This window comes from Lontra canadensis, unplaced genomic scaffold, assembly GCF_010015895.1.
Source record: "Lontra canadensis isolate GAN:19392208 unplaced genomic scaffold, GSC_riverotter_1.0 scaffold59, whole genome shotgun sequence".
NCBI classification, from domain to species: domain Eukaryota; kingdom Metazoa; phylum Chordata; class Mammalia; order Carnivora; family Mustelidae; genus Lontra; species Lontra canadensis.
Window position 1 is genome coordinate 4,114,420 of NW_022631053.1, and position 144,179 is coordinate 4,258,598.

Genomic DNA, 144,179 nt, shown 5'->3' on the forward strand with positions numbered 1-144,179 from the left:
TATCAAATAAACAAATAAAATCTTTAAAAAAAAGAAATATTTACATTAACTTACACATTGACTTTAAACTTAAACATTAAATATCCTAAAGAGAAAAAAAAGCACTAAAAACTCTTTCTGAATCAGAATTTAACCACAATCCTCTCTACAGTCCAGAAGCTCAAGTCCAGTGCAAACCAAGGATCTTTCAAAGACACCAGACCTTCAGATTCTCATTTAGGACTGCCCTGTGAAGCATCCAAAATATTTTCCTCCTGGGTTTCCCCTTTTCAGCTTCTGATCATGCTCATCTCAATTCAAGGAAGAAAAATTAATTTCACATTTATTCTCTGAGAATAGGACAGAACATTCCCATCCTTTTCCCTCCAGCCCCACCTCTAAAACTCCAAAGACAGAAGCTGTATTCTAAGAAAAGTGAGGCCCAGTAGTTAGGATGGGAAAGAATTTTGCAGAAACAACTTGAAACATGATTCAGGGAGACAGAGGCAGATGGCAGTGTGGAAACCCATGGGGTCTGGAGCCAAGCAGACTTGGGTTCCCACCCAGCACACTACAGTCTCAGACTGTACGTTCTTTAACAAGTCTCTACAAAATGGAAATCACACACCTATCTCCAGCAGTTATAAGATTAGAAACACATTTCAAAGACCTGCCTGAGGTCCCACAGCAAGCAACAAACACAGGACTTAACCCAGCTCTAAATGACTGTTAAATCCACTGTTCTGATCCCTTCGCCATTCATTTCAGAATGTTACTGTCACTGGCAGGGAGAAAGGGAAAGATAAGGGTATAGGGCCAGATCAGGCACACACAGCATTCCTCTCCATTGCAGGTGCTTTTTTTTTTTTTTTTTTAAGATTTTATTTATTTATTTGACACACAAGAGAAAGATCACAAGTAGGCAGAGAGGCAGGCAGAGAGAGAAGGGGAAGCAGGCTCCCTGCTGAGCAGAGCCTGATGTGGGACTCAATCCCAGGACCCTGAGATCATGACCTGAGCTGAAGGCAGAGGCTTAATCCACTGAGCCACCCAGGAGCCCTCCATTTCAGGGGCTTTCTGTTAGCCCAGTTCTCTCATCATGATAATAGGAGCTTTTTATTCAGCACCTACTTCCCCGCCAGCTAGGGTATATGAAGAGCCAAGCACAGGGCTTGCTATACAGCAAGTACTCAATAACTTGTAGCTCCTTATAGAGATCTTAACCTCTAAACAGAGCTTAGGAAAGGCTGGCTTCTTACAGGAATTTGAATTTTTTTTTATTTATTTTTTTTTAAAGATTTTATTTATTTACTTGACAGGGAGAGATCACAAGTAGACAGAGAGGCAGGCAGAGAGAGAGAGAGAGGGAAGCAGGCTCCCTGCTGAGCAGAGAGCCTGATGCGGGACTCGATCCCAGGACCCTGAGATCATGACCTGAGCCGAAGGCAGCGGCTTAACCCACTGAGCCACCCAGGCGCCCTCTTACAGGAATTTGAATGGAACAGAAGTAAACCAGGCAGAAAAGGGGGAAGAATGTGCCTGCCAGAGTGGGCATCTCTCAGAGGAAGGCAACGTGTACAAAGGCATGGAAGTAAAAAAAGCACAGTGGCGCATGCAGCTAGGCATAGCTAGAGAGGGGAGAAAACCATAGAAGGCGCAGGAAATGAGGCTACAAAGGCAAGCAGGTCTTGCTACGTAAAGGATGCTTGAATTTTATCCTGTGGATGGGGCAAGCCAATGAATAATTTTTAAACTGGGGAGAGGTCATGTTTAGATCTCTATTTCAGAATGATCATTCCATCACAGAGTAGAGAAGAATGGACTGGAGGGAAAAGGGTCTGGGAAGGCACTGGAGGCAGGTGGATGAGTTAGAGGAGACACTACAATAATCTCAGTGAGAGGTTGATAAAGGCTGAACAAAGACCAGGGGCGCCTGGGTGGCTCAGTCGGTTAAGCGTGTGCCTTTGGCTCAGGTCATGATCCTGGTGCCTGAGATTAAGCCCCGCCATCCAGCTCCACACTCAGCAGGGAGTCTGTTTTCCCCTCTCCCTCTGCCCCTCCTTCCCCCAGCTTGTGCTCACCTCTCTCTCTCAAAACAAATAAATGGAAACTTAAGCAAACAAAAAAACAAAAAAAACGAGCCTGAACTAAAACCAAAATGGCATGAGTGGAAGGGAGGAAGAAGAATCAACTGGACTTAGTGACCCATGAGATGGATGACTCCCAAGCATTTGACCCGAGAAAGTGGACATTCGGAAGGAGGCTGTGGAGCAGGCTGAAATAAGGATACAGTGTTGGACTTGCTAAGTGACCGCTGTCAGGGAACCAATGGGATGTGTGGAGCAGACGGCTCTGAGTCAGGCCTACAGATAGGGACCAGGAAGCCATCTCACCTCCAAGACAGCTCATGTCCTGGGTATGGATGAGATTACTCAGCAAGCTTATGTGAAGGGAGATGAAGGCTCATGACAGATAGTAGGAACACCTGTACCAGAAGGAAGACCAAAAAAAAGGCACTCAGAGAAAGCACATAAGAAGAAACAGGCGCCAGACGGAAATGAGGCCATTAAAAGCTAAGGAAGGAGAAGGTTTTATAAAGCTAACTATTCACCATATCCAATGCTGCAGAAAAGACACGATAGCCAGTGGGTGCTTTTCAGTCTGAAATTAGAAGTCACTGATGGGGGCGCCTGGGTGACTCAGTTGGTTAAGCAACTGCCTTAGGCTCAGGTCATGATCCCAGAGTCCTGGGATCGAGTCCCGCATCAGGCTCCCTGCTCCATGGGGAGTCTGCTTCTCCCTCTGACCTTCTCCTCTCTCATGCTCTCTCTCACTGTCTCTCTCTCAAATAAATAAACAAAATCTTAAAAAAAAAAAGTCACTGATGGCCTTGGAGACGGCTGTTTCAGACACTTGATAAACAAAAGCAATGGACCAAGGAGTGAGCAAAGGAAAGACAGGAAAGGAAGTGTAAGCTACACCTTCTAGGATCTGTGAGAGGAAGAGAATGCAAGCACACAAGAGCACGCGGACTCCAACACAAGACTGCCGGAAGCTGCTTTTTTTGGATGGGAGAAATTTCAGCATATTTATAGGCTGAAGGGAAGGAACTGAGAGCCAAGCGTTAAGTGAGAGGCTGAAGATGAGAGAAAGAGACAAAGGCAAAAAGACCATGAATGAAGACCATGAATGAATAGATCAATCAATGAAGTAAGACGCCAAGATCACAGAGGAGAAAGGATGGGAGTGAGAACAGTGAGAGGGATATACCTTAGAACAAGAAAGGGGATACTTCTTCCTCTGAGAAAAGGAGGAAAGTGGATAAGGGTGGGAACTGATACAGATAAGGCTTAGAGTGCTGAGGAGGGAAGCGGAGGGAGTTTGGCTTTCTTACAAGCTAGTAAGAATGGTTCTGAGCTTTGTTTCATAGTCCTCTTTAAGAAACTGATGAAAGGTAGAGATTCTGCTCCCTAAAAAGACAAATAAGCACTCACACTCCAAATTCTGCACATGATTTCAGAGTTTTCAGGTACACTGAGGCCAACTCATGAATCCAAAGAAATTGCCTTTCAGAAGGGATCTTGTTTATCGATGAGCATCCACAGGGAAAGCAACCAACTCACTAAAAACACAAAGATAGGAAAAACTCTCACTTAAACCCCTAGAGTATGATCAATCACCAAAACAGATGAGACTATTTGAGGTGTACAATAGCACTAACTTAGACTCTAGGGATAAGAGAGGAGACCACCACAGCTTTTAGGAAACTCAGAATTTAAAGACAGTGAGTGAGAAGAGTCCTGGATTTAGCAAAGGCTTTAGAAAGCAGCAGAATCTTTAAAAGATGAAAGATCAATCTAGAGCTGAAGGGAGACAAAAATCAGACCCTTGGGTCTGAAGATAGAGAACCAGACAAGGCTGGTGGTAAACAGAACTCAAAAGAAAAGTGGACGCAAGAAAACTTTGAAGGAGGAACTGAAAGGATGTGTTCACTAGAGACAAATGGAGGACTAAGAAAAGGAGACAAAAACTATTTGAAGATTCTAAGCACCCACATATGCCTTTTCATAAATGGTAGATGCCTGAGTCTCAGAAACCACGCTTAAATTTCAAAGCCATTTGCCAGAACTTACCAGCTCGGAAATGTACACACACCAGATGTCCGTATGAAACAAACCAGCTACTCTTTTCTGCTCTAGTCAACTGCCTGCAGTGACCTAACATATGTTACACTAAGGGTAGAGGGTGCCGACAGGAGCAACTACTGGTGGAGTAAGGTCTTTTAAAAAAATATGTGCACAAATTGATTTCATTCATCACTTCATATACAACCATATTCTGCCAAGTAACACAAGATACTAAAAACAGCCAAGTCACTAAGCAGCTCTTCACTATCAGAAACAATAAAGATTACACACACCAAGCAATCACTGCATGCCACACAGTACAGTCAGCTCCTTTTCAACCCTACAGCTCCAATGAGATTGTCATTCCTTTAAGAACTGAAGAAGCTGGGGTGCCTGGGTGGCTCAGTGGGTTAAAGCCTCTGCCTTCGGCTCAGGTCATGATTCCAGGGTCCTGGGATTGAGTCCCACATCGGGCTCTCTGCTCAGCAGGGAGCCTGCTTCCTCCTCTCTCTCTCTGCCTGCCTCTCTGCCTACTTGTGATCTCTGTCAAATAAATAAATAAAATCTTAAAAAAAAAAAAAAAAGAATTGAAGAAACTAAAATGAGGGAGGGTAGCCAGTCTGTCCAGGGTCACACAGCTACTAAGTGACAGTCCAGGAATGGGACCCAGGCCCACCAGATGCCAAAGCCTATACTAAAATGATTACACAACTCTGGTTCATACCAAAATCAAATCCCAAGACAGTGACTTTATGGTTTCACTTTACATCACATTGAAGTGAGCAAAAACTCACTGCACTCCTAACACAATACAAGAAAGAGTTGGGGAGCTACTTAAAAAAGTTTAAGACACCATCAACAGATGAATGGATCAAGAAGATGTGGTATATATACACAATGGAATACTATGCAGCCATCAAAAGAAATGAAATCTTGCCATTTGCGACGACGTGGATGGAACTAGAGGGTATCATGCTTAGCGAAATAAGTCAATCGGAGAAAGACAACTATCATATGATCTCCCTGATATGAGGGAGAGGAGATGCAACATGGGGGTTAAGGGGGTAGGAGAAGAGTAAATGAAGCAAGATGGGATTGGGAGGGAGATAAACCATAAGTGACTCTTAATCTCACAAAACAAACTGAGGGTTGCTGGGGGGAGGGGGGTTATTATGGACATTGGGGAGGGTATGTGCTATGGTGAGTGCTGTGAAGTGTGTAAACCTGGCGATTCACAGACCTGTACCCCTGGGGAAAAAAAATACATGTTTATAAAAAATAAAATTAAAAAAAAAAAAAGTTTAAGACAGGGGCAGCTGGGTGGCTCAGTGGGTTAAGCCTCTGCCTTCAGCTCAGGTCATGATCCCAGGGTCCTGGGATCGACCCCCGCAGGGACTGAGCCCCACATCGGGCTCTCTGCTCATCAGGGAGCCTGCTCTTCCTCCTCTCTCTCTGCCTGCCTCGCTGCATACTTGTGATCTCTCTCTCTCTGTCAAATAATAAATCTTAAAAAAAAAAAAAAATTTAAGATATAATACAGGGGCACCTGGGTGGCTCAGTGGGTTAAGCCTCTGCCTTCAGCTCAGGTCATGGTCTCAGGGTTCTGGGATTGAGCCTGCATCAGCTCTCTGCTCAGCAGGGAGCCTGCTTCCCCCTCTCCCTCTGCCTGCCTCTCTGCCTACTTGTGATCTCTGTCAAATAAATAAATAAAATCTTTAAAAAAAAATTACTTCCAAACTGTTTAAGATACGAATGACCTCTGTAGGAGCTTACACTGAAGTAAAATGAAAAACAATTTAAATAATTAATGTCTCGGTTGGCAAAAATGACATAGACACTGTAAATGCTGTAAGGTTTGAAGCTAGGGAGCTGACAGTGGTCAGGGTTCGGTTATAAAAAAAGCTAGCACTTCAGCTGAACTCTTAAAGAGCAGTGGGACAGTAAGCAGGAAGGAGTGCTTTCAAAGAGCATTCCTGAGAGGGGGGGAGAACTGTAGTAATTCTGATACAAATATAGTGTGAGGGCCTTTTTTAGCCAATCATCTGAACTTTTCACCCTGAGGTGCTAATCCTCACATAGGCTAGGAAAGAAAGCAGCCACCAGGGGCCAGGCTAAGAGTGAAGGGTTAATGATTTTTTTTTCTTTCTTTTTTTTTTTTTAAGATTTTATTTATTTATTTAATTATTTATTTGAAAGGAAGGGAGAGGGAGAGAAAACCTGAAGCAGGCTCTGCACCAAGCAAAAAGCCCAACGCAGGGCTCAAGCCCATGACCAGAGCAGAAACCAAGAGTCGGACATTTAACCCACTGAGCCATGCAGGTGCCCCTTAATGATTTCCTTCATTCAAAAATCCAGTTCAATGATATGGGGCTGTCAAATGATGATTTTTCAAAATAAACGTCAGAACAAGGGTGTCCAGGGGCACCTGGGTGGCTCAGTGGGTTAAAGCCTCTGCCTTCGGCTCAGGTCATGATCCCAGGGTCCTGGGATCGAGCCCCGCATCGGGCTCTCTGCTCAGTGGGGAGCCTGCTTCCTCCTCTCTCTCTGCCTGCTTCTCTGTGATCTCCGTCTGTCAAATAAATAAATAAAATCTTAAAAAAAAAAAAAAAGAAAAAAACAAGGGTGTCCACACAAGCGCTATCCTTTACAGTAAGACTGAGTCATTCTATCAATAAATTGGTCACTTGTCTTCTGAACTACCCTCAAAAACCAGTTTACATCATTCTACTTTTTTGACAGTCACAACGCAAATCAGTTTAGAATTACTCTAATTTTTTCAATGACACCTAGTCTGGACTCCAAAAGAACATCACCAGATTTTCTCTACTTGACTCCAAGTAACCTATAAAATGAAATTCCACCCTCAAAATTTGCCACCATGAAGATTTTCAAAGGAATGTGCCACAGGTTCTGACCATAATTCCTAAAGATGAGTTCCAATGTAAGAGAGGATATATGCAAAATATATATGCAAAACACAAATGCAAAAATATACATATTCAAGTTTTAGGGAGAGCACATAGATAACACCTAGTTGGGGTTATTTAAAAATCGATAACCCCTGCTTTCCTTCCTCCTCTTAACATCGGGTATGACAACTACTGAGACATGCTTTTCTGATAAATGTATATCCCATGAATTCACAACTATGTGCTGTATTTTGGGGAAAGTGGACCACTTTCCCAGTGTTAATACAATAGGAGGGACTTGTCAGTTTCCTGGCTCCTTACTTTTACTTGCCCACTAGGGAGACCATGAAATATGATCTCTAGCCAGCACCTATCCCTTTCCCTCTACAACTCCCCCACTACTTCCCCACTCCTCAAGAGGATTCCCGTCAACTCCTAGCAAGGAACCCTCTCTTATCCCTCTGCCTTCAAGGTGGGCCCTACCGGCCTTGCAGGGCTGCCAGGATGAGTGATGAAAGAGGAGAAAGGGAGGATGTGACTGTGTTTGTTGTGTTTGTGCTCAGAGAAGTGTTCAAACAAGAAAAGGGAGGATCCCTTCCTGTGTTATTTTGTCTTAAATACCTTCCCAATTGTCATCTTTAGACATTGAAAGACTTGAACTCTTCCGACAAGCCACAGAAGTATGGGATTTATGTCCTTCTTTCCTTCATGCTTAGGACTGAACTGCACACGCTCAATGTCAGCCATCTCTACTAGCCACCCTGTCCAATCTTGTATTTATAGTTCTCTGCTGTTTCTTTTCCACAACAACAAATCAGATACCTTCCTCTTTTTTTAGAAGGCAGCCTTGGACAAAACTCTACCATGGTCTCCTGTACTGTCTGGTTGGTATCTAAGTGACTTCCATTCCAGACTCAGGGCTCCTTGAAAGCTGACACACTGCCCTGCTCACCTCTGCATTCCCAGCACACAGGAGGCATAAAATAACTATCTGTTGAATCAAATAAGTGAATGATAGACTTGAAAGAGACTTCAGAAAGAGAATCAAGGGAACTATTTAGAATTGTGGCAAACAACTGTTACACAGCATTTCCCTAGAGTAAAAATTAGAATACCTTGTGCCATAACAAGAAAGATATTTAAATCATTTGATGGTAACAGATGCCATAATTACATGGCAGCTTAGGATAATGGCACTTACTAGATGAGCGACTTTAGATAAAACACTTACCCTCTTAACCTTTCTAAGTTTTCCCTTCTGTTAAAACAAACAAAACAAAACAAAGGAAGGAAAAGAAAAGGTGAGAGATGGTTATAATATCTATCTATTCCACCTAATCACAAAGTTGTAATGAAGCCCACATCACATAATGTATAAGATCATTATACAAATATAATGTATTATATGACAGATTTAAACAAGTAAGTCTCATTAGTGTTACTTAATATGCATACACTTGAGTAAAAACATGTGAATAAAGTGACAACAGAGTTTACTGTCAAACACATAACAGATATAATAATAATACAATAAAATATGTGAATCATAAAAAACATATCCACCATCAAAATACTTGTAGAAACCTCTACCTATTCAATTCATCAAAAGAAGAGCTCAGGATTATGTGCAACTTCAACTTTAAGTGATTCTCTGGATAGATGCAGCCTATTCTTTTTGGTGCAGAAGCAGGAGCTTCCCGGCCAAGTCCATGGTGACCTGCGTGAAGCACTAGACACAGCCCTGGGCTCTGCAACGCGCTCTGCGGCAAACAGCCCACAGGGGCACAAACCTGCATTTCAGCACAGAAGTGGCTGAGCTATGACCAAAGTCTGCAGCCAAAAATACAGACAAGCACAGAGAAATTTCTTTAATAGCACACAGCTCAGACTATCACTGTAATTAAGACCAACTATGGCCTGCATGAAAAAAAAAAGAATAAAATCAAGGAATGAGTACACCAAAGACCCATGATAAACACATAGTTAAAAGTACATTTTTTTTTGAAAGGAAAGAAAGTACTTTGTCAACAGAGCAGCAGCTGTAGAGAAAATGTACAATAAACAAACAAACAAGCAAAGACTCATTCAAAATATACTACAGACATTACCAGTAACACCACGCCAGAGATCCGGGGGTTAATGGGCTATCTTAACTTCACTTGAATTCCTAAAAACGTCTATCTACTTCTTCAGTCAAGCATCCTCTGTACTTTATTTTTAAGCAAGAGAAAAAAAGACAGATGGCCAAGATGCTAACCCTGCAGGCCCCAGATTTTTCAACTGTATTTCTTCCAGTTGTCTGTTGCTAAAAGAGATGAAATACAGGACAACATGGCATAAATCTATAAGAAACTAATTCAAACTAAGTATATGTGAACCAAAGCAATCCTTCATGGGAAAGCAAATCATGCGTTTGTCCTTAATGATGCTGAAGCCCTAACATCCACAAGTTTGTAGGAGTTTCACACCCTTCTAAAGGAGAGAAAGGTGAGCTAATCAGTGTGAGTCTTAGAAACAGTTCCTCAGAATCATTTCTAGAAACACTCAGAGAAGTAAACAATAATCAGCTGGAAGCCGATATACCAAGAATAAGGAGCTTCCAGGATTTCCCTCTGTGTAAAAGCAATCAACTCCTATTTTTAATCTCATTCTGACACAAACATCCAGCCAAACCTCTCTCTTGCTGGCTAATCAAATAGAGCTCATTTGTTACTACAGAGTAACTGTTTTAAAAGGCAGATTTGAATGGAAGTCGTTACAGATTTAACGACAATGCTTTAGTATAGGAGAAGAATGATGTTATCTTGAGAGGCAGGACCAATGGTAATATTTTAAATACGTCACAGAAACCAACTCATCCACCACCTCGGATTCTGGGGATGGGCCAAAAAATAACTTCTTAACTGATTAATTGAAAAATAATATGCTGGTAATTAAGTGCAAATGAAAACAGCACTTCCCTATACATTGGGAAAACCTAACAGGGTTATTAAAAATAATTATTTCCTTGTATGCCCAACAGGATTTATAACACTCAAATCTACTTCTGGTTTTTCACTGTAAAGGATAAGGGGGTGGGGGAATGGGGAAGAGAATGCCCCATAAGTAAACAAAAAGTCTGAACTCTCCTGAGAACTTGTCACATTCTTCTCTTCCAATCAACAATATTTAATCCACTTGAAAAATGCTAGCAAAGAGGGCCTTTGGCAAGGAACTCAGTTAAAAATATGCAACTCTGGGGACACCGCCACAATACTGACATCAAGCTTGTAGAAAATGCTGCTTTTGTCTTAGTCAGCCCGTGATAAAAACAGGAACTTTATGGAGAACTGATCACAACTGCACATGAAGCCTGATCACATGCCCACAACAGAGCAACGTTTCTCTCATTGTTGTCCAAGGGACTTCTCTAATAACAGAGGCTTGATTTATTCTATTCTTTTTAATTCTCAAATTCAACCCTCCCTGTACCAATCCATTGTCAAAAGAAAGAGGGTGCCAGCCAGGATTTGCATGTAACCGGTAGCCACCCTCCTCCTCTCTTGAAAGACTCTAAAAGGTGATCAGATGCGGAAAATTCACCCCGAATAGAGGCACTAGGAAAAAAACCCTTATGACAAAGGTGATCTGGAAGCAGCACAGTGTATGTCTCTCTGGGTTAATGCCACTGCTTCTAATCTGCCTAGGACCCTAAATGGCCCATTCTGCTTCTCGCTCACTCCTGTCACTGGGGAAACATCTCGTATTGTTAAAGAAGGAGGAAGAAGAAATGCTGCGGATTTCCCATGTATCTTTCTCTTTTTCTGAAGGGGGGAGGGGAGCTGAAACAGACGTGAGGCCCTCCCCGCGAAAAGGGGAGAGGAGGACAGGAGAAAGCTGTCAGCCACCCTGCTCGCAGCCTCACCCCCCCCCCGCCACCACCGTGCCCAGACGCCCGGGGAGGAGCGCGAGGGCGCAGCTTTGTCTTGGGTTTTGAGGGGCAGGGAGTGCAAAAACGGCCCGGGCCGGGGGAGGACTTCTCCCCTAAGCCCCAGCTTCACCCTTTCCCCGAGAACACAATGAACACCAGGGGAAACCCACTTCATAGGATGCGAGAGCAGGGAAGACGACCCCTTCAGAGCACGGGCCAGATTTCCGGCACCCTCCTCCCGTCTCGCCCGCACCGCCAGCAGGGCGCGCGGCGGGGACCTGTTCTGCCTGTCGCCGCGAACCGCAGCGGTGCCCGGGCGCTCGCTCCCCCGCCCGGCTCCTACCCTCTGAGAGCTCCAGCTCCAGCTCCGCCAGCTGCGCCCGCACTTCGGGCGGCAGCGCCGCCACCGCGGCCGGCGCGGGCTCCAGGCCTCGCTCCGCCATCCGGGCTCCGCCAGCCACACTCCGGAAGACAAGAGAGGGGTCCGAAGGAGGGACGGACTGACGCGGGCCCACACCCCGGCTACAGGATCCGGCTCCGGCCGCCGAGCTCCGCCGCTGCCGCTGCCTCCGCCGCCGCCATGAGCGAAAGTCACGTGAGCACGGCGGCCCCGCCCCCGGGCCGAGGACGCACCGCCTCCGCGGCCCAATCAGCCCGAGGACTCGCGAGCTTACGGCGCCCTCTACTGGGCATCTCCTGAGAAGACGACCCCAACCCCGCCACCCGGAACTCTCCTGGGCGACGTGAGCTGGAGGTGTTGATGGCGGGAGCCCACGTAGCGTTTACCTTTTGCAATATCGCGAGCGAGTTTTCAGGGGACCCAGGCCTCACTTTTTCCGGTTCTCTTAGAGTGTATGCCTTTGTCTTGTGCCATCCTCCATTTTCCCAGAATTGACATCTACCCATTTAAGAGGACCCGAACTCAAGCCACTTTTTTTTTTTACCGATTAATGATTTTTTTTTTTTTTAATTTGTATCATTATATCACAGACCACTTCTTTCACAGGGGCTTCCTCATCCCACTTGCCAGGAGCTCCTTGTTTCTAGTTCAGTTCTCGCATTTAAGACAATGGCGGGAGAATCTCCTTCCTCCCACCTAGAATTCTAACTACTTGAAAGTGGAGAACTAGTCTTCTTGATCTTTTTATATCCTCTTCAGTGGATGATTTAATAGGTGTTCCCAAAATGTTAATATTTTATTCAATATAAGGAGGATCCATTTGTGTATTTTTACTAGGAGCTACTGGGGCAGACGCTTTAATCGTTCATATTCTTTTTTTTTTTTTTTTTTTTTTTTAATGCCAAAGCTCCCCTTCACAATTTGAGGGATTTCAGTGTTTTCGCTTCCCTTCTAATGCTGATCCAAAATTGGTCTCTTGAGAGAAAACGCCTCAACTTCTATTCAATAGTAGGAGTTTCTGGACAATAGTATACCAGTTGGGGGCTGTAAGAAAATTATTTTTTAGTTGAGAAAAGAATTTCAGCTTGAAAAAAAGAAATGTGACATCGTGGTTGATTGAGGGGTAAACTGAAATTTCCTTTCAACTGCAAAAATGTAAGGAGAATCTTGGGAATATATATGTATGTCTGTCTTCTGGTTTACATGGAGACTGTTGCAGGTTTTAAGGCTGCAAATTCCTCCCGTCAAAAAGTGAGGTCTGTGGACCCTCCCCTGAATCTGGATGGGCTTCTCATTGCTTTGACCAATAAAATATGGCACAGGTGATACTATGTAACTTCGCTGGTTAGGTCCTAGAAGGCCATTCAGCAGAATTCTTCATCTCCAGAGAACCCCTCTGAGGAGCCTCCCTCCCAGGGCATTCACTCTGAGAACCCAGCAGCCATGCAGAGAGCTAGCCACATAGAAGACAATGTGAGGTGCTCTGCCCAACCTCCCCAGTTCAGCCCAGCCTTTTAGTCATCCTAGCCCAGGAAGCCTCCAGATGACTTCAGCCCCCAGGCATTTGAGTCTTCTCAGCTGAGGTCCCAAACAATGCGGAGCAAAGACAGCCCATCCTTGTGCGCTGTCCAAATTCCCATGAACATAATAAAATGACCACCCTTTTATGCATCGAAGCTCGGGGTGGTTTGTTACACAACAGTAGACTCCATAAGAAGGATCTTAGCAGGTGTTGTTGTTTTACCCTCCCAGTAACCCTGACTCCCTTTTTCCCTTTCCACTAGACCACACCCACCCTGTTGAGACTGAATATGCCAAATACATATTTTTCTGACCTCCTTGGCATGTATGTGACCCACTTGGGGAAACTACTGGAAGGGGAACATCTGTGGAGGATTTTCCTTTCTGATGAGAGATACACACAAGGAGAAAATGCCCCTTCACTTCCTTCCCGTCTTTGGATGTTGTCCAGTTTAGGGCACCAGCAGTCATACTACAACCACAGAGGGAAACTAAGAGAAGTACAGAGATGTCACCTAGAACTTGACTGAATTGTTCTGCTAAAATAAATTCTTGGGGCGCCTGGGTGGCTCAGTGGATTAAAGCCTCTCCCTTTGGTTCAGGTCATGATCCCAGTGGCACCGAGCCCCACATTGGGCTCTCTGCCTGCTTTCTGCCTATTTCCCTTCCTCTCTCTCTGCCTGCCTCTCTGCCTACTTGTGATCTCTGTCTGTCAAATAAATAAATAAATTTTTTAAATAAATAAAATAAAATAAAATAAATTCTGAAACCACCTATACAGTGCTTGTCCTTCTTGTCCTTCTTATATAAGAAAATGGATTTAAACCTATTTTAGTTGAATATTCTGCTATTCGCTGTCCAGTTTCCTATCTGATGCTCAGTTTATGACTAAAAAATGGATATTACAAGTGAGCAAAAATAAGGAATGACTGAGGGCAGTTGCACAATGTCTAGTAAACTATTATGACACAGATCACATGTAGACTGGGGCTGTTTTGCTAGGGAAATAATGGGAAAATTTCGAGGTTTAGGGAGTGAGTGGACTACTTGGTATGGCTTTCAGTAAATTCACACAAGAGATAAACAGCCTGGAGACGTCCCAGCGGAGGACAGGCAGGGAAAGTCGGCTTTACTAAGCTCTTCCGGGGCGACAGGGGCGACAGGGTGGAGCTTTGTGGATTTGGGGAAGCCAAGATCTCCCAAGTTAAAGCGAGGTAAACAGAAGCAAGAGATTTAACAGTGATAAAACTGAAAAGATTGAGGCTCCAGATCTCTGAAGGATCTTAAGACCTTTTATTAAACAGTCTTTGTCAGATGAAGGAGGTCAACTTGGTAGTGAATACAATAAGCCTAGCAGGAAAGATTACTTTAAGGGTGGTACTCCTCCTCCTTTAGGTCATTCCTTTCAAATTGTCTCAAGGAACAAGACCTTTAAACTAAAGAAGAAGGAGGTGTTTGCAGAGTATAGAAATAAGAGCTATGAGACTGAAATTCTCAGGCTTAATGACTGATCAGTGCTGTCTAATTGAAAATACAATGTGGGGGCGCCTGGGTGGCTCAGTGGGTTAAGGCTCTGCCTTTGGCTCAGGTCATAATCAGGGTCCTGGGATCGAGCCCCAAATCAAGCTCTCTGCTCAGTAGGGAGCTTGCTTCCCCCCATCTCTCTCTGCCTGCCTCTCTGCCTGCTTGTGATCTTTGTCAAATAAATAAATAAAATCATTAAAAAAAAAAAAAGAAGAAAGAAAGAAAACACAATGTGAGCTACCTGTGTAATGTTACATTCTACTATATTAAAAAGTGAAAAGAAACCGCACATCTCAACCCAGACTAGCTATACTTCAAGTGTCCTATAATTACACGTCACTAGTGGCTGCTGTGTTGCTCAGTGCTGGTCTAGAACTTTACCTACTTTATTAGCACATGGAATTCACTGGATAAAACAGACCAAAACCCCACTAAGTTTTTGCAGTATATGCCAAAGATATGCCAAACTTGGTTTTAGCTGCAGCTAATTACTCAACACTAAAAGCAGTTCCTAAACTTCCAACTCCCACCCACAGGAAAATGGCTGCTGAAGTTCTGCTGGAAGGGCGTATACCCAATGCCCATATTAGGTATGCCCGTGAAGGACAATGGCTCTTTCAGAGATCAGAACCAGAGGCTGCCAGACTAACACATTCATTCCATTCAAAGTCTGCCTGTCAGGCAGCATGGTAGATTGCTTGCAAAAAGGGCGGCAATAACCCTTTTGACACCCCCCCCCCCCCACTGCATTCACTATCCTTAAGTAAATCCCCTCTATACATTGGGTTTGAACATATAACTTCCTTCGGCTAATGAGACCATAGTAAGCATGACCTACAGACTTGGAAAGTGCTTGTGCATTGGGCTTGCCCCCCTCTCTTTCTGCTTTCAAGACCCTTGCCTTGTGAAGGAGCAGGAGCTGGGCTGCTAGATGAGAGTCATGGCCTAGCCACCTTCACTGCTCTAGGTAAAACCCAACCTGCTGCAAAGTATGAGTCAGGCCATACATAGACAGCCAGCTGATCCCAAGTCCATGACTGAGCCCTGCTGAGCCCAGCTCAAATGACCAATGCATGGGACAAAAAATGGTTGTCATTTTAACCTACTAAGTTTTGTGGGTTTGTTACACAGCAAAAACTGATAGAAACAGGTATGGTACGTGCTCAGGAACTGTGTCTGTTGCGTATTTCCTCTTCTAAATGGAGGTATTATTGTACTTACAATTCCTTGTCGGCATCGTTTGTTGCAGTAGTTCTCAAACTTTAACATACATCAGAATCACCAGGATGGCTTATCTAACACAAATTGTGATGTCCGACCCAGACTTCCTGATTTCATAGGTTTGGGATGTGGCCCAATGATTGACATTTCTACCACCTTCTGTGTGACACTACTGTTGCTGGTATGAAAGCCACATTTGGAGAACCAGTGGTCTATTGGTTGTGTTGGATACCAGTACAACTCCAGGTTCCTGGTCCATGAGGAATCATCTCCAGACATGAAGATTACATACCCCCAGAGGTCTGGACTTGGAGCTGGAGGAGGTAGCTGCATGATATTGGGATTCTCTTCCTTAAAGGAAGGGAATGAAATTTCATGTGAGTGAAGTACACACATTTTTAGTCTCATGTGTCATTCAAAGACAGCGTTTCTTTATCGATTCTCTGCCTGGATGAGATATCCATTGACATAACTGCAGTGTTCAAGTTCCCTACTATTATTGTACTATCATCAGTTTCTCTCCTTATGTCAATTAATATTTGCTCTATGTACTTAGGTGCTCCGATGTTGGGTACATATTTACAATTGTTCTATCTTCTCATTAGATTGAACTATACACTTTTTAATTGTGTATAATGGAATAAAAGTGCCACAAATGAGTGGGTTCTGGCAGAGGCTGTGAGCCATCTACCCAGAGTTCATTTCCCCTCCTCTCTACTTTGTCTGGAGAGCCCACCTACCTCCACAGGGGCTTAAAATGCCAGATACTCAGCCTTCCTTACTGCTAGGTAACAAATCACCCTATTCTGGCCAAGGGATCTGGATGGAAGTCAGCTAACGGTCAGGGGACAGAATTCTGGGAAAGATATTCCTCCCTGATAAGGGAGACATCTGAGAAAATCCTGAGAACTCTGTTAGGTTCTTGGATAATTATACCCTCAGAAGAGAGTGTGGCAGAGGCAAGGCTGGCAAACAAAAGCTTGGAACAGAGGGACAGCTACCAAGTCCTGAAGGTGGTGGCAGAAAGCAGGAACCTGGAATGACTCGTGATCTACCTCCAGGGAGCACCCAAAGGTCCCTGAGTTGGATGAAGAACAGGCAAAGGATCCTGTTAGGGAGTATCTCCCCTGTAGGCAGAAGCAACCAAATTTTTGCATTCATGTTAATAGGTTTTCCCTTGTACCCCTCAGCTGAAAACTGGGAACATTTAGGTGATGTAAAATCTACCTATGTTGAAACTCTAAAATAGAGCCCTGTAGAAACTGGAAAGCATTCCATGAAGAAACAGGTTCGGGCGCCTGGGTGGCTCAGTGGGTTAACCCTCTGCCTTCGACTCAGGTCATGATCTCAGGGTCCTGGGATCAAGCTCCGCATTGAGCTCTCTGCTCAGCAGGGAGCCTGCTCCCCCCCCCTTTCTCTGCCTGCCTTTCTGCCTACTTGTGATCTCTCTCTCTCTCTGTCATATAAATAAATATTAAAAAAAAAGAAAAAGAAAGAGGTTCTGTGAGATGTGCCAACATGTCATGATTAACATGGGAATTTTTATGTTCTTAAGTCCCTATGAAACCACTGGGAAAACAGAAGAAACGTACAGTAGACTCTCTTCAACTTAGAAGGGTTTAGAAAAATGTTAGGGAAAAGATTCTCTCTTTTTTTTAAAGATTTTTATTTATTTCAGAGAGAGTATGAGAGAGTATGATCAGGGAGAGGGGCTGACAGAAAGGGAGAAGCAGATTCCCCACTGAGCAGGGAGCCTGATGTGGGGCTCCATCCTGGGCCCCTGGGATCATGAACAGAGTCAAAAACATATTAAACCAACTGAGCCACCCAGGTGCCCCAGGAAAAAAGATTCTCTTCTTGTGTTGGGACATGTCACTGGGGAAGGCTGAGGTGTGCTTTAAAGAAAAGGCATCTTGGGGCACCTGGGTGGCTCAGTTGGTTAAGTGTCTGCCTTTGGCTCAGGTCATGATCCCAGGGTCTTGGGATCAAGTCCCAGACTCCCTGCTCAGCAGGAGTCTGTTTCTCCCTCTTTTTCTGTCCCTCCCCGTGCTCCTTCTCTCTCTTTCTCCATCTTGCTCATTCTGTCAAATAAATAAATAAAATCTTTGGGGAAGAAAAGGCATCTTTCCTCAATATAATCTTTTTAAAAAATTATTAATTTATTTGACAGAGAGCGAGAAGGAGAGAGGGAACACAAGCAGGGAGAGTGGGAGAGGGAGAAGCAGGCTCCCCACCAAGCAGGGACCCTGATGTGGGGATATAAATATAAATATTCCTTATCCATTCAACTATCAGTGGACACTCGGGTTGCTTCCATATCTTGGCTATTATGAATAATGAAGCAATAAACATAGGGGTGCATATCTTTTTAAATTAGTAGCTTCATTGGGGAGTGGAATCCAGTAATACAATCACTGGATCATATGGTATTTCTATTTTTAATTTTTTCAGGAACTTCTGTACTGTTTTCCACAGCGGTTGCACCAATTTGCATTCCCACCAACAGTGCATGAGAGGTTCCTTTTCTCCACATCCTCCCCAACACTTATTTCTTGTCATTTTGATTTTAGCCATTCTGACAGGTGTGAGGTGATATTTCATTGTGGTTTTGATTTGTATTTCCCTGATGATGAGAGATGTTGAGCATCTCCTCATGTGTCTCTTAGCCATCTGGATGTCTTCTTTGGAAAAATGTCTGTTGGACCACTTCTTTATACCACACACAAAAGTAAACTCAAAATGGATGAAAGACCTAAATGTGAGACAGGAATCCATCAAAATCCTAGAGGAGAACACAGGCAGCAACCTCCTTGACCTCAGCTGCAACAAGACAAGTCACAGGAGGCAAGAAAAACAAAAGCAAAAATGAACTGTTGGGACTTCATCAAGATAAAAATCTTTTGCACAGCAAAGGAAACAAACAAAACAAAACAAAACAAAAAAACAAAGGAAAGGAAAACTAAAAGGAAGTTTTCTTTTTTTTTTAAGATTTTATTTATTTATTTGACAGATCACAAGTAGGCAGAGAGGCAGGCAGAGAGAGAGGAGGAAGCAGGCTCCCCGCTGAGCAGAGAGCCAAATGCCAGCTCGATCCCAGTACCCTGGGATCATGACCCGAGCTGAAGGCAGAGGCTTAACCCACTGAGCCACCCAGGCACCCAAAAAATGTCTATTCTGTTCTGAATATATCTATTAAATCCATCTGGTGCAGTACATCATTCAAAGCCATTATTACCTTATTGATTTTCTGTATAGATGACTTGTCCATTGATGTAAGTGGAGTGTTCAAGTCCCCTACGATTATTCTATTTATTTGTTCCCTTGAGTTTGTTATTAATCATTTTATTTATTTGGGTGCTCCCATATTGGGTGCCGAAATATTTACAATTGTTATATATATGTTATTGTTGGATTGCCCCCTTTATTATTCTATAGTGCCATTCTTTGTGTTTTGTTAGTCTTTTTTTTTTTTTTTTAAGATTTATTTATTTATTTGAGAGAGAGACAGTGAGAGCACAAGAGACGAGAAGGTCAAAGGGAGAAACAGACTCTCCCCATGGAGCTGGGAGCCCGATGCAGGCCTCGATTCTGGGACTCCGGGATCATGACCTGAGCCCAAGGCAGTTGCTTAACCAACTGAAGCACCCAAGCGCCCCAGTCTTTTTTTTTTTTTTTTTTTTAAGATTTTATTTTTGCATCTCGCATCCCCATGCGTGTACACCTAATCTCAGCTGGTCCACCTGAGAGCACCTGAGCACCAACCTTAATCTCCACATTGTCCTATTTCCACTCCAAAAAGAAACTATTGTGAACCAGGAGAAACTCACAAAACTGCAAGCACAAGTGGGCATTGGAGGGAAAGAAAGTGTTCGCTGAAAAAAGGTGGTTCATAGGATGGCTACAGCAGATGATAAAAACTTTAGTTCTCCTCAAATAAGTTAGGGGTAAACAATATCTCTAGCATTGAAAAAGTGAAAATATTCACAAACCAAGGAACATGATCCATTTTAACAACCCTAAAGTCCAGGCATCCCTGGCAGCGAACACTTTCACCATCATGGGCAACGCTGAGATAGAGTAGCTGACGGAAATGCTACCCAGTATCTTAAACCAACTTGAAGCAGACAGTTTGACTAGTTGAAGGAGACTGGCTGAAGCTCCCCAGTCAAACAATCTGTAGATGGAAAAGCACCACTAGCTACCAGAGAAGATGAAAAGGAAGTTCCAGATCTTGTGGAGAATTTTGATGACTCTTCCAAGAATGAAGTAAGCTGAATTGAGTCAAATTCTGAAGAAGGTAATAACTTGGAGAAGTTATTGGGAGCTTCTATTTTATAATATGACTGCTTTTGAAAATTTTGGTCATTGATTTGAGAAAACCTAGATCTCTATTATTTTTTAAGCCCAAGCCCCTTGGACACTGCAGCTCTTTTCAGTTTTTGCTTTTACACAATTCATTCTTTGCAGCTAATTAAGCTGAAGAAGCCTGAGAATAAAGTTTGAAACAAGGTTAATAAAGCTCTTTGCCTAGAAGGAAGGAAGGAAGGAAGGAAGGAAGGAAGGAAGGAAAGAAGTGAGTGAGTGGAGGAGGGAGGGAGGGAAAACGGAATATTTGATTTTTAAGTAATCTCTGTGCTCATTGTGGGGCTTGAACTCACAACCTTGAGATCAAGAGTTGCATGTTCTACTGACTGAGCCAGCCGGGCTCTCCTATGGTCTTGTTCTGAAGTCTACTTTGTCCGGTGTCAGTGTTGCTACTTTGGATTTTTTTTTTTTTTATATCCATTGCATGATAAATGTTTCTTCATCCCCTTACTTTTAATCTGCCGATGTATTCAGGTCTAACATAAGTCTCTTGTAGGCAGTGTATAGATGGATCTTATTTATTTATCCATTATGTCACCCTATGTCTTTTGATTGGAGTGTTTCAAACTAATTATTGATAGATATGTATTTATTGCCACTTTATTACTTGTTTTGTGGTTGTTTCTGAATTTTTTTTTTCTGGTTCATTTGTTCCTTCATGGTTTGCTGGTTTTCCTTTGTGTTATACTTGTATTTCTTTCTCTTTACTCTTTGCATAATTATTAGTGTATTTAAAAAAAGATTTTATTTAAATACAGATATGTGTGTGTGCAAGCACATGCCTGCATGTGTTTGTGGCAATGAGCAGACCTGGTAATCAGATCTTGGTTTTTATTTTTAAAACTTTTTTTTCTTTTGTTAAAATTTTAATTCCAGTGTAATTAACATTGTTATATCAGTTTTAGGTAAGAGATTTTTTTAAAACAGAAAAAATTTGAGGACCACAAAAATTCCAACATTAGATAATAAGGAATGATTGTTATGTTTTATATATGGCAATGGCATTATGATTATGTAACTACAAGACTACTTTTTAAGGGGAAAACATACTCAAATATTTATGGGCGAAATGGTATGCCTGAAATTTGCTTCATAAAAACCCATTGGAAGGTGGATTGGGAAGAAGGTATATATGAGATAATAGTGGCTAAGATCATAATAAAGTTGAGTGATAAGAATATGCAGGTTGATTATACTATTGTTTTTGTATATATTAAAAATTTCTCATATCCAAACATTTTGAAGGACAGAGAAATATTATTTCTGCATAAGGCCATTGTTTTGTAATTTTATCTTGTTCTATTTTATCTAATATTGATGCCTATGTAAGAGAAAGTGTACTTCAAAACATGAACTTGCAGAACAATCTTTACTAAAAGTCTCATAATTATAATGGCTGAAAAATTAGAAATATTATCTACCCAGAAATCCAAGAGAATCATCTAACATACCATCATTCATTCATTCATTCATTCAAACATACTGAGTTAATGTAACATGTTAGGCACTGTCTAGGTGGTAGGGAATACAGGGTTTGAATGAGGTCCATCCTCTTACAGACCTTACAGTGTGGTTTTATCAGACTTACTATGAAAAATTTTAAAGTGGCTTAAGATTAAAGTCAAAATATAAAAATAAATAACCTTCCTGTATTAGAGCAACAGTGAATTGAAAAAAAAAAATCCATTCACAGAGCAAAACGTAAGTAGGCACAAACCCAGTAAGAAATGTACAAGACTTAGATGAAGAAAAAGCTAACTGAATGTTCTAAAAGAAGACCTAAATGGGGGGGGGGGAGGAAACACCCAAAACCCAACATATCAATGCTTTAAAAATTAATCTACATGAATCAGTGCAATTTTTATGAAAATCCTATTGTGATTTTCCTAAATTCTAACTTGAGAAGCTAACTCAAAAGAAAGTTTCAGTAGAAGATAAAATGTTCAAAGAAAGTCAAGAAAAATTAAAAGTAAAAAATTTAAAAGGAGGATTTGCCTGAACAGAGATCAAAGCATACTAAAAAGCTACAGGCCTTAAAACCATAAAGTCACTTCTCCCAAAATTTCCTGTAAATATAAAATAATATCTATAGAAACCTTTAAAATTCTTTAAAATATAATTTTAAAACAAAATTTGTTAGTTGATTCTAAAATTCATATTACAGAAAAAACAATCACAAGAATAGCCAGACATTTTAACAAAAACAACCATGGATGCAATTCGCCCTTTTGAACAAAATACACTAAAAAGCTACAGGACTTAAAATGGGATGTTATTTATTTTTTTTTAAAAGATTTTTATATTCATTTATTTGACAGAGAGAGAGATCACAAGTAGGCAGAGCACCAGTCAGAGAGAGAGAGGGAAGCAGACTCCCCGCTGAGCAGAGAGCCCAATGCAGGGCTTGATCCCTGGACCCTGAGATTATGACCTGAGCCAAAGACAGAGGCTTAACCCACTGAGCCACCCAGGTGCCCCAAAATGGGGTGTTATTAATGCAGGAATAGAATAAAAGAATTTGATAAATTTTGAGGAAGCAGATTTATGCATAACTGGGAATTTCCTTTATGATAAAGGTAACATCTCAAGTAAGGGAGAAAAGATCAAGTACCTAGCAAAAAGTTTTTGAACTGGTGACTACTCAGAAAAAAATACTTTAAACATTTCCATAATGCACCAAAATAAACTGAATGTGTTTAAAAGCTAAAATTCAAAAAGCAAAATTATTAAGTTATTATTAGAAAATAGGAGAAAAAAATACTTAAAAGCTTCAGGATAAGGAAGGCTTTTTCTTTTTTTTTTTTTTTTTGCTTTTCTAAGCAAGTCATATAGTAAAAGGTTGATAGGTAGGACTTCAAAGACAATTAATACAAGAGATAATATAGAAGTTAAAATCTTAAAAATTACTGAGAATATATTCCTAATATATTTAACAATGAAATATCCAGAATGTGAAGAGCTGCACCAGTAAACAAAAAATGACAACCTAATGAAAAAATAAGCAATAACTAATATATGGTTAGTAAACATACAAAAAAATTAAACTCACTAGAGATCAAGGAAATATAGTTTTAGCAATAACAGATAAGAGGTACCTAAAGATACATAGATGTGGGAATATTGGGTCTCTTGATTTTTGGAGGTCATAAGCTATGAGATCATAAGAGCCCAGAACTCCTGAGGGTGATTTGTCCTGTTGTGTGAAAGATTTGCTATATGGACACTGGGTGAGAGAATTCTTTATCTGGTAGTTGCTGCAAGGACCATGTAAATATATAATTGTTACTGTTCAACCTTTCCTGTCACATGGAGAAAGCCCACTTGAGAAAGAAGCCAATGCACAGCTAGTAGACTGGGCATGGGAGAGAAAGGCGAGGGAGAGAAGGGAGAGGGAAGATGGGAGAGATTGAGAGATAGGGGCTAGAGTGAGATTATGCACTTGGATCCAGCTCTACCACATTTAAAATAGACAACTGGGTATTTTCTGAAGGTTTCAAAACGGATGAAAAATAGCCATACATCTACAGGAAAATAAGATAAGACAAGACACAACAAATTTTTAGGAAAATTTTAGTAAGCTTACATTTGGAAACTTTGAAGAGTATTAACTATTAATCCACAATTTAACCAATGAGTAAACAAGCAGAGAGAATAAAATGAAATACACCAGTATTAGTAGTAGAGATGGCTATAGCTAAGGGAAACCTTTAACTAAAGAAAAGGGCCAAGTTTGATAGGTATTTAAATTCTACAACCTTTGATTCATGTTTATGGCTATTACATGATTTCTAGGACACAACTGGTTTTGCTGAGGCAGACATGAATTATGTCTAAGAATCTACACCTAAAAAAATGGCACATTGTGAAGAAAATGTTGTTATAACAGACATGACGAGCTTAATGCTTTTTATTCCTCTCCAATACATGACAGACCTTATTGATGATGACTGGGAACATTTTTTTTTTTTTAAAAGATTTTATTTATTTATTTGACAGACAGAGATCACAAGTAGGCAGAGAGGCAGGCAGAGAGAGAGGAAGAGAAGCAGGCCTCCTGCTGAGCAGAGAGCCCGATGCGGGGCTCAATCCCAGGACCCTGGGATCATGACCTGAGCCGAAAGCAGAGGCTTTAACCCACTGAGCCACCCAGGTGCCCCGGAACATTAAGTCTTGAATGAAATAATATATTAAGTGGTTAGCACAATAGTTGGTAGCCTGGAAACTGTCCAAGGAGATAGAGGATGATTGGGATTAAGGTACCGATAATTAAGACAGAGAAGTAGTGGCAGATATAAACTAAACATTTTTTATTTAGGCTACATTAAAATGTAGCCTAATAATCACACTTTAAATTAGCTGAAAGAGGAGTGGAGGTGGGGCAGGGTGCGGGGGGCGGGGTGAGGTGGGGAGGTGGGAATAAAATTAGCTGAAAGAAAATGCAATCTAATGAAAACCACCTTATGTTGGAGATAACTATTGTCTTTTGGACTTAAAAGGAATGATTTTTAGTTTAGTATTATTTTTGTTCCCCCAGGTCTCCACCGTTAGGATTATCAGAAACCCTGCAGAAGGTAAAAGCCTATTTCAAAACTGTACTCATAATTATATTTCCCTCCCCACAAAATGTTTTTTGCCAACGTATCCCTCCAATCATGGCGAATGGCACAAACTTCCATCCCGTTCCAGAGCCACAAATTCATGAGTAATTTTTTTTAATTTTTCATGAGTAATTAAAAAAAAAAAATTTGACAGAGGGAGATCACATGCAGGCAGAGAGAGAGGAGGAAGCAGACTCCCTGCTGAGCAGAGACCGACGCGGGGCTCTGCCTACTTGTGATCTCTGTAAAATAAGTAAGTAAAATCTTAAAAAAAAAAAAAAAAAAGAAAAGAAAAAATTCCCCAAACCCTTTAGCTTTAGATACAACAAAACAACGATGTGGTGAAAAGCTAAAAATAACCTAGTGGTTTTCTCTTGGAAATAAAAGTTTAAAAGCCTAGAATTTACATTCAGGTCAGACCATAATCTACCCCAGAAAACCAAAATCCTTAAGCTGCACATTGCCCTATGGTTTTTTCCCCATCACCACTGCTCCAGACACTAAAAGATTTTGAGAAAAGCCTACGACCATAACTGCTGAATTTTCTGGCTCTCTTCCCTCACTTTACAGAGGAAATCTCACACATCCTGTACCCCATTCCCCCAAACCAAACCAAACCAAACCCCCCCAAAAAAAGAGCTGAGACCAGAATAATGATAGAATTCAGGGAATAGGCAACACACAGTATTATGGAAAAATAAATACAAGTAGTCATTAGACATAAACCACCTGGAGAAAAGGAAACCAGTCCTGCTTTTAAATAATTTTATTTTTTCTAATTTTGTGTTACTTTAATTTCCCATAGCACCTTGGCAATGTTGAAAACAGAAATACAAATACAAGGATGTACTCATTTTAACATAATATGCATGAGCATGTGTCACACCATCTTTTTTTTGGGGGGGGGGCAGTTTGGACAACAGGAACAAACCTAAGAAATGGACAAAATAGAAGCTGGGTAACTGGTTCTGATCCCTGACCCCAAACATTTAATAGGGGTCACTCAAAAGACAAGTAAATCAGGCAAAAAAAAAAAAAAAAAAAAAATCAACATCGATGTAGATGTTTCTTTATCTACACTAATCAGTGTTTTGTACTACAATACTGAAAATAAAACCATTTTATTTTATACACAGCCTGTTGACATCTGAGTTGTACTTTTAGGAACTGTCTACTCAATTCATAAAAAACTGTTAGTTTTTTAAAAATAAAATTATTTAATAATCCGGTGATTTCGAAAGAGAATTTACTTTCAACTTCAACACAAATTCTCTTTCAACTTCTTAAAATGTCTCATTCCGTTAATAAAAACTGAAATGTCTATGTATCTTCTTGGAAGCTCAGACTAGCTAAGTTAGCATACACCAGAAAAGCCTAAAGTTAAATTAATGGCCACCACATTGTAAGGAAATATAAAAAATTAGGAAAAAACCTCATCATACAGTTAAGAATTTATAAAAACCTTCAAAAGGAATACACTGTCCTCTTGCATTTTACCTTTTCTACAAAAACAAACAAAATGGTACTTTTAAAATAGGGTTAATATATCTGCCCAACACAAATATCAAGAGACTTATCCCCAGTGCAGTTTAATTGTGTCAAAGTAAAACCAGTGGACATTTAAGCCAAAAGACTAAATATAAAGGCCATAACTAATAAAGCTTAAAAAAAGCATTCAGTAACTTTTAAATACTATTTTCTGCACCAGCAGATGCAAATACTCCATCATTAAGCCTTTTGCAAAGCCAACCTGGTTATTTAAAAAGGAATGTAAAGCAATATTCAAACTACCTTAATTTTAGGAACCAAAAATAAATTAAAAATCAGCATGTCATTTGAGACCACATGCAAATCGAGCACATAAGATGATAACAATAAATCCTGATTACTGAAAGATCGTCTCTTCTTCCAAAATTCAAGTGAATAAAATTAAGATGGATCAACTCTTTTGAATGCCAGTGTCTATACTTGCAAAAATGGAATCACTCAAGTAGAGACAGGCCCTAGATATCCTGAAAACCTCAATTATCAGGATAGAAAATGGAGACAGGTCTTGCAGTATCTCCAAATACCTTCTCTATGAAGTGCTGAAGTGATGAACTTGTGTGACTCTTATTCTCTTCATGCAATAAGAACTATGACAGAAAACCACCATACTATACACTCATTATCATTTGTATCTACTTTTAGCCTCCAACAACCCAAGGAAATGGTAAATCATAAGGATGAAGAGAAAAATTTGACATTTAAATTCCTCCCTCTATAGAACCAAATAAATAGCTGAACTACAGTAAGCGCCCAACCTGCATCAGTTACAGAGAACTGATGGAAAAAAATCCAAACAGTTTCACACAACTCACAGGCATCATTTTGATACAAACCTTAAATCTGCTGTAATAAAATAAATGCTAAATACATACTGTGAAAAAAAATATATTACACACACACACACACACTCTTCCCTATACATCCCACCAAACTGGGAACTATTAACTGTAATGAGGCAAATTAAATTAAAAACTATGTATTTTATAAGAAATTTTAAAATGATCATGTTTTCAAATTTCTACTTCCAATAACATTTTGGGTAAAAAGGCAAGAACACAGTTGCTTTCTTCAAAACGAAGACTCCTTTCTTCTGTTTCAATTAGAACATTTAGTTTTTAGAAGTTGGGTGGACTAACAGTAAGTCACACAAGCATACAAGTAATACAAGCCTATTTCTGTGACATTGTAAAAAAGTAATGTTTCATTTTTAAGTGCAATAATTAAGTTTATAATCCTTACCAAGTGATTTTTTATAAAATGTTTATTCTCTTAAATCCAATGCATTCACAGAGTGTTAACACTTTAAATGTTTATCATTTCCACCAACTGCAGCATTATCTAAGTAAACCAAAATAAGCACTTTTATCATAGATGTAGTCAATGATTATTAATACTTTTTTTTTTTTAAAAGGACCTAAACTTCCCCCAAATTTCAGCACAGGTAGTTTTATTGTATGTTTCATCTAGTAGATGATTTTTAAAAATAGTGTGTAGAAATGATAGTTTCAAACTGCTTAAATATATTATACCATGTTATCAATCCACCAAATCAAAAGCAATTGCCAAGCTGAATAAGTTACAAAGAAATGATAATCCTGGCTTGTACAGAAATGTGCAGTGTTTAGTTACCTACTAATACAAATCTCCAAAGCTTAACTTAGAGTTGGAAGATGAGTTTCACAGTAATGTAATTTTAACCTCCATTTACATTCATTTTAATATATTACTAAGATGTTTACTCTATGTCACAATGGTGCTTTCCAGTGTTCACAATTTACAGTTTCAATTTGTACATATGTAATTCACTAACATAAGGGACAGTTATGACTATTACAAACTATCCCTAAAAAGAAAACAAAACCCCACCTTACATGGAACTCTGAAAACAGTATGACTTAAAACAGATTAATGCAAAATGGTTTTTAATATTTTAGCCATTTTCTAAACACCAGCATGTAAATTTGCCTACTTAATATGACAGCTACAACTTTATTCACTGAGAAAGTATGTACTATTAATTTTCTTCAACTATCTTTCTCACCTTAAGTCAAAAAATACCATGACTTGCTGGTTCTGTTTCTGTGAATTCCAGACTGTTTTTTTGTTTTTTGTTTTTTTTTTTTTTTGTTTTTTTGGGAGAAAAGGAAGATGATGATAAAATACATTGTAAACAGAAAAAAGTCACCCCCAAATTAAGCCTTTTATATATATATATATATTTTTTACTTCTACACTACTTAACACTTTAAGAAATCAGTTACAATGTTTCATCTTTAACACGAACACAAATAAATTACTGTAGGGTCAGTCTGACCTACCATTCTGGGATCTAAAGTTCTAAATACATGAACAGAAGAGTAAACTACTTCAATGTTCAATCGGAGATTAGAACAGTTATATGATTTGACTAAACTGTCAAGGCAATTAGAAACATACAATTCTGTAAGATGTTGGTTATTTTGCTTTTGGGGGTGGGTAGTCAAAGAACAGAGAATGACAATGAAGTAACAAAAAAACCTGTCTCCTATTTTAGGGGTGGGGTGGGGCAGGAAATCACAAAGCAGTTTAAACCTCTGAAGTCCATTTGACCTATCCACTCAGACCTAAAACAAATTTTTGATTTTTTGAATAACCCCCTTTCTTTCCTTGAGTATCAAACTGATTGACAGTCACATCTCTAAGTACAATCAGAGCTTAACAGCTTGTTGAATGAAATATTAAGGTCAAAAAGACAGACTGAATTTCAAAATGGAAAAAAAAATCTACTCAAGTATTACATTCAGTTTTCAAATCATTTACTAACATGACAACAGATTTGGCTTCAATCACTCTTGCACACACTCACACAACAGGCATCCTAGCCACTGATCTGCTTTGCAACACAAGGCCATATAGGCAGAGATGGCATTCTCCAAGCCAAACTTTAAATAGATTAAAAAAAGTAATTTCTAATTTTACAGAAATGTTTCTTCAAAAAATATTTTCTCTCACTCCCTCATCTCCTGTACTGAAGGATGTGTAATATGTTTTTTTTTTTTCAAGCTAAATCTGAACCCTCAAAATTGATTCTAGGCAGAAGATCTCTGCAAATTAAAATCAAAAACAAAAATAGAAAAATTATATTTTTATATATGTATACATATATATATATATATTTATACTGATTGGAATCCTCCAGCATTTTAAAATCACTTTAGAGATGAATTTTGGGATTCTACTGCTTACAACTCCAAAATCCATAATGATTTAAAGGACAGACACTTTTCTCCTGTTTCCTTCCTGGCTACCCCCTCCCCTCCAGAACAGTTCAGTATAGCCACGGCTCAAGTTTAATGGGAAGAGAGAGAAGTTTTTGAATAGTTTTTTGTTTGTTTCTTTACTTTGGTGATCTGGGTGGCACATATTGCTCTTTGCCATTACGTCGAGTCACTCCCTGAGGTATAGCCCTATGGCCAAACTGGCGTCTCTGTTCCCTGATTTTTCCAGCTGCTCCCCTGGGAATGGTATTGCCTCGGAAGCTAGAATACTCCTTACTAGCCCTTGCTTCTGGCTTCTCATGTGATTTCTCAATGGACTTCTCAGGAGCTCCATTCTCTTCGTTTTTGGTGGGAGAGGCTACATTGGAGCGAAGTTCTCGCAGTGGCTGCACAAGAACTGGAGATGGCTCTTTAGGGGGCTTCTGGCACACTTCAGCATAACTTAGCTTTCGGGGTTCCTTTGAAGTGAAGATAAAAAAAATTTATGGTACATTCTTTAAATAAAGTACAAAAAGGATAGTGTGATCCACAAGAAAATCAGTAAGCTATCTTCTAGAAAAGGGAAATAGGCATTCTCATATACACTATTATTAAAGTGTATTATAGTAATCTTAAACATTTTTTTTTGGCTGAAATAATAAAAAGCCTTGGCAATTTATATATGATACAATAATGTCACCTGAGGAATTTATCTAAAAGATGCTCATGTCAGCATTGCTTATGGTGATGAAAAAACTGCAAACAACCTAAACGTCTAACAAGGAAGGACAGATTAAGTAAATAATGTACATTCATCTGATGAAATAAAATGATTCTATTCTCTCTTCCATGGCTACAAAGAACCCTGAGATGGATTTCACAAGACTCTCAACAGAGCAGCTGGGAACAAATAATGTATTAATAGAAGACTATTTAAAAGTTTTAATTACCTCATGTGGAAAAAAAGGACAACAGGGGCCTTATGTGAATGGGATCAAGCAAGTGAAAAGTATTTAGCACTGGTCTTAGCATATAGCAGGCATTCAGTAATTGGTAGCTGCCATTGTACTATTATTAAGTAAGAAAATAAAATGTCCTTAACCTAGAAAAAAGGAACTATACCAAAATGCAATTAGTTATATTAATGAATGAAAAGATTAAATGTTGTGTTTTTGCCCTGCTTTTTTATTTCCCTAATTATAAAAATGATTTCTGCAAACTGATTAATAATGGAAGTAGCCCTAAGACTTGTTAAACATTATTAAAAAAGGAATTTCAAAGGGGCTCAGACCCTCTTTAGCCCAAAAATAATACCTCATCATAACCTGAGTAAGAAAGAAGTTTCACTTAGCTAGAAGGTGATCAGAAAAAAAGCCATTAATGGGGCACCTGGGTGGCTCTATCAGTTAAGCAGCTACCTTTGGCTTGGGTTATGATCACAGGGTCCTGTGATCGAGCACTGCATTGGGCTCCCTCTTCAGTGGAGAGCCTGCTTCTCCCTCTCCCTCTGCCTACTGCTCTGCCTACTTGTACTCTCTATCTCTCTGTCAAATAAATAAATAAAATCTTAAAAAAAAAAAAAAGGCCATTAAAAAAACAAAACAAAATAGAACAGAATGGGGGCAACCTGGGTGGCTCAGTTGGTTGGGCATCTGCCTCTGGCTCAGGTCATGACCCAGAGTTGTGGGATGGAGTGCTGCATGGGGTTTCCTACACAGCTGAAGCAGGGAGCCTGCTTCTCCCTCTCCCCAACTCATACTCTTTCTTGCTCAAATAAATAAAATCTTAAAACAACAACAACAACAACAACAAAAACCCAGAATGAACAGTTACTTCTTCACTATCTCAACATGGCTAAAATTTCCCATTTCTTCACAGTGACTTTAAACTTCCTGAGTTTCATTTGAGGCCTGCAGCCTCAATTTGGGCTATTTCCAAATGATTCTGCTCTATAAAGACTTATGCGAAAACAAAACAAAACAAAAAACAAACCACTTATTATTTAGCCAATTACTCCCCCCCCTCAATATTAAATTCATCAAGTTACCTGTAGGGCCACAGCTACAGGTGCATTTATGTTACTATTACATGGTGAAGTACTATTTGTCCTTGATGGCTTTGCACTACTTGGGGAAGAAACTGGTATAGTTGTCTGGTTGAGAACATCCTTTTGAACAGTGGAATCCTCTACTGGATCCTTTTCTTGCTGAGTTGTGCTAAGGAAAAGAGAACTTGACATTAGACTTAGTACAGCACAAACAAAGAGCTGAAAAAATAATCAGAAGAGAAAGTAAGCTTTTTTTTTTTTTAAGATTTTATTTATTTGACACAGAGAGAAAGAGCGAGAAGCAGGCTCCCTGCTGAGCAGAGAGCCCCATGCGGGGCTCAATCCCAGGACCCCGAGATCATGACCTGAGCCAAAGGCAGAGGCTTACCCCACTGAGCCACCAAGGCGCCCCGAGAAAGTAATCTTTTTTTTTTTTAAAGATTTTTTTAATTTATTTGACACAGAGAGAGAGATCACAAGTAGTCAGAGAGGCAGGCAGAGAGAGAGAGGGGAGGAAGCAGGTCCCCTGCGGAGCAGAGAGCCTGCCGAGGGGCTCGATCCCAGGACCCTGGGATCATGACCTGAGCCGAAGGCAGAGGATTTAACCCACTGAGCCACCCAGGTGCCCCCCGAGAAAGTAATCTTAATGTAGAAGATCTTCTATACTGAAACTGTACCTTAATGCAGGAAGCTCAGCTGTACATGGAGGACTGGTACTCATACTGAGTTGCTGGGCAGAGGTGCAGTCTGTCTGTTCAGCCTCTGCAGGCACTGGACAACTAACTCTCAAGTCTTCATTATCCTTAAAGTAAAAACATATTTCAAAATTAACTCATATAGACACTTCTCCAAAGAAGATGTCCAAATGGGCCAATAAACGCTTGTAAAGATGTTTAACCATCATCAGTCATTAGGGAAATGCAAATTCAAACCACAATGAGAAATCACTTTGCACTCATTAGGGTGGCTATAACTAATAAGGAACCAATGTTTGTGATGATATAGAGACATCAGAACTCTCATACACTGAAAGCGGTAATGCAAAATGGTGCATTTTGGAAAACAGTCTGGTAGTTCTTCAAAAAGTTAAACAGTTACCATATGACCCAACAGTATATACCCAAGAGAAGATATGTCTACACACAGATGTTCATAGTAGCATTATTCATAGTAGCCAAAAAACCGTGAACAACCTAAACAGTCATCAACTGGTGAACAGATAAACAAAATGTGGTATATCATATAATGGAATGTTACTGTGCAATAAAAGGAACGAAGTACTGGTACACACTACCATAATGGATGAACCTTGAGAACATCATGGTAAGTGAGCCAGTCACAAAAAGACAAATAATACATGATTCCACTTATGCAAGTTACCCAGAGTACTCACATTTATATAGATAAAGTAGAATGGTGGCTGCCAGTGGCTGAGGGAAGAGGTAATGGGTAATGGGAGTCACCGTGTAATGGGTATAACATTTTACTTATTATTATTTTTTTTAAAGAATTTTTATTTTTTTATTTGACAGAGAGAGACAGCAAGAGAGGGAACACGAGCAGGGAGAGTGAGTGAGGGAGAAGCAGGCTGCCCACCGAGCGGGGAACCCGATGTGGGGCTCAATCCCAGGACCCCAGGATCATGACCCGAGCCGAAGGCAGACGCTTAATGACTGAGCCACCCAGGTGCCCTGACTTTATTATTATTTTTCAAAGATCTTGTGTTTTAAGAAATCTCTACACCCAATGTGGGGCCTGAACTCACAACCCAGAGACCAAGAGTTGCATGCTCTACCAAATGAGCTAGCCAGGTGTGCCCTATGCATTTTATATTTACAAGATAAAAAGTTCTGGAGATTAGATGTACAACATTGTGAATGTATTTAGCACAACAGAACTGCACACACTGAACAATGTTTAAGATAGTACATTTTTTAGAAGGGGCAGAGGGAGAGAATCTCAAGCAGACACCACACTGTTTTACCACCCTGAGGGATTAGGACAAAAGCTGAAATCAAGAGTTGGATGCTTAATTGACTAAACCACCCAGGCAGCCTTTAAGTTGGTATATTTTATATTACGTGCAATTTACCATACTTAAAAAAATTATTTTTATTATTTTATTTCAGATAGAGCAAGAGAAAGAGCTTAAGGTTGGGGGGGGGTAGAGTGGCACAGAGGAGAGGGAGAAGCAGGCTCACCACTAAGCAGGGAGTCCAATGTGGGGCCTGATCCCAGGACCCCAGGATCATAACCTGAGCTGAAGGCAGATGCTTAACTGACTGAGCCACCCAGGCGCCCCTTAACACAATTTTAAAAGTAAAACAAAAAAACAAAACAAAACAAAACAAAACAAAAAAGCAAAACCAACAATAGCAAAGGATGCCTGAGTAGCTCAGTCGGTTAAGCATTTGCCTTGGCTTGTGTCATGACCCCAGAATCCTGGGACAGAGTCCTGCACTGAGATCCTTGCTCAGTAGGAGGCTGCTTTTCCCTCTGTCCCTCCCCCTTGCTCACGCTCTCTCTCTCTAACACACACACCCATTAAAAAAACAAAAACAAAAACTAATAGCAAGCCCTGGATATTAAAATCAATTGATGAAATACAAATTTCACTAAGTTTGTTTGTTTATTTAAAAGATTTTATTTATTTGACGGAGATCCCAAGTAGGCAGAGAGGCAGGCAGAGAGAAAGAGAGGGGGAAGCAGGCTCCCCACTGAGCAGAGAGCCCGATGTGGGGCTCGATATCCCAGGACCCTGGGATCACGACCCAAGCTGAAGGAAGAGGCTTTAATCCACTGAGCCACCCAGGTGCCCCCCGCCGCCCCGCACTTTTTTTAAAGATTTTATTTGAGACAGTGAGCGAGCATGAGTGGGGGAGGGGAGGGATGCAGATAGGCAAAAGGAGAGGGCGAGGTAGATGTCCCACTGAGCAGGGAGCTTAATCCTAGGACCCCAGGATCATGACCTGAGCTGAAGGCAGACATTTAACCAACTGAGCCTCCCAAGCACCCCCAAATTTCAGTAGGTTTAAAGGTAATATTCAGAAAAACTTTGTGGAATTACAGACAAGTATAAAAATAAAAATTAGGAAGGCCAGAACAAAATCAGAGGTTCGACCTACAAGGTGCCATATCAAGTATCAAATTAAGAGTTCAAGGAAGGGGGCGCCTGGGTGGCTCAGTGGGTTGAGCTTCTGCCTTCGGCTCAGGTCATGAACTCAGGGTCCTGGGATAGAGTCCTGCATCGGCCTCTCTGCTCAGTGGGGAGCCTGCTTCCCCCCTCACTCTCTGTCTGCCTCTCTGCCTACTTGTGATCTGTCAAATAAATTAAAAAACAAACAAACAAAAAAACCCCACAAGAGTTTAAGGAAGGGAAGTGAAGAATTTAAAATGAAGAATTTATCAAAGAGATAATATAGGAAAATTTTCTAGCATGTAAGGACGAGTTTCCAGACTGAAAAGGTCTACCAAGTATCCAGTGCAATGAATTAATAAAGAGCCCTAGCAAGATACACCTTCATGACATTTCAAAGAATATCAGGGATAAATAAAGATCCTACAAGCCTTCAGAGAGGGGGAAAAAGAGGTCATAGAAGGATCAGAACAAGAGGTTTCTAAAAAGGATCTCTGGAAGCCAGATTGTTTCCTAAGCAAGGTATAAAAAAGAACAAATCATGAAAGAAGGACTGATAAATAGGACCATACTAAAATAAGAACTTGTTTTCACTCACAAATACTAAACACTGAAAACAAACCATAATTAGTAATATACATCATTTACAAAGGATTAGTATCCAAAATAAATTTAAAAATTCCATGAATCTGTAAGATAAGTGATAACCCAACAGAAAAAAAAGGTGCCAAATACTTGACACTTTACAAAGAGAAATGCAAATGGCCAATACAACATGAAAAGGTAAGTTGACCTCAACTGTAATTAAATTTTAGATGCCCTATCCCTTAGCAATTCCACGATGTATATACCTAAAAACAAGGTGTATGTGTAGTTTGAACATACACAGAACTGCTTATGTAAAAAAAAACCCCAAAACAAAAAAAACCCCCAACATAACAGCTCAAGTGCCCATCAACAGTAAAATAAGAATATCCTTCCCTCCTTCCCTTCCTTTCTTCCTTCCTTCCTTTCTTCCTTTCACAAGTAGGCAGAGAAGCCAGCAGAGAGAGAGAGGGAAGCAGGCTCTCAGATGAGCAGAGATCCTGATGCGGGGCTCAATCCCAGGACCCTGAGATCATGACTTGAGCCGAAGGCAGAGGCTTAACCCAGTGAGCCTCCCAGGCGCCCCCAAATAAGAATGTTCTTACAAAAGAATACACATTGTAAAATGAACTACTTGTATCAACACCGATGAATTTCACACAATACATAATGAAAGAAATAAGAGAATACATATTTCATTTATGTTGTATTCAAGAACAAGCACACTGAACAGTATACTCTCTATATTAGGGGTTGACAAACCAAGGCCTGCTGGCCAAATCCAGCCTCTGAGTTTTGTTGCTAAGGCCTATGTGCTAAGAGTGGTTTTTAAGTTTTTAGCATGTGGCCCACAAGCCTAAAATATTCACGATCCAGACCTATTTTACAGAAAAAGTTTCCCAAGCCGGAATGGTAAAATTATAAAGAAAAGCAAGAAAATTATTATTGCCAAGTCAGGATGTTTCCTCTGACGGGGAGGAAGGGAAGAAATAGGAGGAATTGTAAAAAGGAAGGGGAGACACATGGCATTGTTCAGATATTTGTGATGTTTACTGTCCACAACCGTGAGTTGAGATCACAAGGGGAGATACACTTTATTATTCTTCTTTAAAAATGTATGTACGTGTGAATCACAATACACCAAATGGGAGAAGCCATCAACTGTAAAACGCACCATTATTTTATGTATTACTAAGAAAAAACACTGCCACTTAAACAAGGGTAATGTTTAATCACAGATTTTCGAAGGTGGAAAAAATGTCTAAAGGTTGATGAAATTAACTACAATATTGCACAATTTTGTAAACAGGGGAAGACAAAGAAATACTTTCAAAATTCCATGGGAAAATGATTTCTATTGCAGATCTCTACAGAAATAAGCTATTGATCCAATGTGAAAACAAAAACATTTTTGGAATGCAAGATCTCAAGAAATTTATACTAAAAACCACTAATTCAGGAAGCTCAGGAAGATGTGACCTACCATAAAAAAGGAAAGTAAGGGGCGCCTGGGTGGCTCAGTGGGTTAAGCCTCTGCCTTCGGCTCAGGTCATGATCTCAGGGTCCTGGGATTGAGCCCCGCATCGGGCTCTCTGCTTGGCAGGGAACCTGCTTCCCTCCCTCTCTCTGCCTGCCTCTCTGCCTACTTGCAATCTTTCTCTCTCTGTCAAATAAATAAATAAAATCTTAAAAAAAAAAAAAAAAAGGAAAGTAAAACAAGAATAAGAAAGAGAGAGGATTCAACAAAAGAAAGTAAGGAAAATTCTCACGATGATGGTAAAGTCAAGTCCCAGCTACACAACTGTGCAGCAAGCCACTGAGAGTGCAAGGAGAAATAATGGCAGTATACTGTGAGGTTCAGTTCAGGCGGGGGGTGGGGGGAGTAGTATCAAGATGTGACTTACAAATGATGGCATATCTTAATCTAACTGGCAATACTTTTTACCTTTTTTAAAAGGCTTTATTTATTTGAGAGAAAGAGAGAGAGCGAGAACGAGGAAGGAGGAGTGGCACAGAGACAACTAGACTCCCTGTCTGAGCAGGGAGCCTGACATGGGGGAGGGCAGTGCAGCTGGATCCCAGGATCCTGAGATGACCTGAGCTGAAGGCTTAACCAATTGAGCCATCCAGGCACTTTTTTTTTTGTTTTATTTTGGTTTTTTTTTTTAAGATTTTATTTATTTATTTGAGAGAGAGAAAGTGAGAAAGAGCATGAGAGGGGAGAAGGTCAGAGGGAGAAGCAGACTCCCCGTGGAGCCGGGAGCCCACTGTGGGACTCGATCCCAGGACTCTGGGATCATGACCTGAGCCGAAGGCAGTTGCTTAACCAACTGCACCACCCAGGCACCCAGCCCTGCTTTTTACTTTCTTTTTTTTTTAAGATTTCATTTATTTATTTGACAGAGATCACAAGTAGGCAGAGATGCAGGCAGAGAGAGAGGAGGAAGCAGGCTCCCTGCTGAGCGAAGAGCCCGACCAGGGGCTTGATCCCAGGACCCCGAGATCATGACCTGAGCCGAAGGCAGGTGCCCCTGCTTTTTCCTTTCTTAATGATACTAAATCAATAGGGAACCTTATAATGGATGGTATCCTAGAAACAATGGAGTAAAATATACAGGAAGGGTAAGAAAAGTATGCTAGCTTAAGAGAGCTAAATCCTTAGGTTCTAAATGGAAAGTTAATAGACAACGTTGAAACTTGTAAAGTCAAGAAATAAAGTATACTGTGAGCATGCAACTCGATCTCGGGATTGTGAGTTCAAGCCCTACATTGGGTGCAGAGATTACTTAAAAAAAAAAGAAAAAAGGGGGCACCTGGGTGGCTTGAGGCCTCTGCCTCCGGCTCAGGTCATGATCCCAGGTCCTGGGATCGAGCCCCACATTGGGCTCTCTGCTCAGCGGGGAGCCTGCTTCCTCCTCTCTCTCTGCCTGCCTCTCTGCCTACTTTTGATCTCTGTCAAATAAATAAATAAAATCTTAAAAAAAAAAAAGAAAAAAAAAGGAGAAAGAAAAAGGGAAAGGGAAAGGAAAAGAAAAAGAAATAGTAGATAACCATTTAATTAGAAATATAGGGGGAAAACAAGAGAAAAGGCTAGCCAAAATGGCTGCACAGGACTACTATTTTTCACTATGAGCCTAATTGTACCATGTGTATGTCCTATAAAATTAAAGTAAAAATTGAATTAAGAAAAAAAGGGAAGAAAATGAGAAAAATATGTTGGGTGTAGTCTTAGTACAGGAAGAGGTCTACACTCAAAAATATTTTAGGAGGGGGACCTATCCTAAAGGTTGATTTCCTAGGTCTTTGATATCAACTCTCCATTACTTGAAAGCCTGAATTTTACCAAACTTGAAATTTATTTACATCACTAATTATAGGCTTAAGCGCAAACAACACTTTCCAGCAGTTTGCATTAATTGGTTCTACCAAGATGAGTTGCCTAATACCAAAGACTTGCAAAAGTGAAGAAACACTTTATTTTTTTGAACTGGTTTAATTTTTATTTATTTTATTTTAAATTAACATATAATGTATTATTTGTTTCAAGGGTACAGGTCTGTGATTCATCAGTCTTACACAACACCCAGTGCTTTACTGGCCTGTGTAGCTTCATCATAAATCTTTTTATAATACTCAAAGTAAGCTAACAATCCCATGAATAAAAAGCATGATAGAAATAAATATTAAGTGCAAATAAAATTTCAAATAATAACTGCAAACAAAGGCTAGCTATGGTCCCACAAGTAAAAGATGGATGCATCAGTATTTACCTTTTCTTTGTAGACACCTTTAACAACATCAGACATCCTACTCTCCAAAACAAGTTCACCTGGAGTTCTCGATGAACTTCCAGGTAAAGGAGGAAAATTTGAGGCTAGTAAGTCAAACTTTGGTGTTGGAGCCTTTGCTTCAGCTGATGAAGACGGGGGTCTCTAAAACACACAAATCATAAAACAGATCATAAGCCAATCTCATTCCCTAATCCTGTACCACCGAAGCTGAGAGCTGTAAGGAAACAAAACTAACTCTATACTAACGCACAGAATTGTTTGTTCTCCTATAAATTCCTGGCTTCTCCTCTCAGTTGAGCTTTTATTTATTTTTTTAATCAATCCTACTTACCTTTCATCAACTGCCTCTCCTCTTTTTTTATTTTTTGCAAACTGTGACACACTCCTTAAGCCTGCTAACCAAATCTCCTATTTGTTTTCTAAGTTGTTATTCCCTTTCCAGAACAAAAATAAAAACCCTTGTGTGACCTAAATTTGCCATCAGCTTTTCTCCTTCCATATAGTCTCACAAGAATATCCTTCCTTGAAAAATCTCCTGATCTCCCTTTCTGCTCACCATTCTATTCCCTGACAAGCCTCTCACTTGTACTTCCTCACCTCTGCAGTCACCACTAAAACTGCGCTGACCAGTCACCAATGCCTTCCACAATGCAATATCTGACAGACTTTTTTTCCCCCAACCTCATACAGAACCTGGCACAGTAAACATTCTTTCCTTTGGGAGCTCATTCCTCCCTTAGCATCTGTGATAACTTTTTTTTTTTAAAGATTTTATTTATTTATTTATTTACTTATTTATTTAAAGATTTTATTTATTTATTTGTCAGAGAGAGAGAGAGGGAGAGAGAGTGAGCACAGGCAGACAGAATGGCAGGCAGAGGCAGAGGGAGAAGCAGGCTCCCTGACGAGCAAGGAGCCCGATGTGGGACTCGATCCCAGCACGCTGGGATCATGACCTGAGCCGAAGGCAGCCGCCCAACCAACTGAGCCACCCAGGCGTCCCAAGATTTTATTTATTTATTTGACAGACAGAGATTACAAGTAGGCAGAGAGGCAGGCAGAGAGAGGAGGAAGCAGGCTCCCCGCTGAGCAGAGCGCCGGATGTGGGGCTCCATCCCAGCACCCTGGGATCATGACCTGAGCCGAAGGCAGAGGCTTTAACCCACTGAGCCACCCAGGCGCCCCTCTGTGATACCTCTTTATCTTGATTTTCAGATCTCATAATCAGGTGCTTGTGGCTCTCTACCTACACCCTTTGACAGTTTCAGTTTTTATGTGGTTACTCCTCTTTTCACTTCCATACTCTCCCTATGTGATAGCCACTATTCATGCCTTCAACTACTGACCTATATGCAAACAACCTTTTTCACTTTTGGTGACTTTCTGCCTACACACCACTGGAAATTTGCCAAAACTCACTGAATTTTACACTTTCAATACTGTCAGCCCAGACCTTTACCTGAAACCTAGACATCCATTTGCCTATCAGCACTCTCAGATTTTGCTTGGATACAGCAAACGACATACTAAGTAATCTTATTCTTCAGCTCAAAGCTACTTTGTTGCCAAAGTTCCATTCTTGGCCACTTTATTTAAATCACTTACTTTACAGAGTCCCTTGAATGATTTCATCTACTTTTATGATTTCAATTACTTTCTGTAAGCTTACAAATACTAAATTTTATCTCTAGCTAAAATCTCCTTCCTGTACAAAGGCACTTCCACTCTGCCTTTCCTATTGGAAAGCATGCTTGTCTCCTTTTTCTTCACTCCTTCAGTCCTCAATCCTTAATGTATTTTCAACATATTATACGGACTTCAAAACTAATCTCTTCTCTTCTCAATTGTTAAAGGCCACTTGGGGATTCATGTAGATTGCTGCAATGGTATCCTAAAAAAGTTGTTGCCATGTCATGGGGGCCCCTGGTACAGAAAGCTATAAATGAAAAACAATACTATTTTAAAAGACTCACAGTTTGCTCTAAGGACCATTCTCTGTGTTACAATGCAATATGTTTTCTTCTTTGAAAATGCTTATCTTTTCACTACTTATATATGTAGCCTACATGCTATATGTATACTAATATGTATATATAATTCACTACTTATACATGTAAAAACAAGTATTACACTATAATTTAGGATTTATCTGTAAATTCTAGGCAGGGTTTTTTTGAAACCTCTGTGGGTTCCTTCATCATTCTGATATCTCAATTCCTTTTGTTTTCAGTTAAGAGATGGCAAACATTCACCATGAACAAACCACAAAAAAAAAAAACAAACATGATTAATTTGAAGCTAGATAAGTCAAAATTCAAATAAAAACATATTTAGAACTATAAAAGTTTTTTAATCTATAAGCAGTTTTATAAGATTAGTGGATAGAAGAATAAATAGTAGGTAGAAAATTGTCCCCACCAACTAACAATAGCTTAAGTTTCCCACACCATCCAGAGAGCTTTGTAAGTGAACGATAAGCTTTATCAGCTTGGCAAAAAGTCCTATATTTATAGGACTATTGATAAATAGGAACTTTTGTTCAATGTCTGATGGAGTGTAAATTGGCACAACCCCTATAGAAAGCTGTGGGCTGGTAGCAACTTACTGAATTATGACCCAGAAATCCCATTCTAGGGATTCTCCTTCAGGTATTATTAAATACATAGGAAATGATGGTTGTATGAAGTTATTATAGCACTGTTGGTAAGACTGAAAGACTGAAAGTATTTAAAATGTCCATTAATAATGTAAACAACAAAATGGGCGCCTGGGTGGCTCAGTGGGTTAGGCCGCTGCCTTCGGTTCAGGTCATGATCTCAGGTTCCTAGGATCGAGTCCCGCATCGGGCTCTCTGCTCGGCAGGGAGCCTGCTTCCCTCTCTCTCTCTCTCTGCCTGCCTCTCCGTCTACTTGTGATCTCTCTCTGTCAAATAAATAAATAAAATCTTAAAAAAAAATGTAAACAACTTTTCACTGAATATTTTCATTTTTAAATTTTTAAACCATGTGACTATATCAGGTATTCAAGTAATTTTTTAAAAACACAAGAAACAGGGGTGCCTGGGTGGCTCAGTGGGTTAATCCTCTGCCTTCTGCTCAGGCCCTGATCCCAAGGTCCTGGGATCGAGCCCCACATCAGGCTCTCTGCTCAGCAGGAAGCCTACTTCCCTGTCTCTCTCTGCCTGCCTCTCTGCCTACTTGTGACCTCTCTCTGTGTCAAATAAATAAATACAATCTTAATAAATAAAAATAAAAACACAAGAAACATAGATCAAATCCCTAACTATACATGTGCTTTAAGGGTGGGGAATGGTAGTAGTAGTAGTGGATATTTTAGGGTCAAAGCACAGGTTCTATTTACCTTTGCCTAATACTATAATCAGTAAGACAAAACCCCGGAAAGACCAACCACAAGCCAATGCCATACTAAATCACAAAAGAAAAAAAAATAAATAGTTGTAATAAAGGTAAAAAATACTTACCTGGACTCTCTCATCTTCTCGTCGTCTTCGACCTCTGAAAAGAGTTCTCCTTTTAACAATGATAAAAAAGTTGGGGATGATGGGAGGGACAACTCATAAGTTTCTTCAAATATATAATACACTCTATCAATGATGGGTGAATTTCTAGTTTAGCTAACTATACTTTGTATATCTTCACTATTAAGAGATGAATATATATTCTTCTGAAGGGATCCTAAACTAATCTACCAAAAACTTCATCTGTTACCACCATCACCACTAAGTAAGTTGGGCCCACTTTTACTAAGTAGCGCTCCTTCCGCACCAGAAGTATATCAAGGTTTTTTGTTTCATTTCGGCAGAGTAGGCGGTAAGGTATAACCCCATTTCCCCAGCTACGAGTTGTAAGAAATTAAACTAGAATGCAGATAGGATCTGGTCTTTCTAAGTTATTCTTTCTTCAGTAAACCATAAAGAACTTCAGAGTAACTTTTAATACACCTCTGATTCAGCTATATTCTAATGGGCACTATACATTTCTTAATAATTATTAAAACTATTAACCCATATTATATGAACACTGTATTCATTTAGCATAACCATACACTAATAATTTAAACAAAAAATAACCACTAGATCATGTTCTTCAAATATTCACATTATAAGCAAAAAATTTTCATATACCTTATCCGTATTTGTTACCGTATTTCCTTACCTGCCCCTACCATAGTCCCCATTCTGTTCCATCTGTATAGTAGGAGTTTCTTTTGCAAGGTAGCTTTGCTCCTGATGCCCTGTTACTGTAGGGTTATGCCGCTCAGTTGTAAAGTTCCTTGAACCAGATCTGTTTAATGGTCCATCCCCCAGTGACACGGACCCCTCTGTCGAGTGTTCTGAACCACTCGATGACCTGAAATGAGGCTTCACACTATAAGAAATATAAGATCACATACATGACAGGATAAATGAAGACAGAAAGAAAATCTTTCCCCTTAATGGTAAAAGTACATTTAAAGATTTTTTTTTTTTTTAATTTATTTGACAGACAGAGATCACAAGTAGGCAGAGGCAGGCAGAGAGAGAGGGAAGCAGGCTTCCCGCTGAGCAGAGAGCTGGATGTGGGGCTCGATCCCAGGACCCTGAGATCATGACCTGAGCTGAAGGCAGATGCTTTAACCCACTGAGCCACCCAGGTGCCCTGGTAAAAAGTACATTTAAAGGGACAAGTTAAAAATTGCCTTCTACTGTATTCTAGTTTCCACAAATTAAGGTACACATAAAAGTATCACATTATAAAAATGTAAACTCTTTTTGTCTGAGATTTTTACATTTAAAAAAGTTATTTGGAGGGGTGTCTGGGTGGCTCAGTCATTGATCATCTACCTTCGGCTCAGGTTATGATCCCAGGGTCCTGGGATTGAGCCCCATATCGGGTTGCCTGCTCAACAGGAAGCCTGCTTCTCCCTCTCCGACTCCCCCCGCTCTCTGTCAAATAAATAAATAAAATAAATAAAATCTTAAAAAAATAAAAAAGTTGTTTGGAGCTATTTGGGGTAAAATCCAAAGTTCTTCAAGATAAAGCTACCTCTATTTCGATACTCAAAATACAACTAGGATTTTAGCTAATTTAACACCAGTAGCAGTCTTGACACACCTAAATCAGCCAGGCTTTAAGCTTATTAAAGAATTTATGCCATACATTCTCAATGGGGCAACATCACCCCTAGTGGGAGTAAAAAAGGTTCCTGGGGTGGGGGGTGGGGCTGAGAAGGAACAACAAAAAAAATCCCAATCTTTCTTTTATGCATAGAGCACAGATATACATATATTATATAAATACATATAACACATCTTCAATACTAAATTTTCATAGGGAAAAATTGGGGTGATGTCTAAAAAAAATGGGGGGATGTCACTCTTTAGGGGAGTGACAACGAAAACCAGAGAAACAGTGCACTATATTAAAATCCCACCTTCTTACTAAATCAATTGTTCAAAGAGCCTCTGTAAAAAAAAAAAAACAAAACAACAACTAGGAAGGATAATGCAACTAATAGCCTGGCATGGCTTCATGAATTAGGTATAGAATCTAGTTAAAAAAAAAAAAACCCAAAACTATAAACAAGGGTAGCTTTTATCTTGGATGACCGGTATAAGCACCCAATTCTCTAACAATGTGTAAGCAGATGAAGCTAGGGTAGGGGGTAAAGGAGGCTACAGTTAAATCAACAATGAAAACACCTGAAGTAAGCCCAAGCAACTGAGGACCTTGGCTCCACAAGAGATTATACAGGGAAGTATAAGATTTATATTTGGCCCCTTGTGTTTAAAAATTCCACTTTTACAGTCTATTTTCCTGGTTATAAATTTATATCAACAAACACATTGCCAGTTCCTGGTTCTCTGAATTTGGATTTAAAACTTCAAAATAATTATAACCCCAACAATTAAACATGAATTTCAACAATATCTACAGCTACCCTATTCTTTACAGAAAATAAAAAAATTAGGTTACTGCCATTAAAACTTAAATATAAAAACCAGGAGACAAAGTTGGGTTGAATTTCATTAAGATTATATGAAATAATTACTTTATGTCACAAAATAGATTTTAATATTTTTAAGATTTTTGTTTATTTATTTGACAGCGCCAGAGAGCACAAGTGGAGGTGGGGTGGGGAGGACATGCTACAGCAGAGGGAGAGGGAAAAGCAGGCTCCCTGATGAGTTGGGAGCCTGATGTAGGGCTCAATTGCAGGATCCCAGGATTACAACCTGAGCTAAAGGCACTTAACCAACTGAGCCACCCAGGAGCCCCACAAAATAGATTTTTAATAGTGAAAATTATACATCGTCAACACGAAGTGTTTTTAAAATATTTTTATTATCTATCATATCTGAAAATGACTTCATGAAGGAGAATGCTGTTTATCTGTTCAGAACTATTAATTCGCCTAAATTTTCTCACTGCATTTCAATATACCTAACAGATAAGTTACTAGGTTTAAACAGCCCTCAGATCTCATAATCTTACCCTTCACTGAGAGGGACTTACAATCTCAGTCCAGGCAAAAGAAAAAAGAAAGATAAAGAATAAGTGACAAAAGATGGAAAGGAAGAAGTAAAGTGACAGAAAGAGGAAGTGTGAAAGGTAGAAAAATGCCCAGACTTCTGAAAGTTAGTCCTAGTCTCTCTAAGTAGGTCTAGTGATCATCACTGGGCTGTTATAAGGTTCATATAATAAACTACAAAAGGGCTTCCTAAAAGTTACTTTCTCCTTGACTGGTAACTTCAAATAAATAAATAAATAACAAACAAACAGATAAATAAAGGTCTCGAAGTAGTCACTTTTTAGAAGAAACAAAACAAGGATTAGGGTCCATCAAAAAGCTCTGTTTCATCTGTAATATTTGCAATTTATAAGAAGAAAATACTCATGTATAATTTTTGTAACTAAAAAATTAACAACCTGTACTGGTCAGATATATGAAAAAGGATTGTAGATGAATGGTTTTGAATAGCCCACAAAATTATACTAAACCTGCCATGTACCTTCAAAAGCATAGGCATACTTCCTTATAAACAAGGATGACTGGACTGTCATTCTTGGCTTTCCTACTGTGATTTCAATCTTTTCACCAAGAAAGTACCACAAACAAAAACAAGTGACAATAAAGGAACACCATGAACCCATTTTATGTTATCATAATTTTCTTTTATCTTTAATATTAAAAAATCAGTGTATTATGTATAATCTTAGTTTTAAATCTTTTTTATACAAATTATCCACTATGAGGTCAAAGTGTGTTTACTAATTCTACAATAAATTGTTTAAGCTTTTTACTAAGTCTGTAAATAAGCACTGTGATTACCACAGTAATTCTTTAAAAACTACTGGGAATTGTGTACAATAAATTCCATTATGTTTTGTTTTTATGTAGGCTCCATGCTGGGTGGAGACCCCAATGTGAGCTTGAATTCATGACCCTGAGATCAAGACCTGAGCCAAAATTAAGAGGTGGATGCTTTAATTAAATGACTGAGCCACCCTGGCGCCCCTGTATCACTATTATTTTTAATCTTACCGATTTTTTTGGAATGGTCGAGGCATATTCACAGCAGCAGCATTTGTTTTATAAGATCCTGGTGCATTAAAGCCATTCACAAAACTACCATTGGGAAAGGGAGCCTAAAAGAAAAGGTAATGTTTAAAAACAATTAATGAAGAGGGCAAAACCTAGTGTGAAGGCTTTAAGAAACTCCTGATGAACTAACCTAGCATCAAATTTTTAAAGATTTTTTATTTGTAAGTAATTTCTACACCCAACATGAGGCTTGAACTCAGGACCCTGAACTCAAGAATTGCATGCTCCACTGAGCCAGCCAGGATCCCCCTCAATTTCTTTTACAAGGCAAAATTAATTTTAAGCATTTTACTTACTTACTTTTATAATACTCACTGCAAATATCAAGGAATCATTAGGTCATTACTTAATAAAGTACATTCTCTCTGAAAAATTTTAACTGAAAGCATTTTAAACTAATCAGGATTTACACAATTTCTTATTTTAATTCGTTCAGCAAAATCTAAAGCATAAAATTATAGGAATCAATAGCTCAAGTCTTAGTCACATGGTGATTAGATACCATTATCACTACTTAAAAGCCAGAAAGAAACCAGTTATCAACACAAAACAAAAAATAAACTACTCTAACTAATTTCTTCAAATTTCAGCTTGAGTGAAAAATTTTATAATTCTTTAAGGATCTCACTTACCAGTGGTGTTTCAAAGTAAGGTGCAGGATTTGGTGACCAAGACTGAGGCACAATACTATAGACCGAGTACTGTTGGTGAGGATTATATACAGGCTGCATAAAAACTGGTGAGGCATACTGTGCTTGAGTTTGAATGGGCTGACTATACATACTAGAATCCATTAATCGATAACCATTCTTAGCAAAAAATGTATTGATGGCTTTTATCCTTGCCTAGAAGCAAAAGGAACACATTATAATGAGGAATAAGTGTGTATTTTCACAAATATACTTAATTTACATTTTAAACATGTTTTACACGATTATGTTATTCTGCCTGCTATACAGTCAGTAGAGCAAAAGGAAATGATTGATAGCTTTAAACTATTTTAAAAAACTTTTGCAAGGCTAATACAACAATAACAAAGTAAAACCACAAAAGTCAAATTGTAAAACTAACTGCAACTTATCAAAGACAAGGGGGCTAATAATCCTAACATACACATTCTAAAAACAGAGATCAAAAAAATGTGTTGGAGAAGTGAACAGAGTTCACAAAGAAAGGCAAATGGCTCTGAGGCTTATGATAAGATGCTAAACCTTGCTTACTAAGAGAAATGCAATTAAAATGGAATTAACATTTCTCACAGGACTGGCAAAAAATCCAAAAATTTGACAACATACTTTGTTGATAAGGTTGTGGCAAAATATACTGCTGATGGGAATGTAGAATAGCACAACCCTTATAAACAAAAACTTAGCAATATCTCCCAAAAATCATATATGCATTTACCATATTCTCATCAATCCCACTTCAAGGAATCTTTTCCAAATACACTGAACAAAAAGATGTTAAAAAAAAAAGGGGGATACACACAGCTGTTCACTGACACTAACTGTAATAGGAAGGGGGAAAGAACTACCCCCAATACACACACACACACACAATCTTAATAGTCCACCAATGGTTGAATACACTATATTACATCCACACAATTAAGTATCACGCAGATGTAAAAATAACTGAGGAATCGCTCTAAGTATTATTATGGAGTGACTTCCAGAATATATTATTGTTTTTAAAAAAAGAGGTAAAGCAAGGAGAATATGTATAAGTAAGCTATTATTTAGCTAAGTCAGATAGCAAGAGAAGATATACCTGCATTCGCACATATATATATATATATATATAATATATATATATGAGTATGTATTTAATATACCACTTTATTTTTTTTCCAAAAAATTTATTTATTTGACAGAGAGAGAGAGAGAGAGAGATTGAGAAAGAGAGAGTACAAGCAAGGGGAGCAGCAGCATCCCCATGGAGCAGGGAGCCTGACGTGGGGCTCAATCCCAGGACTCTGGTATCATGGAGCCGAAGGCAGACACTTAACCAACTGAGCCACCCAGGTGCCCCTAACACCCTGTTTTAGATATTCTACTTTAAAACAACACACACACTGGGCGCCTGGGTGGCTCAGTGGGTTAAGCCCTCTGCCTTCTATTCAGGTCATGATCTCAGTGTCCTGAGATCTAGACCCACATTGGGCTGCTCTGCTCAGCAGGGAGCCTGCTTCCTGCCCCCACCCAGCCTGCCTCTCTGCCTACTTGTGATCTCTGTGTGTCAAATAAATAAAATTGCAAACAAACAAACAAACAAAAAAAAAACAAAACACATATTGAAAATAAAATTTAAAAAATCAATTTTTTATTGATTACAATTTTTTATTACAAATGCTTGTAAAAGCTAAAAGCAAAATTAACCTAAATGTGCATCTGTGTTATATTAGTAATGTAACAACAACAACAACAACAAAAACCTCAAGTGATTTTGAGCCATAATAAAATCAACTGTTATGGGCGCCTGGGTGGCTCAGTGGGTTAAGCCGCTGCCTTCGGCTCAGGTCATGATCTCAGGGTCCTGGGATCGAGTCCCGCATCGGGCTCTCTGCTCAGCAGGGAGCCTGCTTCCCTTCCTCTCTCTCTGCCTGCCTCTCTGCCTACTTGTGATCTCTGTCTGTCAAATAAATAAATAAAAATATAAAAAAAAAATAAAAAAAAAAATAAAATCAACTGTTATGAATGTTCCTTAGGAATAAATTACAAGGCAAAGTACAGCAAAAAAAGTTTCTTGTTTCCAAAATTATATTCCTATTGGTATTGTTATTCTGATACTTTTGTGTATGATTATGGGAGAAAGCAATCAGTAATTACAGTAAGGTCACTGAGATCTGAGATTTTTCACATGGGAGAAGACATGGATGTGAGACCGAAGAAGTGAAAATCATGTAGCATGAATTTAAATTGGAAGCCTCGGGATGCCTGGGTGGCTCAGTTGGTTAAGCAGCTGCCTTCAGCTCAGGTCATGATCCCGGCGTCCTGGGATCGAGTCCCACATTGGGCTCCTTGCTCTGCGGGGAGCCTGCTTCTCCCTCTGCCTCTGCCTGCCATTCTGTCTGCCTGTGCTCGCTCGCTCTCTCTCTCTCATAAATAAATAAAATCTTAAAAAAAAAAAAAAAGATGATTTAAAAAAAAAATAAAAATAAATTGGAAGCCTCAGTATAAACTCATGAAATATTTTTGTTAAAAACAAACAAACACATATTTCATAGCTCTGTTCAATGAAAGGCTTTTAAACAACAACCATACCAATAACTCCAAGAACTCCTGTGCCTAGCTAGTGGACTGCAAAGTATGACCTCCCCATAAAAGTAAAGTAGGGACTCTGGAGATTTGACTGACCCCAGGCCTTTGACACAAAATACACAAAACACTAGGAACATCTTGTCACACTAGAGAGCAAGCAAACCACTGAAAATTACCAAGGCTGTGACAAAAGGTCTTCTAAGTTAACTCAAAGAGGCCACAATTCATCAATAAGGACAACAAACACACCAAATATGTTTAAATACCCAACAAAAAATATCCTTGGTCATTTTTGAAAGTTCCTAGGGAACCAACACATTATTTTCAAAAACTCATAATAAAAGCTAGAACCAAGCATTTATCATGTATTCTATATATGAGCTGTACCTCAAAGTAATAAAGATGATGCTAAGCTCCCCTTTATAGAAGTCTTTCAATGAATAAATGGGAAAAAACAAAGACAGAAAATAACACCTCTTTGTAGCCTCTAATTAACAGATTAAGTCAATGATCAGTAGCACCTAGCATAAAAGAGAGATAGATACAAAAACAGACAGGCTTTTCTCTCTCTGCTGCTCCCAAATCAAACTAAATTTTGATCAAGCCTCTAAATCTAGCTACCAATTTGCATGAAGTACAGGAAACAGAGGATCATACTAAACTACACTAAAAAAAAATATAATTAGCCAATTCAAAAATAGGCAAAGGACTTAAATAGACACTTCTTCAAAGACGATATATAAGGAAATACTGCAATATGCTACACATGGATAAACCTAAGACATTATGTTAAGTGACATAAAACAGTCACAAATAAACAAATGTACGATTTCATTTATATGAACTAATTAGAGTAGTCAAAAATCATAGACTAAAAGAATAATGGAGGTTGCCAGGGGCTAGAAGGAGGAGAGAATGCAGGAGTTATTGTTTAATAGGTACAGAATTTCAATTTTACAGGATTAAGAAAGTCAACATGGATGGTGGTGAATGTGTTTAGTACAACTGTATTATATACTTAAAGATCGTAAATTTTATATACATGTATTTTAACACAATAAAAACTATAACTAGCAAAATGTATGAGAAACTCCATAAAACTTAGTTTTTTCGGGGCGCCTGGGTGGCTCAGTGGGTTAAAGCCTCTGCCTTCGGCTCATGATCCCAGGGTCCTGGGATTGAGCCCCACGTCAGGCTCCCTGCTCCATGGGGATGCTGCTGCTCCCCTTGCTTGTACTCTCTCTTTCTCAATCTCTCTCTCTCTCTCTCTGTCAAATAAATAAATTTTTTGGAAAAAAAATAAAGTGGTATATTAAATACATACTCATATATATATATATATATATACACACACATATATATATGTGCGAATGCAGGTATATCTTCTCTTGCTATCTGACTTAGCTAAATAATAGCTTACTTATACATATTCTCCTTGCTTTACCTCTTTTTTTAAAAACAATAATATATTCTGGAAGTCTCTGCTCAGTGGGGAGCCTGCTTCCTCCTCTCTCTCTGCCTACTTGTGATCTCTGTCAAATAAATAAATAAAATCTTAAAAAAAAAACAAAACTTAGTTATTTCAACATGCTTTCAAAAGAAAAAACAAATAAGAATGAAAACTACAGATAAAAACAAAGAAAAAAGACAAAAAAAACAAGAATCAGGAAAATGTGATATTGTAACTATGATTTTTTAAAAAAATCCCCCTTTCAGAGCTATAAAAACTAGTTTATTTACAGATAAAATTAAGTATAAAATTTGCTTCAAAATAATTGGGGGCATGGAGAAATGGGTGGGAATATGGATGAAGCAAGACTGGTCAAAATCATGCACAGAAATCAGTTACATGGGGGGTGGGAACAAGATGGCGGGGAAGTAGGAGGAGGCGCCTTTTCAACCTGTATCCTAAAGTGAGATGTACCAAAGAACTCCGATCACCCATGAAATCAGCCCGAGATCAGAATTATACACATCTGGATCCCTACAGGGGCAGAAGACACCAGTGGGCAGGTACAGCGGAGTGGGAAAGGCGGACTGATATCGGAAGATAAACAAAAGGGGGAGGGAGCCACCAGAGGTGACCGGTTGGAAAGTAATATCCTAATACCAGCGAGAGTCCCCTGAGTCTGGGGACCAGCATTAACTTGGAGACTGGTTGAAAGCACTCCAAAAGAGCAAAAGATCGCCCGGGCGGGGGTGGGGGGGATTGTGGGAATCGGGCTGGCTAGGGACAGGGGCTTAAGTCCCCGGTCCCAGGACAGCCTCCCCTGGCGCTGAGCCAGAGAGAGTGCGGCGGAGAAACCAGGTCTTGGTCCCTGAGCCGCCAGCGCGCCGGATATTGCGTGGGTTTTGGCCCGTGAGGGGATGGGAGCCACGCCCGACGGCAGAACGCACGAGCCCTGCTACAGAGCCTGAGATGTGCGCGCCCCGTCCTCCCCTGAGAGAGGTACAAAAGCCCAGCCGGCGCTCTTTGACACGGGCCATTGTTTCAGAGCCTAAGACGCACGCGCCCCAAACTCTCCCCTGAGAGAGGTGCGCGAAGGCCCAGCCTGGTGCTTTCGGACCTGTGGACCGTTCTCAGAGCCTGAGACGCGCGCGCGACCCACAGCCTCCCCTGAAAGAGGTACGCGCAAGCCGGGCGCTCTTAGACCCAGAAAGACCAGGCTCCCAGCCTGGGCCAGCAGGAAAATCTCAGTGTGTGATCGCTGCTTGGAACCTCTGGCGGTCTGGAGCTGCCCAAACAGCTGCCACTGCTTTGGTTTTGGGTACAAACACAAGATCCTGCATCCCCAGGGACCGCGACTCGGAACCTGCTCTGCCAGCGGCCAAGGGGGGATTTATACGGGCTCTGCAACACCCACAGAAGAACAGACTGACGCTTCTCTCTGAGAGGGAGGTCAGGGTGCAGTCTGCTTTCCTCTAAACCTACAAAAACCATCAAAAGTGGTCAAGGCGAGAAGAAAAAAAAAAAAAAGGTGAACAAACATAAAAACCTCCAGAGAACAAAAGCCTGAAAAAACCAGTTTCCTCAGAGCCCACCCCCTTGAGGGGGACTGGAGGACTTAACTCAGGGAACATCACTGACTGAAAACCCACACGGCAGGCCCCTCCCCCAGAAAACCCACCAGGAAAGGAAAAAAAAAAAAAAAAAAGACTACAAGAGAACCACCACCACTACACTTAATAGGACAACTTTTATTTTTAATTTGTTCCCACTATTCTGGCTCATTTTTTTTAATATAGATAATTTTTTAACCTGTTTACCATCACAGCAAGCTGTCCAGTACATCAAATTCCATAATAACCTTCTAACCTGAACTTTTTGATACATACACCTGTGTTTTTCTTTTGCATTTCTATTTTTTGAATTTTTTTAAATTTTAGTTTAGTTTAGTCTAGTTTATTCTTTTTATTTTTATTTTCTAATATTCATATAGAGTTAAACTTCAAAGTAATCCCCTTTCCCCAATCAATACTACCCCTATAGGTAAATCAATTTTTAATCCCCCTTTAGCCTAGGAAAGTTGAGTCCTTTAACAAAGATATCAAGATACATCCAGGAAGAATCAAAACAACCCTCCTCGCCCACACTGAGAATTTATAACCACTCTCCCATCTTTTTCTTCAGCCAGTGCTTCTGTGTTTTTGTGTTTGTCCTGATAGTATATAAATCTTACACTTGGGGTTCTTTTCAACAAGGTTCTTCCTTTATTTGCACATATATATATTTTTTCTCTTGTTACGTACTTTTATCAGTCTTTTTGTCAGTTTTTGTTTGTATACCTCATAAATTTTACCTTAGGGCCCATTTGGGCTGAACCTTCTCTTTCATCTTCCCTTTCTTTCCTGTCTCTCTCTCTCTCTCTTTTTTTTTCTTTTTTCTCTCATTTGGGTGGGGAATCCAGATTGTTCAGAAGTGTTCCAGGGTGCACCCAGACTGCACCACGGTCGATACAACCAGCTACATCTGTTCAGTCATCTCTCACCAAAATGACTAGGAGGAGGAATGCCCAACAGAAGAAAAATACAGAGGATGGACCTTCTGCAACAGAGCTAACGGCTATCAACATAGACAATATGTCGGAAAGAGAATTCAGGCTAACAATTATCCAGGCAATAGCTAGGTTGGAGAAAGCCATGGATGACCAAACGGAATTGATTAGGGCTGAGCTGAAAGTGACCAGACAGGATGTTCACAATGTTAGGGCAGAGCTAAAAGCTACCAGGGCTGAGGTTCACAATGCTCTCAATGAGTTCCAATCTAATCTAAATTCTCTCAAAGCTAGGGTAACTGAGACAGAAGATAGAATTAGTGATCTGGAGGACAAACAGAGAAAGGATCAAGAGGAAGCCTGGAACAAACAGCTTAGAAACCATGAAAACAGAGTCAGGGAAATAAATGACGCCATGAAACGTTCCAACGTCAGAATTATTGGAATCCCTGAAGGGGAGGAGAAAGAAAGAAGTCTAGAAGATATAGTGGAACAAGTTCTTCATGAAAATTTTCCCAATCTCGCGACTGGAACCAGAGTTCATGTACTAGAGGCCGAATGGTCTCCACCCAAGATTATAGATTCCAGAAAAACATCAAGGCACCTGATAGTCAAATTGAGGAATCATAATTGTAGGTATAATCTCTTGAAAGCCACTAGGACAAAGAGGCTCCTTACTTACAGAGGAAAGCCCATCAGAATAATGTCAGACCTGTCCACAGAGACCTGGCAAGCCAGAAAGGGCTGGCAAGATATATTCAGGGCACTAAATGAAAAGAACATGCAGCCAAGAATACTTTATCCAGCAAGACTGACATTCAAAATGGATGGAGAGATAAAGAGTTTCCAAGACCGGCAAGGCTTAAAAGACTACGCAACTACCAAGCCGACACTGCAGGAAATATTAAGGGGGGGGTTCTATAAAAGAGGAAAAATCCTAAGAATAGCACTGAACAGAAATACAGAGACAATCTACAGAAAGAAAGACTTCAAAGGTAACACGATGTCAATAAAAACGTATCTATCAATAATCACTCTCAATGTGAATGGCCTAAATGCGCCCATAAAATGGCACAGGGTTGCAGATTGGATAAAACGACAGGACCCATCCATATGTTGTCTACAAGAGACCCATTTTGAACCTAAAGATACACCCAGACTGAAAGTGAAGGGATGGAGAAGCATCTTTCATGCCAATGGGCCTCAAAAGAAGGCCGGGGTAGCGATTCTCAAATCAGATAAATTAGATTTTAAACTAAAGACTGTAGTCAGAGATACAGAAGGACACTACGTAATTCTTAAAGGGACTATCCACCAAGATGATCTAACAATTGTAAATATCTATGCCCCCAATATGGGAGCAGCCAATTACATAAGAAAACTGTTAATCAAGATAAAGAGTCATATTGATATGAATATATTAATAATAGGAGATCTTAACATGCCTCTATCAGACATAGATCATCGAAGCAGAAAATCAGTAAAGAAACAAGAGCATTGAATGACACATTGGACCAGATGGACCTCATAGATATATACAGAACATTCCACCCTAAAACAACAGAATACTCATTCTTCTCAAGTGCACATGGAACCTTCTCAAGAATAGACCACATACTGGGTCACAAATCAGGACTCAACCGATACCAAAAGACCGAGATTATTCCCTGCATATTCTCAGATCACAGTGCTTTGAAACTGGAGCTCAATCACAAGGAAAAGTTCAGAAGGAACTCAAACACCTGGAAGCTAAAGACCACCTTGCTTAAGAATGCTTGGATCAACGAGATCAAAGAAGAACTGAAACAGTTCATGGAAACCAATAAGAATGAAGACACCTCGGGGTCCAAAACCTATGGGATACAGCAAAGGCGGTCCTAAGGGGGAAATACATAGCCATCCAAGCCTCCCTCAAAAAAACTGAAAAATCCAGAACACAGCAGCTGTCTCTACACCTTAAAGAATGGAGAATCAACAACAAATCAAACCAACTCCACACATAAGAAGGGAAATAATCAAGATTAGAGCTGAGATCAATGAGGTAGAAACCAGAGATACAGTAGAACGTATCAATGAAACTAGAAGCTGGTTTTTTGAAAGAATCAGTAAGATCGATAAACCACTGGCCAAACTAATCCAAAAGAAAAGAGAGAAAGCCCAAATTCATAAAATTATGAATGAAAAGGGAGAGATCACAACTAAGACCAAGGAAGTAGAAACAATCATCAGAAGTTATTATCAACAGTTATATGCCAATAAGCTAAGCAACCTAGATGAAATGGATGCATTCCTGGAAAACTATAAACTCCCAAAATTGAACCAGGAAGAAATTGACAACCTAAATAGACCGATATCTAGTAACGAGATTGAAGCAGTGATCAAAAACCTCCCAAAATACAAGAGCCCAGGACCTGACGGATTCCCTGGGGAATTCTACCCAACTTTCAAAGAAGAAATAACACCTATTCTCCTGAAGCTATTTCAAAAAATTGAAGCAGAAGGAAAACTTCCAGACTCTTTCTATGAAGCCAGCATTACCCTGATCCCCAAACCAGGCAAAGACCCTACCGGAAAGGAGAATTTCAGACCAGTATCACTGATGAATATGGATGCTAAGATTCTCAACAAGATCCTAGCAAACAGGATCCAACAGCACATTAAAAAGATTATCCACCATGACCAGGTGGGATTCATTCCTGGGCTACAAGGATGGTTCAACATTCGCAAATCAATCAATGTGATAGAACAAAGTAATAAGAAAAGAGAGAAGAACCACATGGTCCTCACAATTGATGCAGAAAAAGCATTTGACAAATCCAGCATCCGTTCCTGATTAAAACGCTTCAAAGTATAGGGATAGAGGGAACATTCCTGAACTTCATCAAATTTATCTATGAAAAACCCACAGCAAATATCATCCTCAATGGGAAAAAGCTTGCAGCCTTCCCGTTGAGATCAGGAACACGACAAGGATGCCCACTCTCACCACTCTTGTTCAACATAGTATTAGAAGTCCTAGCAACAGCAATCAGACAACAAAGAGAAATAAAAGGTATCCAAATTGGCAATGAAGAAGTCAAACTCTCTCTTCACAGATGACATGATTCTTTATATGGAAAACCCAAAAGATTCCACCCCCAAACACTAGAACTCACACAGCAATTCAGTAACGTGGCAGGATACAAAGTCAATGTACAAAAATCAGTGGCTTTCTTATACACTAACAATGAAAATACAGAAAGGGAAATTAGAGAATTGATTCCATTTACTATAGCACCAAGAAACGTAAGATACCTGGGAATAAACCTAACCAAAGAGGTATAGGATCTGTACTCGAGGAACTACAGAACACTCATGAAAGAAATTGAAGAAGACACAAAAAGATGGAAGACCATTCCATGCTCTTGTATAGGAAGAATAAACATTGTTAAAATGTCTATACTGCCTAGAGCAATCTATACTTTTAATGCCATTCCAATCAAAATTCCACCGGTATTCTTCAAAGAGCTGGAGCAAATAATCCAAAAATTTGTATGGAACCAGAAGAGACCCCGAATCGCTAAGGAAATGTTGAAAAACAAAAATAAAACTGGGGGCATCACGTTACCTGATTTCAAGCTTTACTACAAAGCTGTGATCACCAAGACAGCATGGTACTGGCATAAAAACAGACACATAGACCAGTGGAACAGAGTAGAGAGCCCAGATATGAACCCTCAACTCTATGGTCAGTTAATCTTCGACAAAACAGGAAAAAATATACAGTGGAAAAAAGCCAGTCTCTTCAATAAATGGTGCTGGGAAAACTGGGCAGCTATATGTAGAAGAATGAAACTCGACCACTCTCTTACACCGTACACAAAGATAAACTCAAAATGGATAAAAGACCTCAACGTGAGACAGGAATCCATCAGAATCCTAGAGGAGAACATAGGTAGTAATCTCTTCGATATCAGCCACAGCAACTTTTTTCAAGATATGTCTCCAAAGGCAAAGGACACAAAAGCCAAAATAAACTTTTGGGACTTCATCAAAATCAAAAGCTTCTGCACAGCAGAGGAAACAGTCAAGAAAACAAAGAGGCAACCCATGGAATGGGAGAAGATATTTGCAAATGACAGTACAGACAAAAGACTGATATCCAGGATCTATAAAGAACTCCTCAAACTCAACACACACAAAACAGATAATCATATCAAAAAATGGGCAGAAGATATGAACAGACACTTCTCCAATGAAGACATACAAATGGCTATTAGACACATGAAAAAATATTCATCATCACTAACCATCAGGGAGATTCAAATTAAAACCACATTGAGATATCACCTTACGCCAGTTAGAATGGCCAAAATTAGCAAGACAGGAAACAACATGTGTGGAGGGGATGTGGAGAAAGGGGAACCCTCTTACACTGTTGGTGGGAATGCAAGTTGGTGCAGCCACTTTGGAGAACAGTGTGGAGATTCCTCAAGAAATTAAAAATAGAACTTCCCTATGACCCTGCAATTGCACTACTGGGTATTTACCCCAAAGATACAGATGTAGTGAAAAGAAGGGCCATCTGTACCCCAATGTTTATAGCAGCAATGGCCACGGTTGCCGAACTGTGAAAAGAACCACGATGCCCTTCAACGGACGAATGGATAAGGAAGATGTGGTCCATATACACTATAGAGTATTATGCCTCCATCAGAAAGGATGAATACCCAATTTTGTAGCAACATGGACGGGACTGGAAGAGATTATGCTGAGTGAAATAAGTCAAGCAGAGAGAGTCAATTATCATATGGTTTCACTTATTTGTGGAGCATAACAAATAGCATGGAGGACATGGGGAGTTAGGAGAAGGGAGTTGGGGGAAATTGTAAGGGGAGGTGAACAATGAGAGACTATGGACTCTGAAAAACAATCTGAAGGGTCTGAAGAGGTGGGGGGGTGGGAGGTTGGGGAAACCAGGTGGTGGGTATTAGAGAGGGCACAGATTGCATGGAGCACTGGGTGTGGTACAAAAACAATGAATACTGTTATGCTGAAAATAAATAAAAAACATATGATTAAAAAAAAAAAAAAAGAAAAAAGAAATCAGTTACATTTCTATACACCATGAGATCATGACCTGAGCCAAAGGCAGAGGCTCAACCCACTGAGCCACCCAGGTGCCCCAGCCATCAGCTAGTTTTAACAGTTGAATATAAAAACAAGGATGAGATGGGGCACCTGGGTGGCTCAGTGGGTTAAAGCCTCTGCCTTCGGCTCAGGTCATGATCCCAGGGTCCTGGGATCGAGCCCCACATCAGGCTCTCTGCTCGGCAGGGAGCCTGCTTCCTCCTCTCTCTGCCTGCTTCTCTGCCTACTTGTGATCTCTGTCTGTCAAATAAATAAATAAATAAATCTTTAAAATAAATAAATAAATAAATAAATAGATAGATAGATAGATAGGATGAGAGGGGCACCTGGGTGGCTCAGTGGGTTAAAGCCTCTGCCTTTGGCTCAGACCTCTCTGCCTACTTGTGATCTCTGTCAAATAAATAAATAAAATCTTTTAAAAATATATAAAAAAATAAAACTAGCTGATGGGAATTCTCGGTGACTGATTATACTATTTTCTCCACTTTTATGTATGTTTGAATTTTCCTAAGTTAAAAAAAAAAAGGAAAGAAAGCAATGCTCTAAAACTTAATAAAATAAATCAGACCATTTGCTTACATATTACTTACGGCTGCTTTAGTGCTATAATGGCAGAGTTGAGCAGTTACAAGATTTCATGATTGGCAAAATCTACAATGTTCACTTTCTGGTCCGTTAAAGAACAAGTTTACCGACCTTTGTAAAATAACAAAATAAAACAGAAGCTCTTTCTGTCCTGTCCCTGTACTATAATGAATCCACCTTTTTGCATTAAAAAGAAGGATGGACGGACTATAAAAGCTGTGAGAGGGTTAGATTAGGAATAATCAGCTTCACTAGCTTGTTAGGAATATCAAGTGAAATAATGCATAATGTTAAGGCATAAAAAAGTGACTTTAACAAGTAAATGAAAGGTGTGTTTTACTTATAAGCCAGAAATCCTCCTCCTCCCATCAAACAGTAAGAATAAGACCAATCAATTAATTTTAGGATTATCTGTTCCATTTCTTTGAAAAAAATTGATGGTATTTTGATAGGGATTGCATTAAATGTATAGATTGCTTTAGGTAGCATAGACATTTTCACAACATTTGTTCTTCCAATCCATAAGCATGGAACGTTTTTCCATTTCTTTGTGTCTTCTTCCATTTCTTTCTTGAGTACCTTATAGTTTTCAGAGTACAGATTCTTTGCCTCTTTGGTTAGGTTTATTCCTAGGTATCTTAATGGTTTTGGGTGCAATTGTAAATGGGATTGACTCCTTATTTCTTTCTTCTGCCTTGCTGTTGGTGTATAGAAATGTCACTGATTTCTGTGCATGATTTTATATCCTGTCACTTTACTGAATTCCTGTAGTTCTAGGAATTTTGGGGTGGAGTCTTTTCGTTTTCCACATAGAGTATCATGTCATCTGGAAAGGGTGAGACTTTGACGACTTCTTTCCCAATTCAAATGCCTTTTATTTCTTTTTGTTGTCTGATTGCTGAGGCTAGGACTTCTAGTACTATGTTGGGCAGTAGTGGTGATAATGGACATCCCTGCCGTGTTCCTGACCTTAGGGAAAAAGCTCTCAGTTCTTCCCCACTGCGAATGATATTTACTGTGGGCTTTTCAAAAATGGCTTTTATAATATTGAGGTGTGCACCCTCTACCCTACACTGTGGAAGAGTTTTAATCAAGAAAGGATGCTGTACTTTGTCAAATGCTTTTTCTGAACCTATTGAGAGGATCATATGGTTCTTGTCCTTTCTTTTATTTATGTACTGTATCACATTGATCCATTTGCAGATGTTGAATGAACCCTGCAGCCCAGGAATCCTACTTGGTCGTGGTGAACAATCCTTTTAATGTACTGTTGGATCCTATTGGCTAGTATTTTGGTGAGAATTTTTGCATCCATGTTCATCAAGGATATTGGTCTGTAATTCTCCTTTTTGATGGGGTCTTTGTCTGGTTTTGGGATCAAGGTAATCCTGGCCTCATAAAATGAGTTTGGAAGTTTCCCTCCCATTTCTACTTTTTGGAACAGTTTCAGGAGAATAGGTATTAATTCTTCTTTAAATGTTTGGTATAATTCCCTTGGAAAGCTGTCTGGGCCTGGATTCTTATTTTTTGGGAGATTTTTGATGACTGCTTCAATCTCCTTACTGGTCTGTTCAGGTTTTCTAGTTCTTCCTGGTTAAGTTTTGGTAGTTTTTCTGTCTCTAGGAATGCATCCTTTTCTTCTGGATTGCAAATTTGCTGGTGTACAGTTGCTCATAATATGTTCTTATAATTGTTTGTATTTCTTTGCTTTTGGTTGTGATCTCTCCTCTTTCATTCATGATTTCATTAATCTGGGTCCTTTCTCTTTTCTTTTCGCTAAGTCCGGCCAGGGGTTTATCAATCTTATTCTTTCCAAGAACCAGCTCCTAGCTTCGTTGATTTGTTCTGTTCTTTTGGTTTCTAGTTCATTGATTTCTGCTGTGTTTTATTATTTCTCTTCTGCTGGGTTTAGGCTTTCTTCGCTATTCTTTCTCCAGCTCTTTTAAGTGTAGGGTTAGGCTGTGTACTTGAGACTTTTCTTGTTTCTTGAGAAAACCTTGTATTGCTATATTCTTTCCTCGCAGGACCGCCTTTGCTGCATCCCAAGGATTTTGTGTTTTCTTTTTTTTTCCTTTAAGATTTTATTTATTTGACAGAGATAGAGAGCACAAGTACGCAGAGCAGCAGGCAGAGGGAGAAGGAGAAGCAGGCACTCTACTGAACAGGGAGCCCAATATGGGGCTCGATCCCAGGACCCTGAGATCATGACCTGAGCCAAAGGCAGACACTTAACAACTGAGCCACCCAGGGACCCCATGAAGTTGTTTTTATTTTCATTTGTTTCCATGAATTTTTAAAAATTAAGTTGAACCCTTTTTCTTTATTTGACAGACCGAGATCACAAGTAGGCAGAAAGGCAGACAGAGAGAGAGGAGGAAGCAGGCTCCCCGTGGAGCAGAGAGCCCGATGTGGGGCTCGATGCCAGGACTCTGGGATCATGACCTGAGCAGAAGGCCGTGGCTTTAACCCACTGAGCCACCCAGGCGCCCCGACCCATTCATTCTTTAGTAGGATGCTCTTTAGCCTCCATGTATTGGAGTTCTTTCCAACTTTCCTCTTGTGAATGAGTTCTAGTTTCAGAGCACTGTGATCTGAAAATATGCAGGGAATGATCCTAATCTTTTGGTACTGGTTGAGACCTGATTTGTGACCCAGAATGTAATCTATTCTGGAGAATGTTCCATGAGCACTAGATAAGAATGTGTAATTCTGTTGTTTTGGGATGGAATGTTCTAATTGTATCTGTGATGCCCATCTGGTCCAGTGTGTCATTTAAAGCCTTTATTTTCTTGTGATCTTTTGCTTAGATGATCTGCCATTGCAGTGAGGGGGTTGTTAAAGTCCCCTACTATTATATTATTGTTGTTGTGTTTCTTTGATTTTGTTATTAATTCATTTATATAATTGACTGCTCCCATGTTAGGGGCATAGATACTTAAAATTATTAGATCTTCTTGTTGGACAGACCCTTTAAGTAGGATATGTTCCTCCTCATCTCTTTGGAACAGTTTCAGGAGAATAGGTATTAATTCTTCTCATCTCTTATTATGGTCTTTGACTTAAAATCTAATTTATCTGATATAAGGACTGCAACCCCAGCTTTCTTTTGATGTCCACTAGCAGGGTACATTTTTTTCCACTCCCTCACTTTAAATCTGGAGGTGTCTTTGGGTCTAAAGTGAGTTTCTCATAGATAGCGTATCGATGGGTTTTGTTTTTTTATCCATTCTAATACCCTGTGTCTTTTGATTAGGGCATATAGCCCATTTACATTCAGGGTAACTATCGAAAGATATGATTTTAGTGCCACTGTATTGCCTGTAAAGTGACTGTTACTGTATATTGTCTCTGTTCCTTTCTGGTCAGTTACTTTTAGGCTCTCTCTTTGCTTAGAGGACTCCTTTCAATATTTCCTGTAGGGCTGGTTTAGTGTTTGCAAATTCTTTTAGTTTTTATCTGTCCTGGAAGCTTTTTATCTCTTATTTTCAATGACAGCCTAGATGGACATAGTATTCTTGGCTGTGTATTTTCCTTGTTTAGTGCTCTGAGTATGTCATGCCAGTCCTTTCTGGCCTGCCAGGTCTCTGTGGATAGGTCTGTTGCCAATCTGATATTTCTATCGTTGTGTATTATAGACCTCTTGTCATGAGTTGCTTTCAGGATTTTCTGTCACTGAGACTTGTAAGTTTTACTATTAGATGATGGGGTGTGGGCCCATTTTTATTGATTTTGAGGGGGGGGGTTTCTCTGTGCCTCCTGAATTTTGATGCTTGTTCCCTTTGCCAAATTAGGGAAACTCTCTGCTGTACTTTGCTCCAATATATCTTCTGCCCCCCAGCCTTTCTTCTTCTTCTGGGATCCCAATTACTCTAATATTGTTTCATCTTATGGTATCACTTATCTCTTGAATTCTCCCCTCGTGGTCCAGTAGTTGTCTCTCTTTTGCTCACCTTCTTTATTTTCCATCACTTCTATATCACTAATTCTCTCTTCTGCCTCATTTATCCCAGCAGTAAGAGCCTCCATTTTTTATTGCACCTCATTAATAGATTTTTTGATATTAACTTGGTTAGCTTTTGGTTCTTTTATTTCTCCAGAATGGGATTCTCTAATATCTTCCATGCTTTTTTTCAGCCCAGCTAGCACCTTGATAATCATCATTCTGAAGTCTAGTTCTGACATATTACTAATGCCTGTATTGATTAGGTCCCTAGCCATCAATACTGCCTCTTGTTGTTCTTTTTGTGGTGAGTTTTCCCCTCTTGTCATTTTATCCAGATAAGAATAGATGAATGAGTGAACAAAATACTAAAAGGGTAGCAATGACCCCAGAAAGATATACAGTAACCAAATCAGCAGAGACACGAAACTGAGGGGAGAAGAAAGGGGGAAAATACACACACACACACACACACACACACACACACACACATTATTAGACTGAATAAAAAAAATTATTAGACTGAATAAAACAGCCACACACTTAATTGTGGGTGTATTCTGGTCTGTTAGAAGAAAATACTTCCCAAAATTTGCAAGAAAAATATACATATACATGCAAAAATTAAGGGTAAACACGATGAAGGGATGGAATATGACTGTAAAGATGAAAGTTAAAAAATATCCTTAAAAAGGAATTGATAAGTTGCTTGAAAAAAAAAAAAAAAAAAAAAGGAAAGAATGTGATCAGGCTGGAGACTAGAACAAAGCCATGAGCTTTGACTAGAACAAAGCCATGAGCTAGATTTAGGGTATATTTTGATCTATTACAAGAAATTGTATCCCAAAATTTTAAAGGAAAAAAAAAAAAACCAAACCTATATGTATACAAAAAATAAGGTTAAATACAATGAAGGGATAAAAATATGACTAAAACAATAAACATTTAAAAAGATTTTTTAAAAAGGCACTGATAAAATAGTTTAAAAAATGTTAAAATAGGAAAGAGGAAAAATTAAAAAAATAGAAAAAGAAAAAAAATAAATTAAAAATATTCTAACTTTGAAAGACTAAAGGATCATGGGGAGAAAGCCATTAATTCCATGCACTGCTTTCCCCTATCTCTGTGGAGTTCCACTGTTCTCACTGATCAATAAGCTTGGTCTTGGATGGATGTTCTTGCTGATCTTCTGGGGAGGGGCCTGTCACAGTGACTCTCAAATGTCTTTGCCCAAGGCAGAATTCCACTGCCCCTGCCAGGGGCCAGGCTAAGTAATCTGCTTGGGTTCACTCTCAGGAGCTTTTGTTCCCTGAGCGCTTTCCGTACAGCTTTGGAGGACAGAAATGAAAATGGTGGCCTCCCAATCTCCAGCCCAGTAGGAGCCGAGAGCTTGTGGCTCCACTCCTCAGTGCACCTTCAGTGAAAAGGAGTCAATCCCTCCCATTTCCCTGATCTTTGGCCGCACTCCGAGCTCACCCAGCTTGTGACCAAACGTTTCTATCTCTGGTGCACAGCCCCGTATGGAGTCTCCAAACCCAGCAGACTCGTGAAGCACATGCTCATCTGGGAGGAGGAAGGTGAGCCTCCCCGGATCTGCTGCTTGTTGGGTCCCTGCCCAAAGAGCAGTGGCTTGACTGTGCCTTGGATCATGGTTTAAGGTAATCCCGAGCTGAGAGCCCACTCCTCAGCTCTGTCTCTGCAACTGACTTCACCACTCTGATACCTGGGAGCTCTGCCACGCTCAGACACACCTGGTCTTTTTGAGACCCTGCAGGTCCTGAGACCACACTGTCCCCATGAGGGCTCCACCCCTCCCTTAGCCTCTGGAGCAACGTCCCTCAGTGGAGTAGACTTCTTAAAAGTTCCAATTTTGTGCTCTGCTGTGCTATCACTTGCTCGGAGCTGGCCCCTCCGCCCACAGTCTATTGTCCCAAATATTGGCTTGGACTAACTTCTCCACATGTCCTACCTTCCGGAAAGTGGTCAATTTTCTGTTCCTAGAATTGTTGCTCTTCTTCTCTTCTTTCTCCTGTTAAATTTGTAGCTGTTCAGAATGGTTTGGTAACTATCCAGCTGAACTCCTGGGACCTGATCATATTTAGGTCTCCTACTCTTCCGCCATCTTGCTCCTCACCCCCATTAAAACATTATTTTTTGAATGTGGTCCATTATTAAGAAAACAGTAGCCCAAAGAAACAGACTCCAAGATAACCAGGTATTGGAAACAGCAGACCAGGATTTTAATTCAGCCATTATGAATATATATGGATTAAGAGGAAACTGTGTTCCTAAAAAGTTGAACAAAAAGAGAAATCTAAGTAGAGGGGTAATACTTTTAAAAATGGAAATTCCAGGGGCTGGGCACCTGGGTGGCTCAGTTGTTAAGCAGCTATCTTTGGCTCAGCTCATGATCCCAGGGTCCTGGGATCGAGGCCCACATCAGGCTCCCTGCTAGGTGGGAAGCCTGCTTCTCCCTCTCCTGCTCCCTCTGCTTGTGCTCCCTCCCTCTGTGTCTCTGTCAAATAAATAAATAAAATCTTAAAAAAAAAAAAAAAATTCCAGGGGTGGTGAGTGGCTCAGTGGGTTAAGGCCTCTGTCATGATCTCAGCATTCTGTGACGGAGTCCCGCATCGGGCTCTCTGCTTGGCGGGGAGCCTGCTTTCCCCCCGGCCCCCCGCCTACCTCTCTGCCTACTTGTGATCTCTGTCAAATAAATAAAATCTTTAAAATAAAATAAAAATGGAAATTCCAGATTACAACTTGAAGATGAATGTAAGCCCACAGAAATTATGCAAAATCCAAAGAAAAAAAGAGACTGAAGAAAAATGAACAAAATCTCAGTGACACCAAGCAATCCAACATATGTGTAATTGTGGAGTCTCAAAAGAAGAGAGGAAGTCAGGCAGAAACTCTTTTTGAAAAGTTGGTAGTTGAAAATCCCTCCCAATCCAGCTGAAAAACATCAATGTGCAAACCCAAGAAGTTCAGCACACACCAAGTAGGATATAAAAAAAAACTGTACCTTAAAACACAATAGTCAATCTACTGAAAACCAAACATGAAACAAAAAAATATTTTGACAGCAGGCAAAAAAGACATTATATAAAGAGAATAAATATAGTGCCTCACCAGAAACAATAGAGGTCAGGAGTCATCAAAAGATAGAAAAAAAATTAAAACTATCAGTCTAGAATTCCATATCCATGGAAAATACACATCAAAAATGAGTATGAACTCATTTAAGGTAAGTAAAAACTAAGAAAATTCATCACTGGTAGGCACTGTAAGGAACATCAAATATTCTTTAGGCTGAAGGGAACTAATACCAGACAGACCTCATCTATAGGAAGAACAGCAATAAAAAAGCTTTCCTGCTTAATTACAAGAGAGAAAAAGATGAAATGGAAGCAATTTACCTCAGCTCATATAATAAAAGCTCTACAGGACTCTTTCAGAAGTGTATCTTTAGGCCAAACTCTGCAAAGATTCTTGACCTTGGATATCCATTGAACAATAGTCTGAATTTTCCCAAATTATCATGGGTAATTTTAGAATCATGGCCATTATAAATAATTTGTCAATTATTTGTGCACAAAAATATTCTAATAAAATATAGCATTATAGTTTCCTATAATAATTTTTTTCCTATAATAAGTTTTATAAGTATTTAAAATTTTTGTGAAAAATTTAGATAACTGATTCAGAAGAAAACACTAAGAGAGCAGATTCCTTGTACATAATAGATAAAACCTAAGAGAGAAAAGTTTAAGATCTAAGTTGGAGTTTTATTATTTAAAGGCATTATTAAAAAAAAAAAATCAATTCAATTCCATATATTTTAAACTACTTTAAAATAAAAATAACTCTCCATTAAAATAATACTTTTCTTAGGTTAAGAACAGAGTTACTAATATTTCCATTTTTCAATTTTTTATGCTGTACCTATAAAGCAGAAATCAATACATAGTAAATTAATTTTTTACCTCATCAAAGAACAAGTAGGAAATAAGTCATGTTAATATGCTTCAAGAAGTGTTTGTTATCTGTTTTTTTTTTTACTTTCAATATAATATGCTTTATAGATTCAAGGAAAAGAATTACAAACAAATTTTGTATTAGATAAGGTGGACTACATTAATGCAACAAATACACAAAAAATTTAAAAGGCTCAAACACAAAAAATGGTATTTCTCTTACTTAATAAATTTGACAAAATAGACAAAACCTTAGACACTGAAAACTAGAAAGCAATGCTGAGAAACCAAAAACATAAATAAATGAACACACATCATATTAGAAGATTAAGTATTACAAAAGGTGGAAATCCTCTCCAAAATCAGAGTCGATGAAGTCCCAATCAAAATCCCAAAAGGCATGTCTGTAAAAATGACGCACTCATTTGAAAATTTATATGGAAATATTAAGGAACTGGAATACCTAAAGTGATTTTGGAAAGACAAAATGAATTTGAGAACTCAGACATTACTTGATCTTACAACTTTCTTATAAAGCTGCAGTGATCAAGACAGTAGGGAGCTGATTTAAAGATAACCCTTCAGACCAATGGAACAGAACAGGGTCCAGAAATAGACCAAAGCATATAAGATCAACAAATAGTCAACAAAGTAACCCAGAGTCTTTTCAACAGGTAATGTTGGAACAAATGTACATTCATTAAAACAGAAACAAAACTTTGACTCTTCGCAACACATGAAAGAAACCTGAAGTAGTTCTTAAAAAAATCTAAGTGTTGGGACGCCTGAGTGGCTCAGTGGGTTAAGCCTCTGCTTTCGGCTCAGGTCATGATCTCAGGGTCCTGGGATCGAGCCCCGCATCGGGTTCTCTGCTCAGCAGGGAGTCTGCTTCCTCCTCTCTCTCTCTGACTGCCTCTCTGCCTACTCGTGATCTCTCTCTGTCAAATAAATAAATAAAATCTTTAAAAAAAAAAAAAAATCTAAGTGTTGAGTATAATCTAAATGTGAAAGTGTAACACCTCTAGAAGAAATCATAAAAGAAACTATTCATGAACCTAGAAGATGTTGATTTCGGTTAAAACAAAAATCATGAACCCTAAAAGAAAAGTGAGATAAAAAAAGACTTTATTAGGGGCACCCAAGTGGCTCAGTCAGTTTAGTCAGTTAAGTGTTTGCCTTTGGCTCAGGTCATGATCCCAGGGTCCTAGAATCGAGCCCTGCACTGGGTTCCCTGCTCTGCAGGAAGCCTGCTTCTTCTCCCTCTGTCCTCCCCCCTGATTGTGCCTGGTCTCTCTCAAGTAAATAAATAAAATCTTAAAAACAGACTTTATTAAAATTAAAAACTTCTAAAATTTTTTTAAAAACTTCTACTCTTTGGTCAATTTTTAACAAAGGAGGCAAGAATATACAATGGGGAACAGATAGTCTCTTCAATAAATAGTGCTGGGAAAACTAACTACATGCAAAAGCATGAAACTGGACCATGTTTTTATACTTTATACAAAAATAAACTCAAAATGGATTAAAGACTCACATGTAAGACCAGAAACCATAAACTCCTAGAAGAAAACAAAGGCAGTAAGCTCTTTAACATCAGTATTAGCTATGTTTTTTTGGATGTGTCTCCTTAGGCATGGGAAACAAAAGCAAAAATAAACAAATGGGACTATATCAAACAACAAAGTTTTTGCACAGTAAAGGAAAGAAACCATCAACCAAATGGAGAGGCAACCTACTGAATGGGAGAAGAAATCTGCAAATGATTAAAAAAAAAAGGGATTAATACCCAAAACATAGAAGTAACTCAGAAAACTCAGTATCAAGAAAACCAAAACAATTCAAATTAAAACACGGGCAGAGGACCTGAAGGGACATTTCTCCAAAGAAGACATAGAGATGGCCAAAAGACACATGAAAAGATACTCCACATCACTAACCAGCAGGGAAAATGCAAATCAAAATCACAATGAAGTATCTCCTCACACTTGTCATAAGGCTGTATTTAAAAGCAAAAACACAAACAAGAAATAAATGTTGGTGAGGATACAGGAAAAAGGGCACCCCCTGTGAACTTTTGGTGGGAATGCAAAATGATGCAGCCACTATGGAAAAAAGTAAGGTTAAGCAGGACACCTGGGTGGCTCAGTTAGTTAAGTATCACTTTCAGCTTAGTTCATGATCCCAGAGAATGCTAGGATCAAGTCCCGCATTGGGTTCTTTGCTCAGTGGAGAACCTGGTTCTCCCTCTGCTTGCCACTCCCCCGCTTGTGCTCTATCTCTGACAAATAAATATATAAAATCTGTATCAAGTATGAAGGTTTCTCAAAAAACTAAAAATACATCTACCATATGATCTAGCAATTCCAATTCTGGGTACTTAGTCAAAGAAAACAAAAATGCTAACTTGAAAAAACACACACATCCCTATGTCCACTGTAGCCTTACTTAAACTGACAAGAAATGAAAACAACCTAAGTGTCCATTGACAGATGAATGGATAAAGATAATGTGGTGTGCACACACACACACACACAAATATCAGCTATAAAAAAGAAAGAAATCTTGTCATTTGCCACAACATCAATATTATGCTAAGTGAAATAAGTTAGGCAGGGAAAAACAAATAAATACTGGTTGATTTCACTTATATGTGGAATCTAAAAAACAATACAAACAAAATAGAAACAAACTCATGAAGCTTTGCGCAGTGGCAGTATCGTAGCCAATGAGGTTTATCTGAGGCGTGATTATTGCTAATTGAAACAAACTCATGTATTCAGAGAAAAATCTGGTGGTTGCTGGTGGGGGGACAGAGTGGAAGGATCCATGAAATAGTGGAAAATTAAAAGGTTCAAATTTCCATTTATAAAATAAGTCATAGGGATGTAATGTATACACAGGGAATATAGTTAATAATAATGTAACAACTTTGTATGGTGACAGATGGTAGCTAGATTTATGATGGTAATCACTTCCTATGTATATAAATTTTGAATGACTATGTAGGACACCTGAAACATAATACTGTACACATCAACTACACTTCCATCAAAACAACAGTAACAAAACCCTCTAAAACTTCTGCTCTTATGCACTGTGAAGAAAATAAGAAGACAAACCACAGGCTAGGGGAAATAGATTTGGAATACACACACACATACCTAACAAAGAACTTATATACAGAATATATAAAGAACTCTTACAATTCAATAATAAGCCCAACAATCAAAAATTTTTTAATAGAAAAAAGATTCAAAAAGTGACTAGATAATCAAACTAAGTACATTCCTACTATCTGGCAATAAAAAAGTATGCATTACCAACCCATGCAACAATATGGTTCACTAAAAATAATGGTGAGTGAACGAAGTCCAGCACAAAAGAGAATATACTGTATGGTTTCATTCATATGAAAACTCCAGAAAAGACAAACTACAGCTGTAGAAAGCAGATTATTGATTGCCTAGATTGGCAGTTGGGGATGGTGGGAGAGACTGACTGAGAAAAAACCCCAATGCATAACATTCCCAACACTAATAAAAATTTATGCTTAAAGCAAATTTATCCTGGGGTGCCTGGGTGGCTCAGTGGGTTAAGCCTCTGCCTTCAGCTCAGGTCATGATCTCAGGGTGCTGGGATCGAGCCCCATGTGGGGCTCTCTGCTTAGCCAGAAGCCTGCTTCCTCCTCTCTCTCTGCCTGCCTCTCTGCCTACTTGTGATCTCTGTCTGTCCAATAAATAAAATAAATAAAATCTTAAAAACAAAACAAAACAAAAAACCACACAGATTTATCTTGGGACGCCTGGTTAAGCCTCTGCCTTCGGGTCAGGTCATGATCCTAGGGTCCTGGGATTGAGTCCCACATTGGGCTCCTTGTTCAGCGGGGAGCCTGCTACTTTGCCTGCTTGTGCACGTTTTCTCTCTGGCAAATAAATCAATAAAATCTTAAAAAAAAATACACACACACACACACACATATATTATTGTATGCAAATTATATTTTAGTAAAGTTGATTAAAAAACAAACTAGGAGCGCCGGGGTGGCTCAGTGGGTTAAGCCTCTGCCTTTAGCTCAGGTCATGATCCCAGGGTCCTGGGATCGAGCCCGGCATTGGGCTCTCTGCTCGGCAGGGAGCCTGCTTCCCCCTCTCTCTCTGCCTGAAAACCAACAAACAAACTAACTAAAATAACTTTTTCTGGAGAGGACCTGAGCTAAACTAGACTCAAAATCCAAAGGCATAGAGAAAAAGATTCATCAATCTTTTAACCCTGCTACAAAAAATAAATTTCCACGGAAGTACTAACAACACGGTAACAGTCATATCTGATAAGACTAATCTCCTCTAAAAACTTATATAATCACAAATCACTAAGAAAATCTTAATAGAAAAACAGCTAGAAACATAAGTAGAAAAATCAGAATCAACCACATTAAAAAAATAAATAAATAAAAAATACTAATATGAATTTAAGTTAGTTCTATCTATTAAGTAAAGGCATATACTCTTTAACATAGCAATTTCATTTCTAGGAATTTACCCTAAAATTATATTTGCATATATAGACAAAAAAAGGTAAAAAAAAAAAAAAAAGGCAGAATTGTGTCTAGGGGTAATACTTAGGATGTTTGGCTCTCAACGAAAAATTACATAACACACGGAGAAATAGAGAAATATGGCCCGTTCACAGGAAAAAAAGAATTTGATAGAAACCATCCTAAGTAAGCCCAGACATTGGAATTACTGGCAAAGACGTTAAATCATATAATAATGTATATCTTAAATGTGCTTAATGAGCTAATGGAAACCATGAACAAACCTAAGGGTAATCTGGAAAAAGACATATGAATAAAACAATGTAAAGAATATCAGCAGGTCTATCCTACAAAAAATGCTGAGTTATTCAGGGTGAAATAAAGATACCAGAGAGTAACTCAAAGCCTTAAGAAGAATTAAGGAACACTGGTAAGGATAATTACATAGGTAAACAAAAAAGAAAATATTATACTTTTGGTATATAACTCCTCTTTTTTCTTATCAGGCTTAAAAGAGAAATGAATAGAATAGAGAAGTACAGAAGCAAAGTATTTGTATACTATTAGAACTAAGCTGGTATTATTCACATGAGATTGTTATAAATTTAATTTTAACCAAGAGAACCATACACACACACACACACACACAAACTTTAAAAATATATAGAACAGGAAAGAAGGAAATCAAAATTAGAAATAAAAAAGGCAGTAACAGAAAAAATTTGCAGGGCGGGGGCACCTGGACAACAGAGTCCATTTAGCATCTGCCTTCAGCTCAGGTCATGATCTCGGGGTGCTGGGATCCAGCCTGGCTTAGCAGGGAGTCTGCTTCTCCCTCTCCCTCTGCCTCCCCTCCCCCTGCTTGTATTTTCTCTCTCTGTCATATAAATAAAATCTTCAAAAAAATAAAATCTTTTTTAAAAAAAAGGGAAGAAAAAATACCTTTACAATATGTACTATATTTATTGAAAATGTCTGCATTTAAGTAGACCCATGCTATTCAAATCTGTGTTGTTGAAAGGGTCAACTGTACAGCCATCTTAGATGTATTTTGTTTTGTTTTGTTTAAAGATTTTATTTATTTGACAGAGATCACAAGCAGGCAGAGAGAGAGGAAGGGAAGCAGGCTCTTTGCTGACCAGAGAGCCCAATGTAGGACTTGATCCCAGGACCCTGGGATCATGACCTGAGCCAAAGGCAGAGGCTTTAACCCACTGAGCCACCCAGGCACCCCTTAGATGTATTTTGGTTACTATTTACTTGGAACGTCCTTTTCCATCCTGTGACTTTCAGTGTCTCTGAATTTAAAATGAATCTGTTATACAAGACAGCATATAGATGGATCTTGTTTTTTTAATTCAATCTGCCAGTCTCTGCCCTTTTTAAAAAAAAAAATTTATTTATTTGACATAGAGAAATCACAAGTAGGCAGAGAGGCAGGCAGAGAGAGGGGGAAGCAGGCTCTCCACTGAGCAGAGAGCTCCATGCAGGGTTCGATCCCAGGACCCTGAGTTCATGACCTGAGCTGAAGGCAGAGGCTTTAACCCACTGAGCCACCCAGGCGCCCCCCTCCCTTTTTTAAAAGACTTTGTCAGAGAGGAAGAGAGAGAGAGAGAGAACAAGAGAGCGAGCACAAGCAGGGAGAACAGCAGGCAGAAGCAGGCTCCCTGCTGAGCAAGGAGCCCGATGTGGGACTCGATCCCAGGACCTTGGGATCATGACCTGAGCTGAAAGCAGAAGCTTAACCCACTGAGCCACCTAGGCGTCCCAGTCTCTGCCTTTTATTTATTTATTTTTTAAAAGGATTTATTTATTTATTTATTGGACAGACAGAGATCACAAGTAGGCAGAGAGGCAGGCAGAGAGAGAGAAGGAAGCAGGCTCCCCGCTGAGCAGAGAGCCCAATGCGGGGCTCGATCCCAAGACTCTGAGATCACGACCCAAGCCGAAGGCAGTCTTAACCCACTGAGCAACCCAGGCACCCCGTCTCTGCCTTTTAATACCATGGGAATATGATAGAATATGGTTTCTCCCTCATTCTTACTCATTTGACTACTTCTTCACGTTATAATAATGTGAAATATTTGCTAGACAATTGGGAAATAGAATTTTTGCAAATATGGACAAGTTTAATTCACATTAAAGTAATTACGGATATGGAAAGATACTTCTTCCACTTTAGGTATTTGTTTTCTGTAGGTCTTTCATGGTGGGTTCCTCCTCCCCTCCTGCCCCCCTCTGCCACAAAGATCTATTAACTGAAAACAGCAAAAGAGAGTCTACTGTACATTCTTAATCATTCAAAGAAAGAAAATTCCTACACAGATACAGAAACACTCTCATCACCTCTGGGGGAAAGGACTAGAGGAATCTGGAAAAGGGAGACAATTAATTAACTATTAATTAATACTGCCTGACTTTCTTATGACATACAAGTATTATTTTCACACTTCAAAGTCTAAAATATATAAAAGGAATATATATATATTCTATATGACATATTCTATAATATATATCATCTATATGACACTGAAATAAAACTTAATATTCTCAAAGTTATAGAAAGTCAATTAAAACAGGATGAAGCACCGCTTCTTAATGAAATTATCAACAGGTGGACAAACATTATTCACTTAATCCCTCTGTCTTCCAAGATCACTGCTTATGAATCACAGAATCTCAGAAATGAAAAGCATGCATACTTCAAAGAAATAAACCAGGTCCTTAGAGGTAACTTGACATGTCCAAGATCAAAGAGCTTGGGGCTGAAAGCTGCATCAAGGGTTGGAATATAGGATTTCTGGCTCCTGCACCTGTCTTTCTGGGCTAGGTCATTTGGTTTTATTTTTTTTTTTAATTTTTTAAATGATTTTATTTATTTATTTGAGAGCGAGCGAGCAAGCGAGCATGAGAGGAGAGAGATCAGCAGGAGAAGCAGACTCCCTGCTGAACAGGGAGTCCGACGTGGGACTCGATCATGACCTGAGCCGAAGGCAGTCGCTTAACCAACTGAGCCACCCAGGTGCCCCGGTCATTTGGTTTTAATGAATGATACAAAAATTAATGTGAATCTGTCAATCTCCTAGCAAGAACATTGCTATGTGATGGTTAATTAAAGGAACCACAAACAAAAGCCAAAATGGCAGAGAAATAATAATATTTATAACAAAGTATGTATGTTTTAAAAAGATTTATTTATTTTAGAGAAAAAGAAAAAGAGCATGCATGCATGCATGGCCTGGGGAGGGGCAGAGGGAGAAGGGAGAGAGAGAAGCAGACTCCCTAGCTGAGCGCAGAGCCTGACACAGGGCTCAATCTCTTATGACCTGAGCCAGAAATAATTTGGACACTCAACCAAACCTCCCAGGTGTCCAAAGATACATATGTTTTTTAAGATTATACCTAAGATCTCAAAAAAAATCCCAATCAGCTGTAAGAAATGGGAGGTATAAGGAGTAATCAAAATGATTATTTGTAGATGACATACTCTCTGATATTCTCCATTAGATATAATAAAGTAATTCAGCAAGATTCCTGCAGACAGTGACATTTTTAAAGAGATCAGTAGCTCAGTTGGTAGCTCAGTTGGTTAAGCATCTGCCTTCAGCTCAGGTCATGATCCCAGCTCTCTGCTCAGCAGGGAGTCTGCTTCTTTCTTTCTCCCTCTGCCCCTCCCCCTCCGCTTGTTATCTGTCTCTCACTTGCTCCCTCTCTAATAAAGAAATAAACTCTTAAAATAATAAGTAAATAAATAAATAAATAAAGATTACTAAGATACCAGGAAGAGCGGAAAAGCAACAAAATTTCAGGAAATTATAAAACACAAGGGACCTCAATTAATAGAGAAATTATGATGCTACCGTAATATTGAATAATACAAGGTAAAACTGCCGCTGTCTCCAATAAATCAAATAAAGTTCCATAATTCCAATATGGTTTGTTAATATTAGACATTCTAAAAGTCATATGGAAAAAATGGTCTCAGAATAACCAAGACAGTCAAAAAATATGGGTAAGGAGGGATGATTTTCTCAAGTACATAAAGACATTCTAAACCTATGATAATTAAAACAGTGGTATTGGTTCAATAAAGAAAAGACTGATAGGGGCACCTGGATGGCTCAGTGGGTTAAAGCCTCTCTGCCTTCGGCTCAGGTATGATTTTAGGGTCCTGGGATCTAGTCTCCCATCGGGCTCCCTGCTGAGCAGGGAACCTGCTTCCCCCTCTCCCTTTGCTTGTGCGCTCTCTCCTTCTCTCACTCTCTGTCAAATAAATAAAATTTTTAAAAAGATTGATTGATTGATTTTACAGATAGAGATCACAAGTAGGCAGAGACGCAGGCAGAGAGAGGAAGGGAAGCAGGCTCCCCGCTGAGCAGAGTACCCGATGGGGGCTCGATCCGAGGACCCTGGGATCATGACCTGAGCTGAAGGCACAGGCTTTAACCCACTGAGCCACCCAGGTGCCCCAAATAAATAAATTCTTTAAAAAAAAAAAAAAAAAAAGGACAAGACAAGACTGATCGAATAGAGAACCCTAAAGCAAATCTGATAGATGCAACATCACACACAAGTTGTGAAAGCACAGACCGTTCAACAAATTGTTTGGTGTTGAGACACCTGCCTTTACATATATGGAAAAAAATTAGACTCCTATCATATCCTGTATATCAAATTAATTCCAAATGTATCAAAGACCCAAAGCTGACATATAAAATTTTAAAGCTACCAGAAGACCTAGAAGTCTTTATAGCCTCAAGTAGGGGAGGGAGATAATAGGAAGCAGAGGAAATAGATTGACAAATGGCAGGTATCTTCATCTCTAAAGTAGAAAGTAATAATACCACCTATCACACATCAATAATGAGATTTAAATATGTCCAGTCCTTAGAACAATGCCTGATATACATTCTCTTAATAAATGTAAGCCTCTCTCATCTTGGTTTAGTTACTAGTTGTGTGAAACTGGGTAGGTAACTTTCATTACCTCACTTTCCTTACCACAAAATGGAGAAAACAAGAGTACCTACCATATGAAGTTTTTGTAAGAATTAAATGACTCTATATAAATAATAAGATCTCAAAAAAATCCCAATCAACTGTAAGAAATGGGAGGTATAAGGAGTAATCAAAATGATTATTTGTAGATGACATACTCTCTGATATTCTCCATTAGATATAATAAAGTAATTCAGCAAGATTCCTGCAGACAGTGACATTTTTAAAGAGATCAGTAGCTCAGCTGGTAGCTCAGTTTAGTAGTGTTTAGAACAGAAACTGATACATGTTAAGAGCTCAACAGAGCAAGAATATTGTATTACATTACATTGTGTAATACAATATTGTATTACACAAATAATCACCGCGCATTACATATGGAATAAGTAGCATGTAAAAGTAACCGTAAGTACCAAATTAAGTGAATGCTTGGGATTCTATTTTATGTATTTATTATTTTTTAAAAGTATGTTGGAATCCAATGTGGCACCTGAACTCCTGACCTGAGATCAAGAGCTGAGCTAAAATCAAGAGTTGGATGCTTAAACAACTGAGCCACCAGGTGCCCTATGACTCTGTTTTAGATGGTAGCTCTCGTAGCAATGGGAGAATGAAAAAGTGGGGGAAAAGCTAACGGCATTAACAGTTAAAAGGTACTCTAACTGTTCAAGCCTAAACAAAGCAGTAATAATTGAAACAAGTTATAAAGGTAGATTCCACGGGATCTGAGAAAAGATAAGACCTGTAAAGACAGTGAGCAAGTGTCATCAATAATTTCTAGATTCCCAAGCAGATGAACATCAGTGTGGTGATGCAATTAATTTTGAGATGAGAGTGACAATATTGAGAATATTTTCCACCTTTTTTACTAAAAAATTATCCCTAATCCTCATTTTAATTATCTTAAAAGTTATCAATCAGCATCTAACTAAAACTTCATGCTTTCTAAAGGCAGGCCTTTGGAAATAACTGTTAACCTAACAGCTAATTTTCTAGCACATCATATAAAATTTCTTTAAAATCATTGCAGGGAAAAAAAAAATCATTGCACGTTTTATTATTATCCATTATCATGCATATGTGTTTTAAATTCTCAAACAGACAAGCAACAAAAACTTTCTGGCTTCACACTAGCTCTATACTTACAAACATTTTCTTACCATGATTGGCTTGCCCTGAAATGTTTTAACTTCTTCTCTTAAATATTTAAAAGCCTGTTAACAAAGCAGAAAGGAACTTTTATTAGCATTCAAACATTTCATTAACGCCATCTTTATTCTATCAAGTTTGATATTAGCAATCATCTCCAAACTAAACAATAAAAAATTCTGAAGTCAATTCCATTATGCAGGTGATAAGGAATGAGAAAGTAAAAACACCCCAGCATAAGTTCACATTTACTGTAGATTAGCTACTATGGATTAATGCAGGAAAAGATGCACAAAAGTCAAAATAGACCCCAAATTTCACTATATATAATGGTTCAATCAGACAGTTTTCTAAGATGAATAATTAAAAAAAAAAAAAAAAAACACGTAAAACCAGAGGGGCGCCTCGCTGGCTCAGTTGGCGGAGTATGCAATTCTTGATCTTGGGGTCATGATTTCGAGCCCCACACTGGGGGTAGAGTTTACTTTAAAAATCAATCAATCAATTAGTGAGTGGTTTTAAAATGCTATTAGATATATTTTTGGTTTTCTTTTGTTTCAAGGGATTATTACTCTTTAAGTTGGACATGACAACAAAAGTAAAATCATTAATATCAAAATTCCAAGAATCAGAAAGGAAGTTACGTATTTATTGTGGGCCTAGTATGTACGTACTAGAAATACCAACTACTGAGTACATGGTTCCCAATCTTTAAATTAATTTCAAAATTGTTTTAATTTTTTTACTGATAGGAAATAAACTTCTTAAATCGAAATTGAAAAAGCTTTAGGAAAATGATCAGAAAGGAAACCAATTAAGAAGCACAACCAAGGGGTGCCTGGGTGGCTCAGTGGGTTAAGCCTCTGCCTTCGGAGGCAGAGGCTTAACCCACTGAGCCACTCCGGTGCCCCTAAATAAATAACATCTTAAAAAAAAAAAAGAAGAAGAAGAAGAAGCACAACCAAAAAGGTGAACAAGGTGCTCAATAGTCTTTACAAATACTGCCATGAGCACATATTTTCTCAGTTAAAATATACTACTACTTTTACCACCAGGACTTCAAATCAGAAGAAAAGTTTTCTTCTTACCTGCTGTGCATCTGTGTCTGACTGGAAAGTGATATACCAGTTGCTATTGTGTGCAAACTCACAGCTTATCACCTTTGGGCAGTTTTCATTCTTGAACAAAGCTTTAACTTCCTAAGAAAGAAAAACTTTAGTGTAAATTTTATATATGATTTAGAGATAGAATCTTATTTTAGTATCAGCAAAACTGAAGCATTTCATCACACTCTTAGTGGCAAGCTAAATTTTCCTTAACAGTACAATCTTTCTAGACCTGCCATTATCCAAAAAATGAAAAGTATGTCCTCCATTAACATTTTCTAGTGCTTAGTATTTATTTGGATGCATTCTCATTCAATCCAGATGCTCTGTCTACACCAGAGTTACAGACACGAACTCTGTGCAAAAGTATCTTCCCTTTTCCATAACTGAAACTGAAATTCAATAATTGAAAACTGTAACAAATATATGCATTTTTAAAAAATCGATTACCAAAACTTAGAACTGTGTTTAACACAGTTTAACAGCTTGAAGGAAGTTTATAAAAAGAAAAGAAAGAAAACAACTGGAAGTCAACATTAGTATCTCTAAACGGTTATAGAGAGAAAGAAAACATCTACTGAAATCCCATGCAGGATAAGACATAGATTTAACCTGAAAACAATCCTGTTTTAAAGATCTTATCATATCCACTTTACAGGTGAGGAAATGGTAGCTCAAACTGTTTAACCTACTCACACTATCACAAACAAGAACTCAAACCCAGATTTATATGCCTCCAAACTCCATTTTGTTTAATACCTATTTGAGTTCAATGAGAAATTCACTAATAACTAGTAATTCCCAAACATAAAGAATCTTACTAGGCTAAAATGCCCATAAAATACCAACATATCACAAGGTATCCATTTTTAAAAAGGTAATTACTAAGCTGATGGGACAATCAATGTTCACAATGAAGTCTAACCTGTATTCTAACTCCCTCAAATTTTTACTACACTGAATTACAAAAATAACATCTCTACTTATGATGAAATTTGCTTGGGTCAAATATACTCGAAATAAGTAGTGTGCAACCAGCCGAGTTTTGTGACATTAGTGAAAGTGGTGAAATATCACCAAGTTCAGTTAATAAAATTCTCATCCAGTTCAGAATTACATTTCTATAGAACTATCTGTGGAAGTGTTAGATTGCATTCCACTGATCTCTACCTTCAAAAATCCATAGATATTCTCTAAATATTTCTAATTATCTGTGAAATGAATTGACTTATTTATTTAGATCTTTTTATTTTTAGCCTTTATTATTCTTTAGGAAGAGTTGTATATGTTTACAGATTAACTTTCCCAAGTATAAAAAAAGAAGTCTGGATCTAAAGTAATTTGTTCTACCTGATAGTAATCTTTTGTCACCACCCCAAATCTCTCATTTTAATGTGCATTTCAGGGACTACTGCCTAGGCTCTCTCTAGCTATCTTAGTTATCTACACTTCCTTTACTTTTTTTTTAATGAACAGTATGTTGCTGCCTTGTTCCTTTTCATTTATTGCTCTTCATGTGTGTGACCTGTTTATGTATTCAGAATATAAATTACAATAACTATAAAAATGATAGTACTGGCTAATCTTAGATCTGTTTTACATGCCAAGTACTGCTCTAAGTTTTTTATATACTAATTCACTTATATCTCACAATTTTATGAGTTACTTATTACTATTATCCCATTTAACAGATGGAAAAAACCAAAGCAAAAGAGGTTAAGTAACTAACGCAAGGTCACAGAGCTATCAAGTAAAAAGCTGGAATTTAAATCCAGGCAGCTTGGCTCTAGAGTTCAGGCTCATATATTCTACACTGTTTCTTAATAATGCAAATATTCTTCCCATTGTGCAATTTTCCTTTCAACTTGTTACTTTTGACATATAGTTCATAATTTTAAATAGAACATCTATCTAGTGACAGTTTCTTTTCTAATTTCTCTCACTGTTTCTAAGTTTAGGAAATCTTCATTCTGGAGAGTTAATTAATATTGAATGAATCTGGGCAAAAAGATTAACTACTAATGTGCCAAGTTTGTTAGCTGGCAAGTCTAAAAATTCTTTTTTAAATGGCTAACCAATTACCACATATCAGCTACTAATTAGTCCTCTCCATCTTTAACTTATTATCATTAACATGCCAACTTAGTGTGAAGTCCTATGGTTTACTGGTTAAGAAACATGGGCTTTGGAATCACAGAGAGCGAGTTCAAATCAGATTCTGTCATTCAAACAGGCCATGTGACCTTAGGCAAATTATTTAACTATACTAAGGCTCAGTTACTTTATTTGTAAAACAGAGATAACAAAACCTTAGGCTTTATATTACCATAAAGTACATGGCACAATACCTGGTAGAATCTAATTATTAAATAAATGTTATCATAAATTCATTACTAAATCAAAGAGTCTATTTCAGGATTATATTGTTCCATTCAAATATTATTTTATTCCTGTACCTGTACCACACCACATTTATGACCACAACTCTTCTTTATATTTGCCGGCTAACAGAATTAAGTCTTGACTCTTATATTTTTCTTCTTCATTCCTAAGTGTATTCTTTCGGATGAATCCTCAAGTTCCCAAAAGAGCCCTTTTATATTTAAATTGCCAGTCAAATGAACAAACTGAGAACTAGTAACACGGCAATACTCAGTCTACCATTCTAAGAACATGGAATTATCATCTTCCTCCTCCCTTTGTGCCATTCTTCTAGTGCTTCAGAATTTACAAAACAAAATTTATCCTATTCACATAATTGATATGAGGGCACTGACACTTCGTTTATCTTCACTTTAAACAGTTAAAGAACACTTAACTTTAACAATGCTTAATAATTTACCTCTATAGGTGTTGTTTCAGGAATCTCTCTAAGAATCACAATACAACGCTTATGACTAGGTCTCACTTTCTCGCCCTTTTCATCAACTTGTACCATAGGAGAAGCTGAAATTTAAAAAAGTGTTTCATTCAAAAGTGACAAGGTGAGATTTTAATATTGCCATTAAAAACTATTCATTTCTATTTCCAAGTGAATAAATTAGCAGAGGTTAATATCCTCAATAAATTAAATTGTAGAACCAAAGATTACAGTTCTAACAAAATATTTTGAAATTAATATACAAGAAACACTGTCAAATGTTATTCTTTGAACAAATATATAGAGTACCTACTTTGTGTCTTGGCATTGAAAAACTCTTCAGGAGTATATAATACATAACTAACAAGGTAAAATTACCCTGTGTACAATTACTGAATTCTGTATTTCTGGAGATAAGAAGTGTATTAATCAGTGCATTTGCATTCCACTCTTGTAACTGGACTACAGTACTGCATTCTGACATACAAAGAAATTCTTCTTAAAATTCAAGTCTAAGAGGCACTTAAAACCAAGAATTGAACTCAAATGATTATAACTTTCCTTTGATTTTAACAATTTATTCTTACAGACTAGTACAGATACTGAGAAGCCATCCTTTAGATGCTGATTTTGAGGAAATACCTAATGAAGATAGTATTATCTAACCAAAACTTTTATTTCCAGTTCCTTCAGAGATAATATGCCACATCTCTCTGAAGAAGTAAGTAGTGAGAATAAAAGGAACAGAGAAGAAGAGCTGGGTTTAGGACTAGGTTCTAGCCCTCGAGGTAGAGGATTCTGCTAGTCTCTTGGCTGATTTTTTTCTGATGCCAAGACTGGTTTTTTTTTAAAGAAACCACTACACAAAAAGAGATTTCATAAATGTTTTTAGCCCTCTGAGAATGGAAATCTTCTACTCTCATAAAAGCCCATTATGGGACTTGGTATATTTAACTTTTAAACATTTTCAACAACATATTTCATATAAAAGTGAAGAGCTGCCTTTACTCGATCAAGTGGTTAAAACTTTGGTAAGGTTTGGGTGCCTGAGTGGCTCAGTGGGTTGAGCATCTGCCCTCGGCTCAGATCATGATCTCAGGGTCCTGGGATTGAATCCCGCATCGGGCCCTCTGCTCGGCAGGGAGCCTGCTTCCTCCTTTCTCTCTGCCTGCCTCTTTGCCTACTTGTGGTCTCGCTCTTATCAAATAAATAAATAAAATCTTAAAAAAAAAAAAAAAAACTTTGGCAAGGTTCTGCTAAGAAAGGTTAGCAAGAAATCCTGATACAAGACACAAACACCATTAAAAATGCTTAAAACCTCAAATTCTTTACCAAACTTTACAGAAGTATTTGTCAAACTACAGACTGCAATTCTTTAAATTGTGAAATCAATTTAGAAAAAAGTTAATTCCAAGCATTTAGTATTAATCTGAATAACATTTCAGTTGTGTAGGGATATGTGGTGTGTGTACTGGGCTATAAGGTAAAATGTACTTATTACTTGGGTTCAAAAGTTTGAAACAATGCTTTAGAAGATGTAGTAATGATACATATAACTTTCTAATAGCCCAGAAAACTGAGATTTAATTGCTTATTTTCGAGTAAGTGGGTATCAAGACGAACAACCAAGGTACAGAACTGATATAGAAGCTATATACCAAGTCAGTAAAAATAAAAAGATAAAATTATTGGAACAGAAAAAACAAAAAAACAAAAAACAGGGAGCTAACAATTCCCTGCCTGTGAGCACAGCTTAATGTATAGAATTGTGGAATCACTATGTTGTATACCTGAAAAAATACATTGCATGTCAACTACAATTTAATAAAAATAAATGGCCAATAAAAACAAAAAATTCCCTGCTTGACCAGAAATCAAAAGAAAACTTAGTTTTTTTACTTTAAATAAAAAATAAGCTAAAAGGTATGATTTACATACATCTCAACACTTCAAGAATTAGATCAGGGTCTGTGGTCAGCTTTTTAATTTCTTCCATGTTGGCAACTGTCCAAATTGGTATGAACTGATCACTGTCCATTTGAGATATCAGGTAAAGATCCTTTGACAAATTTTCTCTGAAAGGAATAAACAAAAGCAAGAGTCCCATAAAGCAAAGAATTCTCAAAAATCATCTAAAGAGGTCCCTTATTCACTTCTGTCATTAAGTCTGGTTAAACAAAATTTTGCTACTGCAAATAACACTGTGAACTATGAAAATATATAATATATAACAAAGATACTCTAACAACTTTCATAATGTTTCTGAATCACCAAATACATCATGCCCAAAAGTTTTGAACAAGAGAACCTTATGGAATTATACTGATATGGAAAGAGGCTTAATAAAATTTTACATACAGTGTAGCTCCATCTTATAAACACTTTATCATTGATGTTAGAATATGCATATGAAGTTTAACTGTAAAGGATTTAAAATTTCTGAATGTTTGTTATTTTTTAAGTATGTTTGACTTTTTACTTAAATTTAAAACACTTATTTATTATTATTATTTTTTAAGATTTTATTTATTTGACAGATCACAAGGAGGCTGAGAGGCAGGCAGAGAGAGAGAGAGGAGGAAGCAGGCTCCCTGCTAAGCAGAGAGCCCGATGTGGGGCTCGATCCCAGGATCCCAGGGATCATGACCTGAGCCGAAGGCAGAGGCTTTAACCCACTGAGCCCCCCAGGCGCCCCTTAAATTTAAAACATTTAAAATTAAAAGATTCTTTAAGATACATTTCTAAAAAAGATCTAAACATTTCTATCTTACATATAAAATCTTATGTAACAAACTGAAGTAAAATCATACTCATTTGTCTTATTCACATCAGATCTTTGAAGCAGTCTAGTTATAGTTCCAAGTTTTTGCTTAAAAGCCCCTTTTCTCAGTGACCCTATTTAAAACTGAAACCACCCAAGCAGTCTTGATTCCCCTTCTCTTGCTTACAGGGTTCTAAATTTTTTTCCATAGCACTTATCACTTAGCACACTTCTAAACTGTTTACTTCACTTAAAAAAAAAAAAAATTATGTTTGTTTTGTCTCCTCCAGCCAGAACATAGGTTCCATGAAAAATCTTTGTTATTAATAATGTATCTCTTTTTTTTTTTTTTTTTAAGATTTTATTTATTTGTCAGAGAGAGAGGGAGAGAGAGCGAGCACAGGCAGACAGACTAGCAGGCAGAGGCAGAGGGAGAAGCAGGCTCCCCGCTGAGCAAGGAGCCCGATGTGGGACTCGATCCCAGGACTCCGGGACCATGACCCAAGCCGAAGGCAGCCGCCCAACCAACTGAGCCACCCAGGCGTCCCTTCATAATGTATTTCAAGGCCCTAGTGCCTGGCAAAGGGTAGGGCCAAAGGTCTCTACACTCAAGTGTTGTTAAAATAATAGCAATTACTTTTTTTTAAAGATTTTATTCATCCACTTGACAGAGGCCACAAGTAGGCAGAGAGGCAGGCAAAAGAGAGGAGGAAGCAGGCTCCCTGCTGAACAGAGAGCTTGAGGCAGGGCTTGATCCCAGGACCCTGGGATCATGACCTGAGCTGAAGGCAGTGGCTCAACCCACTGAGCCACCCAGCTGTCCAGAAGCAATTACTTTTTAAAAATTACAATTGTCAACAGGTTGTTTTGGGGCAAAAAATAATAGAGAAGATACCAGCAAAGGTTAAACTCACTTTAGCATAAAAGGAGGAACATAGTAATATAGTAATAACACCTTTTTTTGCTGTTTATTAGAGAGGGGAGGAGAAGGAGGAGTAAAGGGAGAGGGAGAGACAGAATCTTAGGCAGGCTCTATGCCCAAGACCCCGACATGGGTATGATCTACAACCCTGAGATCACGACCTGAGCTGACATCAAAAGCCGGACACTAAACTGAATAAGCCACCCAGGCTTACACAACTAAAAAATTGTAGCCTGAACCAACTCTGACTTTCAGCATATCTGTTCTTATAAAAACTTGGTGAAACCTTTTTTCTTTTCTTAAGATTTTATTTGTCTGAAAAAGAGAGCAATCACAAGCACGGAGGAGGAGAGGTAGAGGGAGAAGCAGACTCCCTACTGAGCAGGGAGCCTCACGTGGGACTTGATCCGAGGACCCTAGGATCATGGCCTGAGCCAAATGCAGATGCTTAATGATTAAACCACCCAGGCGTCCCAAACCTTTTTTCGAAAAGATTTTAACTTATTTGAGTGAGAGTGGGAGAGTGCATGTATGCGTGATCATACATGAGCAGGGGTAGGGTCAGAGGGAAAGGGAGAAGCAGACTCCATGTTGAGTGCAGAGCCTGATGTGGGGCTCCATCCCATGATGCTGAGGTCATAACCTGAGCTGAAGTCAGATGCTTCACTGACTGAACCACCCAGGTGCCCCAACCTTGGTCAAACTCTTAAGAAACTTCATCTCATCAGAATATTAAATTAATCTACCAAATAAACATATCAAATTAACAGGTATAAGTCACATTTGTGATTTGACTACTCATGACTAACACCTGATAGGTACTGGTAACAATTTTGTGAAGCCACAAGCATCAATCGCATAATTGGTTTGAACTGTGGTAGATCGTGACAAACCAGTGTTCCTACTGCAACAACTAAAAAGCCTGGCTAAATTACAAAAATCACATTTCTGGAGATGAAGGACAGAAACTACAAGAACAAAATAAAATTCCAGAAAGATGACCTTTCTTTTCTGAGGGGGTCTGCAGATCCGGGACTAGGGAGAAACGAGCAGAGCTTTAGGCAGTTGCACAGGACTGGCACTATGAATTGGAAACTAAAGGAGTGGGGTTGCCTGGGTGGCTCAGTGGGTTAAGCCTCTGCTTTCAGCTCAGGTCATGATCTCAAGGTCCTGGGATTGAGCCCCACGTCGGGCTCTCTGCTCAGCGGGGAGCCTGCTTCCCCCTCTCTGCCTGCCTACTTGTGATCTCTTCTCTATCAAATAAAAAAATTAATAAATAAAAAATAAAATAAAAAAATTGAAAAAAAGAAAACTAAAGGAGCTCCTAACGTACAGGAGATTTACCTCCACATAACATTTCCTGAGCTTTAAGAAGGAAGGTGGGATGGGGCGCCTGGGTGGCTCAGTGGGTTGAGCCGCTGCCTTTGGCTCGGGTCATGATCCCAGGGTCCTGGGATCGAGCCCCGCATCGGGCTCTCTGCTCGGCGGGGAGCCTGCTTCCTCCTCTCTCTCTGTCTGCCTCTCTGCCTACTTGTGATCTCTGTCTGTCAAATAAATAAATAAAATCTTTATTAAAAAAAAAAAAAAAAAAAAAAAAAAAAGAAGGAAGGTGGGAGACTGGGAGCCAGGATGAAAAGGCAGAGTAATATCTCTGTGGTTTTGTGGAAGTTCCAGTGAAAGGAAGAAACTTGCATCAAACACAAGACAGGTCTCCCCCCATCTCCCAAGACATATGCCAGAATTTGAGGGTTACAGGGGAAGAAACTAAAGAGCTAATCTCAAACCCCTCAAGAACAGGACTAAATCTCCCTTGGTGTTTCAGAATTGAGGTAACAGAAAACAGACAACTCCTAAATCAAAAAACTAAAGACATCATGCCTAAAGAACAGAGATAAATCCAAAGCAGACTGAGTCTAATTAAAGTGGCTGCTTAGTCCTAACCCAGCTCAATTCCTGACTGGACTGAAGCAATCAATCCGCTTCTGCCTGTAAGAAAGCTCAAATCTTGTCTAGAGAGAAAAATCTTGTCATTTGCAGCTCATAGCTGCTTTTATATGTAATGTCTAGCATATAATCAAAATTTGTAAGACATGCAAAAAGGCAGGAAATTATGACAGAGAACCAAGAGAAAAAACTCACATATAAGCAGACGTACAAATGATCCAGCAGTAGGCAAAGATTTTTAAATAACTATGACAAGTATATTACAGAAAATGAATTATATTGCAGGAACAAACGACTAACAACAGAAACTTCCACTTTCATCGTTTTATTCTGTACTAGACTACAAAGACTACAAAGGCAAAAAAGGAGGGGAAAAAGGAGGAGCTATTTAGAACAAAGTATCAATTAAAACTGAGTCAAGAGTATATTATGTGTAAAGAAATTAAGAAGTCTAAGGGCACCTGGCTGGCTCAGTCGGTAGAACATGGTATTCTTGACTGCAGGGTCATGAGTTCAAAGCCCTATGGTGGGCATAGAGTTTACTTAAAAAGTAAACTAATTAAAAAAAAAAAAAAAGACATAAAGAAGTCTGATAAAATTCAAGGTTTCTAGCTTGAAAAATTTTTGGTTTACCAGTCCTACCTCTCACCACATATAAGAAAAACTGAAGGCATTATCTCTGCATACATATCCAAACTTGTTTATTTGGGTTTCACATTTTAGTATATGTGCTGCCAAAGCGAGCACAAAACTTTTATTTTGGAAGGGGCAGTTTTACAATACTGAAGTTTTATGACATCTAGACTATAAAAATGCCTACATAATTGTTATCAGTAAATAAGACATCTCAAGGGGTGCCTGGGTGGCTCAGCTGGTTAAGTGTCTGACTCCTGGTTTTGGCTCAGGTCATAATTTCAGAGTCATGAGACTGAGGCCCATTTTAGGCTTGTGCTCAGCGCAGAGTTGGCTTCAAACTTCCTCCCTTCCCCTCTGCCCTTCCCCTTGCCCCATGCACATACTCTCTCTCGAAAATAAATAAAATCTTAAAAAAAAAAAAAGGCAGGGACTCCTGGGTGGCTCAGTCAGTTAAGCATCTGCCTTTGGCTCAGGTCATGATCCCAGGGTCCTGGGATCAAGTCCCACATCAGGCTCCCTGCTCTGCACAGAGCCTGGCTTCTTCCTCTGCCTGCTGCTCCCCCTGCTTGTGCATGCTCTCTCACTCGCACAAATAAATAAATAAAATCTTAAAAAAAAGGAAAAAGATAACCACTGTTTTGAGAACCCTAAACCTGAATATGTTTATAGGAAAAGTATCCAATAGCCAAAACAAAAGTAATCCAATCCAGTATTTCATTACCTTTCTACTAAGACTAGATCCTTTGCATATCCAATTAAAGACTACATCTTTAAATTTAGTTAGGAAATATAATAAAGAATATACCAAAAAATAAGGAAAGTATTTTACTGAAGGAAATTAAAACCACCATTACTGCACTCTATTTCACAGGTATTTTACATCTACTAACCAAACAATTCAAAAAATGAGAAATCTCAATAAAAGAATATGAATAACATACCGGGAGAAACAGAATTCCAATTGTTTCTTCAGACATTCTTTTAGGTCTTCTGTAGAAATTGCTGAATTACTTTCTCCTGAAGGTAGAAAACAGAGGAAAAGCATTAACAATAAATTACCATAATAGGCAATAAACATTACATATAGTTGTGCTCAGAATATGTCACAAAGTACACACAAATTAAAATTTACAAAACTATTATTTTTAAAGTCCAACTGAATTCTAACAAAGTCTAACTAATTTTAACCTATCTATTCTTTCTTTAGGTAGATTTCAGATCAGTTTAAAATTATTTTATCAGGCGCCTGGGTGGCTCAGTGGGTTAAAGCCTCTGCCTTCGGCTCAGGTCATGATCCCAGGGTCCTGGGACTGGGCCCCACATAGGGCTCTCCTAAGCAGAGAGCCTGCTTCCTCCTCTCTCTCTCTCTTTCTCTCTGCCTGCCTCTCTGCCTACTTGTGATCTCTGTCAAATAAATAAATAAAATCTTAAAAAAAAATTAAATAAATTATTTTATCAAGTAATGAACAAAGCACCATTAATACTAAAGGTACTTGGCTACCTTACTGTAAAACACTACCCTAAAAACTTTAAAAATGTTGTAACTACTTATTCCTTTAATGAAAGCTCAAAGAACAAAAGTAATAGTAATCTAAATAAGAAGGGACTAGCTAAATAAATTGGGATATATGTACCTATATCTATATTCTTGGTACTAAATCTGATTAGTCATACTTCAACTTTTATCTCTTAATACTCTTTTCATTCCTTGATTATAGAGCACTCTATCTTCCCAGGAATATTTAAAACACTCAAACATTCAAAGGATTAAAACAACTCTAATGCCCTCTATGCCTTCAATATTTAAACCCAGAACACGAGATTTTTTTTTTCAGAACTCAAGCCTAGAAAACCATCACTCTTTAATTAGAATCTTACACAAAACACTACAGACTCAAAGCATGTAATCTGTCCTCTTCTTAAAAAAAAGCATTAGTGATTAAGTAGGCTAATTTCCTTTAAATACAGACAACAGAATGTAAATAAAGGTAAGTATTTTGTGCATGATTTTACCACTACCTTGTCTTAGTATTCAAGATTCAAAGTGATAGCAGATATTAGATTAACTACAGTAAAAATGAATATAAGAAGCATTCTATTTCTATGTATATGCAATCCTTCTAATAAAAAATTCAACCACCCAAATGTGCTACCTAAAAATGAGCAATAACTTCATTTAACTTTTCAATGTCATTACAGGAAACTTATTAAAATACCAACTGGTTGCTACATTACTAAAACCAAATACTAAAACGAACTCTATGTTTAAAGTACCCAGTGGTTAGGTATATTAAGACCACAAGTAGGGAGAACTACCACCTTAAATTAGTATATAGAAATACCACCCATGCCACTTCAGAAATCAACTCACAAGCTGACAAAACTTAGAAATCTAGTCTAAATATTTATAATAAATAAGGAAACTGAGGAAAGAGGTTTATGTATCTTGACTGAAGTCACAGAACTAAGCAGCAACAGAATAGAGCACTCCCTATTACAATTGTTTTCCAGAGAGATCCCTTAAATTAGAAAAATTAAGTTAGGTAGTTGGGGTCTTTGGTCCATTTTTAGTTTCTTTTAAATCTCATCCATTTTAAATCCAAGCCAACTACTAACCCATGCTACTTAAATAATTATGAAAAAAAAATATTTCACAAGTTGGACTGTAGTAGAACCATTTAATACATACATAATACAGCCATTTTCTTAAAATTAATCCCTGCAGCTTCACATTTGTAAATGCACTCCACACGAAGAAAAGTAATGGGAAATTGACAGAATTTGCACTGATCCCAACTAACAGACTAAGAAACTTGGGCTCTCTGAAAAATCATAATTTAGTTCCCTTTTAACTATATTGACTATTTTTTCCTTTTATCTTTAATTTCATACTTTTAATAGGACCTTTAAACATTCTTTTAAAATCACGTTTCATGTTTGTCATCTGAAAACAGTATTTATAAAAATAACAAAGCATTTCATTAACATAAAGTTCTTTTCAAATAAGAAAACGGATCGATCAATGCCAAAGTTTTATTAGAACAATGATAGAATGTAAAGGGAAAAACACTAGTGTACTGTATGCTCGTTTTACCAATAAAAGCATAAAGTTTACCAGAAATGTCATATATTTGATAACTCAGATCTTCTGGCCCTAAAATCATTCCATCAGTTGATTCTTCAATGCTTATTGTATTTCTGGTGGTTTCACAAGATGAATACATTACTTCATATTCCTTACACATATCATCTGAAAGCTCTGTATTACCTGTATTAAAGAAAATATACTGAAAGTAAATAGGAATTCTTTAAATCCTATCTTTAGGAACTCTGGGCACTAAGTCTTCTATAGTAAGATTTTAAGGACTTCTCCCAGTTGAGATAATGTCCACATGGCTGTAGTAAGAGTTCTCTTCCTGAGGAAGATTAAGATTACCATTATGGACAAACTAAAATGATTATCAACAGTTTAAACTCATATAGCACTATCTATGTACTATCTATGTGCAGCTTCATGTACTTAATTCACTTGATTCTCAAGAAAATCCTATGCCAAAAGTAATTATTATTAATGTTTTACAGATGAAAGAAACAAGCACAGAGATGTTAGGTCATTTACCCAAAGTCAAACAGTGAGTAAACAGCATTGCCAATGATAATATATCAAAACTAATTTATAACTACCATATCATAAGTGAGTTAAATGCTAGACCCAAAGATAAAGCTACTATGTGAAATAGTGACAATTCATTCATACTAAAAGTAAAAACTGTGTACAAACTACATGTTAAACATTTATAAATATATTTAATCAAATAATCAAAAGATATACCCCCAAGTTCTATAAACCGATTTGGTCATTATTTAACCAAAACATGATTTGTACTGATGAAACATTTAGGACATACCCTCAGGATGAGACCCTGATGTGGCTGCTGTTTCATGCCAAGAGCTTTCAGTTCCATGAGTTACTTGAGTGGCATCACTATTTCCAGGAGGAATTTCTTGCCATACTTTGGCATTAGGATTTAAACCAGTTCCTTTAGATGTTACCTGCTAAATAATCAAATGATCTATTTGTAAACTTTAAAAGTAAATGCATTAAAATTACAAATTTAGATAACAGACTTTGATTTTACTTGAACGTGAAGAAACCCCAATATTATTAAGTAATTTAATAACAAATATTAAATAAAATTGCAAAGTTTTGGGCTCATGTTGAAAATAAATCATTTTTTTTAAGGTGTTGTTTTTTTTTTTTTTTTTTAAGAGAGACAGCGAGAGGGAACACAAACAGAGGGAGAGGAAGAAGTAGGCTTCCCACTGAGCAGGGAGCCCGACGTGGGGCTTGCTTGATCCCAGGACCCTGGGATCATGACCTGAGCCAAAGGGAGAGCCACCCAGGCACCCTGAAAATAAATTTTTTTAAGGAGATGGACTTGAAATGTTCATGTATAAAATTTAGCTACCTATACAATAAAAAACATATATCTATAAACAATCAACATAGAAATGCTGCTTTACCCCAATATACTTGCAAATGTCATAAAATGTATTCAAACTATTCAGTGATCTTTGGCATTATTTTTTTGTGTGTATTTATAGCAAACTGAGTTATCTAGAATGATTTTCCAGAGAATGTAATTTTGATTGCCATTTATCCTGTGACAGAGATCTTTGAGTCTGAATGATTCTATCACTGGAAATTTTTCCCAAATCAAAAACAGCAATCTGGTGCATCTGACAGACTCAGCTGGTAGATAGAGCACGCAACTCCTGATCTTGGAGTCATGAGTTCGAGCCTCATGGTGGGTGTATAGATTACTTAAAAATAAAATCTTTTTTTTTTTTTTAAGATTTTATTTATTTATTTGACAGAGATCACAAGTAGGCAGAGAAACAGGCAGAGAGGAGGAAGCAGCTGCCCTGCTGAACAGAGAGCCTGATGCAGGGCTTGATCCCAGGACCCTGGAATCATGACCTGAGCCGAAGGCAGAGGCTTAACCCACTGAGCCACCCAGGCGCCCCTTAAAAATAAAATCTTAAAAACAAAAACAAAAAAAAAACCCAAAACAGCAATCTGCCTTTTATTAGATTGTTTTTTTCCATTTGTCCTGAAAGTGTATATTCTTAATGTTCACAAAATAACTGACATTTAAAGTAATCTTCTACATACATCATTTAAATTTACTTCTTTTACCTCATTCAACCAAACAAAAGGACTCGATCCTTCTCAAGTGCATTAATGACCTTTCAGAAAGCTTACACCCTGTTCAGAAAATCACTTTTAACAATCTTCTCAGCCTTAGGCCTCTCCCCTGGATGACAGGCACCAGAAGGTAAATTCAAAGGGCAAAGAATCAATTATTCAAGTTTATGACCTGCAGATACTGGGAATTCAGCTTTCATGAAAAGTAAGTGAATTTATCATTTAAGTTTGTCAGAAATTTTGTCTACCTAGAGGGAGTTCTTACCACTGGCTCTGGCTCATGGGGTGATTTAAAAAAAAAAAAAGCCTTTATAGTATTACCAACACTAAACATGGCAATCAAAGCAGGCCTCTGGGTAGGCAGAACTGCAGAGCTCCCAGACAGAGTTTAGTTAAGAAGACAGCTTCTGGGAGGCCTGACTGTACTTCTGCAATTAATTATGTCCCATGAAATTCCCCTGTAATCTAGAATCATACCTGAATTAAAAACCCAGCTCTGGGGGCGCCTGGGTGGCTAAGAGGGTTAAAGCCTCTGCCTTTGGCTCAGGTCATGATCTCAGGGTCCTGGGATCGAGCCCCGCATCGGGCTTCTGCTTAGTGGGGAGCCTGCTTCCCTCTCTCTCTCTGCCTGCCTCTCTGCCTACTTGTGATCTCTCTGTCAAATAAATAAAATCTTAAAACAACAACAACAAAAAAAACCCAGCTCTGACATTAGTGTTTCATTTTTAAAAAAATATTTTATTTATTTATTTGACAGAGAGAGCAAGAGAGCACAAGCAGAGGGAAGAGCAGAGGAAGAGGGAGAAGCAGAAGGAATCCAATGCAGGGCTCAATCCCAGGACCCCAGGATCATGACCTGAACCACTCAGGCGGCCAGCACACTCATTCTTTAACAGAGACTGTATAAGATGGTACACCTCATATTCTCACATATTCGATTTATAAGAGCCAAAAATGGAAATAACCCAGTCAAACAGACAAGAAATAAAGGAAACAATGACACACTCAGTATTATACTGAGTGTATTACACAGTAATACACTAAGTATTACACGGCTATTCAAAATGATAAAAAGATACATTACCATAGTTCATAAAATCTAAAGGGGTACTACTATATCAAAGAAAAATTGCTGTTAATTAACCTATGACATCAAATATTGTTAAGATGTATCCCAGTTTCCAGAGAAATTACAATGTGCAACAATGTGCATTGGTATGGTTGCTGAAATATGAAAACATAAAAATGGAAAATGCTTTCACAAAATGAAGTGAAAAAAAAAAAAATAACCGCATCACCACAACAAAAGCAAGAATGTTAAGCAATTCTATGGGCTAGGAATTAGTACTTATATTACTATCTCCCTTTTCCAGATTATCCTATGTGAGAAATAATATATCCAACTAAAGACAAACAGATTAAGTATGAAGTTAGTATCTTTTCAAAAGATTATTTATTTATTTATTTATTTGACAGACAGAGATCACAAGTAGGCAGAGAGGCAGGCAGAGAGAGAGGGGGGAAGCAGGCTCCCCGCTGAGCAGAGAGCCCGATGGGGGCTCAATCCCAGGACCCTGGGATCATGACCTGAGGCAAAGGCAGAGGCTTTAACCCACTGAGCCACCCAGGCACCCCAAGTGTGAAGTTAGTATTAATCACAAATGATTACAGCTCACAGATTATTATAATTGCAAAAAAGTATGTAAGCATGGATATGGGCTATAGGGGAACATGATCTGCTACAATACTCAGATCAGGGATATTTTTCTCTAATAAAGCATTCCATTGAAGTATTACCTTAAATCCTGAGTCATAAAAAATATAAAATTTTAAAAAACTTTTTTCAAATTAGAGCATGAATGTTACACTGTGTAGTACATTAACATCAAAGATTATTTCATGTATTTTGTGCCTGTATATATTAACATATACTATTTTATACTATTTTAGTTTTATACCAGTCAATATTTATTAAATTTAAATAAATGTATTTTTTCTTAAGATTTTATTTATTTGACAGAGAGAGAGAGATCACAAGTAGGCAGAGAAGCCGGCATAGAGAGAGGGGGAAGCAGGCTCCCTGCTGAGCAGAGAGCCTGATGCGGGGCTCGATCCCAAAACCCTGGGATCATGACCTGAGCCAAAGGCAGAGACTTAACCCACTGAGCCACCCAGGTGCCGTTGTCGATTTCCTTTGAACATAATTCATTCTCACATTTCACAACTTTCTTCTGGAATCACATTCCTTCTTCTGCAAGGACATTATTCATTACTTTTTTAGTCAACTCTTTTAAGTTGTGCCTTCTCTGAAAATGCCTTTATTTTTACCTTCTATCTCTGCTGTGTAAAGAATTCAGATTCTCTTTTTTTCTCTTGGTATAAAGAATTCTTACAAGGTACACATTCCCTTTCAGCATATTAGAGATATCCCCAGTGGGTGCCTGGGTGGCTCTGTTGGTTGAGAGACTGCCTTCACCTCAGGTTGTGATCCAGTGTTGGGACGAGTCCCTTATCAGGGTCCCTGCTCAGAAGGGAGTCTGCTTCTCCCTCTGACCTTCCCCCTCTCATGCTTTCTCTCTTCTCAAATAAAATCTTAAAAAAGAAAAAAAAATATTAAAAAAAAAAAGATATTCCCACTGCCTTGTTTTGTACAAAAGTTGGTGACCAGAAATTTGCCATCATTCTAGTTGTCACTCTTAATCTTTTTCCTTAAATTTTGTCAATGGTGATTTACAGTTTCACAATCATCAGTTTAAGTGTGAAATTCTTCTTTATTTAATCTCTTTGGGATTCACTGAGCTCTGAAATCCAATGCATCAATTCTGTAAAATTCTTAGCCGTTAGCTCTTCAAACTCTGCCTCTCCATCAACTAACTGCTCTATTGTTTCCTTCTGGAATGCCAATAAAATATGCACACCTTCTCATACTATGTTCCACCTCTCTTTGTATCAATCTCCCATTTTCTATTTCTTTGTCTAAGAAATTACACCCTGAGTGATTTCTTAAGATCTTTCTTCCAGTTCATCAATTCTCTCTTCATCTGTTTCTAAGATGAATTTAACTTGTCCACTAAATTTCTAAGTTCTTTTAAAATAATTTTCATTTCTTAAAATTCTGTTTGGTTCTTTTATCAAATCTATCTAACCAATGCTTTCCTTTCCTTTCCTTTTTTTTTTTTTATTTATTTGTTTGACAGAGAGAGATCACAAGTAGGCAGAGAGGCAGAGAGAGAGCGGGGAAGCAGGCTCCCTGCTGAGCAGAGAGCCCCATGCGGGGCTCAATCCCAGGACCCTGAGACCATGACCTGAGCCAAAGGCAGAGGCTTAACCCACTGAGCCACCCAGGCACCACCCTTTCTTTTTCTTCTTCTTTTTTTTTTTTTTTTGAGATGGAGAGAGACAATCTTAAGCAGGCTCCACGCCCAGCAAAGGGTCTGATTGTGGGGCTGGATCTCACACCCTGAGATCATGACCTGAGCTGAAATCAAGAGTCAGATACTTAACCTACTGAGCCACCCAGGCAACCCATTTTTTGTTTTTTTTTTTTAAGATTTTATTTATTTATTTGACAGAGAAAGAGATCACAAGTAGGCCGAGAGGCAAGCAGAGAGAAAGGGGGGGGAAGCAGGCTCCCTGCTGAGCAGAGAGCCCGATGCGGAGCTGGATCCCAGGACCCTGGGACCACGACCTGAGCCGAAGGCAGAGGCTTAACCCACTGAGCCACCCCGGTGCCCCCCGTTTTGTTTCTTGATCATCTTTTCAGTATCTTCTTTCCTTTAAGCATTTTTTTTTTTAGAGATTTTATTTATTTGAGAGAGAGACAAAGTGAGAGCACAAGTAGGCAGAATGGCCAGCAGAGGGAGAGAGTAAGGTTGCTAGAAAGCCTGAGCTGAAGGCAGACACTTAACTGAGCCACCCAAGTACCCCTAAGCATATTAAATATTCTAATTTTATAGTCTATATTGGATAATTGCAGTATCTGTTATGTTTGAGGGTTTGCTTTTGTGATCTGTTGTTTCTGCTAAACCATGCTGATGATGACTTACTGCTTTCTGATTTTATATTGTAAGCCCATTTCCTTGGAACTTTGTGGGAATTCTGAAGACTACGTTTAAAATATGCTCTGGAGATATGGAGATATTTGGAGGATTTGTTTTCCTTCTGCTAGATGACTGCATACTAAAACTACCAATCTAGTATTCCTTTAATTTTCGACATGGTTATTTTGGTGACAACAGATATTGTGAATTTTCACTCTACTTTGGCAAAAGGAGAATCTGTGGTTAGAATTGTTAGGAAAGACCGCTGCCTCACCAATACAGACTCAAAGCTAAAACTAACAAATTCCCTTTTCTCTGGGAAAGTTTGTTTTGCCCCTAGTTTACCTTATGTCTCTCTCTAAGCACTGCCAATTAAAACCAAAGCTCTGGTTTTAATAAGAACCAAAAAATGCATTTAGTCTCTGCATTTATGATCTGTTTATCTCTTGGGTGAGTATTTTTTTTTTTAACTTTGGTCTGAAGATTTCATTTGCTTTCTTGACAGCTTAAAGCTCTGCTTAAAAAAAAAAAAACTTTTAAAAAAAATATTTTAACCAACATTTTTTTTTTATTTTTTAAAGATTTTATTTATTTATTTGTCAGAGAGAGAGAGAGAGAGAGCCGAGCACAGGCAGACAGAATGGCAGGCAGAGGCAGAGGGAGAAGCAGGCTCCCCGCCGAGCAAGGAGCCCGATGTGGGACTCGATCCCAGGACCCTGGGATCATGACCTGAGCCAAAGGCAGCTGCTTAACCAACTGAGCCACCCAGGCGTCCCTTAACCAACATTTTCAATTGTTTTCCATTAACATCTAATTCATAGTACTTCTTAAAAAAAGAAGTATCGAGGGGCACCTGGGTGGCTCAGTGGGTTAAACCACTGCCTTCGGCTCCGGTCATGATCTCAGGGTCCTGGGATCGAGTCCCACATCAGACTCTCTGCTTAGCAAGGAGCCTGCTTCCCTCTCTCTCTCTCTGCTTGCCTCTCTGTCTACTTGTGATCTCCCTCTGTCAAATAAATAAATAAATAAACCTTAAAAAAAAAAAAGAAGTATCGATATAGTCTCAGTGAAGCTAAATTTAGAGTAATTCCAACAACTGAAGGACAAGTATAACAACAAACAGCAACAAAAACTAACTTTATTCTGCCACCCAGTAATTATGCAATTACTGGCCCCAGTTTCTTCATTTTTAAAGACATAATGCCTAGTCTACCAAAATTCCTTACAGTTTTTATGCACGTTGGGCACCTAACTTTATTTATTTTGGTCATTACTTCCACTCTCTTTCTTATTATTTGTACATACCTCTATTTTATTAAATACTGTAACAGTTTATCTAAATATGTGTTCTAAAGCTGGGCAATGGGCTCAAGGAAGGCAGAAACTAGGTCTTCCTAGTCTATTTCAGCTATTAACACAAACCAGTCAGAGAGCAGATCTTCAATTGTCTACTTGAATGAAAGAGCAGAGGCATGTGTGCCAAAAAAAAAAAAAAGAAAGAATATTTAGCACTTTACTTACTCTTCAGAGGTGCTACAAGATGAAAGCTGACAATCTCTTTTTTTTTTTAATGTGGACTGAGTTTAAAATGGAAGTCTAATGTTGAAGTGCTTCTTGGTTTTTGGTTTCAGAGCTGCTAAAGGCTTTTATAATAATATCAAAACCAATAACAAAATGTCAAATCATGCAGGGGAGCAAAAGCATCTCGGAAAGTATTGCCATCTGAATAATCACAGCAACATCTTAGTTTAGAGATATAAGTTCACAATACCACATCATAACATAATTAATTAGCTCAGGGAGGAAACCAACTAGTTTTCTTATAGCACCAAGCAGCCACCCTCCCATCCCAGGCACTGAGGCATTATTTAAAAAATTTGTGAAGTTGCAATTTTAGAAAGCAACTCATCTTTATATCTGCCACTCTACAGACCATGTGAACAATGCCTGCTGTATAAAAAATATCTTACCAAGGATTTTTATCAGTCAGTATTTAGAATCCACTCAAGGTAAATTAACAGAAAAGTAATTTATTAAAGGATAGTGTCACTGCTATGTCACTATGTCAATGAAAGGGCTGAAAATGGGTACAAAGAATAATGCTGAAGTGGTTTACGAGCAAATCATTATCCCTGCCACCATCAAGAGCTATATAGCAAAATTCAAATCCATTACCACTGCCAGGACCAAAATCACTTCCTCATTATGAACTTAACCTTGAAACCTCCACTTAAAGCTGACCACCTCTGTCACTCCCTCCTACAAAATTGAAAGTTAAGAATACAACCCTCAGAGACGCCTGGGTGGCTCAGTTGGTCAAGCTGCCGCCTTTGGCTCGAGTCATGATCCCAGCGTCCGGGGGATCGAGTCCTGCATTGGGCTCCTTGCTCGGCGGGGAGCCTGCTTCTCTCTCTGCCTCTGCCCACCGCTCTGCCTGCTTGTGCACTCGCAAGCATGCGCACGCGCTCTCTCTTCTCTCTCTCTCTCTGACAAATAAATAAATAAATAAAATCTTAAAAAGAATACAACCCTCATTTCCTTACACTGTATAATTTCAAGCAAAAGTGATCTGCGGGTGTGTCTGACTAGTGACTCATTTTTTTTTTTTTTTAAGATTTTATTTATTTGACAGACAGAGATCACAAGTAGGCAGAGAGGCAGGCAGAGAAGAGGAGGAAGCGGGCTCCCTGCTGAACAGAGAGCCTGATGCGGGACTTGACCCCAGGACCCTGGGATCATGACCTGAGCTGAAGGCAGAGGCTTTAACCCACTGAGCCACCCAGGCACCCCTGACTAGTGGCTCTTAATATTATTTAAGATGCATCCATCTAGAAACAAGAGCATTGGCTAGTACATATACAGGAGAGGCCTGACTCACAATATGGGTATTTCTGCAAATATAGAAAGCTACTCAAAAACTGGGGGCTCCAAATATGACAAATATTCACTATAAGAGATTAAGATTAATATTGAAGATAAACAATTGTGCCATATATACTTAATTTATAAATACCCAAATATTGTGGGATTACGATGAAAATTTGCTTTTACTGATGTCCACTACTTTTTAAATTTTTTTAGTTTTTAATTTTATTATTTTTTAAAGATTTTATTTATTTGAGAGAGAGAGAGAGAGAACTCATGTGCAAGTGAAGTACGCATGAGTGGGGGCAGGTGGAGAATCTTGAGAACAATCCATGCTGAGTGCAAGCCCAACACAGGGCTCAAACTCATGACCCTGAGATCATGACCTGAGCTAAAACCAAGAGCCAGATGCTTAATCAACTGAGCCACCCAGGACCCTGAGTTTATTATTTTCATTCCAATGTTGTATTATATTCATACATACAATGTTGTATTAGATTCAGGTATACAACACAGTGATTCAATAATTCTATATATTCTCATTGCTCATCATGCTAAGTATCCCCATCACCTACCTATTTCACCCAAGCTCCCCAACCTCTACCTTTGGTAAATTACCAGTTTGTTCTCTATATTTAGATTAAATAATGAGAACAGAATTTGTGACCATGAACTTTCAATGTTTCATTATGACATCTTTATAATCAGAAGTGTTTAAAAATATTCAAACTCATCATTCCTAGGTTGAGAGCAGAAATTGACAAAAATCAAAGGAAACAAAAATGATAGACTGTCTTACAAGTGATTTTAGGTGTTACTATATTTTCTGTCAGAAATCAGTTACTCCTTTGGAGATCACACATAATTAGTCAAAGCTCAACCTCTATTAAGCTTCCCAATTTAGTCAAATTATTATAATCTCCATCTAGCTAAAGATATAAAGAGTGATGTCCCTATGTGTTTAATACAATTCAAAGAAATTTGCTCCAAAGCAATCAGGTTAGATTTCAAACAGAGTAGAGAATATAAAAACCAAATGCATTTCAGTATAGATGGTGACGGAAAGAGCCCACCTCACTTCAGGGGCAAAAAGAGACTGCGATCATGGGCCAGAGTCAGGAGTGATGGGACTGTTGCTCAGGCAGTGCCAAGAAATTCCTGGTAAGCTCAAGTGTTATCCCACCATACCACAATTAATTTTTGATATTAAGAAAGAAAGCTTGTCCTTCTTTTACTGAAAACTGAGTGCCTGGCAGGGCTGTGTTGGCACAATGGCTGTTATGTGCTTTCTACCCACCTCCTGGAATGCCTGAGCTTCCCACCTCAGAAGGCACCAATGGTTTGCCCATGCAAAGTCCATACCCTAAGCATGTGAGGACAGAGGAAAAAAAAAAAAAAAATCAACTCCGTAACTAAAGGACCAGAGCCCATTTCTGCCAACTTGTTGGGTAACCCAGAAGTCAGACAAGAGCCCCCAAATCACCACTGCCTCTACCACTGAAGTAACAAGATAAAAAATTAGTGACAGCTTGATGCCTTCCTGTGCTGTCTGAAGTCAAGATACAGGACTCTGGCACACAGTACTCCCAAGTATTGCTAATGGGTGTTCCCCTTTGACTAAGACAAGGGGATGCATTATTTCATCAGGTGTCTAATAATAAATCAAGATAATTAATTAGATGCCTTTCAGCAGCATACTATCCATAAATCTGATGTGTCCCTTCCTAAAGGTACCAAGAATAATCAAAGTGTAAAGTCTATGGCATAGAGACAAGCAGGACTCCTGGGAATATATTTTCCACAAGACTAGTTAAGGGTATACACTCTAAAAGCCATTAATGTACACAAGAACACACATATATAAGGATGTATATTGCAGCAATGATTCCATAAGTGAAAGGCTAAAAACAAATATAAACTTCTATCTAAACAGTTAAATAAAATGTAGTATACTTTGTAACAGGAATACTATAAAAGTTAAGGAAAAAAAAGATAGGTCTATATATACTAACAGTGGAAAAAAAATCAAGTTGCAAAATAAGCACTTTGTTTCATCATTTATGTTAACAAACATAAAATCACTGTATAGATAGATACATAAGTATGTAAAAACAGAAAAGGTCTGAAAGGTTACAACACCAACCTTATCAACAACAGAGCTATAAATTACTAAGATACTTACCAAAGAGGGAAAATGTACAAAGAACAAGCAGGAATAGTTAACCACAAAACATCATTTTACCTACTGAACTACGTAATGTCATTTTGACAAGTATAAAAGGAAACTATCAGTTTATTGTTGTAATTCATATAATTTTTCCAAGAGTTAGCAACGTTTATCAATAGCCATAAAAAGATGCATTCTTTTAAACACAGAATTAACCAGGAGTGCCTAGGTGGCTCAGTGAGTTGTGTCTGCCCTTGGTTCAGGGTGGGATCCCTGGGATTATCCCGCATCGGGCTCCCTGCTCAGGGGGGGAGTCTCCTTCTGCCCCTCCCCCAACTTGTATGTGTGCGTACTCTCTCTCAAATAAATAAATAAAATCTTTAAAAAATAAATAATAAAAAATGGAATTACCATATGATCCAGTAATTCCACTACTGGGTATCTACCCAAAGAAAAAGAAAACACTAATCTGAAAGATGTACTCTTATGTTTATTGCAGCATTACTTGCAATAGCCAAGATATGCAAGCAACCCAAGTGTCCATCCATAAATTAATGTTTAAAGAAGATGTGCTATATACACAATAGAATATTACTCAGCCATAAAAAAGTATAAGACCTTACTATCTGTGACAACATGGATGGACCTAGGGAATATAATGCTAAGTGAAATAAGACAAGCAAACAAAGATGAATACCATAAAATTTCACTTGTATGTGAAATTTAAGAAACAAAACAAACAGACAAAAGAAACGAATTCTTTTTTTTTTTAATTTTTATTTATTTATTTATTTTAATTTGTCAGAGAGAGAGAGAGAGAGAGAGAGTGAGCACAGGCAGACAGAGAGGCAGGCAGAGTCAGAGGGAGAAGCAGGCTCCCTGCCGAGCAAGGGGCCCGATGTGGGACTCGATCCCAGGACGCTGGGATCATGACCTGAACCAAAGGCAGCTGCTTAACCAACTGAGCCATCCAGGCGTCCCAAGAAACGAATTCTTAAATACAGAGAACAAACTAGTAGTTGCCGGAGGGAAGGTAGGTGGGAGGACAGGTGAAATGAAGGGGACTAAGAGTACATTTAATGTGATGAGCACGAAGTAATGTTAGAATTGCTGAATTATACCATACATCTGAAACTAACAAATCACTGTATGTTAATAATTCAATTAAAAAACACTGGAAAAAAAATAAACATTCTTTGATCTAGAAATGTACTTGCGAGAGCTACTCAAAATAAAGAGATATACAAAACTATGTAAGTACAAGGATGTTCACCACACTGATTTTGTAATAGTGAAAAATTAGCAACATCTAACTGCTATGGTCTAAATGTTTGTGTACCACCCTCCACCCAAATTCAAATGTTGAAATCCTAAAGCCAATGTGATGGATTTGGAAGGTGGGGCTTTGCGGAAATGCTAAGTCAGAAGACTGAAGCCCTCATGAATGAGTTAGTGCTCTTCTAAAAGAGATCCCAGTCCCTAGCCCTTTCCACCATTGAAGACATTGGCAAAAAGGCACTATGAACCAGAAAGCCGTTACCAACTACCAAATCTGCTGGCTCCATAATCCTGGACTTGCCAGAATTAAATTTCTGAGTTTATACGCTACCTGGTCCGTGATATTGTTTGAGTAGCCTAAGTGGACTAAGACACCAACCACAGAGGATTTTTCAGTAACTATAGTCCAGCCATATAAAGACTATCCCAGAGCCTTAAAAGAAGACTGTATATAAAACTGGTGAAATCTGAGTAAGTTCTGTGGGTTGTACCAACATCAATCTGCTAGTCTTTTATAACATACTACAGTTATGGCAAGGTGTTACTACTGTGGGAAACTGGGCAAGAAGGTACATGACACCACCCTGTATATTTTTTTTGGCAACTTGTGAATCCATAATATTTCAAAATAAAATTTGTATAAATGGGGGAAAATACTGTAGAAGGCATTGAAAGTATTCATGGAAATCTGGGAAAAAAGCAAGTTGCTACCTTATTAGAAATTATGAATTTTGTGAAATAATGCACAAGCAGAAAAAAGACTGGAGAGACTATCAAAAATCAGTTTATGACTGGTTATCTCAGAGCAGTAGCATCTTTATTTTCATTTTTATACTTTTATTTTCATACAATTAACATCAATTGCATTTACGAACATTTAAGATCCAAATTAAAAGACCTATCGGGGCACCTGGGTGGCTCAGTGGGTTAAAGCCTCTGCCTTCGGCTCAGGTCATGGTCTCAAGAGTCCTGGGATCGAGCCCCGCATTGGGCTCTCTGCTCGGCGGGGAGCCTGCTTCCCCCCTCTCTCTGCCTGCCTCTATGCCTATGTGTCATCTCGCTCTCTCTGTCAAATAAATAAAATCTTTAAAAGAAATAAATAAAAATAAAAGACCTATCAACTGGGAAAATCATTCCAGGCAAGTGACACAAAAGACTACCATCTTTTAAGCACAAACAAGCAAAAAGTCAATTCTCAGTTAATAAACATAGAGAAATGTTCGATCACACTAGTCACTGAAGAAATGCAAAATAAATTATATCATTTTAACCAAATGGTAAACTTTTACAAATTAGAATGCTGGATGCGGACAAAGACGCAGTAAACTGGACAACAGTAAAAACTGTCCTAACACTTTTGGAAAGCAATCTGTCAATACTGATGTTGATATGAGTTACTTTTCAAATGTTCACTCTTTGACCTACTGCAGTGAACTTTAACCTAAAAGCTTTATACAAGAGTGTCCTATATTGAATTGCTCCACATAAAGAAAATTTGGAAACCGAAACGCCCAAAAAAAAAAGTTGTTTTTCTTTGACAAATAGTCTTTAAAATGACACATTAATGAATCTGACAAGACAGTTTAACTACAACAAAGGCTTATCTTCCTCATTTAAATTCTCAATTACCATGTTTGATTCATTTGTTTAGGATTTAGTAATGAATTCCATCAAAATCCTTATCTCTTCCACAGTACTAGAAGTAAGCCCCTAAGGCTACAGTTACATAAAACATGTTAAAGGATGTAAACTGTCCAAGTGCACTCTAAAACTCTCTGCCAAAACCACCACAAAAATATCCAAACTGTCAGTCCACAAAACTGAGAGATCAATCACCACCTCTATCTAAGCAATAGATGTCATCACCAAATAGGCCAAAAGCAGTCTTTATTATTGGTCCATTTTATGCCAGTTTCTATGTGGGGAGTGAATAAATGAAAGGAAAAAAGAAAGATCAAATTCTTGGCAAAACGATACCCTCCGGTCATTAAAGACAGCAGTTTTAAGGTAACAGAACAGAGTCAGGAAAAAGTCATCATGAATATGGTGAAACTATCTCTTCAGTCATATCCAACCATTTGTTTTACTTACCTATTTACAATCAGAAATAGACATCCCAAGCCACTTAACCCTACAAATGCTGAAAAACAAAGTGTATAGATTGATTAAAGTTATTTGCCTCATGGCAAATCAATCATCCAGGTTTAATTTTTCCATCTCCAATATTGAGAGAACCACCAAATTACAAGTAATTATTATTAAAAAAAAAAAAAGACACAAAACAAACACCTGTCATTTCATCTAGGATAAAACTTTAGGGTTCTGGGGCGCCTGGGTGGCTCAGTGGGTTAAGCCGCTGCCTTCGGCTCAGGTCATGATCTCAGGGTCCTGGGATCGAGTCCCGCATCGGGCTCTCTGCTCAGCGGGGAGCCTGCTTCTCTCTCTCTCTCTGCCTGCCTCTCTGTCTACTTGTGATCTCTCTCTGTCAAATAAATAAATAAAATCTTAAAAAAAAAAAAAAAACTTTAGGGTTCTACTAGACCATGCTTACGGGTATTTCATGGACAACAAAAATGAAAATTAAACTGGGAAATTTTCACCATTCTGACAGAGAAGAATAACACCTAACATTTATGGAACGCTTAATTCACCTTCATAACAACTTCAGTTAAATACGACCATCATCCATATTCTGCAGATAAGAAAAATGTTACTTTAGGGGAGCCTGGCTGGCACGGTTGGTGGAGCATGTGCTGATCTTGGGATTGTTGAGTTCCAGCCACGATGGGTGTAGAGATTACCTAAAATCTTAAGCCCCGCCCCCCCAAAAAAGTTACTTACCCCAAGGTCATGTGCCCAATGTTGCAAAACTAATAAGGCAGAGGCAGGATTTGAATCTAGGCAGAAGGAACGGTCTGCCGATACATTTTTACAGTGGTTCTTAACCACTACACTACAGTTACCTTAGAAAAAAGTTTTAAGACAACTAGTTATTTTTAAAAATATATAAAAGACAACCAGTTATATGCCATTTAAGGAATACTATAAATCTCCTCACCAAGCCAAATGGTCCCTGGCTCAGTTCTGTCCAGAGTGACTAATAATCCAGAAAAAAAATGGATATGCCACCAGATAACTAGGGTCCTCAGAGCAGAAGTCAATTCAGCTCTGCACTGATTTCTATCTCAGGGCCAAAGTAGTTTTCTATCCTAGGGCCATAGTTAATTTTCAATTAAATAAAAAAGATAATATTCATGGCAGTTTAGCAATAAAATTACCCTCTATCACAAGCACTTATCTTTAGCTGAGTTATTTTGTCAGCAAGCTCCACAACGGCAATGACCTTATGTATGGTTTACTGCTCCCTAGCACCTTGAATAGGGACTGGCACACAGGAGGCCACCAAATAACATTTGTTAAATGAATCAAGGAATGAACAAATGCTTTATGAGTGTTTCTCAGGCTTTACTGTGCATAAGAATCATCTAGGGATCTTGCTAAAATGCAGATTCTGATTCAGCAGTTCAGGGACAGGGGCTGAGACTAAGAAGCCCTTGGGTAACTAAGTTTGCTGCTGGTCTATGGCTCACACTTTTCAGTAGCAAGGTAATTGGACCCCCGAGGTCATTTCCCCCAATCTCTTCAAGGAGTCAAGAATCAGGATTCACTTACTCTCTACGTAAGAAAACCTGAAGTTTATTCGTCAATAAAGCTATTACTACCGATCCTCTGATATCAGAAGGAAAGACTTATCTCCCCAAATTGTCACTATACCTCAGTCAGATGGCATCTATTAACTGTTCAAAAACAAAACAGGCTTCCATAGACTAGTGGCTTAGCTTTTTTTTGGCGGGGGGGCAGCATCAAAGATTACTCTGAAAATATAATCAGAACTACAGAGTTCTCCCCAAAAAGTTCTATAGGAGATTCATGGACCCCCTTATTAAGACCAAGATCTTGTATTTACCATTTAAATAATTTAAATAGTCCTCAACATACTGAGTCATTTTACTCCAAACTGTCATCTGATAAAACCAACAGCTAACCATACAAATCAAATTTTTTTTAAAATTCCAATATTAAATATGATCAACATTAAATAAATATTAAATACAATCAATATTAAATACAAAAATAATCCTTTTCAGAAATGTGTATAGTCAAGTCAGCAGTTATTTTCAAATAAAAATGACCAGAAAACTAAGATGAGACTTATCTTTCCCCAGTGTATATGAAAGCTGCAGCTCACGTGTAGTGCTTATTATGCACCAAATACTACTTGAAGTACTTTACGTTAACTGTCAATCTTCTTAACAACCTTATGTGACCTATTAATACTATCCTCAAGTTATTAGTATTATCCTCAATTTATACATAAGAAAATTGAGAAAGAGGCGAAACAACTTGCTACAGGTCATACAAATAGAAAGAGGCTGAGCCTGAACAGTAGCCTTGTACTTGTTTTTAACCACGCTTTTGTGCAACCCTGTATATAAATGTATCTTATAATTATTACTCTTATCACTGCCCCCATTTTTCTCCTTCACCTAACTCAAAAGGCTAGAATAATCCCACATATCTTTTACCTTGCTTTACTGCAAACTTTTGTAAATCCTACAAATTTAATTTCTCATAGCTAATTCAACAACAAATATTTTAGTACCAACTTATGTGCACTGTTAGTGATATGGGGAAAAGTACTGCCAGTAAGCATACAGTCTCTTCTAAAGAATTAAAAATAATCATACAAATCAGGATATTTTTTTTTAAAGATTTTACTTATTTGACAGACAGAGATCACAAGCAGACAGAGAGGCAGGCAGAGAGAGAGAGGGAAGCAGGCTCCCCGATGAGCAGAGAGCCCAATGCGGGACTCGATCCCAGGACCCTGAGATCATGACCCGAGCCGAAGGCAGCGGCTTAACCCACTGAGCCACCCAGGCACCCAAATCAGGATATTTTTGAACATGAAACAGGATGGGACATCTATTCCAAAAAATAGGTGTACACTGTAACTATCTAGGACAAAATGGGAGGAATGATCACACTAACCTATTTCGCAGTTTGCAGTATCTAGTGCCATGAAGTACTGGCCACCTATGTACAACACAAACCCTGGATTACTCCTGAATTTCTGTTTTGACACAGAAAAGCTTTTCTCTTCCCTCAATAGTATATAAACTAAACAAAACTTAACTTTTCATCCTTGGAGTCTGGCTTTAAGTCTACAGTTCATTCTCTACCCCTAGTAATATTCATCTAAAGTATTCCTCTGGAAGGGAACGAAGGGAAGCGAGAAGGAAGGAAAGGAAGGAAGCGAAGGAGGGAAGGATGAAAGATCCAATGAACTCCTCTGTCTTTGGTTTAGAGTCAGTCATTTATAAATACAGAGATATTTTCTGAACCAAAGTTTGGCTCAAATGTTTGGGTCTATTACAAGAAACAGACAAGAGAAGACACATGAGTACGTGATACTCAAGTTTCTTTTTCTTACATATACCTATACTTGCATATTAGAAAAAATTTTCTTCACAAAAGAGGAAATATAAATCATCTACTTGCATCTTGTCATTTGTATTCCTTTAAATCTTGTATATAAATATGTCTGTATTTGAACACACTGCAATCTTCATTCCTGTTTTGTAAGTTTTATTTGCCCAATTAAAAGTATACTCTTCAGCTATAAAAATTTTAAAATAAGGTAATTATCCAGTTTGGCTTATTCAGAATCAGGGTTAATTAGTAACAAGACTCAGATTAGAACTCGAAAAGGCATACTTCTCTCTTTTTTTGAAAGGTATTTATCTCTTAAATCAGTGCTGTCTCACAGCAGTTTTTGCAATTACCAGTGCCATTATGATGTAGTTTTAATAATTTTTCCAAAAATGTTCAACAAATCATAAGGCATAAAGTAATAATTTTGGAAAGTTACTATTTATATACTGGAGAATTTACAACACAAAAGAGTTGCTATGATGATCAAATGATAGTTGTCAGCTAAGCTCTTCGCTAGACTATGTTAAAATGCTCAATACATAAACATCATAAACAGCATTAACATCATGAACACAAACTTTGTCAAAAGAAATTATTATTGCCAAATTACAGATAGGAACTTGACGTTCCAAAAAGCTGTCAATTGTCTAAAGTCATACAACTAACATTTGAACCCAGGATTCCAAAATCCTTGCAGAAAATTACAGTGCATAATGCAAAAGTTTATTATGTTATCAAGACTGGAAACCTTCCTCAAGAACTAAACATTAAAGAAAACAAAATTTAAGCAAAATATAGAATATAGGAACAATAAAGTAAAATGCTATGAACACCATCAGAGCTGAAGAGTCATTTTCCATTTTCACTTAAGGACTTCAGAGAGGTTTAAAATTTTTTAATGACTTCACAGGATTATAGTTTCTCAACTTCCTCTACTTTCCACTCCTCTGCAATATAGACTCAGACCCCAATTCAACTACAGGGTCAAAAATCTCTTCTTAAGCTTCCAGGTAGGAAACCAAAATTACAGATTTGAAGTGTTCATGACTACTGTCAAGGATCATTTCCATTAGCTGGGAAGTAATATGGAAGTAATACGGAGCTGGCTGACAACAAACCCAAACTGATACAAAATAACTGAATATCAATATTCCTAGCTTCTGGTTTTTCAGAAAACTGTAAACCAGTTCACTGTAATTTGAAGCACCAAAAGGTACTTTTACATCTTTACGTTCATTTCTAAGCATTTTATTCTTCTTTTCACATTTAAAAGATAATTCCTACTTCATTCTCAGTCCATTGTATCTGAAAGTATTTCTACTTGAAAATATTTTTATTCATTTTTAAGTTCTGCATCTACCTCCAATAAATATTCCAAAATCAAATTGCTCAGAAACCACTATTCACTTATTTATAATTTCTCTTGGCAATCATTTCACAATTTGTTTAGGCACTTTCTTCTTCTAAGTCATTTAAAAAAAAAATCATAGTCAGTGGCATCTAATAACTTTTTATAAATAAATTATTTAAATTAATGGGAAAAACCAGTACTGTATTTGGAGTTAAAGGCACGATGTTATGATTACTACAATATAAAATAAATGATTTCAGATTCTAAGCTTCATCTAAAATTTAAAATGTTATTACCTAAAAAAGCAGAACACTTTAGAAGTCAGATAAATTACTTCAAAAATTATGTAAGAGCTGGGGAAACAAGGGAATGGGCAGTTACTGTTTAATGCATATCATACAGTTTCAGTTTTGCAAGATGAAGAGTTCTGGATGTGAATAGTGGTGACACTGCAAAACAATGTAAAAGTACTTAATAACCCTGAACTATACACTTAAAATTGGTTAAGATCATTAAATTTTATGTTATCTGTATTTTAAATAATTAAAGGTTTAAAAGTCATCTAAGAGTTATTATAGAGTGCATAAAAGTCATTTTTACCTAAATAAGTAGTTACAGCTATTCATTTTCAGGGAAAAACTCTAGAGACAGAAACCCAATTAAAACATGGCCAAACAACTAAAGCAGACATAACTACTAAAAATATTAAAGGGGGGAAATGATCTGAAAAAACAAACAAAAATGCTAGTAATCACAAAAAATCATTAAAAAAAAAAGTGTAAGCTGTTATTTAAGTAATTTGTTAGTAGAAAGCACAATGCTGTTTTGAACTTACAGAATGTGTTTTAAGGGAATTTATGTTGGTACATGTCTGACAACTTTGTGAATTATCCAAACATTTTTCCCTCTTCACAGAGAGCCAGATATTGTATATGTCCCCTTCAAAACAGTGAGAAAAAAAACCCAATAAACTACTTAAATCAATAGAGCCCTTTGTCTGCAAGACTAAGTTAAAAAAGTTACATCTCACTATTACTTAAAATAGGATTCCCTGTCTGCCTGTAGCTTCCTATTGCAGTATAGCTAGGTAGCAGAGTTCTAATTCCAACTTTAATATTCACTAGCTGTGGGGAAGTTTCTTAAATTCTATGCTGTAGTTTATCTCTAAAATGGAGATAATAATTCTACCTATCTCACAGATAGGATTGAGTAGATGTATATATATGAACACATGAAAAAACTCTGTGTGTTTTGTACTTACTATACAAAAATGCTTCACACACAGTAAGTACAATATACAGGTATACCACTATTATTATAGCACCATTACCGTTACTATTATCTGTCCCATTCATTCCAGTTATAAACGAAAAGCTAGGGTCTTACCAGAAAAACACACACAAGTAAAAGATTTTGAATACAACTACAAAGGGCTCAGATTCCAGATTAGAGAAGCCCAACCAAAGATGATCCGCAAGCAACTTGGTTTATAGAAAAGTGGTTCTTAACCTTGTGCCATGGACTTCTTTAGCAGTACAAGTAATCTACAGATCTCTTCTCAGAATGTTTTTAAAATGCACAGGGGGCGTCTAGGTGGCTCAGCCGGTTAAGCAACTGCCTTCAGCTCAGGTCAAGATCCCAGAGTCCTGGGACTGAGCCCCAGATAGGCCTCCCTGCTCAACAGAGAGCCTGCTTCTCCCTCTCCCTCTGATGCTCCTTCTGCTTCTGCTCTCATTTGCACTCTCTAGCAAATAAATAAATAGATTTTTATTAAAAGCCTGTAATATGTGAAAATATTTCTCTTGTTGAATCCATTGCAATTTCAAGAATTTTCAGTTCTCTTCAATTCTAGATTTTAATTAGAAGCTAGTCAAAATAAACAGGGAAATTTTTTTCCCTCAATGAAGTTCACAGACTTCCTCAATTCTAACCAGAAACCCAGATTAAGAATCCTTGGCTTAGGGGAAAGTACAAAATAAGTTCTGGAGCCAGAGACCTGTGTTGTAGACGCAAGACTTCAGACTTTAGCCACCACATTATTTGCACCTGAGTGACCTCAGGCATCAAACTGAGCTGTGGTTCACTCATTTAGAGTAATTTCTAAATCCTACAGGTTATTCCTATAGTTTTAAGGATCAAATATTAGTTAACAAAATGCCACATGACCAGTGTGTGGTTGTTTTTTTTTTTTTTTAACTGCTTTTAATACCATATATTTGGCTCCAAACACGTAGTCAGATTGTTAATTTTCAGTAACTCATTATAGGAGAAAAGTTAAAATATACTGATTCACAAAGAAAATGATTAGTGGAAATATTAACAGTTTAATAAGAGCCATGATTTGGCACTAGAATAACCTATATCTAGTGCCTTTCTGCTCAGTATCTATCTGCTCAGCAGGGAGCCTGCTTCCTCCTCTCTCTCTGCCTGCCTCTCTGCCTACTTGTGATCTCTGTCAGATAAATAAATAAAATATTAAAAAAAAAAGAAAATGTTAACAATTCCACTACTTTACTTCTAAGTTCCTTAACCTCTTCCGCTCAGTTTTCTCATCTGTAAAACATTGCAATGTTGTTTCACAAACCAGAGAGGATCTAGCTTAAACACTCAATAAATGGAGCGATTATTAAAGTTCACATTTTAACAAAGCCAAAGGAAATCAACTGGGAACTCAAAAGTTTATTTTGGAATTCATGTTAATATAAATAAAATTTCACATTCTCTTGCCCAGCAAAACACATACACACTTAAAACCTGAAGCATTTGCATGGCATAACGTTCCTAATACAAACTGGCACTGTTTAAAATCGTATCTGATTTCTTATCCTGCCGAAAAAAACCTACAATGAAGATAAAAAATGGTAAACAGAATGGGCTCAGTAATCTCAAATCTCTTCATGATTTACTTGGGAGTGTTCCAAGTGAATGTTTATTACCAATGCCGGACATACTCTAAGGTAGCTGCGTCTCTTTAAAACCCAATTTAAAGATCTCAAATTTATCAGCTACACAGTCGGTTAGATTAAAAAAAAAATTAAAAGCATGAATTTACTTTATGTCGGAATATTACGGAGTAAAATCCATCACCCCCTCCGAGAGAGTGAAAAAACAGCCATAGACTGGCCCTGGCTTCTCGATCCATTATACAACCTGTAAATTCCTTCCCTCATTGAAAAGATTCTTTTTATGGGCATAGTTAACAAGTGCCAAGTTGCGAAGTTGCAGCTTTGCTGGTTTGACGTTTTCACAATGCAAGAACAATATGATCTGGAATCTACTCAAAGCATTAGCCAGGCAGTCAGCTGATGCTCACTGCACACAAGAGAAATAAGAGAAATTAAACCTCGTATTTCTCTAAATCAGGTATCCACTACCTTTAAAACTGAAATAGGCCAGCAGCGGGCGTCCCAGTTAAAATAAAAGTATTTCTATTGTTAAATAACATTAAAAAAAAAAAAGCCGGCTTTCCTCGGACTAGGTTTCTCTCATTCTTGGAATTTTCCTCCTATAAGGGCTTTTATGCGTCCATAAAGCCAAACCCTCATCGCGGAGCCACTGCCAGAGTAACTTTTACAAAAGGTCAAAGCGGTGCCTTTCAAGGCTTCCAAAGCCTACTGGCGTCTCCTCCGTTCACAGTAATTCGCTTTCCACCCACAGAACGTTCCAGAGACTTACGGACGGGGATCAAACAAAATTTGGTGGGGGCTGCTAAAAAGCAGCTTTCAACTTTCTCTTCAACATACTTATACCCAATTTCACCTTCCTCCCTCCGCGGCCCCACATGTTGCTTGCTTCCCTCCCAGAGGGCCGCGCGAGACCTCACTTCTCCACCACCCCCCACCCCCGCCAACGCGCCCACCTGATTACCCTTTTCTCCGTAGACTCCGCCCCCGTCCTGCTGCCCTCCCCCACACCCCGGCCTGTTTGCCTCCTCTAGGAGGTCCATATGGGACACTTTCCCCTTCCTCTGATTCTCACCTCATACCAGACAAGCCTGGATTCTCCACCTTCAATTCTCCCCCACTACGGCCCTCACTACCCAGAGCTTCCTAAAGTGTTGCGAGAGCGCAGAGTGGAGCCGCAGGCCTGCACGGCCCAGGTGCTGTGTCAGCCTATCTGCCGGTTCCGCGGCGTGTACGGCCTGGAAAGTCACATGGCGGTGGAACCGGCCGGTGCCTCCGCACTCCTGCTCTCCTCACAGCAGGACGACATTACCAAGTCCACTCACCTCCACGAAGAGCAACATGTCTTCCTCCGCTCGGCCCAGTCGTTCTCGCCGCCGCGACTCCAACGGGCTTACAGGCCCGAGCCCCAAACGCTAGGATAAGGACACTCGCCTGGCCCCTCCACCCGGCAGTGGACCCGGCTCCTCCCCCGCCGTCAGCCGCTGCGGCCTGACCCGCCCAGTCCCACCTCCCTTGAAAGAGCAACCGCTTCCGGTTCCAGAGAAAAATTGCTTCCGGGAGAAGAGAAACCCCTCGGCGCGCTCAACTTTCACGCTACCTTTTCCAGCGGCAGCATGGGAGGTACTATCGTCAGTCGTGGGGGGAGGGAAGCGATCAGAGGAAAGCACCATTCTGTACCACGGGGGTGTGTACAGATCTTATTGACGCATTTTATCCCTCGTCAAGCGGAGGGATACCGCTACTGTAACTACGCAGTTTTCGTAGTTCAAAATCTAGATCTGATGAAAAGCCGAGCTTGTGTGGAGTGTACTGGCAGACGCCCAATCCTTCCGAAAAGAAGGTGGCTCGAAGAAAAAAAGTAGGGGAAAAAAAAGAAAAAAGCAGCAGTAATAGTAAATATATTAATAGCAGCTGCTGTGTATGAAATGCTTAGTATGTGCCTTACTATGTGCCTGGCATTATTCTAAGTATTTTATGAGAATTAATCTTTTAAAAACCTTATACAATAGATAGTATCCCCATTTTACAGTTGAAGGAACCCTCTCAGAGAGCGGGTTTCCCTTAGAAACGCCTTTAAAGAACTTTGCTCTATGTTCAGGTAGATCAGGTAGATCAGGTAGCCACATCCATGCTACTTAATACTTAGTATGGAAAGCCTCTTCACTGATGTTCTGTCACTGTCACTTCAAATGAAGTACAATAAAAATTTTTTTTTTAAATGGTCTTTATACTTTTCTTTTAGATGATCCAAATTCTTTATTATCTTCAGGAATACCTAGTAAGCTTTATTCTTCCCTATCAATCCCACTTCTGTATCTTAGGTCCGACACTTAATCTTTTGAAATAATTATGTCTTGATCTTTTCCACTGATTTTTCCCATGCTATTATTTAAAAAATCTTTCTAAATTAAAGGTTTCATTTTCACCAAACTGTTGTTTTCAAGACTTACCATTCCGATCCCATGTAATCTCCCTTACTTTATCTCTAATGAATCTACTCACTTTTTCACTTGAATACCAAAGTAGTTTCTCCATCGAATTCCGTATTTTTGTATTCCATCCTCTCCCAAATCTGATCCACAGTAAACTAAGCATTATTTCATCTCAATTAAACCAATCTTAACTTTCCCCTGAAAGATAAACTCAACACTCACCTCCAAAGCCATGGCTCAAGGTGTCTTCACTATCTGGAATGCCTTCATTTGTCAATCAACCTTCTCTCGCCATAGGGTTTTCCCAAAGACAATGCTCCCCACAGATTTCTTCTTCATGTCCCTTATTATCCCTTGAATATTCTGTCTTAAATTATTTTCTTTTTCTTTTTCGTTTTTTACTTTCTTCACCGGTATCGTATATTCTTCACATTCTAGGATAATGGTGGCCACATAGTAGTATCTCTCAACAAGTGCTTACCAAATTGAAAGGGAAGGAGGGAGCTTTTAAATTTTGCTTTAAAAAGCCTTCACTTCCAGTTGCTGATGAGGTCCATGCTGCATAAAAAATATGAGAGAGGGAGAGAGCACAATAATGCTAAATTAGTTTAGTTGACAAGCATGTAGGCTGCTTTATGAATGCCTACTGGGATAAGCAATGTAAAAAAAAAATCAAGAGAAATGAAAGTTATTTAAGGATCTCACAATCTAATATCAACAAAGTACTTAACGAATTAATTGATAAGTTCAAGAAATGCTGGATAATGATGAATATTTTAGTCAAACTTAAACATTTACCAAAATACTTATTTGCAGTCCTTTCAGAAACATTTTTAACTTCCTTGAATGGACTTAAATGTGACTTAAAGGAAAGGAGGGAGTAATTTTTGTGACTGGGTGTTAGGGGAGGCAATCTAACAATAAAAGAAAGTATTCTGGGGCTTAGAAAGTTTCCATAGAATTGAGTCTGAAATGATAATAAATATCCAAATTTTAGAAAATTTCTGAGGAGGAACTGAGGAAGAATATGTCAAATGTTTAAAACAAACAAACAAAATCCCTAAAACACAGCCTCTGGTTTTGAGAAGTTCACCAACTAATGGACAGAGACAAATAATAGTTACATTCCAAAGAGATAAGTACTATAATAGAAAGTTTACAAAGTATTTGGGAACACAGAGGAGGGGGTAACTTAGACAATGGGATATTAGAAGGGGGAATATTTGCTCTCTTTATATTGATTCATTTCTTAAAAGACAACTACTTTATGTTTCCCTGTCTCCCATTCTCTGAAGGACTGAAATATGTAAATTGTTTAACTTTACAAGTTGATAGCAAGGACGCAACCTAGGACAAAATTTACAATAAGAATTCAACATACAAAGTTCTTGTAGAGAAATTAAATTATATATCCATAATTTGTATAAAGTCTAAGATCTATAAAATGATATATAGTTTATGAATATTTCCACCTGTAGTAAAACTATATAAGCAGAGACTAGTCATAAGTACATCAAATTCATGACTGTCAATGTCTCTGTAAAGGGACAGAGGGGGAGGAAGGAGTCTAGGGAGAATACCAAAAGGGACTCCCAACTTTATCTCTAATGCTTTATTTAAAAATTTCTGAAGCAGGGGTGCGTGGGTGGCCCAGTCGGTTAAATGACTGCCTTTGGATCGGGTCATGATCCTGGGATCCTGGGATCCTGGGATTAAGCCCTACAGGGGGTGTCCCTGCTTACTGGGGAGTCAGCACTTCCCTCTCTCTCTGACCCTCCCCCCTGCTCATGCTCTCTCTTTCAAATGAATACATTTAAAAAAAAATCTTAAAAAAATTTTCTGAAGCAAATACAACAAAATGTTAATATTTGTTCATTCTATATGATAGGCACATGGCTATTTGTTATATTTATTTCTGTACTGTTTCATATTTTTTTAATAAATAAAAAAGCTACACAGCTAACAAAACTACCCTGTCTTTTAATTACTCCTTTGTCCTAAATCCTTTCACCTCCTCTGCTATCAAAGGAGCTGCCCAGAGTACTCCTCTCAGTTACAAAGCAGCGTCCAATGCTCTTTTCATTTTCTCCGGCCAGCTATGGAATTTCAGAAACTTCTTCAGTCACATTCCTTGGAAAAATGAATAACTAGGCAGTGCAGAGAGTATGACCTTCAGCCAAATAATAGCTTCCAAATTATTACATGTCTAGGACAAGCTGAGGGGCAGCTGAGGATGTTGTAACACAACTAGTCCACTACAGGTTTAAAAATTCTTAAGCAAAACCTCAGGAAGAGAGAAGAATCAGGAGTTACATTTGATATACTGGATCTTGAATTCTAACACCTAGATTTTACGCTTATTTAAGCAAGGGTATATCTTCTATTTCCTTTAGTGTTCTGTTCCAGTTGTCTTTTCCTACCCTCCCTCCCCCCTACCATGACAGCATATAGATAGAATGCCTAGTTCTCCGCATATAGTAAGCACTCTAGAAATGTTTGAGTCATTGATGTCATGATGGATTTACTATGACATCACCAGGACTGGAATACCATGGTTAGCAACAAATTAGGGTAAACCACAACCTGTGGGAGCAGGAAAGACCTAGCTTCCTCGTGGACACCTTTATTAGCATTTGCCTATATTTGGTGAAAAAAGAAGAAATAAAAGAAAATCACTAACTTTTCAAAGTATTTATCAAAATGCAAAGTGGGATAGACAGCGACTCTGAACCAGAAAAAGAAGTTATGGATTCCACCATCATGTCCAGAAAATCCCTTTACAAATCAGGGGTCCCTCAGCTAGAGATCCCATTTGCAGTACAGAATGTCATCTCTAGGATTGAGCAAGCACAGCTTCATCGAGCCAGAGAGGTAGGTCATAAATGAGAAGTTTACAGATTACAACTGTTTTTTAACTTTCAATGATAAGCTGCATTTTTTAACTCATTTTATTTTCATGATCTTTGACTATGTTTGAGGTAACTTTGATTTCAAATGACAATTTCACCTGACTCTCTGCATAACATGCTCCAATTTTGTTAGTCTCTTTTACTTTCCTATGAGAATTAATTACAACTTTTGAGAAATAAATTGCATGTGCTATTGAGTGATTGGGATAGAAAGAAAAAAATCTGTAGCAAATATTGATTTATAATTTCAGTCAGTAGTTTTCCTTTGTTCTCAACTAAACTTTTGTCAAATAACTGTTAGCAAGAAGAAATATAGTTTGGCTTGAATTCCAGCTCATGGAAGGGGGATTTATTGGAAGGTAGAAACCCAACGACAATTAACAGAAGGTTCATATAACAATCCAATAAACCTCAAACAACTAAGGTTATACTACATTCTATTCTCTCAAACAGAATACAACAAATTCAGTCGGTTTGAAATAAATTAATTTAAGTTTTTTCCTATGTTTAAGGAGTGTTAAATATTTGTACTTTCTCATTCTCTGAATAAACGTACTCCTCCAACTCCCCACAACTAACAACAATAACCTGGTGTTTGCTTTTAACACCTTTACTGAGGTATAATTGACACATAATAAGCTGTATATATATTTTTTTTTAACTTTTTTTTAAAAGATTTTATTTATTTGACAGACAGGGATCACAAGCAGGCAGAGAGGCAGGCAGAGAGAGAGAGGGGGAAGCAGGCGCCCCGCCGAGCAAAGAGCCCAACGCGGGGCTAGACCCCAGGACCCCAAGATCATGACCCGAGCCGAAGGTGGAGGCCCAACCCACCGAGCCACCCAGGCTCCCCAGCTGTATATATTTTTAAGTATATAAGTTTTGATATATATAAACACCTGTGAAAACCTCATCACAATCAACATAATGAACTTATCCATCACCCCATAAAGTTTCCTTATGCTCAGTTACAATTCCTCCCACATACCCTTCCCAACCCCCTCGGACCACTATCTCTAGGCAACTGCCAATCTGCTTTTGGTCTCTACAGATTATTTTGCATTTTAAAAGAGTTTTATAAGTGGAATCATATAGCATCTACTTATTCTCAAATAAATAAAATCTTTTTTGTTTCTCTTAATTGATGTTTGATATTTTTATTAACATATAATGTATTATTTATAATTATATGTAATATTATTATAATTAAAATTATTATATATATAATTATTATAATCATCAGGCTTACACAATTCACAGCACTCACCATAGCACATATCCTCCCCAATGTTCATAACCCAACCACCCTATCCCTACTCCCCACCAGCCAGCAACCCTCAGTTTGTTTCCTGAGATTGAGAGTCTCTCATGGTTTGTCTCCTGCCTGATCCCATCTTGTTTCATTTTTTCCCTCCCTACCTCCCAGGACCCCTGGCCCTGTGTCTCAAATTCCTCATATCAGAGAGATCATACGATAATTGTCTTTCTCTGATTGACTTATTTCGCTTAGCATAATACCCTCTAGTTCCATCCACATTATTGCAAATGGCAGATTTTGTTTCTTTTGATAGCAGCATAGTATTCCATTGTATATATATACCACATCTTCTTTAACCATTCATCTGTTGATGGACATCTAGGTTCTTTCCATAGTTTGGCTGTTGTGGACATTGCTGCTATAAACATTTGGGTGCATGTGCCCCTTCAGATCACTACTCAAATAAATAAAATCTTAAAAAGATTATCTCACTCTCTCTCCCTCTGCCCCCTCCCTCTCTAAAAAAATGAAATTGCTATGGATAGCTGTACATTTATTCATGACTTATAGACATATGCTTTCATTTCTTTGGGATAAATACTTAGGTTGGAATGGCTGGGTCACATGGTATATAAATGTTCAATTTAAAACAAGACTACCAAACTTTTACAAAGTGGTTATATGTATGTTGGCCATCTGGATGTCTTCTTTGGGAAAATGTCTACTCGTGTCTTCTGCCCATTTTTAAACTGGATTATTTGTTTTTTGGGTGTTGAGTTTTATACGTTCTTTATATATTTTGGATACTAAACTTTATCAGATATGTCATTTGCAAATATCTTCTTCCATTCTGTAGGTTGCCTTTTAGTTGTTTTTTTTTTATTGTTTACTTTGCTGTACAGAAGGTTTTGATTTTGATAAAGTCCCAATATCTTACTTTTGTTTTTGTTTCCCTTAGTTTAGAAGACCAATGTCAAAGTACTAGCTATGTGTTCTCCTCTGGGATTTTAATGGATTTCTGCTTCACATTTAGGTCTTTCATCCATTTTGAATTTATTTTTGCATATGGTATATGAAAGGGGTCTGGTTTCATTCCTTCGCATGTTGCTGTCCAGTTTTCCCAACACCATTTGTGGAAGAGACTATCTTTTTTCCATTGGATATTCTTCCCTGCTTTGTCAAAGATTAGTTGACCATATAGTTGTGGTTCATTTTGGGGTTTTCTATTCTGTTCCATTGAACAATGTGTCTATTTTGTGCCAATACCATCATCAGGGAAATACAAATGAAAAATACAATGACATATCACCTCACATCAGTCAGAATGGCTAAAATTAAGAACACAGGAAACAACAGGTATTGGTGAGGATGCCAAGAAAGAGGAACCCTCTTACACTGCTGATGGGAATGCAAACTGGTGCACCAACTCTGGAAAATAGTATGGGGATTCCTCAAAAGTTAAAAATTGAACTATCCTATGCGCTACTAGGTATTTATCCAAAGGATACAAAAGCACGGATTTGAAGGGATACATGCATCCCTATATTATCAACAATAGCCAAATCAGAAAAGGCCCAAATGTCCATCAACTAATGAATAGATGAAGAAGATATGGTATAATCAGGGAGATTCAAATCAAAACCACATTGAGATACCACCTTACACCAGTTAGAATGGCCAAAATTAACAAGACAGTAAACAACAAGTGTTGGAGAGATGTGGAGAAAGGGGAACCCTCTTACACTGTTGGTGGGAATGCAAGTTGGTGCAGCCACTTTGGAAAACAGTGTGGAGATTCCTTAAGAAATTAAAAATAGAGGGCGCCTGGGTGGCTCAGTGGGTTAAGCCTGTGCCTTCAGCTCAGGTCATGATCTCAGAGTCCTGGGATCGAGTTTCACACTGGGCTCTCTGCTTGGCAGGAAGCCTGCTTCCTCCTCTCTCTCTCCCTGCCTGCCTCTCTGCCTATTTGTGACCTCTCTCTCTCAAAAAAAAAAAAAAAAAAAATTAAAATTAAAAAAATAAAAAGAAATTAAAAATAGAGCTTCCCTATGACCCTGCAATTGCACTACTGGGTATTTACCCCAAAGATACAGATGTAGTGAAAAGAATGGCCACCTGTACCCTAATGTTCATAACAGCAATGGCCACAGTCGCCAAACTGTGGAAAGAGCCAAGATGCCCTTCAACAGACAAATGGATAAAGATATGGTCCATATATACAATGGAATATTATGCCTCCATCAGAAAGGATGAATACCCAACTTTTGAATCAATATGGACGGGACTGGAGGAGATTATGCTGAGTGAAATAAGTCAAGCAGAGAAAGTCACTTATCATATGGTTTCACTTACATGTGGAGCATAAGGGACAACATGGAGGATATTAGGAAAAGAAAAAAAAAGTGAATTGGGGGAATTGGAGGGGGAGACGAACCATGAGAGACTGTGGACCCTGAGAAACAAACTGTGGGTTTTGGAGGGGAGGAGTGAGGGGGTTGGGTGAGCCTGGTGGTGGGTATTAAGGAGGGCACGTATTGCATGGAGCACTGGGTGTGGTGCATAAACAGTGAATCCTGGAACACTGAAAAAATGAAATTAAAAAAAAAAGATGTGGTATACATATACAATGGAATATTACTCAGCCATAGAAAAGAATGAAATCTTCATTTGCAACAATGTGGATGGAGCTAGAGAATAGTATGCTAAGTGATATGTCAATCAGAGAAAGACAAATACCATTTGATTTCACTCATATATGGAATTTAAGAAAGAAAACAAATGAACATGGAGTTGCGGGGAGTGAGGGGAAGAGAGGCAAACCAAGTAACTGACTCTTAACTATAGAGAACAAACTGATGGTTATCAGAGGGGAGGTGGGTGGGAGGATGGGTTAAACAGAGGAAGGGATTAAGGAGGGCAATTGTTATGAGGAGTACCAGGTGTTTGTGGAAGTGTGGAATGACAATATGGTACACCTGAAAACAATATTACATTGTATGTTAACTAACTGGAGTTTAAATTAAAACTTTGTAAAAAGTGGTTATACTATTTTATATTCCCACAAGCAGGGTTTGAGATTTTCAATTGCTCATCTTTATCAACACTTGATGTTGTTGGTCTTTTTAATTTTAACCATTCCAAAAGGTATACAATAGTATCTCATTGTGGTTTTAATTTGCAGTTTTATAATGACTAATGATTTTGAGCAACTTTCAACAAGTTTATTTGTACTCAATATGTCTTCTTTGGTAATTCAAATATTTTGACCATATTTTAAAAGCTTATTAGTCTATGTTCTTATTATTGAGTTTTGAGTATTTTTATGTATTTTGATAGCAACTTTTATCAGATAAGCAATTTGCAAATATTTTCTTTTATTCTGTGGCTTGTCTTTTTCTTCTCCTGTGTCTTTCAAAGAACAAAATTCCTTAGTCCAATTTCTTTCTTTCAAAGCAAACTTTGACTAACTTGAGATCATATATTTTCTCCTTCTAGGAGCTTTATACTTATAGATTTTACAATTAGGTCTATGGTTCATTTATCTTAATCTTTGTATATGATATCAGATATTGATTGAGATGTTGATTTTTTAGACAATTATTCCAGACCCACTTGTCGAAAAGACTATCCCTTCTCCATTGCATTGCATTGCATGTTTATTGAAAATTAATTGACCATATATGTATGAGTTTATGGGCTCTCTACTCTGTTCTCTTGGTCTATTTATCTGTGTTTATGCTAATACTACAATGTCTTCATTACTGAGATTTTTGTTTGTTTTTGATTACTGAGGTTTTATGATAAATAAATAATAAATAAATAATATGATAATTATTGAAATCATATACTTTTAGTTCTCCAACTTTGTTCGTTTTCAATTATGCCCAACTTCTTCTCTCACATCTTCCTTTTACCCCCACTTCCTCCTCTTGAGCTTCTTTCTCTGAAGTGACACATTCAAACACTCATAACCTAAAAACTGTATTTATCCACACTGCTTTCTCCCTTTGCATCTCCACATAAAATTTAGAATCAGTCTGTCAAATTCTACTGGAGGAAAAAGCTTGTTGGTATAGATCAATTTGGGAAGAATTGAGAACTTAACAATATTGGGACTTCTGACCTGTGAAAACAGCATATCTCTGTTTTTATTTATGTCTAATTTTTCTCAGAAGTGCTAGACCTTGCACATCTTTTGTTAGATTTGTCCCTAAGTATTTCATTTTTTTTACTATTGTAAAAATAGTAAAAAAATGTATTGCTTTTTAATTTCCATTCTCATTTGTTCACAACTAATATATAGAAATACAATAAATTTTTGTGTGTTCATTTTGTATAATAAAACCCAGTTATTAGTCCTCATAGATTTTCTTCATACTTTCCTTGGGATTTTCTACATAGACAACCCTTTTATATGCTAATAGAGGCAGTTTGAGTCCCCTTTTTATATGTGTGTGCATTTCAACTTTGTTTTGTTTCATTTCAACTTCAACTTTGTTTTCAGGGAGAGGGAGGAAAATAAATAAACTTCCTTTTTTATTTACTGAGTAGGCAACTTTGCCCCACTTGCTGATATTTTAATCAGAAATAGATACTGAGTTTTATCAAAAGGTGTACTGCATCCATTGGGATAATCATGGTGTTTGTTGTTGTTGTTGTTGTTTTGTCTTTTTGAATCTGTTAAAATAGTGGGTTACATTGATTTATGACTGATAAAACAACCTTTCATTTTTTTTGGATAAATTCTATTTACTCATAAGGTAGCATTCTTTTTATTACCTTGTATTCAGTTTGCTAAAATTGTGTTAATTTTGTGTCTATGTTTATAAAACATATTGGTCTGTAGTTTTAATACCTTGGTTTTGGCATCAGACTAATGTTAGCTTTATAGACTCAGATAGAATATTCTTTTAAATTTTCTGTAAGTCTTTTGAGAATTGACATTTCCTTTTATGTTTGGTAGAAACCACTAAGTGTTTGGGTGGGGTAGGTAGAAATAATCAATGGAACCATCTAGACTTGTGGTTTAACTCATGGGAAAGTTTTAAACTACAAATTCAATTTATAAAATTGTACAGCTATTCAGTTTATCCATCTTCTTTTTAATTTAATTTTATTATTTGAGAAAGAGACAGAGAGAGCACAAGCAGAGGGAGGGGCAAAGGAAGAGGGAAAAGCAGGCTCTCCACTGAGCAGGGAGCCTGATGCAGGGCTTGATCCCAGGACCCTAAGATAGAGACCTGAGCTGAAGTCAGACACTTGACCGACTGAGCCACCCAGGTACCTCTCAGGTTATCTGTCTTCTTGAGTGAACTTTCAGTTTGTGTCTTGTAATTTGCCCATTTTATATCATTTTATTGGCCCAAAGTTCACAATAACCCCTTACTACCTCGTTATTTTATGTAGAATCTGTAATAATATCACTTTTCACTTCTGATATTAGCAATTTGTCTTCTCTCTCTCTTCCCTTATCAAGCTGGCTAGAGGTTTATCAATTTTTATTGTTATTTTCAAAGAACCAAGTTTTTTTAAAAAAAGATTTTACTTTTTAGGGGGTGCCTGAGTGGCTCAGTTGGTTACACGTCTGCCTTTGGCTCAGGTTATGATCTCAGGGTCCTGGGATTGAACTCCGTACCAGGCTCCCTGCTCAGCCGGGAGCCTGCTTGCCTTCTGCCTCTGCCCCCAACTTATACTCGCTCTCTCTTTCTCTCAAATAAATAAATAAAATCTTTTTTAAAATTTTGTTTTACTTTTTAAAAGATTTTATTTATTTATTTTAGAGAGAGCGAGCAGGAGGAGGGGCAGATGGAGGGGGTGAAAGAATCCTCAAGCAGACTCCCCGCTGAGTGCAGAGCCTCGAGATTATGACTTGAACCAAAATCAAGAGTCCTCAACTGACTGAGCCACCCAGGTGTCCCTATAGATTTTATATTTAAGTAATCTCTACACCCAAGGTGGGGCTCGACCTCACAGCCCCAAAATCAAGAGTCACATGCTCCTAAGTGTTGGGTGGAAAGGTGGCTCCACTGGTGAAGCACACTTGGTAGAATTTAGAGGCTCAATGTCTTAAGCTTTATCAGGGCCTTCCCACACATCCTTGTTCCAATTTTCAGAGTTCTGTTCCTTCCCAATCAATGCCCTCACTTTAGCAGTAGACACCTTGCAAGGCTGGGAATTCAACTTGTATTGTAATTCAACCAGTCAGAGAACGAGATTCTTGGTTTAATTTTCAGCAATCTCAGGATTGCAGTATAGGAGATAAGGGTCTCCTTCAGAACACACACAGGAGCTCACAGGTCATTCCCGTGGTGCTTGAGCTAGAAATTCAAATCCCTGAGCTCATCCTCCCCCTGCGCCCCACACTTTATCCAGTGACATTAGGAGCAACCAACCAGTCTCATTATATTTATTAGTTTGCCATAAATGTTTGGCATTTATACAGTCATCCAGATTCTTGCTTCTTGTAAGCAGTTGATTAGGAGTATCGTCTTAATTGACAGACCATGCCAAGGGCGATCAATGCTCTCTTTAATACTGGAAATGGAGTCATTCATATCTTTGAATCTAATCAAATTAAGCCAATTCTAGAAATCCTAAACCCAATTCAGAAAACTTATCCTTAAGATTCTGTTCCTCCGGAAACACTCTTTGTATACCACAATCTGTGTTAGTTGTTTATCTGTGCTGTTGTTTATCTCTATGTGACAGCAATCAGCCTGCATACATAATGACTTCCTATATTCCTCTGAATATACAGCTGCTTTTGGATGTTCTAATCGTTAAATGTCTGGCTCCTGGGGTGCCTGGGTGGCTCAGTTGGTTAAGCGTCTGCCTTCAACTCAGGTCATGATTCCGGGTTTCTGGAATCAAGCCCCACATTAGCTCCTTGCTTAGTAGGGAATCTGACTCTCCATCTGTTACTCTCTCCCTCCTTTTCTTTCTCTCTCTGTCAATTAGATAAATAAAATAATAAATAAATGTATGTATGTATGTATGTATGTATGTATGTATTCTGTCTTGGTTCCTAAAGGGGAGAAAAAGGAAAACTGAAGGGAAAAGAACAGCTATCTCTTTAAATTCCCTGAAAGCTGCTTCACCCAGAGCACACTGCAATAATGGTAGCCTGCCTTTGTATCTGCACCTCTGTGATCTGAAACAGTAGTTCACAATCAGGAGACAGATCCCTTACTTGGAAGACAAGATTCTTATTGCCCACCCTGGCTCTTGTAAGCTGTTATAGGAATGTTTCCCATCACTGGGGTGGAGAGTGGGGAATGGACACCTGCTACTATTTTGAAGGCTAATATTACATTTTACTGATCAAGCCTTCCCTTAAAAGTTGTAAGCCATTGGGACACCTGGGTGGCTCAGTGGGTTAAGCCTCTGCCTTCAGCTCAGGTCATGATCCCAGGTTCCTGGGATTGAGCCCCACATCAGGCTCCTTGCTCAGCGGGGAGCCTGCTTCCCCCCTCCCCGGCCCCCGCCTGCCTCTCTGCCTACTTGTGATCTCTCTCTCTGTCAAATAAATAAATAAAATATTTTAAAAAAAAAGTTGTAAGCCATTAAGTAAACCCCAGAATCCCAAATCAGTTAAATCAGATAGAATGCCATTATGGTGGTTGTTTTTGGTTGGAGAGATGGATTCCTTGCGCTTCTTACTCAGCCATCTTCCCTATTACCATCCTTTTCCCTGATATTTTTTATCGGACGTCAGATATTGTGAACTTTGCCTTGTTAGATACTGGGTATTTTCCTAATCCTATAAATATTTTCAAACTTTTACAACATGGTTATTTAGTAGTAGTGTGATCATTTTGAGTTTTACTTTTGTTATTGTTAGGTGAGACTATAGGAGCATTTGCTCTCTGGCTAATTTTGCCCCCACTGTGAGGCAAAAACCTTTCTGAGTACAGTACTGTCACATGAACAAAGCTTTTTACTCCACCTGGGAACAGAAAATATTTCTCCTCCCTGTCTGAGCTCTGGGGTTTGTTTCTATTAATCATTTTGGTGGCCCTCTTTTCATTATTTTAGATAAGAGGATGAATCGTGTCCCTGTAACTTCATCTTGGATGGAAGCATAGACTGAATTCTTCTTTTAAAAACTTAAAAAGTTTGGGGCACCTGGATGGCTCAGTTGTGCAGTGTCTCCCTTCAGGCTCAGGTCATAATCCTCGGGTCCTGGGATCCAGCCCTGCATTGGGCTCCCTGCTCAGCGGCAAGCCTGCTTTCCTTCTCCCACTCCCCCTGCTTGTGTTCCTGCTCTCGCCGTCTCTCTCTCTGTCAAATAAATAAATAAATAAACTTTCAAAAAATTTTTAAAAATAAAAACTTAAAAAATTACAATAAACATAAGTGAAGACTTACAATTGGAAAAACCCCATGAACCATCACAAAATGTATGAACCCAGAAATTATATGTATAATCTGCACTACAGAAACCTCCCTATTTTCCCAAAGACAACTATTACCCTCATCTTTAACAGTGTAGATTGGTTTTGCCTGATAAATGGAATCATGCAGTATATATTCTTTAATATATACTTTTTTTTTGCTTAATACTATGTTCATGAGATTCTTTGTATAAAGCTATAGTTCATTAATTTTCATTACTATCATCCCATTATATGATTTTATCCATTCTCTGTTGTTGTCTACTAGAAATAATATCACTATAAACATTTTTGTGAATATGTTTTGAGTACATATGTATGCATTTCATCTATGAAAGGAATTGCTGGTCAATCCGGTATGCCTAGATTCAATTGTAGTAAGTAATTCAAAATACTTTTTTTCTTTAAACTTTTTATTACATATCAATTTTAGACTTAAAGAAAAGGCACAAAATACAAGTTTCCATATATTTTTAACTCAGCTTCCCTTAATGTTAACATTTTACATAATCATAGTACACTGCCAGAACCAGGAAATTAAAATTGATACAATAACTGAAGATCTCATTTGATTTTACCAGTTTTGCCACTAATGTGTTTTTCTGTCCCAGGATCCTACCCAAGGTCTCATATAGTACCTACTTGTTTCTTAGTCTTCTGCAGTCTATATCATTTCCTTAGTCATTCATTGTTTTCATGATCTTGATATTTTGGAAGAATTTTATTTTTTAAATGTCTCTTAATTTTGGTTTCTCTAATATTTTTCATGGTTGGATTGAGGTTATGCATTTAGGGGACAAAAATACCCCATAAATGATCTGTGTCCTCAGTATATCCTATTATAGGTGTTTGTGTTATGACTCAATGTTAACATTGATCACTTGGTTAAAATGGTTTGTTCACCATGAAGTTACTGTTTTTCCCTCTGCAGTTAATGAATATCTTGGGGAAGATACTTTGAGACTATGCACGTTCTGTCTTCTTCAACTTCTGTCCACTAATTTTGGAATTAATTGGAACTCTATTGCAAGGAAAAGCTACCTCTTCCCTTTATTTATTAACTTATATTGATAGAGACTCAGATATTTATTCTACCCTGTGGATTATTATTATTATTATTACCACTGGCTTCAATTGTTCCAGATTTGGCCATTAGGAGTTCCTTCAGGTTGACGCCTGTGTTCTTTCAACAAATGGCTATCTATCTATCTATCTATCTATCTATCCATCTATCCCATAAGATGTTCCAGGATCAACTTATACATCCCCTTCCCAACCCTGAAATCAATGACTTTTCAAAAAGCCATGGTTCCTTTTATTGGAGATTGATGTTGGAAGCCAAGATCTGGGGCTACATGTGTTCTTTACTACTGGAGTGTCATTTCTTCTCAGCCCTCTTACCAAAGAGAGCTAAGAAGTATATGTACATGTATCAGACCACATATATATATACACATCTATATTTTTTATCTATCTGTATATACATTTAAAACATGACTTAATACTGATAGTTCAGATTCCAATCCTATACCATAGGGTTCATTTTAGTCTTTTCCTATTCCTTATTTGTAACTTCTGTCACAAAAGTGAAAAATTCAGTTCTTTTTATCTATAATATATTTATTCATTCATTTCTGTGTACACATAAAGTAGTTTCAGAGTTAACTCATTTCCCTGCAAGAAACACACTTAGTGATTAAGTACAGCATTTATGTACCATTCTTTTGTATTTAACCTTATATTATTCAGTCAGGATATTGTTTTCCAAAGTTACTAGCTAGTTCTTTTCTCCCCAATGTGATTATGTTATTTATTCATATACATTTAACTTCAGTTGTTAATGTTTGCATCCATATCTTCTCACTGTATGTATCAGTTGGTTTTAACAGTTTATTTATTGAGTATGTGAAGGGTATGTAAAACATTACTATAGTGGTAAGTCAGGTTATATAAAAACATATACTGAGGGAGAGATTGTTAGGAAGATAGCAGAGTAGGAGGACCCTAAGCTCACCTTGTCTCTTGAATACAACTAGGTAACAATCATATCAGAACCCAGAAAATGGGGGCACCTGGGTGGCTAAGTGGGTTAAAGCCTCTGCCTTCGGCTTGGGTCATGATCCCAGGGTCCTGGAATCAAGCCCCGCATCAGGCTCTCTGCTCTGCAGGGAGTCTGCTTCCTCCTCTCTCTCTCTCTGCTTGTGATCTCTGTCTGTCAAATAAATAAATTTTTAAAACCCCAAAACTTAAAAAAAAGAACCCAGAAAATGACCTGAAGATTGGCAGAACAAACTCCACAACTAAATGTAGAGAAGAGGCCACACTGAAGAGCATAGGAAGGGTAGAGACACAGTGGGAAGCCTAACAGATTCACAGGACTCTCCCCTGGAGGAAGGGATCCGTGGGCATGGGGAAGGGAGAGAAACAGACTATTACAGCAGGGAGACTGCATGGGGAATATAGTTCCCCATAACATTTGGGCTTGAAAACCTGAGGGGCCAAATTTTGTGAGTTCTTCTGACCAGTGGGACTTGAAGCCTGGAAATTTAATTTTTTATTTTATTCTATTATTTTATTTTATTTTATTTTATTTTATTTTATTTTATTTTATTTTATTTTTATCATGCTGCAGGGACATAGCCAAAGCCTAGAATTTAAAAAATCAGTGGGCTCACTCTGGGAGAGCCAGGAGGGCTAGAAGCAACTGAGCTTCCACCCTTAAAGTGATAGAACAACAAATAGCCATGGCAATACAGCACAGAAGTAGCAGTCTGAAAGATGCCTGGGGTATAAGGGAGAGGTTTGTTTACTAAGAGCATGTGCTGGAAGGATAGGGTGCATTGGGAGTCTTCTCCAAGAACAAAGGAGCTGGCAGGTACTATTTCCCTCCCCACCTCCACACAGCTCCCATAAACACATGGCCTCTTGTGGTAACCAGCACTGCCCTGACATTCACTACCTAACTTGCTTACACCAAGCCCCAACTACCCCACCCCACCCCACCCAGGCTTTGGGGACCTGTCCTCTCCAGCTAGGCTTACCTCAGTACTGGTGCTGCCGGTCCCCTCCCCAAGAAGACCAACAATGCCTTGTCAACACTGTGTCTCCTGAAACTGTGTCCTTTGTGGAGTCTTGGCCCTGGCAGCAGCCATGGCAAGTCCCCTCTCTGGAACCACTGGTATGCAAATCTTGCTAAAACTGTTCAGTCTGTCCTGTGAACTTTGTGGATCCACCCCCACTAATACGTCTTGGCTGGAGCACAAACTGGGGTCACAAGCTTGGCAGTGTGCAAGTAGCCTCAATAGGACCAGATCACTCTAAAGTGACTCCTGCCCTAGAGAGAGGAAAAACAACCATACACACCAGTCAGACTTTGGCCCCAGCAGTGGGCTGGGGGCAGACAGCTGGTCTGATCGTACGCTCTCCCTGACCCAAATGAAAGCTGCTCAGGGGACAACACAGGGAAGGGATCCTGAAGTCTGGTGCTACTACATCTATGACAAATACCTGGTCTGACTAAACTCAAGCCCAAGGCAGACCTAGACGGTCCACTGGCACCACAGGGACCAAACACTGCCCACAATAGGCAAAGAGAGCCACCACAGACTACAAGCCTCAAAGAAAAAGTGGCTCAACCACACAGAGCAGGGTGCATGCAACACAAAGAGGAGACAGTCCCTGAAGCACCAGAATCCGGTAAAAAGGGGACACTGCATTACAGGGCTATACAGGACCTCATCTTCATAAGGACACCACTTTTGAGAGCAGGAGACATGGCTGACTTTCCTAATACAGAGAAACAGACACAGAGAGTTAGAAAAAATAGGGAGACAGAGAAATATGTCCCAAAATCACAACAAGAGGCTTAAGCAAAACAGAGATAAATAAGCCTGACAGAGAATTTAAAGTAATGATTATAAAATACTCACTGGACTTGAGAAAAGAGTAAAGGACATCAGTGAGACCCTTAACAAAGAGATAAAAAAAGAACCAATCAGAGATTAACACAACAAATGAAATTAAAAATACACTAGGTGGAGAAAATAGAATACTAGAGGAAGTACAAGAATGGAAAGAAAAAAGTAATGGAAAATAATCAAGCTGAACAGATGAGAGGAAAAAAATTAAGCAAAATAAGAATATACTTAGGGAACTCAGTGGCTCCATCAAGGGTAATAACATCCATATTATAAAGATCCCTGAAGGATGGGATGCCTGGGTGGCTCACTTGGTTAAGCATCTGCCTTCAGGTCAGGTCATGATACCTGGGATCGAGTCCCACATTGGGCTCCTCGCTCGGCATGGAGCCTGCTTCTCTGTCTGCCTGCCACTCTCCCTGCTTGTGCTCTCTCTCTCTCTCACACAAATAAATACATTTTAAAAAGTAAAATAATAATAATAACAATAAAGATCCCAGAAGGAGAAGAGGGAAAAAGGGAGGAGAAAATTTATTTGAAGAATAACTGAAAACTTCCCACATCTGGGGAAAGAAAAAAAAATGATATCCAGGAGGCACAGAAATCCCCCAACAAAATCAACTGAAGGAGGTCCACACAAAGACATATAGTAATTAAAATGGAAAAAAGTAGTGATAAAGAGGGGTGCCTGGGTGTCTCAGTTGGTTGGACGACTGCCTTCCACTCAGGTCAGGATCCTGGAGTCCCAGGATCGGGTCCTGCATTGGGGGGTCTCTACTCAGCAGGGTGTCTGCTTCTCCCTCTAACCCTCTCCCCTCTCATGCTCTCTCTCTCACTCTCTCAAGTAAATAAATAAAAATTTTTTAAAAAGTAGTGATAAAAAGAAAATTTTAAAAGCAGCCAGAGAATAGAGGACAGTTACATACAAGGGAAACCCCATGAGGCTATAAGCTTGCTTTTTCAGCAGAAACTTCAAAGGCCAGAAGAAAGTGGCATGATACATTCAAACTGCTGAAAGGGAAGAGTCTGTAGACAAGGATACTGTATCCAACAAGGCTATCATTCAGAATATGAAGAGAGATAAAGAGTTCTCCACACAAGCAAAAGTTTAAAAATTATGACCACTAAAAGAAACCTACAAGTAATGTGTGTGTGGGGGGGGTGCCTGGGTGGCACAGTCATTAAGCATCTGCCTTCAGCTCAGGTTATGATCCCAGGGTCCTGGGATTGAGCCCCACATTGGGCTCCCTGCTCAGCAGGAAGTCTGCTTCTCTCTCTCCCACTCCCCCCACTTGTGTTCCCTCTCTCGCTGTCTCTCTTTATATATCAAATAAATAAATAAAATACTAAAAAAAAAGAAAAGAAATGTTAAAGGGGACTCTTTGTATGAAAAGACAATATAAGAGAAAGAAAAGTAGGAAAGTCAAAAGTATTAAAAAAAAGTGTATCTGTAAAAATCAGTCAAGAGACTCACAAAATAAAAAGATGTGAAGTATGACATCATATACCTAACATGTCGCGGGGGGGAGAGTAAAGAATAGGTTCAAACTTAAATGACTATCAACTTAATATAGACTGCTATATGCAAAAGGTGTTGTATATAAACCTAATGGTAACCCCATGCAAAAAAATAAAGAGAAAGGAATCCAAGTATATCAAAAAAGAAAGCCAAATTATCATGGGAGATAAGACCAAGGAAAGGAAGGAAGAGAGAACTACAAATATAACCATAAAACAAGTAAGAAAATGGCAATAAGCACAAAGCTATCAAGAATTATTTTGAATGTAAATGGACTAAATGCTCCAATCAAAACACATAGGCTGACAGAATGGATAAGAAAAAAACAGGACACATTTATATGCTGCCTACAAGAGACTCATTTCAGAGTTAAAGACACCTGCAGATTGAAAGTGAGAGGATGGAGACATATTTATCATGCAAAAGGATGTCAAAAGAAAGCCCGAGTAGCAAAGCTTATATTGGACAAAATAGTCTTTAAAACACAGAACATAACAAGAGGCAAAGAAGGACAGTATAATAATCATAAGGGGACAATCCAATAAGAAGGTATAACAAGTATAAATATTTATTCATCCAACATGGGAGCACCCAAATACAAAACAAAAACAAAAACAAAATAGTTAATAACAAATATAAAGGAACTAATCTACAGTAATACAATAATAATAGGGGACTTTTAACATGCACTTGCATCAATGGACCAATCATCCAAATAGAAAATCAACAAGGAAACAGTGCTTTTGACTGACACACTACACCAGATGGACTTAACAGATATATTCAGAACATTCCATCCTAAAACAGAATACACATTTGTTTCAAGGGACCACAGAACATTCTCCAGAAGGGATCACATATTAGGCCACAAAACAAACCTTAACAAATTTGAAAAGGCTGAAGTACTACCGTGCATCTTTCCTGACCACAATGCTATAAAACTAGAAATCAACCACAAGAAAAAAATCTGGAAAGAGCAAAATACATGGAGGTTAAATAACATGCTACTAAACAATTTATTGGTCAACATAGAAACAAAGAGGAGATAAAAAAAATTCATTTTTTTTTTATGACAAGTGAAAATTAAAACACAATGGTCCAAAACCTTTGGGAAGCACCAAAAGCGGTTCTAAGAGGAAAGTTTATAGCAATACAGGATTACCTCAAGAAGCAAGAAAAATCTCAAATAAACAACCTAATCTTACACCTAAAGGAACTAGAAAAAGAACCAAAACCCAAAACCAGTAGAAGGAGGGAAATATTAAGCTTTGAAGCAGAAATAAATGAAATAGAAGCTAAAAAAACAGTAGAACAGATTAATGAAACCAGGAGCTGGTTCTTTGACAATATCAACAAAATTGATAAACCTCTAGCCAAATTCATAGAAAAGAAAAAACAAGGACACAAATAAGCAAAATCAGATATAGAAGAGAAATAACAACCAATACCACAGAAATGCAAAGGATTGTAAGAAAGTATTATGAGAAGTTGGACAACCCATGAATATAGATGCACAACTCCAAGTAAAATATTAGCAAACAAAGTGTATGCCCTGTACCCCACCAAAAAATAAAAAAATAAAAGATATCAGGACTTAAAACTTGGGAACCTGTAAATGTTACCTTATATAGAAGTCTTTGCAGGTATGATTAAATTAATGATCTTGAGGTAGATACATTATCCTGGATTTTCCAGATAGGCCTTAAATGCAATCACAATTGCCCTTATAAGAGGTAGAGGGAGATATGATACATATAGAGGAGAAGACTATATGAAGACAGAGCAGAGAGAGATTTGATGATATTCAATTTAAAAATTGGAGTGATGAGGTCACAGTCAAGTAAAGCTGGCAGCCGCTAGAAACTGCAAGAGACAACGGGTTAATTGTGCCCAAGGGCATTGAGGGAGTGTCGCCTTATTGACACCTTGATCACAGCCCAGTGACACAGAATTCAGATACCTGGCTGGCAGAACTGTGAGATAATAAATTTCAGTTTCATTATATCACCAATTTTGTGGAAATTTGTTATAGCAGCCATAGGAAACTAACAAAGTGAAGCCAGATAAGAAGAGGATAATATATCATGTCGAAGTAAGGTCCATTTCAGGAAACTTATGAATGTGTTATTCACCATGTTAACAAATTAAAGGAGAAAATCATAACACAACTCAATAGATGTAAAACATGGTTTTTCTAAACTCAATTAATGCATGATATCTTTTAGAAAACTAGGAATAAAAAGAAATATCCTTAATTTGATAAACTGTAACTATAAAACCCTTATAAGAAGCATCATACTGGGCGCCTAGGTGGCTCAGTGGGTTAAGCCGCTGTCTTTGGCTCGGGTCATGATCTCAGGGTCCTGGGACTGAGTCCCGCATCGGGCTCTCTGCTCATCAGGGAGCCTGCTTCCCTCTCTCTCTCTGCCTGCCTCTCTGTCTACTTGTGATCTCTGTCTGTCAAATAAATAAATAAAATCTTAAAAAAAAAAAAAAGCATCATACTTGGGGCACCTGGGTGGCTCAGTTGGTTAAGCATCCGACTCTTGATCTCAGGTGAGGTCTTGATCTCAGGGTTGTGAGTTCAAGACCCACGTTGTGAGTTCAAGCCCAGCATGGAGGCTACTAAAAAAAGAAAGAAAGAAAGAAAGAAAGAAAGAAAGAAAGAAAGAAAGAAAGAAAGAAAGAAACTTAATGGTTTAATTTTAAAATTATACCCTATAAAATGTGGATAAAGACAAGAACTCCCACCATTAAGACTTGTAGTCTTAGGGCACCTGGGTGGCTCAGTGGGTTAAGCCTCTGCCTTCGGCTCAGGTCATGATCTCAGGGTCCTGGGATCGAGCCCCACGTCGGGCTCTCTGCTCAGCAGGGAGCCTGCTTACTCCTCTCTCTCTGCCTGTCTCTCTGCCTACTTGTGATCTCTGTCTGTCAATTAAATAAATAAAATCTTAAAAAAAATTAAAAAAAAAACAAACATAAAACATTGGCCCAGGGATAGATATATAAGGCCATGAAACAGAGAGTTCAGAAATAGACTGTCATTCAGTGACAGAGCTGGCACTGAGTATCTGAGAGGGAAGTGGATAATACTTAATAAATGATGTTGGGACAACTGGCTAAGCTTATTGAAAAACTATTTTATTTCCCTATTTTACACTTAAATGTGAGGAAGAGTCTTTTTAAGACCCTAAGGTAGAAAAAGACTGATGACTTCCTCTACATTAAAAAGGACATCTTCTGTTGATTGAAACACTATAGACAGGAAGAAACAAACCACAAACTGAGAGAAGATATTTAACACCATATAACAAATTAAAAAATAGTATTCAGGATATATAAAGAATTCCTATGAATCAATAAGAAAAATAACTCAACAGAAAAATTAACAAAATACATAAACAGTCATTTCATAGAATAGGAAATAGTCATTTCATAAACACTTAAAAAGATGATCAAGTTCATTGATTATCATGGAAATTCAAATGAAACCCAATGTGCGGTTTGAACTCACAACCCTGAGATCAAGAATCACATGCTCTACCAGCTGAGCAAGCCAGACACCCCTTAAAGTGAACTACATATGTAGCTTTAAATTTCCTAAAAACTGGGAGGCAAGGGAAAGATGGCAGAGTATGAGGATCCTAAGCTTACCCAGTCACATGTTTATAACTAAATATCACTCAGATCCACGACATTAAACTGGAGAGTGATTTGAAGACTGGCAGAACAAACTTCATAGCTAAATATGGAAAAGCTGCATGAGGAGAGTTTAGGAAGGGCAGAAACTGTGGTTGGGAGCTGCCTATAAGGGGAGGGAGCTGTGGTCATGGAGAGGTGAAAGCACCAGAGAGCCCACACAGAAAAAAATGAATCCCCATAATGTCTGGCCTTGAAGATCAGAGGGGTTGAATTCCAAGAGTTTGTATAACCAAGGGGACTTGGAGCCTGGAGCTTGAAAACTCAGCTGAGTCAGCACTGAGTGAGCCAGGAGGGCCAGTAATGGCTGCATCCTCACCCTTAAAGAAACAACAGCCTGAGGAGAGGCAACATAGAAACTACAGCTTGCACAACTGGAGGGAGATCTGTTTATACTGATTTTGGAGATTGTTGGGGGGACTTCTCTGGGAACAAGGAGCTGGCAGGCACCATTCCTCCTCCCCTTAGCATAAATAAAGAGTCTTCTGCAGGATCCAGCTCAGCACAGATGCTTGCAACATAGTCTGCTAGCAGTGTACCCCATCCATGAGTTCTCCTGAGGTCCACCCACTAGAAGTCTGGGGCCTGGGCAGTGGGCTCAGCGCAATTTTGTTAATGCTGCATGCACCTTGCTCAGCTTTCTCGTGCACAGACATCACCCACCCCACACACAGTTGCTGCTGTACTTTCGTGAAGCCAGTCCAGGACTAGTGGCTCAGTGTAAATTTCATAATGCTGTGCACATGCCCTGCCTAGCCACTGTCCACAAAGATGCCTGGGATCCCAGGCTGCCACAACTATTCCTGTACACTGTACCCCCAGCAACCACCCAACTCTGGGGGTCCATCTTAGGACTATCCTCAGTGCAAATTTTGCTAACACCACTACCCCAAGCCTTTTTGCTGTCACATCCCCTCAGATCCAGCCTGCCTAGATCTCACTAACATTACAGAGAGCAAACATAGCCCACAACAGACAAAAAGTCAGTGCAGTCATGTGGCCTGCAAGGAAAAGTGACTCAGACACAATGGCAGGACACAACACACATAGGAGACTTGGTTTAGGTGCCAGATTTTGGTGAAAAGGGCACTGTACTGCTGGGCACTCCAGGACGACCTCTTCATAAAATATTCTACCTTTATAAAATCACTACCCACACTACCTTCAAGAGCAGAAGACACAGCTGACTTTCTTATCAGAGAGAAACAGAGAAAAATAAACACAGAGGAAACAGAGAAATATATCCCAAATAAAAGAACAAGACAAAAATCACAGCAAGAGATCTAAGTGAAAGAGAAATAGGTAATATACCTGACACAGAATTTGAAGTAATGACCATAAAGATATTCACTGGACTTCAGAAAAGGGTGAGGGACATCAGTGAGACCCTTGACGGAGAGATAAAAAAACATATCAGAGATGAAGAAATCAATAAATGAAATAAAAAATACAACAGATGGAATAAATAGTAGGCTACAGGAAGTAGAGGAATAAATCAGTGACAGAATAATGGAAAACTATAGAACTGAACAGGTGAAAGACAAACACCGCATATAGACTTAGAGAACTCTGTGGTTCCATCAAAGTAATAATGTTTGCATTGTAGGAACCCCAAAAGGAGGAGAGAAGAGAAAGGGGGACAGAAAATGTATTTGAAGAAACATATCTGAAAACTTCTTGAATCTGAGAGGGAAACAGAGATCCAGGTTCAGGAGGCACAGAGAGCCCCCAAAAATTCAACTCAAGGAGGTCCATACCGCAATACAGTATTACAATGGCAAAAGAATGTGATAAAGAATTTCAATGAAGAAAGTAGACAGTTACATACAAAGGGAAACCCCATAAGACTAACAGCTGATTTTTTCCCAGAATCTTTGCAGACCAGAAGGGAGTGGCATGATGTGTTTAAAGTGCTGGAAGGGAAAAGTCTAGAGCCAAAAATACTTTACCCAACAAAGCTATCATTCAGAATAGAAGGAGAGAAAGAATTTCCCAGACTAAAGTTAAAAGAATTCATGACCACTAAATCAGCCCTACAAGAAATGCTAAGGGGGACAATGAATGGAAAACAAAAGCCATAAGTAAGAGTAATAAAAACAGGAAGTACAAAAGAAAAGGATGTAATAGGTGATACCAAGTATCTGAAATGTAGAGGGGGGAGGAGGAAAAATGAATTCAAAAATAAGTGACTATCAATTTAATATAGACTGTATATGTATGTAGAAGATGTTATATATAAGCTGAATGGTAACCACAACTCAGAAACAGTAACAGATATGCAAAAAATAGAGTACCCCAGTATATCACTAGAGAAAACCAACAAACTATGAAAGAGAAAGAGAAGGAAGGATCTGAGAAAAATCATAAAAACAACCACAAAGGAAGTAAAATGACAAAAATACATACCTATCAATAATCAATGGACTAAATACTCCAACAAAAAATATACGGTGACAGACTGGATTAAAAAAAGAACAGGACACATTTATATGCTTCCTACAAGAGACTCTTTTCAGAGCTAAAGACACCCACAGATTGAAAGTGAGGGGATAGAGACATATTTATCATTCAAACGGATGTCAAAACAAAGCCTGAGTAGCAATGTTTATATTGGACAAAATGGACTTTAAAACATAGACTAATAAGAGGCAAAGAAGGACACTATATAATCATAAGGGGACAATCCAACAAGAAGGTATAACAAGTATAAATATATATACACCCAACATGGGAGCACCCAAATACAAAAACAGTTAATAACTAATATAAAGGAACTAATCTACACTAGTACAAAAATAATAGGGGACTTTAACACACTCATCCATCAATGGACTGATCATCCAAATAGAAAATCAGCAAGGAAACAGTGGCCTTTAAAAAAAAAAAAAATTTAAGATTATATTTATTTATTTGAGAGAGAGAGCACATGAAAGGGGAGAAGGTCAGAGGGAGAAGCAGACTCCCCATGGAGCTGGGAGCCCAATGCGGGACTCCATCCTGGGACTCCGGGATCATGACCTGAGCTGAAGGCAGTCACCTAACCAATTGAGCCACCCAAGCACCCTGTGGCTGTTTTTTTAAATAAAGATTTTATTTATTTATTTGACAGAGAGAGATCACTGGGCAGAGAGGCAGCAGAGAAAGAGGGGAAGCAGGCTCCCTGCTGAGCAGAGAGCCCGATGCAGGGTTCGATCCCAGGACCCTGAGACTATGACCTGAGCTGAAGGCAGAGGCTTAACCCACTGAGCCACCCAGGTGCCCCAAAACAGTGGCTTTGAATGACACACTGCACCAGACGGATTTAACAAATATATTCAGAAAATTCATCCTAAAGCAGCAGAATACACTTTCTTTTCAACTACACATGGGACATTCTCCAGAAGAGATCACATATTAGGCCACAAAACAAATCTTAACAAATTAAAAAAGGCTGAAGTAATACTGTGTGTCTTTCCTGACCACATTGCTTTGAAATCAGAAATCAACCACAAAAAAATCTGGAAGGAGCAAAATATATGGAGATTAAATAACATTAAATAACAATAAATGGTCAACCAGGAAATTGAAGAAGAAATCATAAAGTATGTGAAAATGGACAAAACTGAAAACACAATGGTCCAAAACCTTTGGGATGCAGCAAGTGATTCTAAGGGGGAAGTTTATAGCAATACATACAGGCCTACCTCAAGAAGCAAGAAAAATCTCAAACAACCTAATCTTAACCTAAAGGAACTAGAAAAAGAATAATGAACAAAGACTAACACCAGTAGATGGAAGGAAATAATAAAGATTATAGCAGAAATAAATGATATAGAAACTAAAAAAACAAAACAGACCCGCAAAAACAACATCAACAAAGAACAGTTCAATGAAACCAGGAACTGGTTCTTTGAAAAGGTCAACAAAATTGATAAACCTCTAGCCAGACTAAAAAAAAAACAAAAAAAAACAAAACAAACAAACAAACAAAATAAACCTCAAAATGGCCAATTAAATAGGAGAAATAAAGCCAACACCACAGAAATACAAACAATTGTAAGAGAATATTATAAAAAACTATATGCCAACAAATTAAATAACCTAGAAGAAATGGCTAAATTCCTAGAAACATACAACCTCCCAAAACTGAAGCAGGATGACATAGAAAATGTGAACAGACTAATTACCAGTAAGGAGATTGAATCAGTAATTCAAAAAACTCCCAACAAATCGAAGTCCAGGACTAGATGTATTCACAGGCAAATTCTTCAAAGAATTTAAACATACATTTATTTATTTATTTATTTATTTATTTATTTGATTTATTTGGCAGACAAAGATCACAAGTTGGCAGAGAGGCAGGCAGAGAGGCAGGCAGAGGCAAGAGGAAGCAGGCTCCCTGCTGAGCAGAGAGCCTGATGCGGGGCTCAATCCCAGGACCCTGGGATCATGACCTGAGCCGAAGGCAGAGGCTTTAACCCACTGAGCCACCCAGGTGCCCGAATTTAAACATTTAAAGAAAAGATAATACCTATTCTTCTCAACCCTACTCCAAAAATAGGTAAAGGAAAACTTGCAAATTCATTCTATGAGGCAAGTATCACCCTGATACCAAAACCAGATAAAGACACCATAAAAAAGGAGAACTACAGGCCAATATCTTTGATGAATATACATGCAAAAATTCTCAACAAAATACTAGCAAACAGAATCCAAGACTATGTAAAAAAAAAAAAAATCATTCACCACAATCAAGTGGGATTTATTCCCAGGATGCAAGCGTGGTCAATATTTGCAAATCAATCAATGTAATACATCACATCAATAAGAGAAAGGATAAAAACCATATCGTCTCCTCAGTACATGCAGAAAAAGCATTTGACAAAGTACAACACCCATTCATGATAAAAGCCCTCAACAAAGTAGGGCTACAGGGAATATATCTCAACATAATAAAGGCCATATATAAAAAACTCACAACTAATATCATACTCAATGGTGAAAAACTGAGAGCTTTTCCGCTAAGGTCAGGAACAAGACAAGGATGTCCACTCTCACCACTTTTACTCAAAATAGTACTGGAAGTCCTAGATTAGCAACCAGACAAGAAAAAGAAATGAAGCATCCATATTGGAAAGGAAGAAATTAGATTGTCACTATTTGCAGGTGACATGATACTATATATTAAAAAAAACTAAAATACTGCTAACAAGAAGGGTGCCTGGGTGGCTCAGTTGGTTGAGCGTCTACCTTCAGCTCAGGTCATGATCCCAGGGTCCTGGGAATTGAGTCCTGCATCAGGCTCCCTGCTTAGTGGGGAGCCTGAGTCTCCCTCTCCCTCCGCCTGCTGCTACCCCTGCTTGTGCTCTGTCAAATAAGTAAAATCTTAAAAAAGGAAAGAAAAGAAAACCTTAAAGACTCCACCAAAAAACTGCTAGAACTGATAATTTATCAGAACTCAGTAAGGTTGCAGTATATAAAATCAATGTGTAGAAATCTGTTGCATTTCTGTACACCAATAATGAAGCAGGAGAAAGAGAAATTAAGAAAATGATTCCATTTACAATAAAAGGTACCTAGAAATAAATCTAACCAAAGAGGCAAAAGACCTGTACTCTGAAAACTATAAAACACTGATGAAAGAAATTGAAGATGACACAAAGAAATAGAAAGATATTCCTTATTCATGGGTTGGAAAAAACAAATATTGTTAAAATGTTTGTATTACCCAAAGCAATCCACACATTTAATGTGATTCCTACCAAAATACTGAGAACATTTTTCATAGAACTAGAAGGAAAAATCCTAAAATTTATATGGAACCACAAAAAAATCCTGACCAGACAAAGCAATCATGGAAAAAACAAAACAAAACAAAACAAAAAAGCAAAGCTGGAGGTATCCAATTCTAGATTTCAAGTTATACTACCAAGGTGTAATAATCAAGAGTATGGTACTGGCACAAAATACACATAGCTCAATGGAACAGTATAGAAAGCTGAGAAACAAACCCACAATTATATAGACAATTCACCTTTGACAAAAGAGACAAGAATATGTAATGGGAAGAAGATAGTCTCTTCAAATGGTATTAGGAATACTGGACAGCTATGGACAATAGAATGATCCTGGATTACTTACACAAAAATAAACTCAATGAATTAAAGACCTAAATGTGAGACCTGAAACCATTAACATTTTAGAAGAGAGCACAGGCAGTAATTTCTCTGACATCAGCTGTAGCAACATTTTTCTAGATACAGAGCAAAGGAAATAAAAAATAAGCTATTGGGATTACATCAAAATAAAGAGCTTGTGTACAGTGAAGGAAACAATCAACAGAACTAAAAGGCAACCTACTGATTGGGAGAACATATTTTCAAGTGACATATCCAATAAAGGGTTTGAATAAAAAGTATATAAAGAACAGATACTACGCAATTCCCCAAAACCAAATAATCCAAC

At 38.3% G+C, this 144,179-nt stretch overlaps 3 protein-coding genes and 1 pseudogene across 10 annotated transcripts in view; 2 read left to right on the plus strand and 2 right to left on the minus strand.

The window, feature by feature from the left end:
• Nucleotides 1-11,519, minus strand: part of DIP2B (disco interacting protein 2 homolog B) — a 224,108-nt gene extending 212,589 nt beyond the window's left edge. For all 4 annotated transcript variants that reach the window (XM_032876810.1, XM_032876809.1, XM_032876808.1 and 1 more), the window contains exon 1: nucleotides 11,269-11,519. In XM_032876810.1, coding sequence (XP_032732701.1) covers nucleotides 11,269-11,368 — 100 coding nt within the window. In that variant the 5' untranslated portion in view covers nucleotides 11,369-11,519. The remainder of the gene's footprint in view (nucleotides 1-11,268) is intronic.
• Nucleotides 11,520-28,320: 16,801 nt separating this feature from the next.
• Nucleotides 28,321-116,424, minus strand: LARP4 (La ribonucleoprotein 4). 5 transcript variants are annotated; one of them, XM_032876814.1, is made up of 16 exons: nucleotides 116,263-116,424; nucleotides 92,205-92,352; nucleotides 91,412-91,564; nucleotides 89,238-89,313; nucleotides 83,972-84,108; nucleotides 82,016-82,119; nucleotides 79,156-79,266; nucleotides 78,079-78,132; nucleotides 47,135-47,347; nucleotides 46,443-46,546; nucleotides 43,073-43,285; nucleotides 42,379-42,427; nucleotides 38,877-39,038; nucleotides 32,063-32,187; nucleotides 31,386-31,554; nucleotides 28,321-29,817 (listed from the first exon to the last, which is right to left on the minus strand). In XM_032876814.1, exons 1-16 carry the CDS (start codon nucleotides 116,272-116,274, stop codon nucleotides 29,479-29,481), a joined length of 2,169 nt encoding a protein of 722 aa, XP_032732705.1. In that variant the 5' UTR covers nucleotides 116,275-116,424; the 3' UTR covers nucleotides 28,321-29,478. The 5 variants fall into 5 exon arrangements, with proteins under 5 accessions (XP_032732705.1, XP_032732704.1, XP_032732703.1 ...); XM_032876813.1 differs by lacking the exon at nucleotides 116,263-116,424 and adding an exon at nucleotides 114,931-115,053 and having other exon boundaries at nucleotides 92,205-92,349; XM_032876812.1 differs by lacking the exon at nucleotides 116,263-116,424 and adding an exon at nucleotides 114,931-115,053.
• Nucleotides 70,083-70,238, plus strand: LOC116879078 (annotated as a pseudogene).
• Nucleotides 116,425-118,722: 2,298 nt separating the features above from the next.
• The window catches only part of FAM186A (family with sequence similarity 186 member A), a gene marked incomplete at its 5' end in the record, with an annotated part of 58,992 nt that continues 33,535 nt past the window's right edge, over nucleotides 118,723-144,179 (plus strand). Inside the window, one exon of the mRNA XM_032876511.1 lies at nucleotides 118,723-118,911. Coding sequence (XP_032732402.1) covers nucleotides 118,723-118,911 — 189 coding nt within the window. The remainder of the gene's footprint in view (nucleotides 118,912-144,179) is intronic.

What these genes read in the sequence shown, in the direction of transcription:
- LARP4 (XM_032876812.1), bottom strand. An exon ending in TCAAATATATGACATTTCTG is followed by an intron (nt 89,314 to 91,411) that starts GTAAACTTTATG and finishes TTCTACCTTCAG; the next exon opens with GAGAAAGTAATTCAGCAATT. An exon ending in TTGGAATTCTGTTTCTCCCG is followed by an intron (nt 84,109 to 89,237) that starts GTATGTTATTCA and finishes TATTCCTTTCAG; the next exon opens with AGAAAATTTGTCAAAGGATC.